Source organism: Euleptes europaea, chromosome 21, assembly GCF_029931775.1.
Source record: "Euleptes europaea isolate rEulEur1 chromosome 21, rEulEur1.hap1, whole genome shotgun sequence".
NCBI lineage: Eukaryota > Metazoa > Chordata > Lepidosauria > Squamata > Sphaerodactylidae > Euleptes > Euleptes europaea.
Genome location: NC_079332.1, coordinates 4,905,723 through 5,010,703, shown reverse-complemented (window position 1 = coordinate 5,010,703; position 104,981 = coordinate 4,905,723). Strand labels below are relative to the sequence as shown.

Sequence of the window (104,981 nt, the reverse complement as noted above, 5' to 3'; positions counted from 1 at the left end):
GAGAAAATACTGCCCGGGGGGGGGGGGGGGACTCACGATTAACCGAGTAGAGGGGTAGGCTCTGAGTAAAAGATTGGGAGAGAATTTGGGGTGTGTGCTTAGACCATCTCAACACCCGCTTGATCTCCCCCCCCCCAGCTTTGTATTCTTACAGACAAGCCTAGATGATCCAGATTACAGATGTTTCACGCACATTGCCTGTCATTCGCGCCTACCGCCGTTGCGCGTGGCAAACACAGTTTTATTTTGCCGTGTGGATGATCGTTGCCATTAAAAAAAATCTGGTTTTCCTTTTGTTCGCAAACACCCCGGTGATCTGAACGTGATGTCTAAACTGCATTCCAAGATGCTCCCACAAGAGGGTGCCAAAGCCTCTTGGAAATTTAAAGGTGGGGATGGATGGGAGAAACAGCACGGTTCTTCGGTCCATTCAGAATGCTATTTACAGAGCACAGTCGAAATCGTTGTGGTGGGATTTGTAAAAGTGTCAGACTGGAAACAGGAAGTCCTCAACTCAAAGCCCCACTCAGGGAGAAAGACTGACCTAATCAACTTCACTGGGTTGTTGAACACATGAAGCTGCTTTATGCTGAACCAGACCCTTGGTCCATCAAAGTCAGTATTGTCTACTCTGACCGGCAGCGGCTCTCCAGGGTCTCAGGCTGAGGTCTTTCACATCACCTACCTGCCTAGTCCCTTTACCTGGAGATGCCGGGGATCAAACCTGGGACCTTCTGCGTGCCCAGAGGCTCCACCACTGAGCCACGGCCCCTCCCCAAATTGTGAGAATAAAGTGGAAGAAAGCCTCCACTGGGTTGTATCAGTCTAAAGTAATTTGCTTTCTTGCATGAGAAATGGTTGCATGAGACCAAAACCCCCTCTGAGTATATGAAACAAACCGCGCTGCCCATAACATGCCCCGAACAGTTGAGGGATGACGAGAAAGAGGCTGTGAGTGTCCTGATACTTGGAAGATCATGTTTCGCACAACCGTCACATGTGAACGCGGATGGATCAGACCACTGGCCCATTAAGCTCGGTATTGTCTGCTCAAGAGACTAGCAGCAGCCCTCCAAGATCTCAGGGAGAGGTCTTTCACATCACCCACGATCTGACCCTTTCAACTGGAGACGCCGGGGATTGAACCTGGGACCTTCTGCATGCAAAGCGGAGGCTCTTCCACTGAGCCACAGCCCCTCACAGGTATGATCGGTGGTCATGAGAGAGAAGGCCCTTTCAGTGGTGGGACCTTCTTGTGGAGAACATTCCTCAGCTTGTCAGGCACCAAGTCCGTGGTTTTCCACACCGTGGTGAAACCATGGATTGTGGCTTTGTTCCCTAGCCAGCTTCATGTCTTTTCTTGCTGTTGATCCCCCCGCTCCCAATTTCATTTTTTGCAAAAAACTGTTCTACTTTTTACACTGGGAACATGATTTCGGTGTTTTGATTGGTTTTTTTAATGGTTTAAATGATGCGTGTCAACTTTGGAAAACAGCCCTGAGTGATATATTTTTTTTAATTGGATAGTGCAGTAGAGAAATATTTTCAGTAATTTTGGCAAACGCGCTCTGTGAAGCACGGACTTTGTAATCCAAAACAGATAGCGGGGTGGGAGAAAGACAGGGACGCGAGGCTGTGGTTTGTGACTCACCCCCAGCCTCAAAAATTTAAACTACCACATCTCTGCTGCTGTAGAAACCTCAGTTTTACCCCCTTCAAGTAAGTTTGAAGCACCGCTTCATAGCTCACCATCTGCCGATCAACTCTCTTCTTTGCCTTCATTGTAATTCCCCCATTATTCTACTTGGGAGAAAGGCACTGCAGTCGAGTACCCAGCCCATTTGAGTATCGGGGCAAGAGCCTCTTGAAGGAGATGTTAACAGCTTAGAAATAATGGGGTTCTCCCCTTACCTTGGTGCTTACTGCTGGCTGCCTTGCGCTCATCAGTATTAATTGGTGTTCTGGAGGAAACGTGGGTCGTGTTTTCATCGCTGGTGTGGGAGGTGTCAAGATGCAACGTTATTTAGATCTCTATAACAACTTCATTTTGAAGAAGGAGAAGACGGGGAAACATTTTCCTTTTAAATCACCAGGGAAAGAATACGATAACGGAGATTTTATTCACAGTTATATATACTAAAAGCAAAGCAAAAGGTCACTTCCTTATACCCGTATTTAACAAATATCCTGAGGTGTGACAATACAGTGCGCTGTTGAGAAGAAGTTCATAGTAAGGTATTGCTTTCCACTTTCATAATGTGGCACGAAGTCCACAGGTTTATGAAACAGGGTCTGTTCCTTTTTTGCTCAGGGCCCTCTCTTTTAAATCTGTCGAAATTTCAACGCCAAAATAAAAAGATATGTGCCTTGCACTCCATTGGCCGATGAAGAAGCCATGAGCCAATCCGAGTTTTGTTCATAGAATCGTAGAGTTGGAAGGGACCACCAGGGTCATCTAGTCCAACCCCCCCTGCACAACGCAGGAAATTCACAACTACCTCCCCCACATACCCCCGGTGACCCCCCTACTCCATGCCCAGAAGATGGCCAAGATGCCCTCCCTCTCATCATCTGCCTAAGGTCATAGAATCAGCATTGCTGACCGATGGCCGTCTAGCCTCTTCTTAAAAACCTCCAGGGAAGGAGAGCTCACCACCTCCCGAGGAAGCCTCTTCCACCGAGGAACCGCTCTGTTAGAAAATTCTTCCTAATGTCTAGATGGAAACTCTTCTGATTTAATTTTAACCCGTTGGTTCTGGTCCGACCTTCTGGGGCAACAGAAAACAACTTGGCACCCTCCTCTATATAATAGCCCTTCAGGTACTTGAAGATGGTTATCATGTCCCCTCTCAGTCTTCTCCTTTTCAGGCTAAACATACCCAGCTCCTTCAACCTTTCCTCATAGGACTTGGTCTCCAGAGCCCTCACTGTCTTTGTTGCCCTCCTCTGGACACGTTCCAGCTTATCTTCATCTTTCTTAAATTGTGGTGCCCAAAACTGAACACAATACTCTAGGTGAGGTCTAACCAGAAAAGAGCAAAGCGATACCATCACCTCGCGTGATCTGGACACTATACTTCTGTTGATGCAGCCCAAGATTGCATCTTCCTTTTCAGCTACCACATCACATTGCTGACTCATGTCTAAACTAGAGCAACATCTGCTTAATTTTATGTGCTTAATTGATTTATGGATCAGGTTAGATTATTGTTCTCTCTCCAAACTTGCAGAGATCACAAATTATTGTTTTCCGTTAAAATGATGATGGTTGCGAACTGTCTCATACAGGGATGATGGTGTTTTCTGATGCTGACCACTGCGGCTGGTCTGTAGATGGGATGGAATCCTGAGAGGGTAGACACACTGTTGTGTATGAGTTTGTGTGTGTGGGAGGACGGAGGGAGGGAGGGAGGGAGGGGGAGAGACAGAACAGATGTTTAATGGACTGCATTTCCATTCCTCGCCCTGAAGGAGCAATTTTGTACAATACTTAAGTATCGGCTCAAATGTTGGCATCAATAAATGATTGTTTTTCTATGTATTTTAAAAAAACCTTTAAAAGGTAACTTGCAAAGAGAGCCAGCGTGGTGTAGTGGTTAAGAGCGGTGGTTTGGAGCAGTGGAGTCTGATCCGGAGAGCCGGGTTTGATTCCCCCACTCCTCCACATGAGCGTCGGAGGCTAATCTGGTGAACCGGGTTGGTTTCCCCACTCCTACACACGAAGCCAGCTGGGTGACCTCGGGCTAGTCACAGTTCTCTTAGAGCTCTCTCAGTCCCACCTCCCTCACAGGGTGACTGTTATGGGGAGGGGAAGATAAGGTGTTTGTAAGCCGGTTTGGTTCTCCCTTAAGTGGCAGAGAAAGTTGGCATATAAAAACCAACTCTTCTTCCTTCAAAGGTGGCTTATTAGATTCCACATGGATAACTGTCCAGACTGTCGTCTGTTTTGATGCTTTAACACCATTTTATTCTTGGCAGATTTTATGTCTCAAATGCTGTCTTTCCCACAACAATGAGGGTCTTAGATTTGTATGATCTGACATCCATTGATTATTGGATTTCCATAGCTGACATTCTGACTTGGGATTTCATTTCAGAATTGGATGGTTGGCTGTGATGCTTCTGAGTTAACGAATGGCTGACAGGTGTTTTTTTTCCTGTCAGCAATAGATCAATGTCACACATGGTGGGGTTTAGGATCTGACAGCAGACAGCTTATGACATTTCATCCGTGGTGCCGCCAAACTTGAGAAAATCCGGCGGTGCTACCCATTCTCAAACCTGCGGCTTTTGAACATGCACTCAATTTCACGATTGCGTATGAAGTTGCCTTTCAACTTTGCCAACACTATCAGTAAAGATTTGTCCAGGAAGACTAATCGGTCCCTTCTCAGGCCTTCACTTTGATGTTGGTTTTTAAATTTGTTTCTGCTCCAACAGGGAGGGCCGCCGTTTTGAACTGGCACGCAAAGGAACCGAAACAAAACCCCAACCTGCTGACATGAATGCAATGATGTGTTTTCCGTTTCATGCTCCTTTTTATAGCGAGTGATGTGCAAAGAATGCTAACTCCTCCCCCCCCACAAACACACACACACACGACATGTGGTTTCGGGCATCCTGTCTGCAGGTTAGTCTGATGAAATGTTCACTCCTGTCGCAGCGCATGCTTGGCCGCTGTACCCTGGAGTGACCCAGAATTTTCTTTCCAGAGCAAGTTAATAGAAGGGCTGTACGCATCCCATGATTCTGTGCTCGCCATTTGTGGAGTTCAGCCTTCAGCCTGGTGTGTGAACATAAGAAAAGCCCTGCTGGATCAGACCTAGGCCCATCAAGTCCAGCAGTCTGTTCACACAGCGGCCAACCAGGTGCCTCTAGGAAGCCCCCAAGCAAGACGATGGCAGCAGCACCATCCTGCCTGTTTTTCAAGAGGATGCAAAGAGAGTGAGGCTTCACTTCTCTGCCTGGCTGCTTATATATCGAGCATGCTTCCGTGGAAGAGTTGTGTGGCTTAGAGAGTAACAACCAGTGCCATGGCCTGGTGTGACAGTCTCCCAAGAAACATCAGGGCCCTGCGGGACCTAAATGTGTTCCGCTGGGCCTGCAAAATGGAACTGTCCTGCCAGGCTTACAACTGAGTTTTTCTCTCTTGTCGTCATTGCTGGCCTCCCCATCCTTCCCCCCAACTGATTTATGGGGGGGCTCACTGCCTGGCCGAGGAGCCCCATGGCACAGAGTAGTAAGCTGCAGTACTGCAGTCCAAGCTCTGCTCACGACCTGAGTTCGATCCCAACGGAAGTCGGTTTCAGGTAGCCTGCTCAAGGTGGACTCCGTCTTCCATCCTTCCCAGGTCGGTAAAAGGAGGACCCAGCTTGCTGGGGGTAAAGGGAAGACGACTGGGGAAGGCACTGACAAACCACCCCATAAACAAAGTCTGCCTAGGAAACGTTGGGATGAGACGTCACCCCATGGGTCACGAATGACCCGGTGCTTGCACAGGGGACCTTTACCTTTTACACTGCCTGGCCAGGTTTTTCTAGTAGCCAGTATTTATGAGTACTGAATGCTCTCCAGCGTCTTGGACCAAGCGAGTTTTGCTTGACAGCTGGTTTTCTCAACCTCAGGGTAGCAAGGAACCAGAGACTCTTCGTGATGTTAGCTGCTAGCAAATGTGGGCTTTGGGTTTTTTTTTCCTTTTCTCAGTGGTCACCGCACACTGCAGATGGGTGTCTTGCAGCTTTTGAAGCGAACAGGAAGGAAGATCGCGTTAGACCTGCAGCACAGGAAGAGGTGAGCAGCAAAATATTTTATCAGAAAGGCAGCAAGAAAACAGCTCAGCTGGAACGGCTCTGGCGGCAAAGCAAATGAGAAGGAAACCCGTGAGTCTCCGATGGGTCCCCTTTCTTTGTGGTTCTGCTTCCTCTGGATTTGTGGACACCCAAAGGGATGGGGAACCTTTCCTTAGCAAAGTTCCCTGAGCGACTACTGAAGGCCAAGCTGGCGGAGTAACAGGCCTTCCTGGAAGCTGCGTCTTTTGACGCCGACCATCTTCAGTTCATTCCAGTTGCTCGGAGGATACCCTTTTGAAATGCACAGGTGTGGCTTCAAAACACCTTTGCTCTGAAGAGGAGGCACCTGCAGGGAAAGCAAAAATTGGCTGGTGCGGCAGGCACAGCTGGCAACGCAAGGGGAGATAAGTTGATCAGAGAGTCCCGCGAGAAGGCCAGGTGTTTGGAGAAGGTAGGCAGCCATTGTTTCAAAACAAGGGGGGAGATTCTCCGAAAGGGCGTGCCTCGTCCCAACCTGACAGCAAACACAAACTACTGTCGGCACCAAGGGCAGGATGAAGGAGGCCCACCCCAATGTCTTTCCTTTTGAACCTTTATGATTTCCATGGTTACAGCTGCAATTTTTAATAAGGGTACAGCCCTGCTGTAGAACTGGTGGGAGTTCGGAGGAGGCGGCCCCATGGGTTTCGATAGGAGGTAGATCCTGCCTCCTGGACTCCTCTGGACAAGCCAGGAGGGCTTCAACTTTCGGTCAAGATCCAAAGAATCGTGCAGCTAATTCCAAGTGTCTAAAGAGGGGGGGGGCTTGATTAAATTTTTTAATCTTCCCCTTCCTCCAAGGAGGTAATGGAAGCATGGCTTTCTACTCCTCGGCTTTGGCAACACCCCCGCAAGGCTGGTTAGGCCAAGATCATGAGAGGGAGGGCAGGAAGGGTTGGATCAGTGTTTGGCTCTTGTGGCCCTCTCTGACATTTCCAGGGAAATGCCCATCGCCACTTTGGGGTCAGGAAGCAATTTTCCTCCAGGCCAGATTGGCCAGGGATCCTGGAGGATTTTTTGGACATCTTCTGGGCATGGAGTAGGGGTCACTGGGGGTGTGGGGGGGGTACTTGTGAATTTCCTGCACTGTGCAGAGGGTTGGACTAGATGACCCTGGTGGTCCCTTCCAACTCTGTGATTCTAGGTGACTGGCTCAAGGTCCCCCAGTAAAGCTTCATGGCAGAACGGGGAGCTGAACCTGTGCTGTATTGCCAACTTATTTGAAACCAAGTGGTGTTTCAAAAACAGTTTGAGGAAAGAGGTTTGCTTTGCTATTGGAAGGAAAAAGCGAGAGAGACTAAAATTTCATTGTTTGCATGCAGAGTTCCTTGGGTACACCTAAGTAGCTCTTGGGATTCATCTGTGTGTGTATTTTTTTTTTTTAAAGAAGGGAATCTTTAGTGGGAATGTTGTCCATTAAGGCTGTCATGCTGATTTCACTGTTCTGCAAATCTGTGGATTAGGAGGGGCGCCTTCTGTCACTGTGCGGGGAGGCTCTCAGCTTGTAGGGCTGGGCTAGCTGAAGAGCAAATGAGTATCTTCTGAGGCTTCCATGCTTCTTGGAAAGGTGGTGGTGGTTTCCTGGCAGTGAAGTCTGAAGTCTTAGTTTGTGGTTGAAGAACTGTTGGTTGAGGAGCTGTGGCTCAGTGGAAGAGCCTCTGCTTTGCATGCCGAAGGGTCCCAGGTTCAATCCCCGGCATATCCAGTTAAAAGGACCAGGCAATAAGTGATGTGAAAGGCGTCTGCCTGAAACCCTGCAGAGATACTGCCAGTGTGAGTAGACAATACTGATCTTGATGGATCTGGATCAGTATAAGGCAGCTTTGTGTGAGTGTGTACACAAACTGTGAAATGATCCTCCATCTTCCACTAAAGGTAGTACTGATCTCCCCAAATTATCCTCTCTTGGAATTTTCAGAAACCTGTCCAATTCACTGTTACCGTGGATGGGGTGGACGGGCAAGGGAATACCATATCTAGCATTTCTACACAAGATTGTTGCCTCTGTTCTTCTGTTAACTCTCTCTGTGTAGAGCCGATGGTGCCAAAGTATATGGAGACTCTTCAAACCTGGTGTGGTGCTAGCATGGATCTTGGTCCCTTGGAGAGATTGACCAACCTCCTACTGGTGGAAGGCCTGACAGATATCCAGCAAAAGCAACATGACTTTGTACAGATTGAAGCCACCCAAGGCGCGAGGCACATCTCCAAGAAGATCCCATTGGAGAAACTCTTCCAGCCTTTGTCCAAATTCAGCATCCCTCCACGCATCTTGGTGACCGTAGGAATTGCTGGCATCGGCAAGAGCACGTTGGTCAAGCTGTTTGTCCATACTTGGGCCAAGGGAGAGGTGGGGAAGGACTTTGAATTTGTGCTGCCTCTGACTTTCCGAGAACTGAACGCTTACGACAAACTCTCAGCGGAGCGGCTGATCCGGCTAGCTGCCCCCCATTTAACGGAATCAAGCTTTCTCTCGGTGGGTGCTTCCAGGACCCTTCTCATTCTGGATGGCCTGGATGAATTTAAGACACCATTGGATTTTTCGGACACCATCGTCTGCACGGACCTCCAAAAGGAGATCCAAGTGGACTACCTGATCACTAACATAATCAGAGGCCACCTTCTACGAGAGGTCTGTGTGTGGATCACCTCTCGGCCTATGGCGGCCAGCCAGATCCCGGGAGGACTTGTGGACCGGATGACTGAAATCCAAGGGTTTGGAGATGCGGAGATCAAAGACTTCTTGGATCGCCTTTTTGTCGACAACCAAAACCTATCCGATGGCGTGAGGGAACATCTCAAGACCAACAAATCTTTGTACACCCTCTGTGCCGTGCCGTCTTTTTGCTGCATCTGTGGCTCTTCCGTGGGCTACGTTCTAAAAAGCGCCGACTGCTCTCTGGACGCATCGGTGCTTCCTAAGACTTTGTCTGAAATCTATTCCTATTACTTCAAAATGGTATTGTGCAGTGATGGGCAAGGCAAGCAGAAGGAGGCCCCCAGGATAGGACAGGTGGCGAACAATAACAGCAAGAAAATGATGAACTGCCTGGGGAGGCTGGCGTTCTACAGTCTGATCAAGAGGAAGTATGTCTTTTGCGAACAGGACATGAAAACATATGGCATAGACCTCTCCTCTCTCCACATCAGCTTGTGCAATAGGCTGCTCCTCAAGGAAGAGACGCCCTTGCCCTCTGTGTATTATTTCCCCCATCTGACGTTCCAGGAATTTCTGGCGGCCACCTATTACTACACCTCGGCAAAACGGGCCCTTTTTGATCTCTTCGTCGAGAGCGGCATGTCTTGGCCCAAGCTAGGTTTCCTCAACCACTTCAAGAACGCCATCCAGAGGTCTCTGCAGTCCGAGGACGGGCACCTGGACGTCTTCGTGCGGTTCCTCGCCGGCCTCCTCTCTCCGCAAGTGAACAAAGCCCTGTCCGATTGGCTTCTGGTGAGAGATGAGCATCAGGGCTACCGGAGTCAGGTGGTCGGTGTGCTTCAGAGTCTCCTGGCTGTGGATCAAGCCGTCTCCTGCAGGACTGTGAACCTTGTGCGGTGCTTGCATGAGATCCAGCAGGTGGAGATTGCCACCCACCTAGAGGAAGCGTTGAAAAATGAGAGCCTGGCTGGGAAGTTAACGCCAGCCAATCGCTCTGCCTTGGCTTATCTCCTGCAGACTTCTGAGATCTGCAGCAAAGAGGCCAATCTGTCCAGCTGCCTCAATTACCACACCTTCCAAAGCCTTCTGTCCCAGCTCCTTTACTGCAGTAATCTCAGGTAGGTTTCACCAGAGCATTCCGTCCCCCACCCCAGTCTGTGGCTCAGTGGGAGAGCCTCTGTTTTGCATGCAGAAGGTCCGTTGGAGACGGACCTTCATGTCCTCATGGAGAAGTTGGTAGGACCTAACCCTTCCATCTTGTGTCAACTAAGAACACCAACTGTAGTGTGGCGTGGTGGTTAAGAGCGGTGGTTTGGAGAGGTTGACTCTGATCTGGAGAATCGGGTTTGATTCTCCACACAAGCGGCAGACACTAATCTGGAGAACTGGGTTTGATTCCCCCACTCCTCCACACGAAGCCAGCTGGGTGACCTTGGGGCTAGTCAAAGCTCTCTCAGCCCCGCCTACCTCACAGGGTGTCTGTTGTGGGGAGGGGAAGGGGACTGTAAGCCAGTTTGATTCTTCCTTAAGCGGTAGAGAAAGTTGGCATATAAAAACCAACCTTTCTTTTTCTTTCTTCTTCTTTGGTTCAGGTTGGAAAACAACCAGTTTAAAGACAGTGCAATGGATCTGCTGGGCAGCGTCCTGAGCGGAAAGGATTGTCAGATCCAGAAGATCAGGTGAAGTGATGAGCGATCTCTAGGCAGACCCTACTGACCATCATACAAGCCAATCGCGCTCGAGTCGCTTATCCTACTGCTAGTTCTCGGGCAGAGCCACCCAACTGACGGCTTGAAATAACCAAGTAGAAGGCATTACACTGGTGGCATGGGAAGAGATCGGCATCACTTCCTGGGTCTGGCTTTTAGCCAAGTTTCCCCTACCCACCCAAAATTCTTTTGTTGTTGTCTGTTGCAACAGACCAACAAAATGAAAACCAAGAAGAATTCAGACGGATTTATTATGGCATAAAGCCATAATCTGCAAGAGTTTTTACGCCATCATAGATCTGTTAATTTTTAAAGAGCCACAAGACCTTTTTAGGGATAATTTCTGTTGCAGGAGATGGAGCAGTGGCGACTTAGAGTCCCCGCGTGACATAAGAGTGCCAGACAAGGATTGGGGAGATCAGGATTCAAATTATTGTGATCAATGACCCCTCCCCAATGTTTTGGTTCCCCCCCCCAACTTAGTTTGGAGTCCATTTGAACACGCCCGCGTTTTTTGGTTGGTTGAGATAGAACCTCTATTCATATGTATTTCTTCACCAGCTTGGCAGAAAACCAGATTGGCAACAAAGGCACAAAAGCGCTGGCTCGATCCTTAATGGTCAACCGGAGTCTCCTGGCACTGGAGTAAGTGTCCACCCAGTCCTCTTTTAAACCACCTTCTGAAAGTCTTGGGGTTGACCCCATGATATAGAAACACAGAACCGTAGAGCTGGAAGGGACTGCAGGGGTCATCTAGACCAACCCCCTGCACAATACAGGAAATTCACAACTACCCTCCCCCCCACTGCTCTACCTCTTGAAAATATACAAGCCGGCAGTAATCTGGTTATGTCTCTGGTTGGAACAGACAACCTCTTTGTAGAATGGAGAGTGCAGTGGCAAGGAAATTTGCAGCTGTAGTATCACTGAAGCCGGGGTTTACTTTTAGGAGGAATTAAGTTGTCTGTAGTCTTTTTCAATGTTTGTGTTAACGCCAGCGTTTCTTCTCCTCCTTCCTTCCGGCGCAGTCTTCGGAGCAATTCCATCGGGCCCCAAGGAGCAAAGGCACTTGCTGATTCATTGAAAATCAACCAGTATTTGCTTTCTCTAAAGTAAGTGGCCCTCGCTTTCATTCCGTGGTCTCTTGAGAGCCAGCGTTGGGCAGTCGCAGTTAGCTGAAACCGGGCGACCCAGGTTCAAATCCCAACTCTGCCATGGACCTTGCTGGCTGACCTAAGGGCCAATCACTCCCCCTTCCAGTCTGTATTTCCTTACAGGATTGTGGTGAGGCTTAAAGTAGCGTATTATGTGAGCCACCCTGAGCTATTTGGAGGATGGGTAGAATAAAGATGGATGGATAGATTGATCCAACAGAAAATGCAAATTTGGATAGGGTGGAATGTTCAAGCACCACTCTGCTGTATGCTTTCCTAGGCTATAGGGTCCTTTAATAGGAAGTGATTAATCAGAGTTCATTCACTGTCCTGGGTGGTGGTGGAGGTGGCCATACCTGGAAACAAAATGCTGATCGGTTGGTGGGGGGAGTGGTTCAGTCCTCCTTTGGATTCTCTCACCAGAGTTCAGGTGAGGGTTCACATTGGAGAGGGGCCATTAGCTCAGTGGTAAAGCCTCTGCTCGGCATGCAGAAGGGTCCCAGGTTCAATCCCCGGCATCTCCAGTTAAAGAGACTAGGCAAGTAGGTAATGTGAAAGACCTCTGCCTGAGACCCTGGAGAGCCGCTGCTGGTCTGAGTAGACAATACTGTCTTTGATGGACAGAGGGTCTGATTCAGTACAAGGAAGCTTCATGTATTCATGTTCGCTCAGAAAACTTTCTGCTCATGAAACAGCATGTTGAGAAGGCTAGGCTTCCTTCCTTCCTCAAGAGTTAGTTTTGTTATGTGCAAAGGAGCTGGTGGTTTGGGAGAGAATTCAAACTCCAGAGAGGGCAAAGAAGGTGATAAAATGGTGCCAGGAAGCAGTAGCAGCAGCTAGGGGAAGCGGAAGAGAAGTGGGACAGTGCAGACACCGGCAGAGTGAACAAGTATATTTTGGATGGCCCTAATCAGTAGCAAGATTTTGCCTCTCTGTAGCCCTAAACTGCAGATTGTGTGACCCCTGTATGATGCCAGTGGCTCTCTTACAGCCTCCAGAACAACGCTGTCAAGGAAGACGGTACGAAAGCCCTGGCCGAGGCCCTGGTCCACAACCACACGCTGATGACTTTGCAGTTGAGTGGCTTCCGTTGTTCTGCTCGGCTCGCATCCTTCACCCCGCCTGTTCTTCCTTCTGGGCGGCTGCCAGTTCTGGCCCATGGAACTGGCTACGAATCTCACTGGGGGTTGACCTCTCATTCCAAGGCCGTATAGGTTCCAGCTGACGCCATTGGCTTGTGCCGTAATTAAATTATTACGATTCTTAATTGCCTAACAGTGGGCAAGGCTCTGGGCAACAAACCGCGGCCCACCCTTTCTGGCCAACAAACCGCGGCCCACCCTTTCTCTGATTTTTTCCAGGCTGCAGGGGTGGGTGGGTGGGAGATTTGCAGATTTAGAAGTCTCCCTACATTACATGAGAAACGCAAACCCTGCAGTTTGAGAAAACATCATAGTGGTTTGCGCTGACTCCCCCCTCCCCCGCCCAGCATGCCACCCTGAGCTGCTCTGGAGGGAAGGGCAGGAGGAAAACATGATAGAAACATTGACCAGTTTTTTTAAAGGGATTGTCATTTCAGGATGAATCCAAAACTGACCTTGTGGTATACCTGTCCAGCGGTAGCCTTCCCTCCCTTTTTCTTTCCCTTCTCCTAGTGCGGGCGCTGATCCGTGGCCTGGTGCCGAACTCTGTGCTGACGTGTGGCCTCCTCTCTTTTTGCAGCCTCCAGAAGAACTGTGTCGGGCCCCAAGGTTCCAAGAAACTCGCGGAGGCACTGAAGAAGAATTGGGGCCTCAAGGAGCTAATGTAAGGGAGGGCTGAGAAAGAGAGACCAACTGGCATCCAGCAAGAACCCCAAGCAGAGCAGGGGCTGTGGAAGTGGGTTTTCCTGGCTCTTCCCCCCCACTGTCACCCACACCTGGGCACAATGTGATGCGGATTTGTGGAAACTGCCCCCAGTCCTCCCCCCCTCCCTCCCATTTCACCAGCAAACGATCCATTCACCAGCAGAGCATAACTCTGTCATTGTGTCTAGTAATGAAGTCAGCAAAGCTCTGCTTGCACATTATATTGAAACTGAAATTGCATTCCTTCCCGGGCAGCTGTTCACCTCCCGTAGTGGAGGGAAAATTCAGCAAGACATCCTCCCACACTCCACCCCCCCCAGCCACCAAGGTTAATAAAAGCCCCCAGAAGGGGACAGCCCCCATAAGGGAAATGTGACGACAGGGAGAATTGAAATAAACAAAAACCTTCCCAAGTATGATGGCCCTGCTTCAAACTGCAGTTTGGGGGTATTTTATTTTTCGTATATTTATGGTTGCCTCTAATGTTGTGGGCACATAACCATCTCTGAACCTGGAGTTCCCTGTGGCAGGCCTGGCATGGAGATCCACGTGCCGGTTCTCAGAAGAGGATAAAAAACAGAGAATATCCACAGCAGCCTTCTTTAGAGACGCAATTAAGTCCTCCAGTTCTGGTTTGGGTTCGGATGCTAAAACGGCGGTCGTTTGGCACGTGTGAACGGCTCTTCTTTCTTGTCCCCCTCCTCAGACTCTCCAGTAACTGCGTGGGAGATGCCGGCACAGCGGCCCTGGCAGAAGGACTGACAGTGAATCATACCCTTTTAACTCTGGAGTAAGTCGCCTTCCATCTCGGGAGTTTTGTGTTTCTGTGTTGCTTTTTTTTTTTCTCTGCGGGAGGGGATTCTGGAAAGGATTTCCCACTGCTTCAGCCGGCACAGCCATCTGGACAGAATAAAGAATGATTCAGGAGACCTAATAAACTGTCCTGATAGCAGCAGAGTTCATACTCCCCGCTTTACCATCTCAACTGATTATCGAAAGCTTATCCCCCAAAAACCTTGTCGGTCTCTAAGGTGCAGCTGGACCCAATCAAACAGGAACAAGTTCTCCCCAAATCTTGGCAGAAGTCTATAACCAGCTAAAGGCACAGAGCCTCTTTCAGGAAGCAACAGGGCAAGTGTTTAGAAGAAGAAGTTGGTTTTAATATGCTGACTTTCTCTACCATTTTAAGGAGAATCAAACAGGCTTACCATCTCCTTCCCTTCCTCTCTCCACATACAGGCACCTTGAGATAGGTGAGGCCGAGAAAGTTAAGAGAGAACCGTGACTAGCCCAAGGTCACCCAGCTGGCTTCATGGGTAGGAGTGGGGAAAACTAACCCGGTTCACCAGATTAGAGTCCGCCGCTCATGTGGAGAAGTGGGGAAGTTTGTTCCAACTCTGCATCAGAGCAAAACCGAAGATGCAGCTCCCGCCTTTCAAATTAAGAGACTGGGGGGTGAGGTGGGTGGGATTCATGTTACAGATCTGCGTATATTTGCAGGCTTGGTCCTGCTTTTGATATGCACAGCAGTGGAGCTACTTATTCAGAGCATTAGACATCCACCTGAAGATACTGCTCAGCCACTATTGCTGGCTTCTCTTCCAGCAGATACTTGCATCTCCAGTCATAAGGACTAGATATTTGACTCTTTTCTTGGGTGAAACGAAAGCCAAGCTGGGGGTGTATTTGGAAACTGGCTAGGAAGAAATCCTGACAGATAGATCAATACATGGATCAATAGCCTGGCATTTGAGGGAACTGCCACCCTTCCACACCTCTCACCCTTCTCCATTTTTGTCATTCCAGTCTCCAGAGCAACTCGGTCAGCGATGTGGGGGTGACGGCGCTCACACGTGCCCTCTGCTCCAACCGAGGGCTCATCAGCCTCAAGTAAGTCCTACGCTCAGCTTTTCTCACCTCTCGATGCCCGTGGCCCCACTGAGCTTAACCTGCGTTCAGAGCAGCAGGACGAAAGGGTGGGGCGGCTTGGCAAGGGCAGCACGCCAAGCAGGGTGGCATAAACCCAGATTAGGACGCTGGCCCCCACTGCTTCAGAGAACTTGTTAACTCGGCCTGCGTCCCAGCATGCTAGGAATCACTGGGAAAACTGGGTTAACTGTTTATTGAACAATGAAAACTGTGAAGCAAATGGGGCAAGTTGGGTCTCATGAGATTTGCCTCTTCCCTTTTTTCTGTACCCCTCTTAAAAAACGAATTAAAAAAGAGAGAGATAAATGGAAGAACCAATTTTGCTGGTGGTGCGACTGGACAAATAAGTATCGTGCAGCCTATTAGTTACATTTTTCCATAAATATTAATTGCAATTTCTATTTTTTTTAAATGTTCATAAAAAAAAGAGGAACTAGGTCAGTAAGTGGTTCTTAATCCTGACTCCACTACTGTCCTTCTGTGGTGTTCATATGATAGACAGATATCTGGCATACTCTCACTGAGATCCTTGTGCCTGATACAGACAGGACCGAACATTAAGGGGCTGGCGGCTGGCTATTTGCAGGGCGTCACGGTTTGAAGGGCCTCACAGAGCAATCTGGGGCTTATCTCTGGCACGGCGCATGCAGGACAAAAACGGCTCTTGGCCGGCTCTTAGAAGCCACCACGTGTGGGGAGAAGCGGCCACCTAGACCCCCCCCCAACGTTCCCACTTCTAGCTGCTCCCCAAAGTTCTGACTGCCCAAGATTTGTGGGGTTGCCCCCTAGAGGGAGCCCGTACGACCCCGGTCAAGGCTCCCTGGTCCAGGTGAACTGGGTTGGGGTTGGATGTCTGTATACCCGTCTCCAGCCTATCCTTTTCACACGGAAGCTCCTTTTAAAAGGCCTCTCTCTCTGTACCGCTTGGACAGCAGGGGGTGCGGGAAATACAAGTGTCGCGTTTGGAGAGCTGCCATGACAACAGTGGCTTTTCTGTTTATGCTTTCAGCCTGAGGGAAAACTCCATCAGCAAGGAGGGGGCGTGCGAGATTGCCCGGGCCCTTCGAGCAAACGGCACGTTGAGAAATTTGGAGTGAGTCCCTTGGCCTTGCCTGGGCCGTCTTGGTGACTTTCTGCCCGCCTTCAGAAGCACTAAGACATGCCACCCGCTTATGCCCTTAAGTTTGGCGACATCAGGCACCTGTAGAAGGGAGAGGCGCCCGGGATGAGATGCAAAGACGGGCAGGTGTAGGAGAGGGAATTTTGGCACCGCAGCTTCTCCCGGCCCACGACGATGTCGATGAGCGATCGTTGGCCTTCAGTTGCTTACGCTCAGGGCTGGCGTCAGCATACACTAGGGTTGCCAGGTCCCTCTTCACCACCGGCGGGAGGTTTTTGGGGCGGAGCCTGAGGAGGGTGGGGTTTGGGGAGGGGCTTCAATGCCACAGAGTGCAATTGCCAACGTGGCCATTTTCTCCAGGGGAACTGATCTCTGTTGCCTGGAAGGCCAGTTGTAATAGCGGGAGATCTCCAGCTACTACCTGGAGGTTGGCAACCCTGTCATAAGCTGAGGCTGGGCAGCTGCCGGGGCCCAGGGCCCACTGCGGCCGACTCTCCCCATTCATTTGCCAGCGCTCCAGCATCTACCCAGCTACACGCACTGCCCGGTGTCACTGGGCGGTGGGGAGCACAGGCCCTGGGCGAGCTCGCAAGCGGGCAGGGGAAGGACACAGAGGCAGGTGGGAGGCAAGGAAGGAGGGCATGTTTCAGGACCCGGTGGAGGGCAGAAGGGCAGGGGGGCCCTGGGAACTGCCTGTCCCAGGACCCTCGAAATCCAAAACTGGCCCTGCTGACACGTCATTCCTGCCCATGCTGGAATAGCGATGAACGCGCTTAGCCTCTCGGGGAGACTGTCAGCGATCGAACGTGGCAGAACAGGGCAGGCCCTGTGGGGAAGTGAACAGTCGGTTTAGCCAGGAGGCTGAAGAAGGAGATGAGGGCGGGGTTGGAGCGGGGGGGGGGGGCTGCACCGTTGGAAGGCAAGGTGGGAAAGAGGCCTCAGACGTCAGAGGGGAAAAGCGGGATTTTGAGTGAAAGGGCGCAGGGGCAAAGGCGGCAGCCTGGGAGAAAGCCGGAGGAGACGTGGACTGGAGAAAAGGATGGGTGGTGGGGAAACCTCTTGCAGGGCCCAGAGGCAGGAGAGGCAGAGGCGGAAGCCCAAATGTCCCCTACGAAACCAGAGCTTGCCGGCTCGACCGTGACCCGCAGCCAAGTCCTTTAAGTCTCCTTTCTCCGGGCTCCACTTCCAGCTTGGCTGCCAACCTGCTGCACGACGAGGGCGCCCAGGCCGTCGCCCTGGCGCTGAAGGAGAACCAGGCGCTCGCATCCCTGCAGTAAGTGTCGGGGGTTTGGGGTGCGAGTTCTCGTTGGGCGCTTCGTAGCCCCGCCCCGTGGTCTAGGACTGGTGTTTTACGTGGCCACGTCTGGCCCACTGCCAGACCAGGACGTAAGAGAGAAGGGGTTTTGCCTGCAAAAAAGAGGAGGCTGCTGATCAGCCGGGCGTGTCTGCGTGACATTCTCCCTTTTGGGGTGCCAGGGTTGTACCCCTCAGTCACCCCAGCCCAAACGAGACCTGAGGCAGGCCGCTGCCAGGCCACGGGGTGCAGCTGGGGGCAAACTGGACGCCAGCCTCCACGCGACGACCAGATCCTGGGAGGGTCTGTGCCCCATGAGGGTTCTCGCTATGCGGCCTGCTTCTCACGCCTCTGCTCCGTTCCTTTCCCTCCAGCCTGCAGTGGAACTTTCTTCAGTCCAAAGCTGCCAAGGCCCTTGGCCATGCGCTGCAGTGCAACCGGAGCCTCTCTGCCCTGGAGTAAGTCTGCCCGCATCTCTTTCTCCTGCTCTGCCCTTCCTGGCGCCAGCCCTTTCATCCCATAGGAGAATGGGAAATTTCCACTCTTCCTCCACGCTCAGGGTGGTGCTAATAGCTCTCCCCACCCTCCGTGTTATGATCGCAACAACCGTCCTGGAAGGTAGGGTAGGCTGTGTGCGTGCATGCGAGGGGCCCCGGCGTCGCCCGACAAGCTTCCGTGGCAGACTGAGGATTTGAATTGGCAGCTCCCAGCCCTGGTGCTCTAACTGCTACACCACCGCTGCCCCTCCCATGGCTACTGCCTGCCGCTCTCATCAGGGGTGCCTGCAGTACTTGGGTGATCATTGTGAGCGCGCACACGCAGGAGCATGATGTCTGTCCTATTCTGTGCAGAGGGTCGGATTTCAGCTCCACACAGGCAGCCGGCGGGTTAGCCCGGAGAGCCAAAAATATCTGAACTCAGATGAACACTTTGTTGGCAATATGAGATTAATGGTGCGGGCCCGCCTTATGGGGCCGTTGTGAGGATTTCGGAGACGATTATGCTTGCAATGTCCTTTGTATGCTTGAGATGGGCTACAGAATAGCTAGGTTTGATACCAGCAATGTTTTGCTCTTGAGTCAGGTGCTATTGACACCCAACGAAGGGTGCATAGGATTGTTCTTTTCTTGAAGTAGTGGAGAGCAGTCCACCCCCCCCCCCCACTTACTCCTTTCAATTCTATGCTTGAGACGTCAGAGGGGGCCTGTCAGCTAAGATTAAACATCTGTCTGGTCCAGCAACAGAAGGATTCCTTTGGGGTTCCTCGTGCATCTGCATTATGATGTTTTTTTAACTGGTCTATTGGCAGCACCCGTTTTTTTTGCAAGCTCGATCACATTTTCGAATGGGCGACAACTGGAAACCTTGTATGCTTTTTACAACATAAATAACCAGTGTGGCTTGATAATATCCTCTCCTCCCCCTGATGATTATAACATCACAGGGAACCTACAGCTCAAGGCCCTCCCCGAGACAGTAAAAATAACGGCTAATCCAAATTTGCGGGTGCAAAATAATCACGTTATTTGTAAGGGTGACTCAGATCGCGCGCATGAAGGGCTCTGGAATTGCTCTGCATGAACACTTATCATTACCAGCTCTGCAAGGGCGAAAGAGAAGAGAGGAGAAACCCATTCCTTGATAGGCAAAGGGAAAACGAGCTTCGGCTAATTGAGCTACGATGGCTTTTAACCAAGCCCTTCCGGTAATGAAGAGTTGCTGGGAAATGAGGCTTTTGCAATGAAGAACTCGCAGGCGCCTGAAGCATTGGGGGAAGGAGGATTGGGGGGGGGAGTGCGAGGGAGTCGTTCCAGTGAAATTGGTTTCCGACGATCTTTCAAAGCACATTCAGGTGAAGCACACAGATATCGAGTACTGCCGTGGGCCAGATGGCCGGAACAGTTGGTGTCGGGATTGCATTAAGGAGACCTCCCCGCAAGCAAAACTGCAAGGAGCTAACTGGACTGGAACCTCTCTCCCTGATGTGCTAGTTTTCCCCTTGCAGGGAAATTTTAGTTCTTTATTTGCCGTGTGTGTGGGGGGGAGCATTCCAGGCTGAAGTACTGCAGCCGGTGAGCCTCCGTGAAGGCTTTCCGGGGAGTGGAGTGCACCTGAATATACGTCCAGTGCTGGGGTGTATGCCACCCCGAATTCCAAAGGTTTCCTTCCCAACTGGTGTTTTTCGAGGCCGGCGTGGGGATGCGGCTCAATATGAGGGTCTGTCCATCACCCCAGACTTAGCTGTTCACTCTGGGTCTTCTTGGCTCCTGTCCCCCACTTTGACAGCCAGGAGGGACTATTAAGTCCGATAGGCTTTCTTGTCCACTCAGCTGGAATCTCGGTTCTCCAGGGCTCTGAGCCAGTGTGGAGAACCGAGTGTGTAGTGGTTGAGCAGCAGACTCTAGAGAACCGGGTTCGATTCTCCCCCCCCCCTCCACATCAGCAGCAGACTCTAATCTGGTGAGCCGGGTTCAATTCTCCACTCCTCCACGAGTGGCGAACTCTCATCAGGTGATCCGGGTTGGTTTCCCCCACTCTTCCACATGAAGCCTGCTGGGTGATCTTGGGCCAGTCACAGTTCTCTCTGGACTCTCTCAGCCCCACCTCCCTCAAGAGGTGTCTGTTGTGGGGAAGGGAAGTAGACTGTAAGCCAGTTTGAGTCTTCTTAAAAAGGTACAGAAAGTCAGCATATAAAAACCAATTCTTCCCTGGAAGGCTCTGCAACCTCACAGGTATAGTTTTCCCCTCTCCTTAGCTCGAGCCACTGTGTTTTCAGCTTGCAGGAGAACGCCATTGGAGACGAGGGTCTGACCGCCCTGGCCTCTGCCCTGAAGGTGAACTCCACGCTCTCTTCTCTATAGTAAGTGGACCTGCAGGAGTAAGGGGGGGGAGAACTGCATGATGCTTCCCTATTCTCTCCAGGATCGGAGGAGCAGGCCTATTATATTGGATGCTGTGGAACGCAGGCAGGATGGTGCTGCTGCAGTCGTCTTGCTTGTGGGCTTCCTAGAGGCACCGGGTTGGCCACTGTGGGAACAGACTTCTGGACTTGATGGGCCTCGGTCTGATCCAGCAGGGCCTTTCTTATGTTCTTATGAGGTGTCCTGCTTGAAGAAAAGAGATCCAGGAGGGGGACGGAAATGCCTCCACGACAACACCCAAGAGTGTGCAGAGAGAGAGAGAGCGGGTGGTGGTGGGGGGACGCCAAAGTCCTAGGCATGTAGCAAAGGGGAAAGAATGGGCTGCCTGCCTGGGCCGTGAACAACAGAAGCCGGAGGTCTTCAGTCCCTGGGTCTGGCCCATCAGGTGTGTCGGGAAGGCCTTTGGGGCCACCACTGGAGTGTGGGGCTCTGTCCATCTTTGCGCACATAGAGAGAGGGACAGCCATGTCCACCGCCTGCCCCCCCCCAAAGCTAGAGTTACAACTTGCTTTGCCTTGGAACTAGTCTGGGTGGCGTTTGCTCTAAACGTGCCCTCTTTTTGTGGCAGTCTTCAGGCGGCGATGGTTGGCGAGAGCGGGGCCAGAGCCCTGGCCGAGGCCTTGGCAACGAACCAGAGCCTCACGACCTTGGAGTAAGTGTTCCCACTGCCCCCCTCCCCCCCTGTTGGCATGCCCACCTTTACACACCCTGCCCTTTTATCAGCACCATCTCAGCACAAGTGGAAGTTGGCGTTGCCCGCAGCTTGTGGGAATCGCCGCTCCGATTTTGGCCTGCTGAGCGGTTTCGCCTCTGGGGCGGGATCTTGGCAGAGCGCTTGGTCGCTATCGCTCCGCTGTCTGTTTCAGCTTGCGAGGAAACGCCATCGGTTTGGCAGGGGCCAAGGCCATGGCCAACGCCTTGAAAGTGAACCGAGCCCTCCGCAGGGTCAAGTAAGTAAAGCGACGGCAACCGGTGTCTGTGAAGGAGAGCGGCCCGCCCTGTCACTGGCTGGGGCAGAAGTGGCTCTTCGCTTTTGTGCTGCTCGGCGGCATCTAATGAACGGAACCCGATGGCTGCTGGCTACTCTCTGGCCCTGGGGTCTGGGGCTCACGCACCCCGCCGCTTAGGTTACGGCCGCAGGAAATGGTTTTGGAGTTAGGCTAGACTCTTGTGTTTGGCAGCTGGCTGGCCGGAGACGAGCCGCAAGTGACTTTAGCTTTGCGGGGGAGGCTGACGTAATGGCTGCTCAGCAGACTGGCTCCTCTGTTAAAACAGCGCTTGTCCAAGACCACCGCAAGGAGACCAAACAAATGCAGAAGGGGGCCTGAAACTCCCTAGTGCCTGGAAATAGCAGGCAGCAAAACTAGGGGAGGCCGGGCAGACGTACAGTTGCACAGAACTGTTTCCAAAAGGCTCTGGTGGGTAACCAAATCAGAGCAGCCGCCGTGTGCGTGAGATCACCAGCTTGTGCCTTTCCTTTTGCTCCTCCCCAGCCTCCAGGAGAACTCCCTTGGCATGGATGGGGGCATCTGCATCGCCACCGCTCTGTCTGGGAGCCACGGCCTCGCCTACATCAAGTAAGTGGCTCCTCAGAGAGGTGGGATTGGGGGGGTTGTCTCCCAGAGCCTGTTCGTGCTTGCCTTTTACAGGTGCGCAAGGATGGGGCAATAGGGAGGGGTTACATAACCCGCCCCTTGCCCAATTCCTTCTTGCAGTTGGGTCATCCACGCGTAGCCGTCAGTCAGGCTCTGAACAAAACCTCTGCTGGCGACGCTGACCTAAGACACCTATCCTCCCTTCCCAGCTTACAGGGCAACCAGATCGGCGAGTCAGGAGCCAAGGTGATCGCTGACACCATCCGTGCAAACGCTCCAGAGTGCATAGTGGAGATCTGAGGAGGATGATGCTGGAGGGCAGCCGGGGGGGGGGGGGACAAAGAGTTCAAGCTCCCGGGGGAGCTGGCCAGAGGAAAGACCCCTAGACATGGGACCGTCCCTCCTGGGAATCGGGCCCAGGCTAGAGAACATTCTGCCTACAGCTTCTGTCCTCGGGCCCGTTCTTCTTCGCCTTTGGAAGTCCGCTGCTGCCGACAGAGGAGATTGCCTGGTTCAGAGAGGGTCGGCGGATCTCAACGAGCGGCCGAAACGATCCCGCCTGGGGCTCCCATCTTGGCTTAAGTTTGGCTACAATCAGCAGCAACCCACAAGAACACCGGATTGGGGAGTGGGGTGGGTGGGGAGAAGGGGTTTATTTGTGAAACCCGCGCTTGCAGCAGGGCAGTCTGGCTTGCGGGCGAGGAGGGGCTGCGGAACGTTTCTGCCTATCCTCGGGAAATGGCGTCCTACGGGGAGGCCCGTGCGTGAGACGTATAAAGCTTGTGAGGAGTGCCAGGCGGGGTTCGATCAGATCTGTTCAATGCCAAAACACAAAAAAGTAGTTATTGGAGCAGACGGGTTGCGGCGGGGAGGGGGGGAGAGAGAAAGAAACAGAAACGTAACAGGAGTCGAAGAGCATCTTAAACACTAACACAGTTTATTCCAGCCTCAGTTTTCGTGACCCAGAGCCCACTTCGTCAATCAGGTGCATCAGAGAGTACATCTATAGCAGTTATTTATTCTTAGGGTTACAAACCACCGGACTCACAAAAACCTCGGCTGGAATAAACCGATCTTGCTGTAATGGACTAAGACAGCACTGGGACCTCTGCTTATGTTAAAAGAAAACAACAGCACAGCTACTCCGCTGGGATCATTGCCATGTTGCACAATAACCTGCAGCTCTTTTTGTGAATCTCGTTAAAGATCAAACCGATTAAACCTGGACTTAAGCTGTTTATGGATGTCCTCAATGGTGAGGGTGTACTAAGTGTTTTAAAATAAGCGTTCTGTTCCCCCAAGGTCCTCGTTTATTCCAAGAGGACCTTGCTTTACCCTCAGCCTCGCTTAGGTGGTCAAGGGGCAAATGTAGAGATTCAACAGAATTTAAATATCCAGCGATTCCCACGCTCCTGGGGCTGCACCAAGAGAAACTGCTGTCTTCTGCCGAGCAGAACAGAGCGCCATTCGTTCAGCCTTCCACCGCATAAGTCGACTTACAAAAGTCCCACAGGGTTAACACCTTTGAAAAATGTTTCTGGACCAAAAAGCCTCTGAGAATTTTGCCTGTGCGAATGCGCGGCTGGGGGTTTTCAAACCTTTGGAGCCGAGGAGCACCACGTACCCTGACTCCGAGCCTCGTTCTGCTGCTTCATTTCTCGCTTTTGTGGAAGCAGTTCAGAGACTTTGGTCATTTATGCATGGTTACTTTCAGTTACATCCCCCCCACCCAACCGTCTGTCTCAGTCGTCCCTTGGAATTATGCATGAGTTTTCCCTCCATTAGAGATGACCTCGCTGCTAGCCCTCACAAATCCCGGGACTTTCCATTCCTCTATTAACCCGATTCTTCCATCTCCCCTGAGCTCTGCCCAGGTGAAATCCCCATGCATAAGGCAAAGTGTGGGACACGGAAGCTCGGTTTCTCTCACAGCAAGCACTACAGCCTATTACAAAGAAGTGTGTCAAGGGGTGGGGATTCAAATGCTTCCTCAGAGTTCTTTCTGAGCAAAAGAAAGGCTTTTAAAAATTAGGGTTGGGTCCTCCCCCCTCCCCCGTTCCTTTCAGATACCTCCGTTTTTTGTTTTTGTTCTTAAAATGCTTTTATTTGGCAATTGGGTTTTGGGATGGGGGGGGGACTTTTCTCTCACTACAGCCAATTACAAAGCAGCATTTCAAGGGGCAGGAACTCAAATACTTCTTGATTTGAGCTTGGAGACAGCTGGTGCATAGATTCCTAACAGGAAAGTGTGGGTCCAGCGAGCAACGAACCTCAGGGAAAACTTCCACGCATAAATGACCTTTATGAGTTGATGACAGAACAAAGGAGGTTAGCTTCAAATGAACAATGCAGCCAAGTATTCAGGCAGTAATAACTCTATCGGGACTGATTCACTTCTGAGCAGTTCCCATCAGGGTGGCCTTTGCTGTAGGCGTTGCTGTACCTGTTTCCCGGGGTGGGGGAACTCAGAAGTCGTTGTCGCTCTCCTCCAGGGGTTCCGGCTTCCTGGCCCTCCGGTTGGTCTTGCTGGGAGCGATGTCGATGCTGTCGTCTTCCAGGTCTTCGTCGTCGTCGTCGTCATCATCCAAGTCTATTTCACTGTCCTCCGAATCCTCCTGTTAGAACAAGGCTTCTTAAAAAAACAAAACAAAAACCATCCTGTCGTTTGGGATTAGGGCAGGGGTGGGGAACCTTTTTTTCTGCCAAGGGCCATTTGGATATTTATAACATCATTTGCGGGCTGTACAAAATTATCAACTTAAAAATTAGCCTGCTATATTTGGTCAAACATTTAGCCAAGAGGCTCGACCAGAGCCGTCTCCGAGTGTCTGCCACGTACAGCGACTCGCTTTTGAGCTCTAGCTGTCCACAGCTGGGCCCAAGAGATTCAGGCAGGGCAGCATCCTTCTGAGCTAGAGATCTGCCAGAACCCACAAAGGGCCAGACCAAATGATTTCGCGGGCCTTATACGGCCCCCGGGCCTGACGTTCCCCACCCCTGGATTAGGGAGGCCAAACTGCAGCTTCGTAACAGTCCCTTTGGCAGGGAGCCATTACTCCACTGGCCTTGGCAAAAAGACATCCAAGGGCGGGTTATGCTGTCAGCCAAAGTTTTGTGCGGTCAACCAAACGCTGTTGCAAACAGACGAAGTGGTATATAAAATGCAAGACCTGATGCACGAATCCGTGTCCTGACCTTGTCTGTGCCTGCTCAAACTCCATTAACCCACCAGGGTCAACCCACAGTGCTTTTAAAAACAAAAAAACAAAAGATGAAAGTTTAAAATGGTTCCAGACCGCCGGAGTCCTGCCCCCAAACAACTGGAAGGGATTTCCTTTGCTGCGCTTGCAAGTGTGTTGTGACTGGATCAACAATGATAGCCTGGGGGAACCTTTGCCCTTCCTCCTTCGGATAGGCCCACTTAACCCACCTTTGGCCGGGTCTCCCTTTGAAGCAGAAATGGAAAAAAAAAGGGCCCTCTGGGGCACACACGGAGAAAGCCCAGCCCTCCTGTGAGAAGGGAGCAGCGAAGCTCCCAGGCAGGGCCTGAACCTCCACTCTTTGCAAATACTTTTCCCGCCTCCCCTGACAAAGTCCAAACTGCTTGGGAAGCTTCTGGTGGCTTTGTGGTGCTGACTTGCCACCAGACCGGGGTTTGCTCCCTTCTGTTATAAACTGTGCCTGCGGGCGAGAGCCTGCTGAAAGATGCGGCCGAAAGCAGAGCGGGGAAGACCGACCGGAGGCCCCGAATCGCGATCAGAAAGACACCCACCTTGGCCTTGGCTCTGGAGGCTCTGGGCTTACGGGCTCTAGCCACCCCGACCTTTGGAGATGGGACGGCGGCAGAGACAGCGAAAGATGAAGGCGGGAACAAAGAGAGAAATGAAACCAGCGCGTTTGGTATAATGAACGATGGGGGAAGAGAGATGGGAGGGGAATCACATAAAGGTGGAACAGAAAGACTATCTACGGGATGCCAGTGTAGACAACAGAGCTGAATGGGGGGGGGGGGGAGCTGCTGGGAACCCGCTCAAGCCAGGCGGCCATGCCAACTCTCCGGACAGGCTTTGCCCTCTCATTTTTGCACTTTTCCGTACGCACACCACCACCACCTGGGCTACGGGGCTAAAGCCACGACACAACTGCAACTGAAAAACCGTCGTGGCCTAAAACCACCAGTCACGGTTCACCTCCAAAAACACACAACGCTGGCGTTTGTTCCGAGCAGGCCTCTGTGCAGAAACCCACACGCGCAATCCTTCCTGAGAGACGTTCCCCCCCCCACTGCATTTGTCAGGGCTCCACTCTGATTTCACATTTACTTGCTGGATGCGTGTTCAAAATGGGAACCGCATCTGCCGGCAAAGGCAGAGCTGCAGCCGACACGAACAGCCCGGCTTCTCTGGGGTGCAAAGGCAACAAACAGCAGCAGATCTCTCGCGCGCCCCCTCTGAGAATGCCGCTGCAGAAAAAAAGGGGGGGCCACGTTCCAAACCAAAAAAGGCCCTTTTCTGTATGACACACATGAACACATGAAGCTGCCTTAATACTGAATCAGACCTTTGGCCCATCAAACTCAGTATTGTCTACTCAGACCAGCAGAGGCTCTCCAGGGTCTCAGGCAGGGGTCTTTCATGTCACCTACCTGCCTGGTCCCTTCAACTGGAGATGCCGGGGACTGAACCTGGGACCTTCTGCACGCCAAGCAGATGCTCTACCAACTGAGCCACGGCCCCTCCCCTGACAGATCACATGATTCAACAGTCCTCTTTGGAAAATCACCAGAGATAAAAAAAGCCCTTCTCAGTTGTAACAAGAGACGTCTGGTCCCTCAAACATCTGGGGCACAAATCTATCCACAGCCTTTATTTCGGGGGAATTCAGACCCCACCCCCACCCCCAAGTGGTTGCCATGTCTCTGCAAAAACTTCCCTCATGGCGCTCACAACCTCCCCACAGCCGACAATGCACAGGGGGAGCCTGGAAACGCAGAGCACAACGCCATCACGTCCCACTTCATCTTGGATTAAAATGTTACCGGGAAAGAGGACACAAGCGGACACAAGTCTGGTTGCCGCTCGAGCGCTAGGCACCCACCCCCCATTCACCCGCAGAGACCGACCTTTTTATTTCCATCGTGGGGCACCTAGCGATTGCAGCTGCTTCCCAAATGACAGGACAAGGATAGGAAATCCCCAAACCTCAAGCCCTCCCTGGGATCTCCAATACAGCGGCGGCAGAAAGGAATGGAGTTGCGGTTACTGGGAGAGAGAGAGGAGTCCGGCAAAGGCAGTGGGTGAGAAGAGGGAGGGCCCGAGCGGGCTGAAGAGAAGCAGGCAGACAAGGGGGAAAGCAACTTGCTGGGCAACGAGAAACTTTCCAAGGCCAAAACAACGCTACTTACGTCGTCCTCCGTGTCGCCGCCTTGCATGGTCCCCACGATCCGCTTGCTGGGTCTCCCTGATCAAAGGAAGAAGACGGAAAGGCCGTGAGAACGCAACTGCACGAGGGTGCGGGAACTACCCACAGACGTGCCTTTGGCCAAGAGCCGGAGACGGGACGGCGGAGACACGATGCCCACGCTTGTCCCGGCTAGCAATGGTTGGGAGGCATCGCTCACGCAGGACTGTAAAGGTGTCTGAGGCACTAGCAAAAGGACGCAGCAGTCACAGAAGAAACAAGAACGCAGACCGCAGCCGGCGGCTCCTCACCAAAGGAGAGGTCGGGCCAAGGGAGGAGAAAGGCTGCTAGGGGTTCTACCTGGGAACACCTGCCTTATGCCCAGTGGGCGTGGCCAGCCTCCGAGGGGAAAACTGCTACCTGCTGAGACGTGTGTAACCGCCCCGCCTTTCTCAGGCACTGTGGGACGGTGCCGGGCATATTTGGGGGGCACATCGGCCAAAAAGTGAAGCAAAAGGTACCTTGCATCAGCATCTCCATGGCTGTGTGCTGCTTTATGAGTTGCCGGTCTTCCAGCTCGCTGTCGGACCCCTCGTCCTCGTGGATCTCGATGTCGGAGTCTTCGTTGCCTGGATAGGAGCAAAAATGCCCCGCGAGAGTCAAGGGCCGCTCCCTCTGCCATGTAATCTCTGGCTCTGACGCCCCTTTCCATCATCCCCCTTCGGCTATAAGTGCTACCATCCTGTGTTTTCTTCAAGTCAGCAAGAGGAAAAAAAAAACCTTGCATGGGTCATGCCTTGCCTGCACTCAGGTGATTTATGTTGAGCCAGCCAGCAAATGAGGCCTGATCACAGCATGGGACCAAGCAAACACCAGAAAGAAAGAAATAACCCCATTTTAAAAGCTGTAGGGAAGGATGAGACCTCGCTGCCGGAAGACTCGGCTGCCCTCCCTCTCTGATGGGTTATTTATTTCTCTCTGGGTCAAAAGGTTTCTTTTGCTGGCTTCTGTGAAGGACGCCCCTCAATGTTTAGCGGCGCTGGAGAGACGGGAAGAGGAAGGCACGATTCAATAATACATCCACACGATGGCACTCGGGGAAGGGAATGAGGGGCAGAGGAATGAAACCTCAGAACTACTGAAATGCAGATGGGATAGAAGCCGTCGTGTAAAAGCCATTAAGAGGGTGATTAAAAACATTACCACTGGAAGGTTGTGATGTTCTTGATTTGGTACGGAAAGATCCAGGAGAGAGGATGCTGAACCAAGCGTGAGAAGTAATCCTCTGCCCTGCCACGAAGCTCGCAGGGCAATCAATCTTGGGCCGGTCATTCTCTCTCTGCCCGACCTACCTTGTAAGGTTGTCGTACAGATAAAACGAGGGCGGAAACCATTCTGTTACGCTCTGCTCCTTGGATGAGGGCAGAATAAATGCTTCGATAGAACTTACAGGCGGGCAGAGAGAGGAGTGGGGATGGAAGCTATTCTACTTACAGGCAGCCTTGGGCATCAAAGACCCTCCCTCCTCCGTACAAGCCTCCCCATCTGTCAAGATGGTCTCACGAGGCATCCTACCCTGAAGAAGACTCCCAGAGACAAGGGCTTGTCTGTAACAATATCCCTTCCTGCTTTCCGTCCTCTTCTGAGCCTCGGGCTAAAACTGTCCTGTTCTCCCACGCCGCTGATGCCAAATTATACGGCCCGGTTTATTATTGCAATGGCTCTTCTGTGTGCTAAGGATTTTAGGCTGCCTCAGTGTGGGTGTTTAAACAGTCGACTAATAGTGCGGCAACAGCAGCTCTGCCCCATCCCCATCACCGACAGCAGCGGTTTTACCTGACGCCACCTTCAAGAGACGGTTGGTACACAGCTTTGCTGAGTTCCCATTAACTCTCCATCGTCCCTTCCTTTTGCATTTACTAGACTGAAAGGCACAGCCTTATCTTGTCGACCACCTTAGAATCATAGAGTTGGAAGGGACCACCAGGGTCATCAAGTCCAACCCCCTGCACAATGCAGGAAATTAACAACTACCTCCCCCCGCCCACACACCCCTACTGACCAGAAGACGGCCAAGATGCCCTCCCCTCTCATCATCTGCCTAAGGTCACAGAATCAGCGCTGATCACAACTTCATAGTAGAAAGGGCAAAGCGAAGATGAGAATGTGAATTTAACCACAGTTGGGATTTGGGGGCCCCATCTTTGCCAAAGGTTTCAGGGAACGGGGCTTACTTCCAGTCTTCAGCAAGCGCTTCTCCTCCTCCTTCAGCTTGTTCTGCATCAGACGCAAAGTGTTCTCCGCTTCCTGTAGGGAAGGGAAAATACCGAGATCAGAACAGCCGCTGCAGCAATGCCCGCCTCAGGAACAGAACAGGCCATGGAACAGCCTGCTGCTAAGGTTAAGATCAATGGTTCTGTAGCCAGCAGTGATCCACAGAACAGGAAAGACTGAAAAAGAGCGAGAAAAAACTCAATAAGCAACATTATTTTCCCCCATCAGCTCGAATCTAGGTGTTCAAAAGCACAGCAAGCTTTGGAACCTGCTGGCAGCCCCTCTTTTTATATTCGATCTGAAACAAGAAACGGTTTGGAAGCTTGCGAGGTCTTTTAAGTCGCTGGTTGAACCGACGAAAGAGAAACAAGGTACCTCTTCCGTGCTGCAAAGAAAAAAGTTAAGCAACAGACGCAGAAGAGACGATCTCAGCACCGGCTCGCAAGAGAGGGAGCGGCTGTGACAAAGAGGGTCAAAGGCACCTAAGGGGGCACCCTCGGCTTGCCCGCCGAGCCAAGCTCAGGAGGGCTCGGAGAGGCCAGGAAGGGTCCCAGAAAGAGCTACAGGGATATCGCTAAATCCCGTCCGCACTGCCAGGATCCTGCGGTTCCACAGGAGTGCAGAAAATTCTCAGAAGAGAAATAATACTGGTGCGCAGAACTCATTTTTCTGGAAGACTGCAAGGGAATCTGTGAATGGCTCTCCTGTGCTGTTTTCAATAGTAAACAGCAGCAGTGTGTGTGTATGGGGGGGTCTCTGATTTAGCTCAGGGTCATAATTTTTTGGGGGGATTAACCCTTTCCTGTCCTTAATCCCCCCCTCCCCGGTTGTTATTTACCCTACCAGGGAAACATATGGGCAATGTTCCCTTCCCTGGGGCAAATATCAGCATCAGGGGAGCTGTTTGAGGTCGGGGGGAAACAGCATTGGGGTATTCCTTCCCTCCTGTTCTCCCATTTCAAGCCTGGGAAGGGTTTCTCCGCTACTGACTTTTAAAAAAACAGTACGGGAGAGCCTTTCACAAATCTCCCAATGTATGGTCAAGCTAATACCCGAGAATCTCAGCTACCATTAAAAAAAAAAAAAAAGAGTGAAGTTTCTAGACCATACAGTTACAAAGATGTGCTCGGAATGTAACGTCAGTGGACTTAGAAGGATGCAACTGTTTTTAGGATCGCCCTGTGAAATACCTAAAAACCAAACCACTTCCCGCCTTTGCCATTCTCTCGGGTTAGCAGATCTGGCGTGTCTGTTTTCTGGAGGTGTAAGAGAACAGGGATTTCTTGTAAAGCCCCTGATAATTCATACTGTGGATCATGAGAATTTAAAGCCCTTCGCATGCCCACGGTGCCAATAAGCCACCCGAGAATCCAGTCAAGTAAGACGGCCTGGTCGCAGAATTGGAGGGGGGGGTGCTGCCTCAATGGGAACAGCGCCTTTCCCAAGACCCTCCCCCTGGGATGAAGGGAGATTTGATGTGGTGTGATTCCCAGGCTTGCCAGTTGTGGGGGGGAGGGGAGAAAGCAGCAGCAACATCTGTGTTCACGGGCAGCTGCAAGCACACCGCCACACTTGGGTGTTGGCGAGCAGCCAGAAACTGCGGTGTCATCTGGGCAAAGAAGCGGCCACCAGAAGGAGATTGAGACTCCTTCCTCCAACCTTTGCAAAGGTCAGGCTTTGAGCCGTTAACGGCGATCATCTGGTCTTCGTTTTCCCAGGACTGATTCCATATTCACGAGCCAGCGGTTGCGGCCATCGCGGAATGGGGGGGGGAAATTCTTCGGAGAATGGCTGTACGTGCAAATCTATTCCGGATACGTCTCGAGTCATGAGACTCAGCATGCTCAATCAAACCGGCTTACAATCGCCTTCCCTTCCCCTCCCCACAACAGACACCCTGGGAGGTAGGTGGGGCTGAGAGAGCTCTAAGAGAGCTGTGACTAGCCCAGTGTCACCCAGCTGGCTTCATGTGGAGGAGTGGGGAAACCAACCTGGTTCTCCAGATTAGCATCCGCCGCTCATGTGGAGGAGTGGGGACTCAAACCCGGTTCTCCAGAGTCCACCGCTCCAAATCACCGCTCTTAACCACTATGCCACGCTGGCTGAAAAAGCCGACCCCACCGGCAAGAGAAGGTTCAGGAACAAACAGCTTGGATGGTGTCCTGAGCAACAGAGGCAATGTCTCTGTTTCACACCAAGCCATCCCAAGCCTTCATTCTTCAGCCTCAAACCGGTGCAGTCTGAAGGCTGTACATTCCTATTCTCAGTGATTTAAAATGACGTGTCAGATATGATCGGGACGCAGGCTCTGTGATGGCTTCTGGAAGGACAGCTGCTCAGCACTCTTGCACGATGTTCCCCGTCTTCATAATGAGCTCTGACAGATCACAGCCGACTTTTCACAAAAAACCTCTATTCCAAACTTCTCTTTCAGCCGCCAGTTTTCTAATTATCTGTCCTAGCCTCTGAAGCCGGACTTTTAAAAAAATTCCTTTTCTAATTGTCAGTTTTCATGAGGGACGTATTAGGATTGTCTGCATTCACAGCCCCATCACTTCGTTTGGGAGGCACCGACCCAGCCGTCTTTTTAACCAGTTTATCAAATGTCGACCGGAAAGGAAACATGGATAATGTTCAGAGTAGCATTAGTATTTCCCAATTGGGTGGGGGGAGAGTTAATGACTTCTTCTCAAGGCAAGCCCTGCTGTTAGGGAGGGCGAGGCAGTCCCACACCTTGGCCAGCAAATTTGGGGGGCATCTTTAAAAGGCACCTGATAGTGGTCTGTTTAAAGGTAACGGTCCCCTGTGCAAGCACCGGGTCATTCCTGACCCATGGGGTGACGTCACATCCCGACGTTTCCTAGGAAGACTTTGTTTACAGGGTGGTTTACCAGTGCCTTCCCCAGTCGTCTTCCTTTTACCCCCAGCAAGCTGGGTACTCATTTTACTGACCTCGGAAGGATGGAAGACTGAGTCAACCTTGAGCCAGCTACCTGAAACTGACTTCCGTAGGGATCGAACTCAGGTTGTGAGCAGAGCTTGGACTGCAGTACTGCAGCTTACCACTCTGTGCCACGGGGCTCCTGTTTAATCATATATTTTTCCTCAGAAGGGCACTTCCGTCTCTACAGATAAAACAGAAGGGTAGCCAAAGGTTGAAGGAACCCCCCCAAAGCTAAGTAGTTAGGACCTCTCTCACAAAACCTCACCCAGCGCAAAGGGAACCACCAGTTGCAATCCCTTCTGCTCCTCGGCAACCTCCCACGAGCTTTCGTTCCCTCCCAGCTCTCTCTCGGTTCCTGGCACCAGCCTGAAATTCCACCAGCATGGCCTCCTCGCTCCAACTGTCCCCTGCTGCTGAGCAAGGCCAGAGCAGAAGACATCAGTCCTGCAAAAAGATCTCGCCATGCTGGCTTCAGAACCAGAACAGAGTCTGGAAACAAAGCCGGAAGCTCCTCCAACCTCTCCTCACAGAGACCGAATCTTCTCACTAGGACAGAGCGTTATCTTTGGTTAGCTGAGACCCTGGCGGCTGGTGGGTTAAGTTGGAGGAGAAAGAAACAAGACGGGAAAGATGGGCTGCACAGAAAGGTGATTGGAAACTAAAGCTACGCTAGAGCGAGACTTGTGTTCAAAGAAGGCCGGCCAGGGACCGGAGTGTGCAAGCCCAGCAGTGCTTAAAGAATTAGTATCCTTTTCAACGGCGGACTCTTTGCAAAACAATACGATCGATCAGGGACCTCTCCCAATTAAATCAAGTGTGCGCCAGTTGGAACAAGATGTTGTCTCAACAGGCTGCCTCTCTATTTGCTTACTTCTCTCTCTGGACCCTGGGAAAGAATGAATTGTAATGATTCAATCAAAGCTCATTTGCTATTCTCCCGATGTCTGACGTTTCTTGTTGTCCTCGTTTGCTTGGGTCCGTTGGCTGGGCAGCTGGCATTCACACGACCACATGGGAGGATCCCGCGGGGGAAAGCCCAGGATCGGCTTGCTTTGTTTGACGCCCTCCTGCTAACCAAACCGACTGCTGATGGGAAATGACTAGAACAGCTGCGGCGTCTTTGATTGTTAACAAAGAGATATTCACAGGCCCAGAGATTTCAGAACTGTACTCTTGCATAGAGGACAGGCGGGAGGGAAGGATTGTGAAATCAGATCCAAAAGGAAGACGCTTGATCTTTCCCACTGAGGTGGCTTGCCACGATACGGTCTTCGGTACTGTGCCGCTTTTGCCAGACATGAAGGTTCACAAAACCCCTATGGTGAAATATGATCAGAGAGCGTTCAAAGCGCTTCACAGACATTACCGTGTCACATCAAGGATACAGGTCCATGCTGCTGTGCTCGCGTGGCAGATGGAGAAGCGAGGCTGGTCTTGCCCACAGCCTGCTAGCGAGTTCTTGGCAACGGCAAGATTCAAACTGATTTATAGCTCGTTCTCTCAGCCCCAACACTAAACCCATGGTACCTTGTCCAGAATATTCCATGCAGCAGAAACAGACCAGCCCCCAGCTTCTGTGGGACACAGATCCCAGGGCTTGTGGGGGAGATATTCCCTGGCGCTGTAGAGGGAGGCCCTGGGAAGGACCTCCTGGGGCCTCCTCAAGTGACTTGAACGAGGTGAGCTGAAGGCTTCTCGGCCCCAGGGTCTCTCTTGGCCTCTGAAACCAGGAATTAGGGGTCTGGCCTCAAGATAAGAGTTGACTCATTACGCTAGGCCATCTGGGCTTCTGTACTGGTCCGAATCCCATCACCTGAATCCATTTCCAAGGGCCGGCTAAGTCTTACGCTAGCTCATCCTACTCCCTCCCGCCCCAAACGAACCCCACCAGGAATTCAGAAGAAAGCAAAATGCATTCTCACTTCCAGAAAGGGGCAGGAAAGGTGGCTGCTTTCCCCCCCCCCACATTTTTATCTACTTCACACTTCTGCCTTCTCAGACACCGGCACTCCCACAAGGCCCCTTCGCTTAACGCTGCCTCTTAGAGGCTGCTTTTACCCTCGGGTTTTAGACATCTTGTGGGAGCAGAATTAATAGGGAGAGCCACATGGCTCAGGGTTCTGGATTTATTTATTTATTCCTTATATTCATAGCCCACCCTCATTCCCAGCAAGCCGGGCTCAGAGCGGGTTACAACAACAACTTAATCACACAACATCAATTAAAAACATACTTTAAAGCTTCATTAAAACTCTATACTCCATATACAAATAAAACAGGACGGTGTTCAATAATCCTAGATAGCGGCCATTAGAAAAACCTGGCCAGGCAGTGAGCCCCCATAAGTAAGATGGGGGGAGGAGGATGGGGAGGCCAGCAAAGATGACAACGGAAGGTAATTTGCAGCTCCCTTCAGTTGTAAGAATGGCAGAACAGTTCTGTTTTGCAGGCCATGCGGGATTAATTTAGGTCCCCTTTTACATCCCTTTTGGCAGACACAGTATCTGATCTGGGGGGAGGGGCAGCTGGTATTCCAATGTCGAAGTGATCTGTTAAGACCCTGTAATGAGGAGCTGGGGATTTTCCTTCAATACAGCAAATTGGTGCCACAGCTGCATAAAGGCTGATAGGAACCAGCAGGCTGCGCATGCCAGTGTATTCCAAGGTAAGGTTCTCCAGGAACATTGTGCGCTAGGACTTGACTATAACGAATTCTTCCCGCAAGAAGGGCAAGGCTAGGAAAGTCAATCATTTCAAAATTGACTGAGCTGTGCAGAAACCCAAACTCCAGTTTTCTCTACCTTACTGAGCCACAAAGCTCTCTTGGAATATCAGTCTCTTTAGCTGCTCTATTAGAGAGTCCAGGGGAGCCGTAGAAGCTGTATCCGGCATATTTGTGGCCCGACTGTTAGGCGTCTCTGGGTGCTAAATGGTGAGGGTGGTTAACGTGGAAGAGGTGAAAAAGGAGCAAGAGATGCGAAGAAGACATGATGCATGCCACAAGAGAGTTGTCAACCTTTCCAGACTTGGGACCTAATCTTGAACCACCAGGGCAGCAGCATGAGACCCACTTGGCTTGAAGCCCAGGACAAGATCTCATGTGACATCACAGTCACATGACAGGAAGAAGGTGGCAGACTCCTTCTAAAGAGCTGAAGGCTTCTCGGTGCAGTGGTTTGGAGCGGAGGGCTCTGATCTGGAGAACCGGGTTTGATTCCCCACTCCTCCACATGAGCGGTAGATGCTAATCTGGTGAACTGGATTTGTTTCCCCATTCCTACACACGAAGCCAGCTGGGTGCCCTCGGGCAAGTCACTCTCTCTCAGCCCTACCTCCCTCACAGGGTGTCTGTTGTGGGGAGGGGAAGGTGACTGTAAGCTGGTTTGAGTCTCCCTTAAGTGGCAGAGAAAGTCAGCATATAAAAACCAACTCATCTTCTTCTTCATCCTCTCCCATGCCAAGGGAGGGATTCTCTCCCCCACCGGTTGTTCCTTCATCCCTCTGCTGCCATGCTGCTCTTTTGAGAGTGCCTGCAAAGTGAGGCACCTTTGCTCTCAGCGGATGCACACCAGGAGCAAGTTTTTCTGAAAAGCAACCCCGCACACACCCAAAAAGATACAGGTTCTGTAAGGGAGGTGGTGAGTTCTCCTTCCCTGGAGGAATTTAAGCAGAAGCTAGATGGCCATCTGTAAGCAATGCTGATTCTATGTACTTAGGCAGTTCATGAGCGGGAGGGCATCTTGGCCATCTTCTGGGCACTGGGTGTGTGGGGGGGAGGTAGTTGTGAATTTCCTGCACTGTGCAGGGGGTTGGACTAGATGACCCTGGTGGTCCCTTACAACTCTATGATTCTATTCTATGATTCTAGGTTTTGCGACCCAATAACTGGGGCTCCACAAACCACCTAAGGATCCTGAGCCGTGGGCTGAGAACCGCCGGGTGGCGTTACGGGACGCAGCCAGCGACCGCAGGTCACCTGGGCGAGGAAAGCAGTTTTAAACAGCCAATGCGTGCGAGAGCCGTTCAGCGTGGCGTTAATTGGAACTCTCGAGCCTCTGTTCCGTCCTTTTCCTTCAATTAAGAAATGCTCGGTTAATGGATGTCATTGGCAGTGAAACATCAGCCCAGAGACGTGCAAGAACCATGCGTGCCGAGAGCACCCCAGGCTCCCAGCCCATTATTCAACGCCAATCTTTTAACTCCGCTGACATTTCCCCCTGAAAACATTCACTTGTCTATGAGAACGCAGGACGGAGCCATTCCTCAACACTTTCAGGGTAGCAGATTAACCTAATCGCATGGTAATTGCTATCCTTTTAACCTGCTGTTCAGCTGAATACTGTTAAAAAAAAAAAAAAAAGGTCTGTGTCTTGTGTGTGAAGGGGACATCGCTTCCTCTCTATTATGGTTCTGAAAGATGGGTTATCTAAGACAAATGGAAAATGAAGATGGCAATCTATCAAAGATCCATTTGGAGAAGCTGGAGCGGCAACAGAGGAAACGCGCCAACGACGGCTCTTGGAAAACAAGAGGCGGAGGAGACGAAGCATCAGGACAAGGAGGGGAGCCAAACCGCCGCTGACCACAGCGGTGAACCACCCTCCTCATTTTTGCCAGCTGTTTTTGCCCGCCCTTAAATACTTCAGCGATCACAGGGAAGCAGGCAAGGAAATGAATGCAGAAGGGATTGCCTGAAGAGCGCGCACCTGCTTCCCAGCAGGCTAACAATTAAAGAAACGCAACCATCTAAGTGCGAGCCGTTACAAACAAGCCATTGGACATAAACGCCATAAAAACTACCCATAAAACAGAAGCGTGCCATTAAAAAAGCTAGTCAGAGAAAGCCCCTAATTTAAGAAGGTAAAAGTAGTCCCCTGTGCAAGAACCGGGTCATTCCTGACCCTTGGGGTGATGTAAACGTTGGGATGCGACTAGGCAGACTATGCTTTTACAGGGTGGTTTGCCAGCGCCTTCCCCAGTCATCTTCCCTTTACCCCCAGCAAGCTGGGTCCTCGTTTTATGGACCTCGGAAGGATGGAAGGTTGAGTTGACCTTGAGCCAGCTACCTGAAACCGACTTCCGTTGGGACTGAACTCAGGTCATGAGCAGAGCTTGGACTGCACTACTGCAGCTTACCACTATGTGACATGTGGCTGCTCCCTAGTTTAAAGCCCAGGTTTTAAAAAAGACAGCCACAAACATCTTTTAGTAAAGAGGCTGCCATGCAAGCATTAAGGTGGAGGGCGTTCCAAAGGTGAGGGGCCACCACAGAAAACGCCCTGTTCCTAGTTGTCACCCATCTCACCTCTGGCGGTGAGGGCACAGAGAGCAGGGCTCGAGAGGCAGATCTTAACTAGTGGGCTGGACAGTATGGGAGGAGATGGTCCTTCGGCTATCCTGGTCCCAAGCCTTTGAGGGCCTTAAAGGTAAGAACCAGCATTTTGACTTGTGCCCGAAAACAGATGGGCAACCACTGTAGGGTCTTTCAGCCCAGGGGGAGAGCTGGCCACCCTTCCAGAGAGCCAGCGTGGTGTAGTGGTTAAGAGCAATGGTTTGGAGCGGTGCATTCTGATCTGGAGAACCAGATTTGATTCCCCACTCCACCACATGAGCTGCAGAGGCTAATCTGGTGAACTGAATTGGTTTCCCCACTCCTACACATGAAGCCAGCTGAGTGACCTTGGGCTAGTCACACTCTCTCAGCCCCACCTACCTCACAGGGTGTCTGTTGTGGGGAGGGGAAGGGAAGGTGATGGTCAGCCGGTTTGATTCTTCCTTAAGTGGTAGAGAAAGTCGGCATGTAAAAAGCAACTCTACTTCTTCTTCCAGGGCCGTGCGATTTACCATGGTGGGAAAGAGGATGCCGGACTCGACGTTCTGGTTTTCACAGGCTTTCATGATCCTTGGGTGAAAGAACGAGCAAAGCCCTGGCAGTACCCACTCCCCCCAACAGTCAACTCCCCCGATATTTTTGTAACTTTGTACTTCATGAGTTCAGAGGCAGAGCTAAAGACTCGCTCACCTCAAATCTCTCCTGCTCCATGCGGTGCTGGTCGTCCAGCTGCTGCTCCAGATAGGCCAGGTTCCGAAACTTCTCCAGGTAATAGCTGTACTGTTTCTGCAGCTCCTCTTCAATCTTCTCGTATTCATCCATAAAGGCTGGGCTGGAGGGGGATGTGGGGGAAGAAACAAGGACAAGGAACATGAAGAGCAGGTGTGGCCAGGGAGCTTATGAGACCGGGGGACCACAAGTCAGGAACTGGATTCAAGTTTCGCTCTTCTCACAACATCCTTCGGCCGCCTCACTTCAGCCAGTCCCTCGCTCTTTTTCAACCTGGGCCTGCCCGTCTGCAATACGCAGACCGCAACAGTGACCTTCTTCGCCTGGCTGTCTCAAGAGGATGTGTTTTGAGCACCTGAGAGCACCGTTATAAATGCAGTTGCTATCAGCAAAAGCAGTGGATGCGCCCCTTTTGCCAACAACTTCCTACTTTTTTTCTCCCTCTCCCATAATACTCGGGGTAATCTGCTGAAACTGCAGGGTGAGAGATTCAAAACAGATAAAAGGAAGTATTTTTCCACACAACGCATAGTTAAATTGTGGCACTCCCTGCCCCAAAATGTGGTGATGGCTGCCAACTTGGAAGGCTTTAAGAGGGGAGTGGACATGTTCATGGAGGAAACAGGTATTCATGGCTACTAGTCATGATGCATACCTATTCTCTCCAGGATCAGAGGAGCATGCCTATTATCTTAGGTGTTGTGGAACACAGACAGGCTATTGCTGCTGCAGTCGTCTTGTTTGGGGGCTTTCTAGAGGCACCAGGTTGGCCACTGTGTAAACAGACTGCTGGACTTGATGGGCATGGGTCTGATCCAGCAGGGCTTTTCTTATGTTCTTATGTAGTAGTCCAAATGATAAGCTCCTATATGGGGCAGGAACCATAACACTGTTTAACCTACTGTGTAGTGCTCCAAGATGCTTTTGCAGGGCCTGAGAGAGCCGTGAGAACCACTGCTCTTTTCCCCCCTTCTTTTTAAATGCATGTTTCTAGTTCTCATGGTTGCCAAGCTGCATTTGACATTTGAAGGAGCTGGGTAAGTTTAGCCTGATATGATAACCCTGAAGGACTGTCATATAGAGGATGGTGCCCAATTGTTTTCTGTTGCCCCAGAAGGTTGGACCAGAACCAACGGGTTGAAATTAAATCCAAAGAGTTTCCGTCTAGACATCAGGAAGCATTTTCTAACACTCAGAGCGGTTCCTCAGTGGAACAGGCTTCCTTGGGAGGTGGTGAGCTCTCCTTTCCTGGAGGTTTTTAAGAAGAGGCTAGATGGCCATCTGTCAGCAATGCCGTTTCTATGAACTTGGGCAGATCATGAGAGGGAGGGCACCTTGGCCATCTTCTGGGCATGGAGTGGGGGTCACTGGGGGTGTGTGGGGGAGGTAGTTGTGCGTTTCCTGCATTGTGCAGGGGGTTGGACTAGATGACCCTGGTGGTCCCTTCCAACTCTATGATTCGACAACAAAGCAAAGGCAAGGAAAAGCAAGTGGCCCAGAAACGAGGCAGACTTTTTTTAAAAGACTCACATTCTTCCTGCTTTTCCAACTCTCATGAGGCTGGGCACAGTACCAGGAATCCTTGAAAGGGGATTATGCAGAGGGGTGGGAACGCATCTGGGATGCACTCTGCAGGGCCACGCAGGAGCCCTAGCGTTCGAGACAGCTGCCTCTTGAGCACAAACTTCTTTCTCCCGCAAACGCAAAGCACCACCTTCTTCTAAAGCGGAGGGTTTTAACTCCTCGTTTGGAAATGCTACACTTAATTATCCGGTGATTAATTATTTGAGTTAAACGAGCAACACGGCAGTGAACAGGAACAATAACGGGGAGAAAATGGATAATTGCACAGGTGTTAACAAGAGGGTGTGAATTAGCAGGCGGCAGATGAATTGCGCTTGTAATGCTCTGCAGACAACAAGAGCTCTTCCTACTCAAAACGTCCCCCACACACACACCAGGGGCAGGAGGCAGCCCCTTCCCCTCCCCTCCGAGGGCCACCAGCCCTTACCGAACACTCTGGAGTGTCTGCAGCCGTTTTTGGCTCCTTTCCAGCTCCGCCTTCCTCTTTTCAATCTTGGCTTCCAAGCTGGCTTCATCTGCAGCCACGTTGCTGAACAGGTCTTTGGTTTTCTGGACCTGCTCCTGCAAGAAAGACAATGGCCCCCATGAAGTGCGATTTCTGGAGGGGGAGGGCAGGAACCGCCAAGTGACAGATTCTTCTCACTTGGGCCACATCTGACTTATGGTGGCCCCCTGGTAGGGCTTTCAAGGCAAGAGACATTTGGAGGTGGTTGGCCATTGCCTGCCTCCTTGTCTCGACCATTGGACGTCTCCCATCCAAACACTTGCCAGGGGCGGCCCTGCTTAGCTTCCGAGATCAGGCTAGCCTGGGGCTATCCAGGTGCAGGGAGTACACATGAAGCTGCCTTATACTGAATCAGAGCCTTGGTCCATCAAAGCCAGTATTGTCTTCCCAGACCGGCAGCTGCTCTCCAGGGCCCCGGTAGAGGTCTTTCACATCACCTACTTGCCTGGTCCCTTTAACTGAAGGTGTGTTCAGTCCTTCGGGGTGTGTGTCCCCCACCCACCCGGCCCAGCTGTTTTTGACATTTACTTTTTTAAATCACACACACGCACACGTATCACCGAAGTCAGATTTCTGTCGGAAACACACAACAGGCATGTTCGGACAGGCATTTGTGATGAACATACTTGCCAGAGCTTCTGATCCACAGCAGGCAGGAACGGCGTTTGTTTGTTTGTTTTTTAAAGCACTTTTTGGAATGAACTATTACTGAATAAGAGAATCGATTTCCCACAAAGCCCCTAACGGACCGGGCCACAGTCCTTACCAAGATGTCCTTGATGGCGACTCTCATCACCTTTTCCGTCTCGTTTATCTCCAGCGGCCTGGCGATTGCTTCTGTTCTCATTTCCTAAAATTAAAACCGGGGGGAAAGGGCAAACAGTAATTGAAAGATTAAGCTTCTGGTTAATATTCACAGGCGGGCCAAGCCGCTCGGACAAAGCCATTTGCATAACAAATGGAGTGCAGTCTGACGTTTCTGCGCTGTGATTCGAAGGCCATGGTGGAACGGGAGCTCCTCTGGCAGGTTCATGGAGACACCCCTCCCTCCGATTTAAACACTTCCTAACCCAAGGATGGGCCTTAAGCCCGCCAGCCCAAACCCACTCCTCAGAACGCAATCCTCGCCTGACTCAGGTCAGCCGTCTTCTCGACCTCCTGCCCTGCGCACACCACCTCGGGTTGCTCCTCCAGTTTGCTAAGGAGCCAGCGTGGTGTAGTGGTTAAGAGCGGTGGAGTCTGATCTGGAGAACCGGGTTTGATTTCCCCACTCCTCCACATGAGCAGCGGAGGCTAATCTGAGGAACTGGATTTGTTTCCCCGCTCCTACCCATGAAGTCTGCTGGGAGACCTTGGGCTAGTCACACCCTTTCAGCCCAACCTACCTCCCAGGATGTCTGTTGTGGGGAGGGGAAGGTAAGGTGATTGTAAGCCGGTTTGAGTCTCCCTTAAGTGGTAAAGAAAGTCGGCATATAAAAACCAACTCTTCTTCTTCTTAATGGAGAACACATGGACAAGAACAGTTCTTGCTCTTAAGAAGGACTTCCCTCCCCCTTCCACAGTGTCCAAAGTCCTTCAGCCCGCTGGTCAGCCTATGCTTGATGTGGTCAGGGTTCAGGAGTGGAAAGAAGGCCCAAGGGGCTTGACCAAGGGCTCTGTGTGTTTGAGGATTTTTTAAGACAAGGATCTTTTAACTCCTTGAAGTGTGCTGTCTTGGAAGGAGACCTCTGGAACGCAAACAGTGTGCCTTTCACTACGGCCTGTACCACCATCACATTGCTTTCCAGAGTGGTGTAGTGTTTAAGAGCGGGGGTTTGGAGCGGTGGAGTCTGACCTGGAGAGCCGGGTTTGATTCCCCACTCCTTCACATGAGCGGCGGAGGCTAATCTGGTGAACTGGATTTGTTTCCCCACTCCTACACACCAAGCCAGCTGGGTGACCTTGGGCTAGTCACACTTTCTCAGCCCCACCTCCCTCACAGGGTGTCTGTTGTGGGGAGGGGAAGGTGTTTCTAAGCCAGTTTGAGTCTCCCTTAAATGGCAGAGAAAGTCAACGTATAAAAACTAACTCTTCTTTTTCTTTTTTCTTATACAAGAGATTTAAAAAAAACCCTTCATAAACAAAATCTTCTTTACTCAAAATCAAAGGAAGCAAGGAGCGGTGTGAGTCTTTCTTGCCCCTTTCAACATTACCCAAAGACAATCACTGAGGGAGATGAGTTGCTTTGCTCTGGGGGCCTGGGGAAGGTGAGAAACCACGCAAGAGATACAGGGGTTTTGTTCCTTTCACCAAAGCCCAGAGCTAAAATCAGAGGTAACCCACCTCCCTGCAATTCTCAAGTGCCAGGGAGCTGGGAGGGGGGCAGAGATGGAAAATACCAGCTGGCCAGCTAAAGTTTGTGGAATCAAATCATACGCAAGAATGCACTCTCTCTCTCTCTCTCTTGAAAGAATGGAATACACGTGGGTGACTGTGATACCCCCCCACTTGCCCCTTAATGCATTTACACCTCCTTTAGAGGTCCAAGGATTCTTAGAAGATGTTAGCAGCACGCAATAACTAAATTTGTTAAATACAGCTCAGGAAGGAGGACAGAAAATCTATTTACTGCCCAGCAGGTACCTGCATTGAGTTTACGAGCAGCGGGGATGTTCTGTTGTAATTATGGGAAGTGCCCTTGCCAGGCACCTTTGAGCGACCCAACAAACATGACTGAGAAGAGCAAGGCACACCGGGATGAGCCTCAAACAAACCGCTGCTGTCCGAGGTCTGACATTTTTATGGAGCGATGAAAATTATTCTTCCTCGTGTAGAACCTGGAAGGCGCATGACTTGGAAGGCAAAGCAGCAAGGCGTTTTATTCTCCTCGTTTGGACTAAGACTGGAGAATCTTTCGGTACAGAGGCTAAAGCGTTAGACTTGCATTAGGACAACCCTACCAGAAATTTTGTTAGTCTTTAAGGCGCTATTGGACTCCTGCTCTTTTCTACAGCTGCAGACACACATGAATGCACACATGAAGCTGCCTTATACTGAATCAGACCTTTGCTCCATCAAAGTCAGTACTGTCTACTCAGACCGGCAGCAGCTCTCCAGGGTCTCAGGTAGAGGTCTTTCTCGTCACCTACCTGCCTAGTCCCTTTCACTGGAGATGCCGGGGATTGAACCTGGGACCTTCTGCATGCCAAGCAGAGGCTCTACCACGGAGCCACGACCCCTCTCCCTGAACAGACAGACTAACACGGCTAGTCTTTAAGGTGCTACTGGACTCTTACTCTTTTCTGCTGCTGCAGACAGACCAACATGGCAAGTCTTTAAGGTGCTACTGGACTCTTGTTCTTTCCTACTGCTGCAGACAGACTAATACGGCTACCCATCGTGATCTATGGGCAGGGAAGCAGTGCTCAAATATAAGAACAGAAGGACTGACTAGTGGGATCAGAACAAAGGGAGCGAGCCAACCTGTGAGCAGGTAACAAGTCAGGGACAACAGAAACCTGCCTCTGATGGATATTAGCTTCAATTAACAGGAAATACAAGGCCTGATGTTGCTTACGGTTTACCGGGCCCGAGAGCTTAAACCACCGAGGTGTTTCAGAACAAACCACTCATTAGAAACCAGGGAAGCAGAACAAACAATTAATGGTGGTGAGCCAAAGCGGAAAATCACTTTAGGCAAACTGAAATTAAAAACAAAACAAACCACCACCACCCCACAATCCCATACCGATGCGATCAGCAGGTGTTATTAATGCAGGCAGAGTGGAATCACAGCATAAGGAAGGTTGGTTGCCTCGTTTGTTTAACAAAGAAAACCGCAAAGGAAGTAAGCATCAAATTCCTTGCAATATGTTTCAGGGTACACGCCTTATGAAAAATTAATCAAGCACAATAACTGTTTCAGAATTTAAAAGAATGGGGTACGGCGGAGAGAATGGCTTGCGAGAAACCAATGTATGCATATTTTCCCTATTGTGTCTGGGATTCTGAAAAGGGTAGCCAAGTTATAGGAGGAAGCAGAGACCATTTGCTGGAAACATGAAAAGAAGCTTTCCGCAAAGAGGTTTCACAGCAGTCCTGATCCGTGGCTGGCAGGGGGGCTCTCTAACTTGGAACACAAAATCCCCAAAACTTCTTGCAATTTTTTTTTCTTGGCAAAGGCCAAGTGGCCCCGGTCTGCCAAGCAGCAAACAGTGGTCCGATCTGGGTAAAAAGACGCAGAGATGAGAGAGTGGAATTCGCCAGAATTATTTTTAATAAGCAAGTCGCGAGCACCGTTCCAGGCATACGGTGACTTCTGCCCTACAGCCTCCCACGTTCCCGCTCTGTAGTACAAGTTAAGGCTTTAGAAGGCCAAAAAGTTTTTTGCTTCCTGACGAAACTCATAGAGATGCAGCTCTCCACAGAGGTCAGGTCCTACTTCAGGGCTGTCAAAAAAAGTGGGGAGCCGGGCCTCGTGCTTATCTCTGTGTGCTGTAGTGGTTAGGAGCGTTGGACTCTAATCTGGAGAAAGGGGTTTGTTTCCCCACTCCTCCACGTGAGTGGCGGACTCTAATCTGGAGAACCGAGTTTGTTTCCCCACTCCTCCACATGAAGACTCAGGTGGAGGAGTGGGCAATCGAACCCGGTTCTCCAGACCAGAGTCCACCACTCCAACCCACTGCTCTTAACCACTACGCCATGCTGGCTCAACTTGTGCTAGCGGATGGAGACGACGAAACACAACAGCCCGACCCTTCAGCTCAGCGTTTACCCTAGCGTGCACGCTCTCTGCCGGAGAGGGGTGGGAGAGCTGCTGGGGATGGCCCTGTCATGCCCCCAACGCTCTTAGCAGCCCTCCAAACCAGGCCCTTCCTGTCAGCGGCCATCTTCTTGGATGTTCAACCCGCCCCTCCCTCTCCCATGCTTTTCAGTGGCTGTGTCTGACAGCTGGCTTCCCCACAGCAGGAACCTCCGGTCCATGCGAGCTTCTGCTCAGTTGGAGGCAACGTGGGGATGGCAACAGGGCAAATAGTTGGCAACTCTCTGAACGGCAAAAGTGCTATGGGACTCATCCCGTGCAATCCTAAACAGAGTTAAACCCTTCTAAGCCCACTGAGTTCAACACTGCTTAGGACTGGAGTGATCCTCTCCAACACCCATCACCCCAGCCTCCTTTTCTCTATAAGAAGAGGAAAGAGCTGACTTGTGCCTCCAAGTTTTAATACCCACTTTCCCCCCAATTAAAAATAATCCATCTAAACAGGTGCCAAGTCATGTAGTTTCCTGCATGTTCCCTCGTATTTTAATTGTGAACGTAAATGCATATTTTAAGTCAGCCCGGCTGACGCGGGCAGAAAAAGCGCCACGGGACACACCGCAATTCAGCGTGCGAGGATGCAAATCGCTCCCTCTGCTGTGTGTGCATGTGTTAAGTGCCGTCAGGTTGCTTCCGAATCATGGCAACTCTATGAATCAAAGTCCTCCAAAATGTCCTATCTTTGACAGCCTTGCTCAGATCTTGCCAAATGAGGGCTGTGGCTTCATTTATTGAGTCCATCCATCTCTTGTTGGGTCTTCCTCTTTTCCTGCTGCCCTCAACTTTTCCTAGCATGACTCTCTTTTCCAGCGACTCTTGTTGTCTCATGATGTGACCAAAATCCGACAGCCGCAGTTTAGTCATTTCAGCTTCTAGGGCCAGTTCAGGCTTGATTTGATCTATAACCCACTGATTTGTTTTTTTGGCAGTCCACGGTATCCCTCGGCTACATCGGCGCAAAGATGGTTTTGTCCACTTGCCCATGTGCTCCCTGGGGATTAAGAACATGGACTCTGTATTGCTAGGGCTGAGGCGCGTGTGTGTGCGGGGGAACGATACACTCGCCATCTGCTCAGTACTGCTTCAGTCTGCTTTTGCCCCTCAATTCTGCAAGCGATCGGAATGCTACAAGTGAAGAGTCACCTGGGCTTCAAAAACCCTCTCTCTGGAACATACTGGACAGGAAAGAAGGCCATCTGGAGCTGGCCTACCATTTGGCAAACTACAGCCAACATTAAGAAATAAAGCCTGCGTCAATTACCACAATTCCGCACCTCCGTACACAGTTCTTATGTCACAGGGGACTGGACCGCGCTCAGACGTCACCCGAGTCTACCTCCTGCGCAAAGCTCCAGAGATACTATCCCCATCACGCTTGGGATCGAGCGCCTCTGTATGCACTGTATTTATATGCCACTTTTCCTTGTTGCTCCAAGCAGTTTACAACAGGACAGGCAAATGACAGCTGACCATAAACCTGGCATATTAAAACTGACGCAGTTAAAACCACATTGGGGAAAAGGCTCGCTTAAGCAACGTGGCTGTGGGCTGCCACCTAGAATGAGGAAAAAGGCACCCCTTACTTCGGCGGGAAGCCCATTCTATAAGGACGTGGGGTGGGGTGGAATCAGGGGAAGGAATCATAGAGAAGGAAAAAAGGACAGAGCAGAGAAGTGTATATAGTCTGAAAGTGGAGGAGTACATAGGGCTGGCGGAGCCCCATGGCGCAGAGTGGTAAGCTGCAGTACTGTAGTCAAAAGCTCTGCTCACGACCTGAATTCGATCCCGACAGAAGTTGGTTTCAGGTAGCCGGCTCAAGATTTACTCAGCCTTCCATCCTTCCGAGGTCGGTCAAATGAGGACCCAGCTTGCTGGGGGTAAAGGGAAGATGACTGGGGAAGGCACTGGCAAACCACCCCGAAAACAGTCTGCCTAGTAAATGTCAGAATGTGACGGCACCCCAAGGATCAGGAATGACCCAGTGCTTGCGCAGGGGGCCTTTACCTTTACGTAGGGCTGGAGTTTGCAGATTTATTGGAAACAACCAGCCCCGTCTTGGGTTTCTGGGCTCCCGGAGGAACGTCAAATCAGAGAAACGCAATTGCACCACAGGGAGTGGGGGACCTATTGCGCAACCCCCAAGTGAAGTTCTTGCTTTTGCAGCCCTGACAAGTTCCTTTCTCCTGACTTACCCTCAGCTCCACTTCTTTGCCCAGTAAGTCGTAGACGGACGCTCCTTTGGAAGTGATCTCTGACGCAAGCTGCCTGGCTGCCTTCAGCTCACTGATCTAGACAAAACGGGAGAAACAGAAGCTGGTCACCTTCCCTAGCAAGTCCCCTGACACAGGTATGCAAACAATCCCATTAAAAATGGCGGCTGGAAGGCCTCCCCCCCCCTCCTTCCCCAAGAAACAGATTATCCACAAAACTATTTGCGGAAATTTTGGCAAGTCTGAACCAGGCTTCGAGATGGCCCACGCTCCCAGCCTAACCCCAACACCAAAATCCTTCCCACAGACGGACTTTTTGCACCTACGAGGAAGAACATTTTTTGAAGCAGAAGAACTAGAGAGGAAGCGCTGCCGCTTTCACCCAGAAACGGCTGTCTTCTCAAGGCGCCCAACACCTTGAGAAGGCGGTCCGTTTCCCCACCAAAGTTGGGACAAGATGAGAAGAACGGGACGGGGAAAGCTGCTCGGCGCGGCCTTGAAACACACAGGGCTGTCCGTCGCCAAGGGCAACTCCCCGTTATCCCCTGGAGCCGAAACAGCTGCACGAAGGACTCCCGTCGTCTGGAGTGCAGCCCGCTCGCATCTCCTTTCCGCCTCTGGGCTTCCGCTCCTTCATAGCGCGAGGATGCCGATGGCTGCTGCTTCCGCAGGACCAGGGAGGCTTCCACATAACGGGGTTCTGGGGGGAATCGCTCCCAACCATCACTCTTCCCCCTGGGAAGGCAGGGGGCACACGAGTGGTGATCTTTCCCACACCCTCCCTTGGATCTGGATGGGCCCAGCCACAGCAGGAGTGTTCAAGGCTGAGAGTCACAGTGGCCGCGGAAGGCAGAAGCGGAAGGGGTGTGTGCGAGAGCAGAGCGCCGGCAGCCGCCCAACTGATCGGCTGGGCTTGATTCATTTGGGAGTCCCAGTTACTGAGACCCCTGCCAACTGTTTGTACAGGCTCGTTGCCAGGTCAGGAACTGATGCCGGGAACAACGTGGCTGGACAGACAAGCATTTTTTTTTAAAAAAAAATAGCCTTTTTTCCTAACAACTCTGGAGAGGGAAGACTAACAGGTTTTGCCAGGACCTGGTCTCTCTGTAAAATCCAGGCCGCATCTCTCGAGCCTCATATTTTAACCAACCGATAAAAAGGTCCCAGGAACAAACAGCAGGAACCAAAGCACACTCCTGTCACCTGATTTATTTAAACTGAAGGGGGGGAAAGTTGGATCCCGCTGTAAACTTCCACTAACGAAAGGGGGAGCTGAGTCCCCTCCCCCACCGCAGACCTCCAGTTCCGCCTTCCTACTGATCCTGGGCGATTTCTTCAATTGTTTGGAGCGGAAGGGGGAAGGGGGAAAAGCCCTGTTCGGCCCTTCCTCCAGCGGAGATGCCGAGGGTCCAATTTGTATGATGCTTCCACCCGGTGGTACTCAAGGGGGCTCAGACAAAAAGGAGACAAAAATGCTCTCCAAGCATAAAAGCCACTTAACAAAAACATGACGATTTGTCGTTTTTTTTAATCTACTTTTTCATACAATAATGGCAACCTATGAAACTTAGCAGTTACCTCAAAAACCCGTTGGGGGGTAGGGAAAGGTTTTTGAGAACAGCCTGAAGACCTTAATTGAATGGCCCTGTTGGGTTTCATCAGGGAGGGATTTCTATAATATTGACGCCAGTGCTGAATTTATTTGGGAACCATAAAGGTGGTTTGCTGCGATAATGGATATTGATCTGCAGTTCCCCTCTGAGCGTTGGCTCCCGAGTCAAGGAACAAGCTTTTAAAAGTCACTGTAAAAAAAAAGCCACAAAGTCTGTAATTCTCATGAGAATAGAGCACAGAAAGAAGCAGGAAATGGCTGTGGCTCAGCGGTACAGCCTCTGCTTGGCATGCAGAAGGTCCCAGGTTCAATCCCCGGCATCTCCAGTTAAAGGGACCAGGCAAGTAGGTGATGTGAAAGACCTCTACCTGAGACCCTGGAGAGCCGCTGCCAGTCTGAGCAGACAAGACTGACTTTGATGGACCAAAGGTCTGATTCAGTATAGGGCAGCTTCATGTGTTCAGGAATGGGGACCTTTGGAGATGGGTGGCAGTTCAGCAAGGGGTGTTTACAGGAAAGACACAGGAAACCCAGAAGAAGAAGAGCTGGTTTTTGTATGCCGCCTTTCTCTACCACTTAAGGGAGACTCAAACCAGTTTAAAATCCCCTTCCCTTCCCCTCCCCATAACAGACACCCTCTGAGGCAGGTGGGGCTGAGAGAACTCTAACAGAGCTGTAACTTGCCCAAGGTCACCCAGCTAGCTTCGTGTGTAGGAGTGGGGAAACCAATCCAGTTCACCAGATTAGAAGGTGCCTGGATGCTGTGGGGAACAGGGACGACAACTTCCCAATAGCATCCAAGCCAGTGCAAACAATCTGTGCATGTGTGTAAAAAAGTAAAGGCAAGCACCAGGTCATTAGTGACCCATGGGGTGACATCACATGACAATGTTTACTAGCCAGACTATACTCTATGGGGTGGTTTGCCATTGCCTTCCCCCAGTCGTCTACACTTTACCCCCAGACATCTGGGTGCTCATTTTACCAACCTAGGAAGGATGGAAGGCTGAGTCAACCTTGAGCCGTCCACCTGCCATGACAAACTGCTTCCATTGCTCGCAACAGCCATTAGCTGAGATGGAGCTTCCGCAGACGTTTTCTGCTTTCTGCTTGGTTATTATGGTGACTGGCTAGGCACGGCACCCAGGTTGGGACTCAAGTGAGACCACCTGCCAATTGCCTCCTACGTGGCCAATGGCTAGGAAGGAGCTGAGCTCCTGCAGGGGGGATGGGACACGCTCCTTGTGGCACTCCCCGAGAAGTCATTTGACCAGAGATCCGGCCCAGCCTCCTCTACTCCACAGGGTCACTGAAGCTGAAACGGCGCTTCAAGCTCCAAGAAAGGAAGGGCGCAAAGCAAGGATCTGTTTTCGAAAAGGAGAGAGGAGGCATCGTCTCCCTTACTCTCGAGCCGAGGTCAAACTTGAACTTCCCCACGTCTTCCTCATCCACGTTGACGGCGTCGGTGCCCTTCGTCTTCATGGCGTTGTACAGCACGGAGGTGATCTTCAGCAGCTCCTTCACCGCGTAGCCGTCCGCCTGGTACAGCTTCTTGGTGTTGAGCTTGATATGAGCCTTGGTCGCCTAGGGAAAAAAAACAAAATCCATTGAAGCAGGGGCCTCAAACCGCCCATTCCTGGACGCCAATTTCCACCTGCCGGCAAATGCCTCTGCCTAGGAATACGACGGCCTTCGGCCACGCGGCCGACCTCAGAGTTCTACCACAAAACAGACAGGAGGGAGAGCTTGTGAGCCGTTCCCCTGTGCTGTCGAGGATCCTTGCGCAGCAAATAACTTCTGGGCCCGCCAATCCCCTAATTAGTTTAAAGAGACGGTCAGCCCAGCAGCCCTCGTTGCTCCCGCTGACCCAAGGGGAACTCGGCAGATGCTCGGCCTTTCGCTTAATTGGCACTTTGGCACCGTCCACACCGCACGCACGCCTTCCTCGCAGGGGTCAGGGGCTCTCCTGGTGCATCGCGGTAATGAGACTGCTTACCTCTGCAAAGTCTTCTCTTTCAGCCATCCTGGCAATTTCATGCTCCTCTCCCTGGCACGGGCAAAGGGCCCAGCAGCAGCAGAGCAACCAACACACTCACAGGTAACACATGAAGTTGCTTTATACTGAATCAGACCCTTGGTCCATCAAAGTCAGTGCTGTCTACTCAGACCGGCAGCGTCTCTCCAGGGTCTCAGGCAGAGGTCTTTCACATCACCAACTTGCCTAGTCCCTTTCACTGGAGATGCTGGGGATTGAACCTGGGACCTTCTGCATGCCAAGCAGATGCTCTACCACTGAGCCACAGCCCCTCCTCAAACCAAGAATGCTGGCTAAAAAGGGTAAAATCAGGAGGCTAGAGGAGGAGCGGCAGGGTGTTCAGCACTAGCGAGGACTAGGAAAAGGTTAAAGAAGCCACCCCTTTTCTCCCACCTGACCTGTGGGAACTCCTGCAGAGGATCTCCTGCTTGCCTTACTGAGTAGGGCTTCAGATTTAACCAGTTCCCTATTCCAGTAGGAGTCCCCTGCCCTCCCAGCCCTTTCCACCACACGCACACTAGTGAGGGGGGAAATGCCCATATAGAATGCCAAGGAAATTAACCATCAGAACTGAACTGTTAATATTTTTTACATTTGTTCAAAACATGGACCCCCTACTCCTGCTCAAAAAGGGAAGAAGCATATGGAAAAGCATTGCTGAACAGCTTGGCTGAGATGTTTACAATGTGGACCATATGCTACCCAAATTTTAACCAATGACAAAGGGAAGGGGGGAGGGAAAGGGATACGGAGAAGGGGGGAAAACAAGACGACACCAGAAAGATATGCAAATTTTATAGCTGCTTCCTATCCTGGGAGCCAAGTATCCCGAACGGTCATACCTGCGACAGGAATAAAGGAATCTCAACAGAAATGCTGGCTTCCCGAGAGCCTTGAATGGGAGCGAGAGAAAGTTTCTAGCCCTCATGGATGTAAAAGAATATTAGACACTGGTTGTGGAAGAGTGTTTTTATGGAGTTTTGCCCTCAATACGCTGTACCTTGAACGACACCTTAAGTTTATCTCCACCATTTTTGGACACAAGGACCAAGAGATTCTTCTCCTCTCAGCCTTCCAGGGATCTGTGCATCTCGCCAAGAATAAGATATACCTTTGCACTATTGCTGGCCTTTGTGTTTATCACAGAAGTATTGGGCTTGGTACTCCCTGCTTCCAGAAACCCACAGGTGCCACACGACATTGGCACCATTATAAATTGGTATACCTGTTTAGCATTCTGCCCAGGATGTTGACAAGCCCAGGTCTTATGATCAGGACCCCAGACAGTTGCTTGCCCCCCCTCCCCACACACACACGTGACCCCATGTAACCTCCAGCCTGACGGAAGAGTTCTGGCGGATATGAAAGCTGACACAGCTTTTTGGTTTAACCTAATAAAAGGTATGATGTAGATTTTAGTTTGTTCGGAGATCTAGCTGACCTTGGGTCAGTCATACTCTCTCTCTCTCTCTCTCTCTCTCTCTCTCTCTCTCTCTCTCTCTCTCTTAGCCTAACCCACCTCCCATAGTTATTGGGAGCCAGTGTGGTATAGTGGTTAAGAGCGGTGGTTTGGAGCGGTGAAGTCTGATCTGGAGAACCGAGTTTGATTCCCCACTCCTTCACATGAGTGGTGGAGGCTAATCTGGTGGATTTGTTTCCCCACTCCTCCACACGAAGCCAGCTGGGTGACCTTGGGCTAGCCACACTCTCTCAGCCCCACCTACCTCACAGGGTGTCTGTTGTGGGGAGGGGGAGGGAAGGTGATTGTAAGCCGGGATGATGCTCCCTTAAGTGGTAGAGAAAGTCAGCATATAAAAACCAACTCTTCTTCTATTGTGAGGATGAACAAAATTGAGGCAAAAAAAGAAAATGTTGTAAGCTGTTCTGGCTCCACGCCGGAGAGTAAGGCAGGTACAAAAGCACTAAGTGAAACTATTATTTCTTGCCACCTGAATGCTGCTGCTTCTGCTAAGCTTAACACATTCTGCATTTGGCATGCGAGACTAGGCTACCACCTAGAGAGCCACTGATTGCTGCTGCCTTCCCCCCCCCCCACAGAAGTGAATTCACTTCGCCCCTTGTGCAAATGTGCAACACATTACCATAGCTTTCAAGGTTCAGTAACAGCAGGATGCTTTCAAGCCATTTCTACCTGGGAGTTTTTATTTTAAACCAAGCATCTTACAGTGCGGATGTTTCCATACATTAAGTCCTGGGCACGGGTTTATTTATTTGCTTTCTTTACGGCCTGCCTTTCTGACCCTGGCTCAAAGATTTCAGATTAAGAATACAGCAAGAGTACAAAATTAAGAACAGTGAAGTCTAGAGGAGAAACACATTCAACCAACGGTGTAATAAAACTACATTGCAAAAATAGAGAACAGTATAGAAGAAGAAGAGTTGGTTTTTATATGCCGACTTTCTCTTCCACTTAACGAAGAATCAAACCGGCTTACATCACCTTCCCTTCCCCTCCCCACAACAGACACCCTGTGAGGGAGCTGGGCCTGAGAGAGCTCTATCAGAGCTGTGACTAGGCCAGGGTCACCCAGCTGGCTTCGTGTGCAGGAGTGGAAAAACAAATCCAGTTCACCAGATTAGCCTCTGCCACTCATGTGGAGGAGTGGGTAATCAAACCCGGTTCTCCAGATCAGAGTCCACCGCTCCAAACCACCGCTCTTAACCACTACACCACGCTGGCTCCCTTAACCACACAACGAGCTAAGCACTGAAAGCCGCCTAAAATTTCACAGTCTGGTTATGAGCTGAACTCCTTTTACAAAAACAGTGCTCCTGAACAATTCCATTTTGAAGAACGGTATAAGCACGGGAGCCTTCCTGACCTCCTCAGGCAGGATGTTCTACCAGGTGGGAGCCCCACCACAGAATGCATGGGTCCAGACAGCTCTTGATCTTACCCCTCTGCAAGGTGACACCTTCAGATGACGTTGCTCAGATGGGCAAAACTGCTGCAGAGGAGTCTATTTGAGAGAGACTTCGGATCTGTGTGTTCTCGCATGTGTGTTGCATGCTTGCCTACATTTAAAAGCATGTTTCCTCTTTGCTGCAACCATCCCAAGATATAAAACCCAGCCTCTCCCACAACCATCATCTTGTGGAACCCTGGTAAGGCTACCTCTGAGCACAGCTTCTAATTACTTTACCACCACCACCCAGCATCTCCTTAGGGTTTATGGTCAGTCTTCAGACCTGGGGCTGTTCTGCCAACCCCCCTGGAGACCAGGCAATAGCTGAACAGCACGTTCATCTTTCAGCCATTTTTTTCTAAGGAACGGAGGAATAACCACCTCCTTTAGACTGGTCCAGAAAACAATGACTTTCTTACATCTGCTGTTAAGAATCTACACAGACAATTTCATTTGTTTTCACCACACATTACCATGGCAAACCACAAGAACAGAATAAAACTGCCGTTCTTGACCACAGCATGGGGAACTACTGCAGACCAAGCTGGCCTGAGCAATTTCATCGTCTAGACTCTAGACTGAGGTGACTTGTAGAAGCTAGAAGTGAGAAATGATCAACTAGAGACGCAAACTAAGGCAAAGAAAAATTCTTTTTTAAAAATGCTATAATTCACACAAAAGCAAGCATCGTTCTGTTTTTTTTTTTAAATTTATCTGTCTCAATAATAAGGACCTGCTTTATGACAAAGTTTGGAAGAAAGGGTAATTTTGATACTGGCAGGGAATCTAAAATGTCAGATTCAGTAGGGGGACTGATGACAAGCAGTCTGAAAATTCTGTTAAAAACTAAGCATTTCAGATCCATTTAAAACAGAGGACGGGGCGAAAAATCAATGCTTGTTAAGGGCACAGAGACAAGAGTCAGTCAAATAGGAAATAACACTTTCTTGTATTGCTCAAAATAGCAACAAGTCCTCCGCTCAAAATGTGGAGGAATCAAAGTTCAGGCAATTTTTCAACTGCCACCACAGAAGCCTCGGCAAAGAAGATCAATAATAGTTCTCGGCGCATTTGTTCAAAAGGAGCACACAACCAGACAGGATCATTACTAAACCGTCTTCCCCTGGCCTCGGCGCTCACGCCCTCCTTTACTGTTTCTGGCGTGGAAATGCTTTAGCGAACAATGAAGTAAAGTGGTACAATTAGGACAGCAGCAGACAGCGTTCAGAGTCACTTTTGACTAAAGATACTTGAAACTCGTCTGACGCAATGGGTTGGAGCGAAAAGAGCTCCTCGGTTGCAAAAAAATTCTTCTGCTCGTGGAAAGATTCCTCCTGTGAGCAGGATGCTCTTTCCCCAAGCAGAAGCAGACCTTCTTCACACAACGCGTAGTTAAATTGTGGAACTCTCTGCCCCAGGATGTGGTGATGGCTGCCAACTTGGAAGGCTTTAAGAGGGGAGTGGACATGTTCATGGAGGAGAGGGCTATTCATGGCTACTAGTCAAAATGGCTACTAATCACGATGCATACCTATTCTCTCTAGTACCAGAGGAGCACGTCTATTATATTAGGTGCTGCAGGAGAATGCTGCTGCAGTCGTCTGGTTTGTGAACTTCCTAGAGGCACCTGGTTGGCCACTGTGTGAACAGACTACTGGACTTGGTGGATATTGGTCTGATCCAGCAGGGTGTCAGGCCTAGACTGTGAAGTACAGAGAATGCCAGGCATGGTCTGACAGAGGATGTTGTGCTTTCTTCAGGTGCTGGCCAAGGTCTGCTCTACTGCCAACTATTTGTTTTGACTCTGGACTCTGTGGGAATCTTACCTCAGTGGGAGGGGGGTTGCCATGGCATCCTGAATTGTTCTATGCTCTCTGATCTAGGCCCTGCACCATGCTTATTGTTTTCATTAGGGCCAACTTGACTCTTAGCTGCTGTAAACCTGTAGATCTTCCAATAAATCAACTCTCTTTTGGACTACTCGTCTGTGGATGTTTGTTTATGGGATTATCACGGGACAAGTGCTCACACAGGGCCTTTCTTATGTTCTTAGACCTATGGGTCTGAGTCATTTTTCTGCAAAGCCTTGCTTGGGGTCTCATTTTGCAGCCTTTCCTCATTCATCATCTCCTTGGCAACCAAGGCAAGATTTGAGTTAAGTGGTCATGTTTAAATAGAGAACTGGCTTGTCAATATACATCTTGCATTTCACTCAATTGTTCCAGCAATTCAATGGAGCTGCAGCACAGTGGCTGCGATCCAGAGGGTACCCAGTTTCGCATCTGAGGCCCGAGCCTATTAGGCAGCCTTAGACAAACGGCTCTCAGCTTCGGTCTCTCACTGACAGAGTGGAGACACTGGTCTACTCGCTGGGCTGTTACAAGCATCACTATGGTGAACACTAAAAGCATTCTACCGTCTGACAATGTGCTTCACATCTTCCCTGGACTCTTCAAACGGATCACAGCCAGGATTCAAACCATCCGGAATGTGCACATTTTTGTTACAGTATCTCAGCATTAAAGGTAGTCCTTATACAGTCTGTTTTGCATTTTCCATACGCCTGCCCTTTGAAAATTCATACAGTGATTCACCTAGCATTTAGACATGAAAGGCAGAACTGTGTCCCAAATATGAATTCCAAAAGTCGTTCTGGTATCTCGCCGCTCATAAGCAAATCAAAGGACAGCTCTATGATTCTAAGTTCACTCCCAGGGCAGGCAGGGATTAACATCCCTGACAGCCAGCATGATGTAGTGGTTAAAAGCGGTGGTTTGGAGCAGCGGACTCTGATCTGGAGAACCGGGTTTGATTCCCTGCTCCTCCACATGAGAGGCGGAGGCTAATCTGGTGAACTGGGTTGGTTTCCCCACTCCTCCACATGAAGCCAGCTGGGTGACCTTGGGCTAGTCACAGCTCTCTCAACCCCACCTACCTCACAGGGTGTCTGTTGTGGGGAGGGGAAAGTGATTGTAAGCCGGTTTGATTCTTCCTTAAGTGGTAGAGAAAGTCGGCATATAAAAACCAACTCTTCTTCTTCTTCTGGTCTGTCTTTATAAGCTTGCACGAGGAACTGGCAAGCAGCGTTCAGGCAAAACTAAGAGCGGGACTTGGCACCCTGGTCTTCCAGCCTGAGACCCTGAAATAAATGAGTTCACTGTACATTCAGACTCACCATAAATTGAGCAACCGCCTTAATGAAAAAGACCCGGTCCTGCTCCGTCTCCACATCTGAAGGGATGTCAATCTGAGGCTCATATCTGCAAAAGGAGACAGGCGTAGCGTTCAAAGACACGTAGACTACCTGTCTGCAAGCAGGCAAAGTCAAGCAGATCAAAAAGGTAGATCTTTTCTTTATACCTTGAAGAAGTTTTACAAAAGAAACTTAACTTGACCGAGCCTAAAAAGAAGCCTGAGCTATCCATACCCAAGTGTAGCCAGCAACAACAAATAAAATAGGTTTGATTGCCTCATTTAAAAGACAAAGCATGCTGATTTTTTTCCGGTCAGCTACAAGAAGAATTAGCAAGCTGATCATCCACTGGCAGCAAAGCAAAAGTTCAGGCAATGGAAATAATTATGGACAAGCTGTGAAATCCAAGAAGGGGGCTACCTGATGCATCTCTGTATGATTCACTGCTCTGGCCTAGTCTCCTCCCTGCCTGCTGGGAGCGAACAATTCTGTTGCATCTCTGCACTGGGGAAGCAACTGAATGCTCTAATCACTCAGGCTGAGAAGCTAACATATCAACGAAGCTCTACCCTTTCTCCCTAGCCCTCATGCAACACTGACCCAAGAAAGGTGTGTTAGGAACAGAAGAAGGAGGACAGTAAAAGTTATTAAAAGCTAAAAGAATGTTACCGCCTTGGCATAATCAGGAGAAAGGTGGGCATATAAATGTTTTAAATAAATGTTGCTATGCTTCACTTTGGCCCAGGCTAGCCCAATCTCACCTGATCTTGGAAGGTAAGCAGGGTCAGCCCTGGTTAGTATTTGGAGGGAAGACCACCAAGGAATTCCAGAATCACTATGTCCTAGTCTGACACCCTCTAACCACTGCACCATAGTGCCTCTATGTATGATACCTGGGGATCTGAGGGTTGTGATTCAGTAGATTCATGCATACTGGGGTTCTTTCTTCACCTTCTAATACTGGGGTACTTTTCTTCTCCAGCCACAGCACCACAGGTCTGCACATTCCCAGGTTGCCCAAACATAGCAAATCCTATCACCCATTTGATGTTACTGACAACTCTACAGAGTAGCCAACGCTTCCCAGATGGTAAAAAAGCCATCAGATGCTTCAGTTACACCTACACGTCTCACTGAATCACTGCTTCATGAATCAGCCCACAGTTCACAGCTACGTCCATTTCCATCCCTTTGCGCACAACTTGCATAAACCCCTTTGCTGAGTTGGGTGGGTCTCAACTTCTGCCCGGTCTTGTGTTTAAACCTCTCTGAGCTGCTGCCTCCAGCAAATCCAGACAGCAGGTTGTTACCCACAGCTAGGACTAAAGAAGCTCCCTGAGTCTTCTCCACATACCTCGCAAGCTCAGAACAAAAAAAGCCCTGTGGGGTCAGACGAGTGGGTCCATCGAGTCCAATGTCCTGTTTCACACAGAGGCCCAAGCAATTGTCCTGGAAGGCCAACATGCAGAAGGGTCCCAGGTTCAATCCCCGGCATCGCCAGTTAAAGGGACGAGGCAAGTAGGTGATGTGAAAGACCCCTGCCTGAGACCCTGGAGAGCCGCTGCCGGTCTGAGTAGGCAATACTGACTTTGATGGACCGAGGGTCTGGTTCAGTAGAAGGCAGCTTCATGTTTTCATGTGCTCATACACGCCATGTTCCTACGTTGGCATGCAGACATTTACAGCCTCTAAATATGGAAGTGCCCTTAAGTCCCCATGGTTGTGGCCACTGAGAGACCTTTCCTCCATGATCCTGTCTAACGCCAACCATCCCTGGGGCCATCATTACATCCTCTGGTAGGGAACTCCACGGTGTAACTACTCATTAGGCAAAGAACCAGCCGTACCACTATCCTTTTACATTTATGTACAGTTTTAGAAGCACCCTCCAGGTGGTCACATGAGTACTTGAAGGGCTGTCATATAAAGGATGGTGCCGCGTTGTTTTCTGTTGCCCCAGAAGGTCGGACCAGAACCAACAGGTTGAAATTAAATCAAAATAGTTTCCGTCTAGACATTAAGAAGAATTTTCTAACAGTTAGAGCGGTTCCTCAGTGGAACAGGCTTCCTTGGGAGGTGGTGAGCTCTCCTTTCTAAGCAGAGGCTAGATGGCCATCTGTCAGCAATGCTGATTCTATGACCTTAGGAAGTTCATGAGAGGGAGGGCACTTTGGCCATCTTCTGGGCATGGAGTAGGGGTCACTGGGGGCGTGGGGGGGAGGTAGTTGTGAATTTCCTGCATTGTGCAGGGGGTTGGACTAGATGACCCTGGTGGTCCCTTCCAACTCTAGGATTCTATGATTCTATGACTAAAGTACTGGAGGAGAGAACAATACTGACAGGCGCAGGCCTCAAGTTGGCGGAAAGCAAAAGACAACAAGCAGCCTAAGAGCCAGGCAGCCGCTCTCGAAACTTTTCCACTTCCCTCTTAAGAGGTTGTACTCGTATTGCACCTTTTCTCCTGAAAGCTCCCAGAGCACTTCACAGGCAGGCTTCACTCGAGGCAATTTAAAAAGAATCATCCTTGAGACGGAAGCGACTGAACATCATGCATATGGAAGGGCACAGATCTATCCCGACTGTCAGAGAAAATGACACACAGGGTTGAGCTGCGCATCAGTCTTGATCACCTGAGCACTGCCGGGTCGCGCTGGCTCTGTTTTAAATTCAGGACCAGGGAAGGGTGAGCCTAGCTGTCTCAGTTTCGAGAGAGAGTCGCAAGGCTCCCAGATGCCGAGAAAGCCAACTGATTGGGTAGGCTTTGCCTTTTCTGCCGCTACAGACTCAACCCGAATCCCAGGCCTGACCTGCCGCAAAGCACAGCAGCTCACCCATCCTGAGACCTTAAATCTATTACACAGAATTTGGAAGATTTTCTCCGACTGGATTTCAAAAGCAATGACTTGAGGGAGGTAGAATTTGGAGGAAAGGAAGCTGTTCCTGTTGGCAGCAGAGGATGTGTGTCTTAAGTGCCATCAAGTCGCTTCCGACTCATGGCGACCCCATGAATCAAAGTCCTCCAAAATGTCCTATCTTTTGACAGCCTTGATCAGATCTTGCCACTTGAGGGCTGCGGCTTCCTTTATTGAGTCAATCCATCTCTTGTTGGGTCTTCCTCTTTTCCTGCTGCCCTCAACTTTTCCTAGCATGACTGTCTTTTCTAGCGATTCTTGTCTTCTCATAATATGACCAAAAAACAATAGCCTCAGTTTAGTCATTTTAGCTTCTAGGGCGCTGTATGTGCAAGTGAGAATCACACACCACTCATGGTACAATTCTCATTTTTCCTTAGGAAAAAAACCCTGGGTTCAAGATGACCAACTACTAATAGGGGAAAAACCCTTCAACAGTATTTTAGAAATGCTGAATCAATGTTACTGTTAGCAGAACTCTTCCAGAATGTTTGAGCTTCCACAATTCAGATCTAAGAGAGCTCTTTTCCCAAAGGGCCAAGCATTTGACAAATGTCACTATCACAATTGCTCTGACGTTTACTCTCTCACTCAGTACTCTGTACTCTGCCTCGAGTATCAGCAAGAAAGACGAGTTATAAATAAGCCAAACAAATAAAATATGAGGCACCAACCTTTTCACCAGCCAAAGGAGTATCTCTGAGACAAGCAAGAAGTTTGGCGTGCGAAAATTCTCCATAGAGATGAGCCGGGGATATCCCAGAGCCCTCATCATCTCAGTAAAATCTTTGAGAAACAAAACAAATATTTTAAAAATTTTTTTACAGACAAAGGTCCATCACAGCTGCTTGACCTTAATCCTCCAAGTTACCAAGTGCACTAAAAAAAAAAAAACCTGAATGCCAATGTTTAGGAAAAAAGAAAAGAAACCTGTTATCTCTATTGAGTAAAAATAGCTTTTCGGTTAAATGTTGTTATCAGGGATAGATATTTTTTCAGCTATTGATACAACAGTGCATTTTGCTGGAAGTCAGAGAGAGTTAAACCTAGAATAATACACAATCCGCTCTATGTTTGAAGCGCTGCAAACAAACTGCGGGCTTCCCCACTCCCCTTTCGTAGAGTCTCATGAGCAGCTTCCTTTTTCGTATCCGTAGCGCAGCAGGACAGCCAAGCAAGCTTTCCACCTGGTGGGTGGCCAATCACAATTGGCATGCAATGACTGAAATGGACAGTACCAGCGGCAACCTAACCACCACTATTTCCTTAAATTTTTTTGCAAGATAAGAAGAGAGGGGAATAGTAAGGGGGGGGGGGAGAGAGAGAATTCAAAGATGATGCAACGTCACTGTTTGGGATGGGTGGGAGGGGGATCCAGTGTGAGATCTACTGTTCTTCCCCCTTCAATCTCAAGCCTCTTCTAAGACTCCAAAAGGCCCTGGCATCTCTGGAAGATTGAACGAGCCGTGCTGGCATTTGTGCAAGCCTGCCATTTGGTTGCACGGTGGATGTGCTTTTGGATGCATGTGATAGGTTGAAGGAGCTGGGTGCCGAGTTGTTTTCTGTTGCCACAGAAGGTCGGACCAGAACCAACGGGTTGAAATTAAATCAAAAGAGTTTCTGTCTAGACATTAGGAAGAATTTTCTAACAGTTTGAGCGGTTCCTCAGTGGAACAGGCTTCCTCGGGAGGTGGTAAGCGCTCCTTCCCTGGAGGTTTTTAAGAAGAGGTTAGATGGCCATCTGTCAACAATGCTGATTCTATGACCTTAGGCAGATCATGAGAGGGAGGGCATCTTGGTCATCTTCTGGACATGGAGTAGGGGTCACTGGGGTGTGTGGGGGGGAGGTAGTTGTGAAATCCCTGCATTGTGCAGGGGGTTGGACTAGATAACTCTGGTGGCCCCTTCCAACTCTATGATTCTATGATACATGCCACTTTGGATTGGTCTACACTGCTCATAGGCGCATGGTCAAAACAGGATCGTGTCATACGGCATTATTCTGAGTTTAAGTTTCAATCGCACACCTCTTGCTTCTCCTCTCTCTCACGCGTGTGACCTACTCCCACGGGCAGGGCCCTAAGAAATAAGGAATTTACCCTGTGGGAGCACAGAAACACACTGCCTTGGCAGCCGCAGCTCTTTGCGGCATTGCTGATCCTGCGCCCGTTTCCGAGCATGAGGCACCAAACAAAAGAAAATGAATCCAATGCCACCCTGCCACTTCTGCGGTTCATTAACCAGAAGAATGGTGTTTACCGTTTGGCATTTAGGGAAACATGACACAAAATTCATCACGACATTTTATGCTCATGCGTATGAGAAAAATAAACTAAGCTGGGCTGTGCATAGATGTTGGGGTTTTGTTTTGTTTTAAAAGAAAAACCTAACAGCATGTGTGTGTGTGTGTGTGTGTGTGTGTGTTAAGTGCCGTAGAGTTGCCTCCAACTCATGGCGACCCTATGAATCAAAGTCCTCCAAAGTGTCCTATCTTTGACAGCCTTGCTCAGATCTTGCAAACCGAGGGCCGTGGCTTCCTTTATTGAGTCCATCCATCTCTTGTTGGGTCTTCCTCTTTTCCTGCTGCCCTCCACTTTTCCTAGCACTAACAGCATTACAGAAAGATTTGTAAATAGCTGTGACGTGCATCTTAAGGCATGGTTCATCAACTGGATACCCCTTTCCTATCATTTAATAAACCATCAACATAAATGGCACTTAAAGGAGTTTAATAATCCGCACAGGCCTACGCTCCAAGGCACAAGCAATCTGAATTTTGACAGTGGAAAAAACGAGAGGGAAAGGAAGTATCCATCAAATTCTTTCTACGATGTTTATCACTTCCCTGCAAGGGAGGACGTGATCCTGCCATCCTACATTTTTGCCTTCACCATTTCAGAGGGAAGCAGTAGAACTGTTAGATCCGAATCCAGTAGAACCACAGAGACCAACAAAGAGTTTTGCAACGACCCTTCGAGGTAAGTTAGGCTAAAAGGCAACAGGCTGAGACAGCAGATAGGTGGGTTCAAATCCAACTGTCCCACCCTCTCCCACAAGCCATAAAGCAAAAGCTCATGAGCTGACCCGTTAGGGTTGCCAGGTCCCTCTTCTCCACCAGCAGGAGGTTTTTTTGGGCGGAGAGGGGCTTCTATGCCACAGAGTCCAGTTGCCAAAGCGGCCATCTTCTCCAGGGGAACCGATCTCTATCGGCTGGAGATCAGTTGTAATAGCAGGAGATCTCCAGCTAGTACCTGGAGGTTGGCAACCCTATGGCCCATCAGCTTGTCTTAGATTAGCCTACCTCACAGGAGTGTTGTGAGGTTTTTTTTTTTTAAAGGCAGGGAGAAGAACCCCACTTGCCACCCTAAGGAAGGAGAAAACAAAATCTTGATAAATATAGCATGGTGGGCTAGTAGGTTGTGGGGGGGGGGGCTTAGCCTGCTTCCTATTTTGGTGATGTCTGGAGAGAACCTCAGTAGGGTTGCCAGGTCCCTCTTCGCCATCAGTTTTTGGAGCCTAAGGAAGGGAGGGGTTTGGGGAGGGACCTCGATGCCATAGAGTCCAATTGTCAAAGCGGCCATTTTCTCCAGGGAAACTGACCTCTATTGGCCGGAGATCATTTGTAATAGCAGGAGATCTTCTGCTGTTACCTGGAGGTTACATCAAAACAAGACACCTCTGTGCATATACCGCAAGGGTTTGGAAATCAACACAGGAGCGAATACGTATAGCAAAGTGCAACGTTCTATTAAGTGCAGCTACAAAATACAGTACTCAAGGTTAAGTACAATAATAACTAAACAAACTATATAGCTATCCTAATCCTAATCTGTGTAATGCAGTTCAATATCACAATTCCTTGCATAAGAGCTAGAATTTTTTTTGATCTTTTTAACTGTTACCGCACTAGGTTTTCCCAGCGATGTATTAAGAGTTTGAAAATGTTATAAAAAACATTGCTTTACAAGGGTTTCTGGATGGGGGTTACCGCACTTGTATTCCCAGCGATGCATTAAGAGTTTGAAAATGTTATAAAAAAATACTGTTCGCACTTTGTTTGGCCCCTTTAGCTGTGAAGACGTCTTCCAACCATTTATAAGTCGTGGTATCTAAAAACCCTTTTAAAGTGATGTCTTTTACAACATTTTCAAACTCTTAATACATCACTGGGAATACAAAGTGCGGTAACCCTTATAGAAAGTTCGAACAGTATTTTTTGTAACATTTTCAAACTCTTAATACATCGCTGGGAATACCTAGTGCGGTAACAGGCAACAAATCTTTTGTCTTTTTCTTCTTCTTCTTGTCGCAGCAGTCCTTTAGCAAGGTACCAAACAAAGGAGTCCCACGTCAGGCACCTTGCTAAAGGACTACTGCGACAACATGAAGAAGAAAAAGACAAAAGATTAAAAAGACCCCCCCCCAAAAAATTCTAGCTCTTACACAAGGAATTGTGGTATTGAACTGCATTACACAGATTAGGACAGCTATGTAGTTTGTTTAGTTATTATTGTACTTACCTTGAGTACTGTATTTTGTGTGTGTGTTAAGTGCCGTCAAGTCGCTTCCGACTCATGGCGACCCTATGAATGAAAGTCCTCCAAAATGTTTTATCTTTGACAGCCTTGCTCAGGTCTTGCAAATTGAGGGTCGTGGCTTCCTTTATTGAGTCCATCCATCTCTTGTTGGGTCTTCCTCTTTTCCTGCTGCCCTCCACTTTTCCTAGCATGATTGTCTTTTCCAGTGACTCTTTTTTTTATTTTCTTGATTTAATATATCAACATATAAAACAATATCCAATGTTAAAAGATAACAATACTACAAAATAATAATAAGATTGCCAAATTAACAATAAATTGACTTCCCCCTCTCCCTCTTCCGTCTGAAAATAAATTGCGTAAACTTTTGCAAACAAAACTAATCCCTACTATTTTAAATTAACGTATTTCATCCTGTCTAACCTTATTCAATACCTAATATAAAATTGATAAAAAGCGTATGTAAGGAATTAGATCAAAAAGTGTCCTTTAAACGGTCCCATTAACAATTAAATTTTCCCAGGCTTTCCGGCTGCGAGGGGGCGCGGCGGCGGCGCGGCCTACCTAGCAGGGCTGTCGCGAAAGGCGGAAACGAGCCCGCCCGAACGCTCCCCGGGGGGGGGGAGGAAAGGGCGGGGCGCGGCGACACGACAGGGCCGGGCCCCCGAGCCCGCCTCGCGTCCCCGTCCGCCAGCGGCCAGCCGTCCCCCCCCCCCCGCCCCGGTCACGAGAAAGCCTCCCCCGGGCAGACCGACGCCCCTCGACTCACTACGGAGGTCGCGGAAAGACATCCCGGCGCGTCGAAACGCCTCGCTTTTCCTTTCAACCGTCGCCGGTCGGCCGCAGCCTCAGGCTTCGGGGCGCCGCTGTGCGGGGCCAGGCCGCCGTCGCTATGGCAACTCCAGTACGGCGCGCCGCTCGGCCCAAGACGGGCGAGGAGACGGGAGGTTCGAATCGCGGGAGGAGGGGGGGGGAGTGGGCGGCCGGGTGGTGAGAAGGAACGAGGGGGGGAGGGGGCGGTGACAACAATAAAAGCTGCTTAATTCATTATGTGGGTGTCTATTAGTAAAAAAAAAAAAAAGTTTTTTTTTAATAAATATTTTTATTGGTTTTTAATAATAAATGGGATACAGAAGGAAAGAAGGGCAAGGGAATATAAAAAAGAAAGGGAGAAAAATATATATAGATAAATAAGTGTATTGATATTATACAACATTAGTACATCTAAAAAAATGTTAATACTAATAGTAAATATATATGGTTTATTAGTTTATGTTTTAAAGACACGTTTGTGTGCGTTCATACGCGCGCACGGACATAGAGACATTTCTAAACTTCTAGCTTATATTCAGGACATTGCAAACCTTTTCTGTAAGAACATGGTCTTTTCTCATGTTTCTATGTCTTTACCATATCTTTGATTCTCTGGTTTTTAGTTTATTTGAGAGCTATAGTCCAAAATATTTAGTGAGCCTTTGGTTCATTGGAATACTGTTCGGTATCAGAGACAGCTGATTCTTGTAAAGCTGAAGTCAGTAATTTACAAGACTATGTGTAGCTTTAAATTCAATATGTAGAGAGAACCTGTATGAACCTTAGTTCCAGGTAAGAGCTCTATAGACACGCACACAATAGAAATGTATTTATTACGTGTTTGTTTCCAAACCTGCATAACTGAAAATTGTAGAGCTATAATGTGGGCCGTGGCTCAGTTTGTAGAGCATCTGCTGGGCGTGCATCCCAATTAAATCCCTGGCATCTCCAATTAAAGGGACTAGGCGAGTAGGTGATGTGAAAGACCTCTGCCTGAGACCCTGGAGAGCCATGGAGAGGGGCCGTGGCTCAGTGGCAGAGAATCTACTTGGTGTGCAGAAGGGTCCCAGGGTCAATCCCCACCATCTCCAGTTAAAAGGGACTAGGCAAAGTAGGTGATGTGAAAGACCCCTGCCTGAGACCCTGGAGAGCCATGGAGAGGGGCTGTGGCTCAGTGGTAGAGCATCTGCTTGGCGTGCAGAAGGGTCCCAGGGTCAATCCCCAGCATCTCCAGTTAAAAGGGACTAGGCAAAGTAGGTGATGTGAAAGACCCCTGCCTGAGACCCTGGAGAGCCGCTGCCGGTTTGAGCGGACAATACTGACTCTGATGGACCAAAGGTCTGATTCAGTAGAAGGCAGCTTCATGTGTTCAATGTAAAACGTGTAAATGTGGTTATTGAATACATGTTGCTATTATTATTTTTAATTTATTACACAAGTAACCTGCTATAAAGGACGTCACCTATCCTTGAAATAAGGCCTGTGTGTGTGTGTATTAACATATACTCTCACACACACTCCTATGCGTGGCACCCTGCTTAACTCAGATGCCAACTCTGATCCCTCCTAAAACCTCACGCAAAATGATAACTGTAGAACAAACCATCCAAGTTCCCCAAATAACGCTGGGGTCGTGGGGCAGGAAGACTAACCATTCACATCTTCCTCACCCACCCCCCAGTTTATTCATGGGCCAAAACCCTGTGGCCTTCTATGCTCATACCAGCTAGGAACACCCTCACTCCGAACCTGAGTTCAACGCCCCTGAAAACTTTCATTTCTACATTCAATCTGTCGCTTCTCCCAAGCAACAAGGATTACCTGCTGAATCCACTTCATCCCTAGTTCCGCTCGGCAGCTTTGCTTTGCCTTGGCATACGTTCATGGCAAGGGATTTTTGGGGGGGGAGTAGAGTCCTCTGAATGTAATACAGCTTCAAGAGCATCCTACTCTCCACTATGTGATATTTCCCAGAGACCATCTGCAAATTAAAGTTGCCACGGGGGCTGCACTAGGGACACAAGCAGGTGGCTCCTTTTTAAAGGCTTTGGTAGATCACAAGCCCTGACCTGGTTAGCCTCGATCCCGTCAGGGTCATGAACACATGAAGCTGACTTCTACTGAACCAGACCCTCTGTCCATCACAGTCAGCTTCCTGGTGTCAAAAAAGATCTACCACTTAAGGAAGGGTCTCAGGGTGAGATCTTTCACATCACTTACTTGCCTAGTGCCTTTAACTAGAGATGCCGGGGATTGAACCTGGGACCTTCTGCATGCCAAGCAGAGGCTCTACCACTGAGGCACAGCCCCTCCCACAACCCTGGTTAGTACTTGGATGGGAGACCACCAGAGAATATCAGGCACCACTAGGAGGCAGACAATGGCAAACTGCCTCTGAACTCCTCTTGCCTTGAAAACCCTATGGAGATCCAATAAGTCAGCAAAATCAAGATTACAAACGCCGTGCCCTTCCCGTTTTCAGGGTCACTTACGAACAGTACACATTGTGTGAGGGTTTGCACGCTATGGGACTCCCACCTCTTTATCATCGGGGAAAATGCAATTCAAAGTACATCGTTTTGTATGCAACTTGGTGCACCAAGTTGGCATACAGTTGCTTATCGCAAGCGTGCTCTCGCCTGCAGGGAAGATCAGGGCCCTCGAGATGGTGAATCACCCAGCTCCCCAGAGCAGATGGTTCCACTCCTGAATTTCTCATGCAAAACAGAGAAACGTCATTCTTTTCTGGCATTGGGGGGTGGGGAGTGTTTACCGAATGGGTCAGTGGAGTGCCATTCGGGCATCGCACGAGACAAAAAAACCAGAACTGGATAACCTGAGAAGTTCAGCTGGAACAACTAAAACAAAAGCAAGATTCTAGCCCTTAAGATTGGAAAAGAGTGCTTGTGAACAATGCCTGGTGACTCACAGACTCACAAGATATGTTATATTTAGGACGGGTGTTCTGTTCCTACCCACCTCTGTACTATCTGTCAGTCCTGGAGTTCAGAAGGGTCTTGTTACGGTCCCTTTAAAAGATATGGAAATGTGGACAATGGAGCCCAAAATAGCAAGTATCTAACCCCCCCACCCCTCCCACAGCATTTTATAATAACACTGTTTTCATTATATAACATTTATACCCAAGTAATTTGACAACCTTCTCTTGTTAAGACTCTTTAAAACATCCACACATCTGCCACAGACAATTCTGATTCTTCACAAAGTGATGTATCCCTTGCGGGGGAAGAGGGCAGAGAATGCTGTTTCCAGCTCAGAATAAATTGGGCGATATTTCAGCGGAACTTAATTCGTCACAAGAAGTTATCAGAGCCTAGATCAAGGACCGAGCGGCGTTTTAATTGGATTGCCTTCTCTGAGAGTCGGGAAGGACTGAGAAAAATCGAAATCATTAAAGACGGTTGTATAATGCGGGGGGGTGCGGGGCCGGCCCGAAGGTTTTTGGATTCAGAGGCAAACGATCACTTTGCCCCCCTCATTCAAACTACAGACGCAAACATAATGAAACACCAACTAGCTCGTTCCAAGGGCAGCAATCCTAAGCACCGTTACCTGAGAGTAAATCCCACTGAACACAGTGGGCTTTTGATTAGGCATGGTAAACATGCATAGGAGGAATGCTGGTTCGTCTCTCTCTCTCTCTCTGCCCTGCACAACGGACCCCTGTCCCCGTCCCCCCTCCAGCTCTGATGCCCTAGGCAGCTGCCTAGGTCTACTTAGTGGACAGGCTGGCCAAGGGGAGGTGTGACTCAGACTGCTTTCCTTTGTGTTCAGGCTGCTAATTACGGTAAATTAACAAAAAATACAGTTTAAATCATGAAGTGCTGGTATCGCTTTACTCTGCTCTGGTTGGACCTCATCTAGAGTACTGTGTTCAGTTTTGGGCACCACGATTTAAGAAAGATGTAGACAAGCTGGAACGGGTCCAGAGGAGGGCAGCTAAGATGGCGAGGGGTGTCTGGAGACCAAGTCCTATGAGGAAAGGTTGAAGGAGCTGGGTATGTTTAGCCTGAAGAGGAGAAGACTGAGAGGGGATGCGATAACCATCTTCAAGTACTTGAAGGGCTGTCATATAGAGGAGGGTGCCGAGTTGTTTTCTGTTGCCCAAGAAGGTCGGACGAGAACCAATGGGTTGAAATTAAATCAAATGAGTTTCCATCTAGACATCAGGAAGAATTTTCTAACAGTTAGAGTGGTTCCTCAGTGGAACAGGCTTCCTCGGGAGGTGGTGAGCTCTCCTTCCCTGGAGGTTTCTAAGCAGAGGCTAGATGGTCATCTGTCAGCAATGCTGATTCTATGACCTTAAGCAGATGATGAGAGGGAGGGCACCTTGGCCATCTTCTGGGAATGTAATGGGGGTCACTGGGGGTGTGGGGGGAGGTAGTTTTAAATTTCCTGCATTGTGCAGGGGGGTTGGACTAGATGACCCTGGTGGTCCCTTCGAACTCTGAGGTATGTGGCTCAGTGGAAGAGCCTCTGCCTTGCACGTAGAAGGCATCAGTCTCATCACTGGCATCTCCATTCGAAAAGACCAGGCAGCAAGTGATGGGAAAGACCTCGGCCTGAGACCTGGGAAAGCCACTGACAGTCAGAGCAGAAAAGACTGATCTTGACAGACCGAGGGTCTGACTCAGTAAACATATCCAAATTGTACCCAATAGTAACATCTTCCACTCTGTTCTCAGTTCCCCGAGCTCCCGGAGGGATACTCTAAAGTGAAGCCGAGAGTGGAAGATTTTACTATTGGGTACGATTTGGATATGTTTACTGTTTGGGGCTGAAGAAAAGATTTGAAACGGCCGTCCCCCACCTTTTCCCAAAAAGTGTGCTTTTGGGGTAGTACCTACTATTGGACTTTTTGAAGAAAATACAACATTTACTTGAAAGAACATGGCAATTGGTGCACTGGGACTGCACCTTACTTAGATTGTACATACTGTATATAACTTTGACTGTTCTTATATGTATCTTTCACTCTTGTATTGTTGATGTCCTATGTGTAAGCACCAATAAGAATTTTTTGCTACTTTTGTACTGGAGCACCTGGAGGTTGGCAACCCTTTCGGCAGGGCATCCAATGCTGGTTTTTCAAGCAGTTGTGGGGGGGGGGGTCAAAGAGGCTGCTGCCCCCTAAAATCTGCTGCCTGAGGCAACTGCTATGGGTGGCCTCATTATAGAGGGCCCCGCTCAGAGTTCTTCGCTCTTCTCTTCCCCGGTCTCAGTCCCTACATTATGCAAGAGAGCATCATTTAGCCTGTTATACCGGCTCTTTGCCGTTCTGCCTGTGCCAAGCCATTCAAGATGTGCTGAACGTTTGACAGCTTTCGGCTGGAGGTGCCCGCGGCTGCAGATTTTGACGGCAACCTCTCAGCCCCCGTGACTCTTCCCAGCCTAAACGGGAGCTAACCCCCAGCGATTGCGCCTGACTTACTCGGGGGGCAGAACTGCATCTGAAGGTGGCAGACCCTTGGCTCATATGCAGGTTGGTGCCAAGCTAGGGTTGCCAACATGCAGGTAGCACCTGGAGACCTCCTGGAGTTACAACTGATCTCCAGAGGTCAGTTCCCCTGGACAAAATGGCTGCTTTGGACTGTATGGCATTATACCCAGCTGAGGTCCCTCCATTCCCCAAACCCCTTCCTCCCCAGGGTCCACCCCCAAATCTCCAGGAATTTCCTAATCTGGAGTTGGCAACCCTATCCTAGCTTGTGTAGGGTGAGGAATTGACTGGCCCAGGATCGCCTGGTGAGCTTTATGACTGAGCAGATATTGGGACACAAAGTTTTCTAGTCCTATTCTTGGCACTCTAACCAAAATACCACACAGGGTTGCTTCGGCAGGGATAACTGTGCAAGGGAAAGGGTCTCCCGACACCATCGGCCGATCCACTTCACGAATGCTAGAAACCGTTCCAAAATGGCTCTCCCTCATAACGTGTAGCTTGTCCCAACAGATGGAACCAAAGATGGGGAAGTTCCTGGCTCCTGGCTCAAACTGAGCGATCGAAGGCAAACAGCTCTCTCTCTCCACTTCAGAAAATATAAGACAAAGAGCATAATATTGGCCTACCTCTCAGGGTCTTTCCAAGAATTGCAACAAGGGAAAAGAAGGGAAACAGTTTGACCATTCAGGAAGCTCACCATCAATGTGGGCTGTGATTATTTCCGAGACCCCGCGTGTCCGCCTAATTAGCCTCGCAAACTGCAACCCCCCGCCGTAATTTTGCAGCAACCTTCTCGTCCCAAGCTTCTCGTCCCAAGCTGCTTCTTAATGTTAATCAACGTTTTTTTGTAATGATTTTCCAGGCCTGTCATGGCGCCTTTAAAAGCATTTTGGGGCTTTGCTGGCCTTCTGTTTTTTTGTTAAGCCGCCGATTGTATGAAAGACGGCGTTCTGAAGGACAGGGAGACGGGAGCCTGGCTTCAAAATTGGTTCCCACCCCAGCGTGTTACCTGCCTGGTTTTGTTCAGCACAAGAACTTCCCAATGTGAAATGGAAGCCCTTCCCTTCAAAATGAACACTATGATTTTTCTCTCTGCTCTTCAAAATCCGAGGGCATTAACCCGTCCCCGTTTTAGGTACTAGAAAGGAGGGAGGGCTGTGTGAACTATTCGCCCGAGGCAACATACGCCTTTGAAGAACACAACGGAGATCTTCCGACAAAACTCAACAATTCCATTAAACACGATCCAAATCCACTTTAAGGTGTCTGCGGCAGCGGTGAACTGTAACGACTCCCAACAGAGCAGCCATCTCAGAGACATTTGAGGCTGTTGCCGGAAAAGGCTTTTAAAAATAAAACAAGTTTTACTTGCTGATGGAAGAACATTGGGGAAGGAGCCTACCAGGTCTCCTCTGGGAGAGCTTTCTGAATTGTGAGCATCATAACTAGAACAGGTGTGCATCATAACTAGAACATAACAACATGAGAAAAGCCATGCTGGATCAGACCAAGGCCCATCAAGTCCCCGCAGTCTGTTCACACAGTGACTAACCAGGTGCCTCTACGCCTCTAGGAAGCCCACAAACGAGACGACTGCAGCAGCAGCATTATCCTGCCTGTGTTCCAAAGCACCTAATATCATAGGCATGCTCCTCTGAGACTGGATGGAATAGGTATGCATCATGGCTAATATCCATTTTGACTAGTAGCCATGGATAGCCCTCTCCTCCATGAACATGTCCACTCCCCTCTTAAAGCCTTCCATGTTGGCAGCCATTACCACATCCTGGGGCAGGGAGTTCCACAAATTAACTATGCATGGTGGGAAGAAATACTCGCGGCCCGGGTGAAAATCACCTGTGAAATGGCTCCCAGGGGAGGCCGGTTCACACTTGCACAGTCACTGTTCGATGACAGCGCCGCTGCGGGACAGCTTGCGCGTGCAAATGAGCTGTCAAGGATCTAACGCCATCAATGATTATTCCCCCCCGCCCCATATTGCCAGTTGTCACCTCAAACACAAAGTTCTTCAAAGAAAATTGTTCATGCGTTCAGCTAGCAGGGCTGAACCCGGCCTGTGTGAGGGCTATCTGGAAACTCTTAATAGTCTGTTTTTCTAACAGTTAGAGCAGTTCCTCAGTTGAACAGGCTTCCTCGGGAGGTGGTGAGCTCTCCTTCCCTGGTGGTTTTTAAGAAGAGGCTAGATGGCCGTCTGTCAGCAATGCTGCTTCTATGACCTTTGGCAGATCATGAGAGGAAGGGCACCTTAGCCATCTTCTGGGCATGGAGTAGGGGGTCACTGGGGGTGTGGGGAGGGGAGGTAGTTGTGAATTTCCCGCATTGTGCAAGGGGTTGGACTAGATAACCCTGGTGGTCCCTTTCCACTCCATGATTCTATGATTTCGTGTTAACTTTGGAAGAAAGTAGTGCTTCTAGAACTTTGGAGCCAAGTGCAGAAGAAAGTCTTAATCATCTTTCCCTGCTGCTGAAGACCTAATAACAAGGTGTGGGGCTTTCTTCCTTCCGTCCTTTTCTTCCCTGCGCAATCCACTTCTCTTCTTAATAGCGTTACACCTTTTGCCACTGTGCATTATCAAAAAGCGAAGCCAAGAGCCCACTCGGAACGCAGCAATTTTCCCCCCGCTGTCATATATAATGTTCATAGTTCAAGGAGTTTTCTGCCGTGCGTTTTCTACGTGAGCTGTCTGTTTTGAAGCGGGCTGCCCCTACACGCGGACATCTGGTACCCAACCTGCCTGACATCCGGATTGATAGGAAACAATGGCTTCACTGATCCAAGGACTGTGACTGATTCCTGTGGACAGAAAAATTGCCCTGCTCAATGAATCCCATCAATTTTTTCCACCCATGAAGTACAGAGCTTCCGAAACAGAGAATTTGGAGTCACTGTGGGGCTGCATTCAGACTTCGCGATAAACTGCGGTTTGACCAAACTCTGGATAGCTGTGACATATTACTCTGCTCTGATTAGACCTCACCTAGAATACTGTGTTCAGTTCTGGGCTCCGTAATTTAAGAAAGATGTAGACAAGCTGGAACGGGTCCACAGGAGGGTCAACAAAGATGGCAAGGGGTCTGGAGACAAAGTCCTGTGAGGAAAGGCTGAAGGAGCTGGTATGTTTAGCCTGAAGAGGAGAAGACTGAGAGGGGATATGATAACCATCTTCAAGTACTTGAGGGGCTGTCATATAGAGGAGGGTGCCGAGTTGTTTTCTGTGGCCCCAGAAGGTCGGACCAGAACCAACGGGTTGAAATTAAATCAAAAGAGTTTCCGTCTAGACATTAGGAAGAATTTTCTAACAGTTAGAGCGGTTCCTCAGTGGAACAGGCTTCCTCGGGAGGTGGGGTCAGTGGGGGTGTGGTGGGGAGATGGTTGTGGATTTCCTGCGTTGTGCAGGGGGTTGGACTAGATTACCCTAGTGGTCCCTTCCAACTCTATGATTCTATGAACGCAAACGCTCCAATAGATCAGGGGGAAGGGGAGTGAGAAATCAGCACCAAACTTTGTAACTGGTTTGTCAGCCACAGTTTGCACTCATCCCCCTTGCCACTGGGAGCAACTCAGGCTCGTAGCTTCCCTAGTAGTGAACCCATCTCTTTGTCCACGCAGGCCTACAAACCGCTGATTGCTTCGTCCCTGCAAAACTTGTGATTTGCTAAGCTGAACGAAGTCTCCCAGCCGCGATGTTTGGTTCGTCAAGGTGCCTGACAAATGCCCCTGCTTTTGCAAGCTCAGGTGATCCTGTTTTGAGCCCAGGCACCCTCCTCCCCGGACATAAAGCTATCAAACCAGCAGCTGTCAACCCAAATTAGGAGCAGAGCAATCATGAACATGTAAAGTTACCTTCAAACTTAATCAGACTATTGGTCACGTCAAGGCCAATTTTGTCTGCTCTGACTGGCAGCAGCACCCCAGGGTCTCAGGCAGAGGCCTTTCACATCACCTGCTGCCCTGATCCTTCAAGCTGGAGATGCCAGGGATTGAACCTGGGACCTTCTGCATGCCAAGCAAATGCTCTAACACTGAGCCGTGGCCCATCCCCATATGGGAGCTGTAGTTTGCTTTCCCAAACTAACCATGATTTTTGCATTATGACTGACTAGAAGCTATTTGTACGTTATAATTTCTCCTTTCCCATTCACCTCTGTTGAAACAGGTTTTGCAGGAGGGTTTTTTTTTTTTGGGGGGGGGGGGAGAATCCATAATCTTGCAAAGCCCATTTGCCAGGTGCCAAGGTGGGAAGAATGTCGATAAAATACTTATTTCAAGCCAACATTCTGGCAGAGGAAAAAATAAAATACACTCCCTCCGTCCCCAGCCTAAGCCTTTTGAGTGAAGAGTTGATCCTTTCCCCCCCCCCGAATCACAATTTTCAGAACAAGAATTTGACCCAGAAGCTCAGAAGAGGTTAAACATTTAACAGATTAATCTCTGCTAGGTGTGTTAAATAGCTCAGAATCAGAAAGCATAATGTGACTGCAGCCACTTGAGAATGTCTGGAAGCTTACCCTCATTACTGACACTGGCATATTGCCTAAGATTTAGAGAGGAACAACTCAGCTATATTAATTTCCTCGAGGAATAGGGACATTTTTCAAGATCTTGGAAACCATGGCAGTGATTAAATTTTAATTGATAGGGGGAGATGTTGCTAGCATCTCTACGATTAGAGCTGCTCGGGTTAACCCCTTCATGCAACCCGACCCAGTGCACATTTACTCAAGAGTAAGGGGTCCACTGAATCCCACAGGACTTGCTGTCAAGAAAAGCTGTGTAGGATAGCAGCATTAGTAGTTCGGTGGTGGAGGAGGAGGAGGTTTTTATTTACCTCTACCACTTAAGGCAGAATCAAACCGGCTTACAATCACCTTCCCTTCCCCTCCCCACAACAGACATCCTGTGAGGTAGGTGGGGCTGAGAGAGTTCTAAGAAAGCTGTGACTTGCCCAAGGTCACCCAGCTGGCTTCGTGTGTAGGAGTGGGGAAACAAACCCAGTTCACCAGATTAGCCTCCACCGCTCATGTGGAGGAGTGGGGAATCAAACCCAGTTCTCTCCAGATGGTTTGGACTGACTCCACCAGTCCAAACCACCGCCCTTAACACTACACCATGTTTGCCAGTCGAATGGCTGGCTTTTTGCAGATAACAAAATGTCATAAAGCATATCTAAAAGTCTGTGATTAATTGTAACATGGAGTCGATGGCACAAGAAGGACATTTGACAATGATGGCCCACGAAAGAGAAACGAAGCACTGGAACAAAAAACAATGCCCGTTCCCCCCCCCCCATGTGCTCTCTCTCCTAATGAACATTTTCCATTAATTAACTCGCAAGGACAGATTGTCCCGTAACCAAGACCGAAGTAGTCAGAATGGGAAGGGAAAACTCCTGGTCAAGCGACACGGCGCAAGAGGAGGGGGCTGTAATGAAACCGTACCAATCTATATTGTACATTAGCAGAACCCGAGGAAACCGAAATGGTTTCATCCATCATCATGTCTCGGGACGCAGCGTCTTGTGTTGATCGCTGAAGTCACGGGCCCTCGGCAACGGCCTCGACCCTTTTTGTGAAAACATGATGAAATCAACTGGTGAGGAAACTGGGGGGGGCACCTCTGTCCAAGGTGGCCCCCAAAGGGTGGGCACCACTCCCTCCGTCGTTTTCCGCTGCCATGGCAACCACGCAACTCAGTTCTCCTGAACGTCCCCCACCCACGAAAGGTAGGATCCAACAGATTGCCTGCGAAGCTCCTACCCTGCGTCACCCCTTGATAAACGATCGTTCTTGGCTTATTAGGACATTATCGAATTGAAACATTTTTTGCACTAAAAGCTGGGTTGTGTGTCTTTCCTGGGCAAAAGTCCCAAAATTGATGAGCCAGAGTGGTATCCATAGCCACCAGCATGCTCGGTCCTACCTTCCCCTCCCATGGGTTGTGTTGCTCCTCTTCTCAGCCCCGCCAAAGGACAGGCTCGAGAAGTCAGCAGTTGACACATGAACACACATGAAGCTGCCTTCTATTGAATCAGACCCCTGATCCACCAAAGTCAGTATTGTCTACTCAGACCGGCAGTGGCTCTCCAGGGTCTCAGGCAGAGGTCCTTCACATCACCTGCTTGCCTAGTCCCTTTAACTGAGGATGCCAGGGATTGAACCTGGGACCTTCTGCATGTCAAGCAGATGCTCTGCCACTGAGCCACAGCCCCTCCCCTTACATTTATCTGGTAGGAGTTGAAGGTATGTCCTTCTGCTTACTCTCTTTGGCTTCCTACAGTAGTCAACCCTTGTCTGTCTGTCTGTCTGTCTGTCTGTCTATCTATCTATCTATCTATCTATCTATCTATCTATCTATCTATCTATCTATCTATCTATCTATCTATCTATCGCCATCAAGTCACAGCTGACGTATGGTGACTCTGTAAAGTTTTCAAGGCAAGAGATGTTGGGTTGCCATTGCCTGCTTCCACATCAGGACCCTGGTATTCCTTGGAGGTCTCCCATCCAAATACTTCCCAGGGTCAACCCTGCTTAGCTCCTGAGATCTGACGAGACCAGTCTAGCCTGGGGCTATTCAGGTCAGGGCCCGGGGAATCTCGATGCTGAAAATCAGTAATTTTCATGTTTTTTTAGAGCAACGTGATCTCCCCATCATTTCTCATGCTGTGCGCCCCCGCCCCCATCGCCTCTGTTTGCAGGGGCTGCGCCTTTTCTGGCAGTGCTTCTAAAACGGGCAAAACTCTTGTTTTGACCAGAGATGACAGTGTGACAAATGAAATGCATGCATACACCAGAGGAACAGATGACTCAAACCTTTCCGCCTTTAGCGCTGTGTGAAAATATGCATGGATGGCGAAAACCAGTGGCAACTGCCCCACTAGGGCAGGGGCCAAGGGCCCCCAAAACCAGGCCGGCAGCCCCACCTTGCTCTGTCGGTACTACGCCATCGCTAGGGTTGCCAGCTCTGGGTTGGGAAATACCTGGAGATTTTGGGGGTGGAGCCTGAGGAGAGCGGGGTTTGGGGAGGGGAGGGACTTCAGTGGGGTATAACGCCATAGAGTCTACCTTCAAAGCGGCCATGTTCTCCAGGGGGACTGATCTCTGTCGCCTGGAGACCTGCTGTAGTAGCAGGAGATCTTCAGCCGCTGCCTGGAGGTTGTAAGAAAATAAACAGCACATGAGCTCAATGTATAACAACAGTCTTGTAATAAGTTGTAAAATTCTAATCCAGTGTAAGTTATCACTATGGTATTCTCTATATACATACACAATACAATTTTTGTGAGGCTGTGACGATGCCACTAAAGAAAAAGAGACTGTGGTATGAAGATCCCTAAGCAAGTTGGTAAGTATGAGTTCAATACAGGACGCCAAGGCAAAAGCGGCCTAATCAACGAAGATCCAAAGCGGCGTCCTGGAAATGCGCCCTGAGGCTGCTAGCACTCTTCGCCTCTTGCCGCGAGGCGAGGTCGGGAGACCGGGAGGTCCCGGCGTGGCCACAAAGAGCCACGCGCTGGAGATAGAAGGGAATGTTCTATCCGGAAACGTTTTTGCCAACAGGCTTCATCAGCCCAGATTTCCTGAATGTAGCTTTCAACAGACCTAAAACCAGGTTCTTGTAGCAGGATTCATAAAGAATTCTCCAGCCAAGAGACCAGCTGTAGTAGCAGGAGTTCTTCAGCCGCTGCCTGGAGGTTGGCAACCCTAACCATCGCACAAGCACCTCTTTGGAACGAGGCGTCCAGCCTCCAGCCTGACAGCCAGAATGTGCGTAAGTTCAGGTGAAAACTCAAACCAACTTCACTCGGAGGAGCTGATTGGCCTTAAGTGAATCATCTTCCGTCAGCCTTTGAAATGCCTCAAGTGAGAGCCCCTTTTGACCCTTTGCTCCCTTAACCGAGGCGAGAAGAGGGAAGGACAAAACACGCTTCGCTCCCGGTTACCTTCATCTGGGCGAATGACCTCCACCGAGGTAAAGGCACTCGGGGAAGAGGTCACCCCTAGACGTTCTGTACTTTCAGGGCTCCGCATCCCCTTTGAGGCCGGCTCACGGCGTGCCTGAATGCGATTAGCTCGGCTCAACCCCACAGGTGAACTTGTGCCATTCAGCAATGATATTTTGAGATGGGGGGGAGGACATTCACCAATGTCCCCGGCAATGTGTCAAGCAGGCAGCGGCGCTAGGAAATCAAAAGCTTTGCGTCCCGTTCTGTATCCATCTGCTCCGTTCATTAATTCTGCTCTGCGGCTTCAAGCGGTGTACTGCCTGTCTGCTTTCCAGCTCTCGCATCTTTCTGACATTTGCAGTCCACAAAGCCAGATCGCAAGCCCAGCCTACCACCTCAGGATCTATCCTGCTCACCTGGGGCAGCAGATGGAGTTCTCCACTCTCGTTTTTATCCTCACAACAATCCTGTGAGGTAGGGAAGGCTGAGGGAGAGTGACTGGCCCAAGGTCACCCAGTGAGCTTCCCGGTCCCAGTGAGGATCTGAATCCAGGTCTCCCATATTCTAGGTCGACACGCTAACCACCACATCATACTGGCAGGTCAGCATGTCAGGGTATCCTCTCTGGAGAAACGCCCTCCGCCCCAGAATTAATCCCAACATTTCAATTACTGTCAGTACTTTCTGTGTGTGCTCAGGAACCCATCTGCAAACTCGTAGCTCTCTCTTTTTTTAGACGAATATGCCTTAAGGAAATCCTCAGACAGATGGCATGAAGCTCTGCAACAATTTGGACCGGGTAAGAGCCAGCAATCCCAAGCAATCGGTCATTGTTGCACAGGAGGAAGGGCCGTGGTTCAGTGGTAGAGCCTCTGCTTGGCATGCAGAAGGTCCCAGGTTCAATCCCTGGCATCTCCAGTTAAAGGGACCAGGCAAGTAGGAGACCCTGGAGAGCAGCTAGTCAGTCCTCTTAGAGCTCTCTCAGCCCCACCCACTTCACAGGGTGTCATGGGGAGGGGAAGGTAAGGTGATTGTAAGCCGGTTTGATTCTTCCTTAAGTGGTAGAGAAAGTCGGCATATACAAACCAACTCTGTTTCTTCTTCTTCTGTTCAATCTCACATACTGTGTAAACACTGTAAAAATCCTGTGTGCATGTGTTAAGTGCCGTCAAGTTGCCTCCAACTCATGGCAACCCTATGAATCAATGCCCTCCAAAATGTCCTATCTTTGACAGCCTTGCTCAGATCTTGCAAACTGAGGGCTGTGGCTCCCTTTATTGAATCAATCCATCTCTTGTTGGGTCTTCCTCTTTTCCTAGAAATCCTACTATATCCATAAAGTACACTCCATCATAGTAACAATGAAGAAAGCTGACAGGAAGAAAGTAGACTCCTTTGAAATGTGGTGTTGGAGGAGAGGGTTACGGATACCGGGGACTGCCAAAAAAAACAAAAACAAATCAGTGGGTTATAGATCAAATCAAGCCTGAACTGACCCTAGAAGCTAAAATGACTAAACTGAGGCTATCATATTTTGGTCACATTATGAGAAGGCAAAAGTCACTGGAAAAGACAGTCATGCTAGGAAAAGCTGAGGGCAGCAGGAAAAGAGGAAGACCCAACAAGAGATAGAAAAGGGCAAGAGTCCAGTAGCACCTTAAAGACTAACAAAAATATTTTCTGGTAGGGTATGAGCTTTCGTGAGCCACAGCTCACTTCTTCAGATTATCTGAAGAAGTGAGCTGTGGCTCATGAAAGCTCATACCCTACCAGAAAATATTTTTTGTTAGTCTTTAAGGTGCTACTGGACTCTTGCCCTTTTCTACTACTGCAGACAGACTAACACGGCCACCCACTGTGAATTACCAACAAGAGATAAACTCAATAAAGGAAGCCACAGCCCTCACTGTCCTTCAGTGTTACTACTCTGAAGATGCCTGCCACAGTTGCTGGCGAAACGTCAGGAAAGAAAATTCCAAGACCACGGTCACACAGCCCGGATAACCTACAAGAACCACAGCCCTCAATTTGCAAGACCTGAGCACGGCTGTCGAAGAGAGGACATTTTGGAGGGCGTCGATTCATAGGGTTGCCATGAGTCGGAAGCGACTTGAGGGCACTTAAGGCACACGCATCATAGTAATATATCCCACACAGGTGCCTATGTCAAATTAAAGAGTCCGTCTAATAGTCCATATACGGTACGCTGCACTTGTTCGGCATAAGGAATACATTTGTGTACGGAGCCCTGGCTCCATTCATAAGGTTGTCGGCCACGCCCCCCCCTCCGTGAGCGTAGCCACGCCCCTTCCTTACTGACCGAGCGAGCCATGTGCGGCGGAGGGAGGGGAGAAGGGCGGAGCTGGCCAGAGGGCGGCGCTAGCGCGCAACAACCACCCCGCCTGGGCTCTAGCGCGCTTTGTGCGCTCGCAGCTCTCCCGCGGAAGGCGCCTTGGGCGCGGAGACCAGGCGCTTGGAGGGGAGGGGGCGCGCCCAGATCGGACCCCCCCCGCCCCAAATCCCCGGCAGCAGGGGGCTGAATGCCTCGGATCCGCCCGGGAAACCCGAGAGCGAAGGTAAAGCGCGCTTCCGACGTGGTGTGGGTGGGAGAGGCTGCCTGTTCTGTGCGGGGGTCCCCTCTCTTTCTTCAGGGGTGCGGGCGCGAAGGGGGCCGTTCCACCACCCCCCTTCACAACAACCCTGCGAGGCCATTTGTGCATGGGAGGTTTTGCCCTGCATTTGCCGCTCTCTAGATGCACGCTTCCCCCACCTCTGATTCTCACAACTCAAAAATAAGCCCCTGACATGTGCATCTGGAGAGTGGCAAATCCAAGGCAAAACCTCCCATGCGTCAGTGGCCTTAGAATGACCGCCCCAGGGTCTCTTCTGCGGGGAGCTTCCTAGGATTGAAACCCCACGCTCCAACCACTAGGAGCTGGCTCTCCTGGTGGGGGAGGGGGTGAAGATCTGATGGAGGGGGGAGGTATCGGACGAGCAGGAGGGGCCCTGGCTCCTAGGAGAGCCCTGTTGAAAGTGACCAGAGAGCTGGAGTTAATTTTGACCTTGAGATTAGCCCTGGAGGGAATCGCTTTGGCAACTGGGCTGGCTTTGTGCGTGGCCTGGCCACTTGGGAGCCTCAGCCCCTGAGCTTACGCAGAGTGCCTCTGTGCCCTTGCCGGAGCCGAGACAGCCATGCCCCTTTCTGGAATTTAGAAAGATCTGGGGATGTCTGGGCATGATTGCGTCTTGGGATGCATGCCCTTCTTGTCTTGGCTCCGGGAGAAAGAGTTGTGTGTGGGGGGGGAGTAAGAGTTACCACTCCTTGCCCTGCATAACAAACCCACCCCACCTGCTTTCTAAGGCTAAACAAGATGCTGGGGAGAATCCCAAGGGAGCATCACACCCAGCCCATTGCACAAAGTCAGCCAAAAGGAACTTCCCTGCCCGCCTGGAGTCCTTTGAGTGAGACTCGGCATGGGTATAGATCGTGGCTGGGCGGTTGGGATCCAGGAGCCCGTCTCCCTCCGCAGCACCCAGGCTCTGGAAGCCCACGAGGCTTCGCATCTCTCTGCGCCTCCCGTTTTGTTTGCGCTACCGACGAGGGAGGCAAAGGCGCCTTCCACCTTGAGACCAGCAGGGAGGGCGCGCGGTAAGGGTTAAGGACAAGCCAAGGATCAGCCCTGGAATGAAGGCCAAGGAGAGGGTGCATCTGAGCATATGCAAAGTGACTTCCTGCCCACAGATGTGTCGCTGCAGCTGGCCCCGCACGACTGGGGTTCGGGGAGAGGGCTGCCTGGGTGGGGTTTCTACACAGGCCTGGGGAGCCCCGGCCCCTCTTGGTTTACCCAATCCAGCACAGAGTACATTCTGGAAGGAATTTGGGGGCTGCGGTGTGAAAACTGCTGCATCAAAATTTATTAGGCAGCGCGATGGCGACCAATTAGGGCACAACAGGGAACCTTTCGCACTACAGGCAGGAGTTTGGTAAAACTCTCACCAATTATTGCTGAAGTGGTGTGTACCTTCTGCACTTCTGCGAATTTTGGAGAAGCACCACCGACAATTTCTTTGTTTTTAGATTAGGGCGCAACAGGGATCCTTTCGCACTACAGGCAGGAGTATGGTAAAACTCTCGCCAATTATTGCTGAAGTGGTGCGTACCTTCTGCACTTCTGAGAATTTTGGAGAAGCACCACCGACAACTTCTTTGTTTTTGAACCCTCTGTTTACTCGCGTGTCTCCACGCCTGCTTGTGCGTGGGTATAGATATGTCTTTGCCCTCTGAGGGCACGCTTCATGCAATGGAGGAAGCGGATGTTCCAGGACGGCTTATGCCACAGTTGGTTTTTTCGTACTCTTTAGTTCTATTATGGGGCCGATGTCCTCAAAAGGAATTCTCGCAAAGCCGTATTTCTGAGTGTGGATTGATCTGGAGGGGAGACCGCAGGCAGTTAGCCTAGCCTTGTTTGTTTGTTTGTTTGCTTGCAGTGTAGATGGTTCACACAGCTGGAAAGACTCCTTGCTGAATGGGCAGGCAAATGTGGAAAAAAACACCGCATTCGAAGATTTTTTTCCCAAAAATGATCTGCAAGGACTCCCCTGTGTGGGGAAGCGGACGCTGCGTTCGTATGAATGAATCACAGAATCGTAGAGCTGGAAGGGGACATACAGGGCATCTATACGGAGGAAGCGTCCTTGGGCCACGAGGGATCCTTGGCGCATCCCACTTGCCACTTGAGTCACACCGCCGAAGGAGAGGGGTGCACAGGAGAACGACTCACACGTGGTCCAAACGTGGCGGGTGGGAGGGTATATCCCCTCCCTCCCTATGTGGTGCCTCCGACAGGAGCATCTAATAGGCTCTGAGCTGCTTGTCGTGAATAAAGACGAGCATTTCTTATGAAGGAAAGGAGGAACGAGGATTTCCGCCCGTACAGAAAAGAAGGGTGGTTTGTTGACGGTTGAAAGATAAATAGTTTTAGCAGCAGCCCATTTTGGAGGTGCGTGAGGTCTCGCTGTTTCCAGCGTACAGATTTGTCCCTGCCCATGTCTTTGCAAATGCGCACCCGGGGCTAGGGATATTTCCAGGAATCCAGAATGGTGTGCCTTTTAAAAAATTGACGCCGTTTTAATTCGTTCTTAGAATGCCTTTCTGCCAGAGGCTGGCTCTGTTGATAAGGAAGCTGCTAGTGAGAACAAGCGGGGTGGGGGAAGAGAGTGTTTAATGTCAGGGTGGAGATGTGCAGGAGCAGGGAGAGGCTTTGGTCTCTATGCGATGCTGGCAGGCCGGCGTGGTGTAGCGGTTAAGAGCAGTGGTTTGGAGCGGTGGACTCTGATCTTGAGAACCGGGTTCGGTCCCCCACTCCTCTGCATGAAGCCAGCTGGGTGACCTTGGGCTAGTCACAGCTCTCTCAGCCCCACCTACCTTACAAGGTGTCTGCTGTGGGGAGGGGAAGGTGATTGTAAGCTGGTTTGATTCTTCCTTAAGTGGTAGAGAAAGTCGGTGTATAAAAACCAACTCTTCTTCTTTTTCTGGGATGTTATTTAGTGTGGTTTTTAATCCATCCCTCCTCCCAAGTGGCTCAGGACACTCTCTATCTGCATAACCACCCTGTGAGGTAGGTTAGGCTGAGAGGGAATCACTGGGCCAAGGGCACCCAGCAAGCTTCATGGCAGTGTGGGGATTTAAACCCGGTGCTCCCAGATCCTCGTGTGACCCCCTGATTACATTGACCCCCATGCTGATTACATCTAAAGTTGGCCACTTTGTGAAACTGGAACCTGGATGAGATTCATAATTGGCCTAACCCAACACAATTGTTCTTCTGTCTACTGGTGCTTTGTCTTATTGTCGAAGGCTTTCACGGTCAGAGTTCATTGGTTCTTGTAGGTTATCCGGGCTGTGTGACCGTGGTCTTGGTATTTTCTTTCCTGACGTTTCGCCAGCAGCTGTGGCAGGCATCTTCAGAGGAGTAACACTGAAGGACAGTGTCTCTCCTTTGTCTTATCGTTCATTTTGACTCCTGTTTTGCTTTCTTTGGACGCAACTGAGACTGCATCTCCCATTCGCAAAAACAACCTAAGCTTTCAGAAGCCATCAAAGTGATCCAACGAAACCTCTTCTCGCCTGGCCAGTGTGCAGCTGACATGGGTCGGCTTTGCGTGTTTGGCCAGTCCCTGCTCAATAGACTTATCTGGTGAGGACAACCCACTTCATAGAATCATAGAGTTCGAAGGGACCACCAGGGTCATCTAGCCCAACCCCCTGCACAATGCAGGAAATTCACAACTACCTCCCCCCACACACACACCCAGTGGCCCCCACTACATGCCCAGAAGATGACCAAGATATATTCCCTTTCATCATCTGCTTAAGGTTATACAATCAGCATTGCTGACAGATGGCCCTCTAGCCTCTGTTTAAAACCCTCCAGGGAAGGAGCGCTTACCACCTCCCAAGGAAGCCTGTTCCACTGAGGAACCGCTCTGTTAGAAAATTCTTCCCAATGTCTAGACAGAAACTCTTTTGATTTCATTTCAACCCGTTGGTTCTGGTCCAACCTTCTGGGGCAACAGAAAACAACTCGGCACCATCCTCTATATGACAGCCCTTCAAGTACTTGAAGATAGTTATCATATCCCCTCTCAGTCTTCCCCTCTTCAGGCTAAACATACCCAGCCCCTTCAACCTTTCCTCATAGGATTTGGCCTCCAGACCCCTCGCCATCTTTGTTGCCCTCCTCTGGACACGTTCCAGCTTGTCTACATCTTTCTTAGATTGTGGCGCCCAAAACTGAACACAGTACTCTAGTTGAGGTCCAACCAGAGCAGAGTAAAGCTTGATAAGAGTTGGGTCGGGGAGAGGGGTTATTTTATTGCCCCGTGAGCTTTCACAAGGCTGTGTGTTCACATTTGTCGGGTTCAAACGGCAGCAGCTTTCTGGTTCAAGACGGTTTATTCCTCGGTTTTGTCAGACAGCCGGTGACACAAAAGTTGCTGCTCGGATCCTCTCGGGTGTTTCCAACTGCATAAAAATTCCCTTTGGGGCACCGCGGCGAGATAACAACTTGTTCGTCTCAATTAAGTCGGCGGGATCTTCCCCTCGGCACGCGCACACATACCATAGCTCCAACAGAGTTCTAAGGAATGGCACCGTCTTCATTCACTTGCAAGATGGAGAAGGCTAGACAGCCGGTGTTTGGTGCACACACGCATACTCCTCTATGCTCCCTCTTTCTCTGTTAGTTGTGCGAACGAGCAAAGGGAATGGCTTGAGTGAAAAGACAGGCCCGTGTGTCTGGCTGGACCACGCGGGTGGCAAGTGGTATTTGGCAGAGAGCACCCTGGCACTCTGCGTTTTCTATGTAGATATTAATGCCCTTTTTCAAGAGGCCTCCCACACCATCATAATATCTGGTATTGTTAAAGGAACTGGGGCATTCGGAGGCGGCAGGAGGGAGCCCGGAATAGAATCGGAGAGGGTGGACGCTCTGCTCTGACCTCTGGCACCCGCAGGGAGAGGTTTTTGCTGGAGTGTGAAGAGTTGATGAGAGAGGGCATGCCAGAGAGCGCTGAAAACCAACCCATGCATGATAAAGAGGTGGCTGCGGACCTGATAAGAATGGGGAGGGGGCGCGAATTATCAAATTGAAATTGGGCATGGGGGAGAAATCACATGTGTAACAAATGAAACAGCAGGGGAATTCTCCCATTCCAGCTTTCTCAATGTAGGGATTTAAAACGGCAAAGGGTGCCTAGCCCTCTTCATCACTTACGGTGCTACTGTCTGAGAAGGCTCCAGAGAGGGTCATGAATTCACCCTGTCTCCTCAAGCGCCTGGGGATGGCACCCGTCCCACTGCACAGTGCTTCGAGGCTAACCTGCTGTCATGCTGCGCAGACCTATTTGCATACTCAGATGTAAGCCCCACTGTCCAGCCGGGCTTGCTCCCGGATCAGTGCTCTGCCGAGGCCTGGTGACCCTTCCGGATCGTCACTGTCATTACCTTTTTCATATCTAGTTGTATCACTGATGTCGTGTAAAACAGGAGGAGTTTCTGATCGGTGGTAACACGGGAAGCAGGGGTCCACTGTGCCCTTAACCCACAATGGTCCACCCGTCCTGGTTGTCCGGGGGGAGCGACCGGTAAAGGCTTGTGCCTTGTTTTGAAGCTTCTCCAAAGGCCACCTAGAAACATCCTTCACCGATCCTTTCTCTTTCTCAGGGGTCTTGGGACGCCGTCCTTCTGGTGCTGTGAGCCGCGCGTGAGGGTCCACCATGAGGGATGCGCTTCTCTCCCAGTGCACAACGAGGCTCGTTCATCTCCTCTGGGTGAGCCTGATTTCCACGGAGGTAAGAACGTTGCAAGCGGGCTGAGTTTTGATTTTGCTTTTAACCAGATTGTGATCCAGTTGCCGGCAGGGATCTTTCCTGGCCCAGAGACAGAATCTCCCCAGCCATGCTCATGTGATGGGCATGGGCATTGCCTGGCGCCACCCCTTAGCAGGGCGAGGGGGACGGAGGGCTCAAATGAACACGGTGTGCCTCTGCTCGGCATTGAGATTGGTTTCCCCATCCAATCTGCAGTAAGTGCATTACCAATTGCCACCAGCTGGGTCACCGCTAGAGAGCCAGAGCGGTGTCGTGGTTAAGAGTAGCAGGCCCTTTGCCGTTCTCCAGCCCCGTCGTCACCTGGGGCTGTCTCTAAGGCTGGAAAGACCAGTCCCCAGTAACTGCCCGAAGTCACACAGAGGCCCTGGGGAAGGCCTCCACCAAGATCTAATGAGGCTGTGCACTCCACAGAGCTGCGGTGCCAAGGTTTTGGAGAAGACATTTGAAGAATGGATGAGGTACAAGGCTGAATGCTTGAAGAAGATGGCCAATGACCCTTATCCTCCCGGTAAGGGATCCTCCGTTCTGTTGCCTTAAAGTGGAAAGGCCAGCAAGTTCTCTCGTGAGCCTATACTCTTTATCCGGTGATGGCTTGACCATTCGCCTCTTGCCGAGGGTCTGGTGGCAATATCTGGCTTGGTTTCCAAATGGATCGGACCAGAACCAACGGGTTGAAATTAAATCAAAAGAGTTTCTATCCGGGCATTAGAAAGAATTTATCTGGCAATGTGGTTATTATGCCAATAAAAGTTTATGTATGTATGTAGGGAGAACTTTCTAACGGTTAGAGCGGTTCCTCAGTGGAACAGGCTTCCTCGAGAGGTGGTAAGTGCTCCTTCCCTGGAGGTTTTTAAGCAGAGGCTAGATGGCCATCTGTCAGCAATGCTGATTCTATGAACTTAGGCAGTTCATGAGAGGAAAGGCATCTTGGCCATCTTCTGAGCATGGAGTCGGGGGTCACTGGGGGTGTGGAGGGAGAGGTAGTTGTGAATTTCCTGCATTGTGCAGGGGGTTGGACTAGATGACCCTGGTGATCCCTTCCAACTCTATGATTTTATGATAACTACAGCCTTAGGGAGGTGAGCTGGCCTGGTATAGCCTGACCTCGACAGATCTCAGAACTAAGCAAGGTCGGTACTTGGATGGGGGACCACCAAGGAAGGCTCTGAAGAGGAAGGCAATGACACACGGCTGCTGCTTCTCAAGTGCCTTGAAAGCTCCTTGCTAAATTTGCCACAAGCCAGTTGCCAAATTAAAAAATAATAATTACAAAATCAAGACAATAAAATACGTCCACAGGACAGAACAGGATTTCCCTTTTTTTTCCTTTTCAAAGAACTTTGCAGTATCTGGAGAGCCAGCGTGGCACAGTGGTTAAGAGGTGTGGACTCTAATCTGGAGAACTGGGTTTGCTTCCCCACTCTTCCACGTAAGCGGCGGAGGCTAATCTGGTGAACCAGGTTGGTTTCCCTTCTCCTACACACGAAGCCAGCTGGGTGACCTTGGGCTAGTCACAGCTCTGTTAGAGCTCTCTCAGCCCCACCCACCTCACAAGGTGTCTGTTGTGGGGAGGGGAAGGGAAGGCGATTGTAAGCCGGTTTGATTCTCCCTTAAGTGGCAGAGAAAATCAGCATATACAAACCAACTCTTCTTCATCTGTCAGCAATCTGCATGACAGCCCTGCAAGGCAGGGTGGTATTGTAGAAGAGAAGTGGAGTGAGAGACGGTGTGTTTGTGGCTGGGGTGGGATTTCAGCCACGGGAGGCTGTTCTGTTCTCCGTTCATCTCCAGAGCTGCCTTGTCACGCTCTTAGCATCGCTAACGGATGCTGAGGATGACAGAGGTCCAATCTGTTTTGCGTTTTGGAGTGACATGCCGCATATTTCAGTCCCATCCTTAGACGAACGCCGCCCTGCCTATCCGGTCTTGCTTCTGCCTCTTGCAGGGTTGTTCTGCAACCGAACCTTTGATATGTACGCCTGCTGGCCGGACGGGAGCCCGGGCACCGTTGTCAACGTCTCCTGCCCCTTCTACCTGCCCTGGTTTGAAAAAGGTACAGCTGTCTCTGAAATGGCTCGGACAGCAACGAGTTGCGGGCCCCCAAAGTGGTTTGGTGTAGCGGTTTGGAGCCAGCGTGGTCTAGTGGTTAAGCATGTAGTGGTGTAGAGCCAGAGTGGTGTAGTGGTTAAGACTGGTGGTTTGGAGCGGTGGACTCTGACCTGGAGAACTGGTTTTGATTCCCCGCTCCTCCACATGAGCAGCGGAGGCTAATCTGGTGAACTGGATGTTTCCCCAGTCCTCCTCATGAAGCCAACTGGGTGACCTTGGGCAAGTCACAGCTCTTTCAGCCCCACCTACCTCACAGGGTGTCTGTTATGGGGAGGGGAAGGGAAGGTGATTGTAAGCCGGTTTGAGTCTTCCTTAAATGGTAGAGAAAGTTGGCATATAAAAATCAACTCTTCTTCTTTCTCCTCAGACCCCTTGAAAGGGTTGTGGGGTGGAATCTCCCCAGGGGCCTGGCCTCTCTGTCCATCTCTCCACATTTGCCTATTCAGGTCTAGGCTCCTCATTTTTCCCTCAATGGGAATCAAATCTCGAGAGAGCCACGCAAATCCTGAGACAGGCACAAGTCTGCCTCGGTTGGAAAGAATAGGAAATCTCTGTGCAGAATTCCTGTCCGTGGTGCTGAAATTCCAGATCTGCGAGGCTGAACCTAGCTTGGGTTGTAGATGACTGCAGAAATGCAAGTTACACCGCATGGATCTTGCAGAGGAAGAAGGGGGACTCATTTGGTGCAAGACCCTGAGTTCACCCTAATAAAACAGAAACTGTAGGGTAGTGGTCGGAGTGGTAGGCTAGGACTGAGAAGACCAGCGTTCAAATCTCCCCTCCACCATGAGGCTAACTGGGTAAATTTAGGCCAGGCACCGCTGTCTCCTTGGGCTGCCAGCAGATTTTGCACTTGACACCTTTTACCTGGAGGTGTCAGGAATCGAACCTGGGTCCTTCTGCATGCAAAGCAGAAGGGTGTGCCACTGAACATACTGCAGAGGGGGAAACGGACGCAGGGCTTACCTCCCTGCACTGGATAAAACGGAGAAGGGGAGATTGCTGTAATCCACTGGAGAGAGTGGTGGGGTAGGGGAAAAAATGAATGAAAACGTTGCCTGTGCAAGGACTTTGGTACCGTGGAACACAGGCAGGATGGTGCTGCTGCCATCGTCTTGTTTGGGGGCTTCCTAGAGGACCCTGGTTCTTATGACTCCTGGGCCTTTCAGCACCACCAGCTGCATGGATCCTGCGGACAGCTCCTTGCCTGGGTTGGGTGTTGCAAAGGGTTTCCCCACACAGGGAATGGCCACACAAGAGGTCACCATTGTGTGGTGGCAGCGCCATCTGGTGGCTGTAAGATGCAAAGCGGTTCGGCACACACCTCCGCCTGCATTACATGAAAGGTTCCCACGCTGCCACCATCCGCTGCTGCAAGGCACGCGTGGCTTCAGCATGGAAACTCTCGCAAGGGAGATCCCCCCCCATGCGTCGAGCTGCTTTTATGCCTTCAGCCCACCCCCAGGGAGGGCCGTCTGCAGCCCCCCCAAACTGAAGCCCGTTTCGGCCTGCCTCCCGCCCAAACCCAAGCCCTGATTCTGATTCTAAACAGTTCCTTCCGCATGCTTCAGCCTGGCGCTCTGCCCACTTCTGTGCTTGCAGTTGAACACGGGCAGGTGAGCCGCAAGTGCGAGGCCGACGGGCGCTGGGCGTTGCAGAACGGGACGGAGACCTGGAGGGACCATTCCCAGTGCAAAGAGGAGACGGAAGCCGCCAGCGAAGAGGCGAGAAGGGGAAAGTGGTCGGACTTGCTGCCGGGGGAGAGCCAGGGTGGTGTAGTGGTTAAGAATGGTGGTTTGGAGCAGTGGAGTCTGATCTGGAGAACCGGGTTTTATTCCCCACTCCTCCACATGAGCGGCGGAGGCTAATCTGGTGAACTGGGTTGGTTTCCCCACTCCTACACACGAAGCCAGCTGGGTGACCTTGGGGTAGTCACACACTCTCAGCCCCACCTACCTCATAGGGTGTCTGTTGTGGGGAGGGGAAGGCGATTGTAAGCTGGTTTGATTCTCCCTTAAGTGGTAGAGAAAGTTGGCATATAAAAACCAACTCTTCTTCTTCTTCTTTGTCGGCGCTAGCGGAGGGTTGGATGTTTGCTTATTTAATTTACTTTCTTTACACTCTGCTTTTCTCCCCACTCCTCTAAGTGGCTCTCTTTCCCTTTGGTACAGGAAGGGGCCCACCGGTTGATGGCCAGCTTCAAAGTCCTCTACACGGTGGGCTACTCCCTGTCGCTGCTGGCCCTGGTCCTGGCCCTCCTCATTCTTACCGTTTTCAGGTATTGCCGCCGGGTCTCTGTGCCTGCCCAGTAAGAACACCGTGGGGGTGGATGTCGACCCTTGTTGAGGTTGCTGTCTGTTTGGGAGCACTGTCAGAAGTGTGTGTGCCTGAGTGTGTGTGTGTGTGTGTGTGTGTGTGGAGGAGATGCTCCAAGAAATTAACCAACGTCCTGAGTGGGAGTTTTCCAAAACTCAAATGGCGGGGCTTCCTCGGTGATGGCCCCCTGCCTCTGCAGTCCCCTTTCCACGAAGAGGTGGAACAGCCTGTTTTCGACTGGGTTTGTGAGCTACTTTTCAAGGCGGCCCGCACGAGAGATAAAAATCCACACCCAGCAGGGCAACGTTGGAACTGAAAGAGGAGTTCAAGTATTCTGTTGAGTGATCGGAGGGTGCAAACTCAGCAAACAACCAGGATTAAAATAGCCATGGGGAACAAAGAGTTTCACACCTTGACAGACTGGGGATAGAAAGCAGAGGGCTTTAGAGGATGGCTGAACGAGTATCCTCTTTTAGAAAATACCCACGCTTTTATGGCTTGCTGCTGGTTGGATGTTATTATCTGTCTGCATTTTTCCTGCTTGCTTTGTCCCCCTGGTCAGTGGCTCCGCTGAGCCTTCCTCACTGCAATCTTGCTTTTACTTCTATTATTTCTATTGTTTTGGTCTTTCACTTTTTACGCCGGCGATTTTAACCTTTGTCCGCCTCCCTTGTTTTTCAATTGCTACGGCTGTTTTTAAAGAAGGCCAACTGGCTTGGGGGAACTTTTGACAGGGAGTTCGGGCCCTCAACCAAGCGGGCAGACCCAGGGGCTTCGGGGAGAGGGGGCGGCCTCCCCGGCTTTTGAGTGCCATGTCATTTCTGGACCCCGCAGGAAGCTGCGCTGCACCCGGAACTACATCCACGCGAACCTCTTTGCCTCCTTTGGGCTCCGGGCGCTTTCTGTGATCGTGAAGGATTCGTTGCTGGAGAAGATGTGGGGGAAGGAGGTCTTTGGCATGTCTGACTGGGAAGCCCTGCTGAGCACCGAAGTGAGTCGTCCCGTCTTGGGCTGTTCCGGGGAGGATGGGAGGACGTCTTGGCCTTGCTTAGACACCTTAGAACGATAGTCTGGTCACCTTAGAACGATAGTCTATTCCAGTTGCACTGTCCTGATCAGAAGGCACAAAGTGAGTCTAGAACTATATCCTTCTAGAACATGGTCACCTGCAAACGATAAGTACCTTCACCCACAGTATTCAGAAGATTACTGCCTGTGAACATGGAGGCTCCATTTTCTCATCCCGGCTAATAACCAATAACAGACCTCTCTTCCACGTATTTGTTTCCTCATTCCTCCTTTATGCTATCTAAGATAAGGAGGCCTGTGGCGCAGAGTGGTAAGCTGCAGTACTGCAGTCCAAGCTCTGCTCACGACCCAAGTTCGATCTCGATGGAAGTCGGGTTCAGGTGCCAGCTCAAGGTCGACTCCGTCTTCCATCCTTCCGAGGTTGGTAAAATGAGGACCCAGCTTGCTGGGGGTAAAGGGAAGATGACCAGGGAAGGCACTGGCAAACCACCCCATAAACAAAGTCTGCCTAGGAAACATCGGGATGTGACATCACCCCATGGGGCAGGAATGACTCGGTGCTTGCGCAGGGGACCTTTATCTTTATAAGATAGTGATCATCATTGCATCCTGTAGCAGTGAGTTCCTCGAGTTAATTTAGATGCTGTGTGAAGACTGACTTCTTCTCGGCTGTCCTGAATACCACCCCTGACCTTAGCTACATAAGGGGCTTTCAAGGCAAGTGAGAAGCCGAGGGTGGTTTGCCATCGCCTTCCTCTGCTGAGTCCTTCTTACTGGTTGCGGCAAAGATTCAATTGTGACGGTTTTATATTTAACACGTGCCTTCTGTTTCTCCCCAGGCTGCGATTGGCTGCCGAGTGGCTCAGGTGGTGATGCAGTATTGTATCCTGGCCAATCACTATTGGTTTCTGGTGGAGGCGATCTACCTGTACAAGCTTCTGATCGGAGCTGTCTTTTCAGAGAAGAATTACTACACCCTCTACCTGTACCTCGGCTGGGGTAAGGAGTAAACCTTTGCTGGGCAAGGTGGGTTGGGCTTCGTTGCAGTCAGCAGAATCGGCAAACCTCCCGTCAGATTATATCAATCCAGGCGGCAAGGGGGCGGGCGGGCTCCGTTGGCTTGTTGCGCCACAGCAAACTCCCTGCACTGAGAAAAGCACCCTTCAGGGAGAAGCCTGGGCTGTACCGCCTCCCCAAGAGGTTAGCTTTCTACATGCAGGGGAGCATTGGCAAAGGGTGTGCTACTGACTTAAAGCAACCCCCATAGTACTGTTGCAGAATACACCCAGTGCTACCAGCCGTCCTAGAGTCTTCCATAAACCCTGCTGGGTTGGGCTCAAGATCCATCCAGCCTAGCGCCCTGTTTCCAGCGGTGGCCAACCAGTTGCCCGTGGAAGGCCTGCAAGGAGGACCAGCAGGCAACCCTCCCTCCCTGCTCGAATCTCCCTGGTGTCACACGATTAGAAGCATTCTGGCCCTTAGCCCAAAGGTCCCATTCAGCCATTACGGCTGATAAGCGAGCAATAGACTGATCCTCCATACATCGACCCAGCTCCCTTTAAATCCACGTAAGCCAATGGCCCCCTCACCCTGTCTGGTGGCAGCGAGTTCCAACGGTCAAGTACCTCTTGTGCAAAGAAATAGTTCCTTTTCGTCTGCCCTGGGTCTACAGCCAAGCAGTTCTGCGGGGCGGCCCCGAGTTCTAATATTACCAGAGAATGAGAAAAGTGTCTCCTCTCTCTATCCTGCCTTCCTTCCATTTCCCACTCCTTGCTGAAAACACTCTACCAAACAAGGTGGAATATCGGCCAAACTCTGTATGTACACCAAACCGTTGTGTCCCTGGCAGCTTGCCCATTTCGGATTGACTTCTGGGGAGTCAGCTGGCTTCAGAAAAACCCTGCCTGATTGGTAGCAGCAATGGCCTTTTTTGTTTTTACAGCAGAGGGTTAAAAACAGAACCCCTCTTTCCCTGTCTGTCCAGCGGTTGAACTAGCTTGTTTTTTTACATCACGGGACATTTTTTGTCTTGCAGGGACCCCCATGGCCTTTGTGGTCCCATGGATGGCGGCCAAGTATCTAAAGGAGAATTCAGAGTAAGTGGAGACAGTGCCGTGCGGGGGACTGGGGGGCGGGTAGGGTGAGCGGCTCAGTGCAACCATCCCACGGAGCAGAGGTTTCGACCGACTGTGCTTACAGCACAATCCTAAGGAGAGTGGACTCCGGTCTATACTCATTCATTTCAATGGGCTTAGACTGGAGTAACTCTGCAAAGGATTGCACGGTTAGCGTGGGGTCATCCGAATGCAGGCCGCGGGGCTAATCATGTTTAGGGTTAGTAAAACAAAGTTTGGACTTGGTTTATTTACCCCCCTTGGGCTGGGTCCAGACCTTGCTTGAAGCCGTGGTTTATTTTAACTAAGGCTAGCTCTGCAATAACAGGATTCGGCTCATTTCAGATTTCAAAGTTCGAGAGCGTTCTCTCTTGTAAACGGATGGGCTGGCTAACCCAGTCTGCATGGCAGTGGCCGGCTGAAGGAAAGCTTTGCCCTGCTGATCGTTTATTCTCTACCGGCCGGGGTTAACACGCAGCCATAAATCTATGCCGCAGTCAGCACAGTGGCCCACGCTTGGACGATCAGTTAACCATGGCTAGTTAAACTATACCACGGATTGACGCTGCTCCTTGACTTTTTCAAGCTCTCTGGTGCTTCTTACTTCGGGAGTGCTGTGTGCATCACGGCAAAGTAAACCTGGATGGATCCAAAATTTCCAGTCAGGCTTAAATTGTGGGACTCCCTGCCCCAGGATGTGGTGATGGCTACCAACTTAGAAGGCTTTAAATGGGGAGTGGACAAGCTCATGGAGGAGAGGGCTATTCATGGCTACTAGTTAAAATAGATACTAGTCAGCATGCCTATTATATTCGGTGCTGTGGGACACAGGCAGGATGGTGCTGCTGTAGCCGTCTTGTTTGTGGGCTTCCTAGAGGCACCTGGTTGGCCCCCGTGTGAACAGACTGCGGGACTGGATGGGCCTTGGTCTGATCCAGCAGGGCAGTTATCTTCCTTCCCTCTCTCCCTCCTTCCTTCCTTCTCTCCAGTATCAGAGGAGCTGCCTATTCTATTATGTGCTGTGGAGCACAGGCAGGATGGTGCTGCTGCTGTGGTCTTGTTTGGGGGCTTCCTAGAGGCACCTGGTTGGCCCCTGTGTGAACAGACTGCTGGACTTGATGGACCTTGGTCTGATCCAGCAGGGCCTTTCTAATGTTCTTATGGAGGAAAGGAGTATCCTTGGCTACTAGTCAAAATGAATACTAGTCATGATGCATACCTATTCTCTCCAGGATCAGAGGAGCATGCCTATTATATTAGGGGCTGTGGAAGAAAGGCAGGATGCTGCTGCTGCAGTGGTCTTGTTTGGGGGCTTCCTAGAGGCACCTGGTTGGCTACTGTGTGAATAGACTGCTGGATTTGATGGGCCTCGGGTCTGATCCAGCAGGGCTTCTCTTACGTTCTTACGTTTCCTGCCAGTTCAACTAACTCAAGCGGAACTGTCCGCCTTTCCCTGTGTTGCAGGTGCTGGGCCCTGAATGAGAACATGGCTTATTGGTGGATTATTCGGATCCCTATTCTGCTAGCATCCTTGGTGAGTGCCTTGTGTTTTAGGGCATGCAATGCCTTCCTAGTGGCTTCAGGACACCAAGTGGGCTTTGCCCCGTCTCAGGCTTCCACTAAGAAAGGCAGCCCTTCCCCCTGGCCAGAACTGACCATTCCTTTGCCCGGCAGTGCGTTGAACACCCAAGTCCATCCAGGTGTTCAGGGGGGAAAGGCAGTTGGTGCAGTCTTCCAGGACTGGGCCATTCAGAATGCTGATCTGGGTTTGTGTGTGTCTGAAGGCGAAGAGGAAGAGGAAGAGGAAGAAGAAGGAGAGTTGGTTTTTATATGCTGATTTTTCTACCAGTTAAGGGAGTCAAACTGGCTTACAATCGCCTTCCTGTCCTCTTCCCGCAACAGACACCCTGTGAGATAGATGGGGCTGAGAGAGCTTTAAAAGAGCTGTGACTAGCCCAAGGTCACCCAGCTGGCTTCAGGCGGAGGAGTGGGCAAACCAACCCGGATCACCAGATTAGCGTCCGCCGCTCACATGGAGGAGTGGGGAAACCAACCCAGTTGGATCATATTAGAGTCTGCCACTCGTGTGGAGGAGTGGGGAATCAAACCCGGTTCTCCAGATTTAGAGTCCACCGCTCCAAACCACTACACCACGCTGGCTCTCCCCAGTCTCCACACCACTCCCTCCTTACAGGTGGAAACCTTAGCTAGTCGCATCTGGAAAGCAGTCCAATGTGAGGGAGAGACTCTTCCAGTCTGATGGGCACACGCTGATTCTGAACCTATGACATGGCTTTCATGCTCGTGAGACAGACCGTGGGTGAAAATTCTGAGGCCCTTCTTTCCTTTCTGAAGAAAACACGGGTCACGTTGCTTTTTTAAAACTTTTTTTTTGGTTCACAATTCACCTCAGACTTTACATTCCTAGAACGGCCCTGAATATAACTTTTCGCGTGAAACGCATCGAAGCAAACAAGGAAACAGGGCTTCTTCCCCGTCACAGCGCTGCAGGTCGGAGCAGAGAGATGTTTTCCTTTCTGCCTTGACTTCTGCGTCAGTTTTGAGACCGTCGGCCGAGTCCCCCGGAGGCAGCGGAAAACATCTGCCTTTCTAGAAGGGTGCGTGGTGCCAGCCGTACTTGTGGGATGCTTTGTTCGCGGCAGAGAAGGTGCAACTTCCAACGAAAAAGGGGCAGTCGCTATTCACTGGGGACAGGACGTCGACTGAGGCGATCCCGGATGCTCGGCTTAGTCGTGCTTGTGGAGCGAACGCAGTTCGGAGACGGACTGCAGCATGGAGTTCCATTTTTTCAGGGTCTCCTTCGCGACGGTGGCCGCCAGCACCACCCCGATGATGAAGATGATGATCCCCACGATGATGGCCACGAAGTTGAAGATCCGGGCCATCTTGCCGAAGCGGGTCGCCCCTTCGAGGTCGCGGAGGACCTTGCAGTCCCGCGCCTTGATGGAGTAGATGAGGGCGACAAAGCCGAAGCAGAAGTTGTTCAGGAAGAGGGTGTTGAAGAGCGACCAGAGCACGTAGTCAGGCGGCTGCACCTCGACCGTGAGAACGGTGGCTTGGGCGGCCCACACCTGGTTGTAGGGGCCGGGGGGCCGAGGCTGCCTCTGGGCATACTGGGTCTGCGTTTCGAGGTACATAGAAGGCTGAACGGGCGGGACGGGCGTGATTGGCGGCTGCATGGTGTACCAAGGGTCGTTGGCATGGAGTCAAGGAAAGGGTCAGCCCGCGTCCCCGTTTCTGCTGGATGGACGGAAGGTCAGAAGCGGCCGTAGGGACCGCTGGACCGCCGTCCTGCCTGGAGACGGTTCTATGGAGTTGCTAAGCAACAGCTTGAGGGGATAACTGTCAACTGTCAATCCACCTGTCATGGGTGGGGGGAGAGAGCAGCGTGGTTCACCTGTCCAAGTTGACTGTGGTAGTTGTTATTTCAATGGCCGCGTGCATTGCTTTTTCATCCACCCCGGTTTTTTTATCCTGCCCGTCCTCCGAAGGGCTCAGGGCGGGCATTTGCAGTTCTCCCATCCTCTGTTTTATCTTCGCGGCAACCCTGTGTGGTAGGTTAAGATGAGAGGTGGTGACTGGCCCACGGTGGCCCGGTGAATTTCATGGCTGGGCAGAGATCTGAACCCCGGGGTGGGGTGTCGTCTTAGGCTGACGCTCCAACTGCTAAACAACGCTGACCTTCCAATGCATAGTTAAATTGTGGAACTCCCTGCCCCAGGATGTGGTGATAGCTGCCAACTTGGAAGGCTTGAAGAGGGGAGTGGACCTTTTCATGGAGGAGAGGGCTATTCATGGCTACTAGTCAAAATCGATACTAGTCATGATGCATCCCTATTCTCTCCAGGATCAGAGGAGCATGCCTATTATATTAGGTGCTGTGGTACACAGGCAGGAGAATGCTGCTGCTGCCGTCTTGTTTGTGGGCTTCCTAGAGGCACCTGGTTGGCCCCTGTGTGAACAGACTGCTGGACTTGATGGGCCTGGGTCTGATCTAGCATGGCCTTTCTTATGTTCTTATGAAATACATGAGATGTGGATCTGAGAGTCCTGGGTTCGATTCCCCGTTTAAATCCCAAACCTGAGGGTGTTCCTCGGCGGCCCCCCTGCATCCCATTGGTTCCTTCCTCCCTGTAAACTGAATAGTACCCCACTTGCTGTAAGGATGAAGCCTTTTGTGTGCCGGTGGTTGCTATAGAAGCTGTCATTCCACCGGAAGAGGGTTAGCCCTCTGCTGCAGCAAAAAATAAACAGTCTTACAGCTCTTTAAAGATTAATATGATCTTATTCCGGCATAAGCTTCCATGCACTACAGCCCACTTTATCAGATGCAAGAAGACACTTAAAATCTCTCCCCCCGCCCCCAACAAATCAGTAAAAATTGTCTGGTTTGGCTAAACCTTGGGAATTGGTGCTTTGGGGTGCTGCTTGTGGTGGTTTTTCGAAATGGCTCTGTGGTGCTCTGTTCTGGGAGCACAAGCTGAGAAGCAGTTTACAGATTTCTAAAGTGCATTGGGAACTGAGACGGAACAGGTTGCTCCAAGACGGACAACTTTTTAAATGACCTTTAATCAAACGCGTTCTATCTAAAACATTACTATCCTGCCCTCAGGGGAATATGTGTCAGTTTTAATTACACCCCCTCCCCGCTTTGCTTCTCTTCCCCTTTCCCCCAGATCAACCTGCTGATCTTCATGCAGATCCTCAAGGTGATCTTGGCCAAGCTGAGAGCCAATCAGAAGGGCTACGCAGACTATAAATTGCGGTGAGTGTGATCACGGGGGCTACCAAGGGAACCTGCTGATGCCAGCATCTGCAGGAACATCCCGCGCTGAGTGCGACTCAACACTTATCCCCACCAAGGTGGCATTCAGACATCACAAACAACCTAGAAGTTTGTTCATGATGAGCATGGGCTGGGTTCCTTGTTGGGCTGTCACGCTGCGGCTGACTCCGGCTTGTCACACTGCCTCATTGTGGGCAGCTGAACAGATTTTTTCCCCTCCTTTCCCACTAACTGGGGGTCTTAGTCAGGATTAAACTGGCGCGAAGTCCTGGTCACTGGGAGAGAAACCTCCATTTGTTAAGACAAGCACAACAAATTGAGGATGGACCGAGGACAGAAGTCTTTGGTCCCAGTACGTCATGGCAGGGAAGACCCCAGAAACTTAACCAGCTTCACGTCCATCACAAGCAAACTCTGGGTTGTTCGTGGCCTCCGAACGGAGCCTCATCTCCGGTTTTGGCTTCTCTTCTCTCTCAGGCTAGCTAAAGCTACCCTCACCCTCATCCCCCTCTTTGGGATCCACGAGGTGGTCTTCATCTTTGCCACTGACGAACAGACCACGGGCGTCTTGCGCTACATCAAAGTGTTCTTCACGCTGTTCCTCAACTCCTTCCAGGTGGGTTGGCAAAGGGTTCTGGGGTTCCGATTCTCTCCCTTTCTGCCACGGCTGCCTTCCCTCTCCCCCCCTTTCGGTAGGGAACATTTCCCATATTCTGATCAGCCTCTCGGCGGTTGGAGGTATGGGTCAGTCCCGGTTATATGCCTCTATAAATGGGGCAAAAATGAAAGGGGCCAACAGGAGTGACTGCATAAGAAGCTGCAAGGCTGTAGATTTAGGGCAAACAAAAAGGATCAGTTATACAGCGCAGTCTCCAGCAGGAAGGGTGTCCAGGCAACTTGACCAAACACATGAAGCCGCCCTGCACTGAATTGGACCATCGGTCCATCAAGGTCAGTCTTGCCTATCCAGGGTCTCCAGGTCTTCCACATCACCTCCCGCCTGGTCCTTTTTAGCTGGAGAAGCAGGGGATTGAACCAGGGCCCTTCCGCATGCCAAGCAGATGCTCGGCTGCTGAGCCACGGCCCCTCCTCCTGTTTGACTATGCCCAGCTAGTAGTTCAGTGCAATCAAGGCAAAGGAACCCTCAAGCCCCCCGCCCCATTCCTTCCCTTTTCTGTCCATGCCTGCAGATTCATACTATCTTTTCTGTTTCACAGGGGTTCCTGGTCGCTGTACTCTACTGCTTTGCAAATAAGGAGGTAGGGAGCCAGCGTGGTGCAGTGGTCAAGAGAGGTGGCTTGGAGCGGTGGGACTCTGATCTGGAGAACCGGGTTCAATTCCCCCGCTCCTCCACATGAGCAGCGGAGGCTAATCTGGAGAACTGGGTTGGTTTCCCCGCTCTTCCACATGAAGCCAGCTGGGTGACCTTGGGCTAGTCACAGCTCTCTCTGAACGCTCTCAGCCCCACCTCCCTCACAGGGTGTCTGTTGTGGGGAGGGGAAGGGAAGGAGAGTGTAAGCCAGTTTGATTCTCCTGAAAAGGTAGAGAAAATCGGTATATAAAACCCAACTCTTCTTCTACTGCACCCCCTACCCAGTCACTCTTGGGCACTCATCTTGAGCAGCCACACCCTGCCAGGGAAACCTTCCTGCCTTCACCTTCTTCCTGCCGCCTAACTCTATTGTGCCATCTGGGGGATTAAATGTGGGTCCTGGTAAGGCTAAACACTGGTCTAGCCTGGCAGGGGTTCTCCGGCAGAGTTCTCCCTGACACCGGGTACGCAATCACCTTCCCTGCCATAGCTTGGGGGCTGGCACCTTCTACTTGCCAAGCAGGTGCCCTGCTGGGGAGCCAAGGCCCAACACCCCTTTCGCTGAGCTCAGTGATACGATCAACAACTAAACAAAAACCCCACACAGTGGGACCGTGGTCAAATATTAACCAACACCTCCTTTTCATCCAGGTGAAATCGGAAATGAAAAAGAGGTGGCACCTCTGGAAGCTGGACCATACGGCGCTTTGCTGCACCCAATGAAGAAGGACCCAAACCAGCGTGGAAATGTGTGGAGGCAACCGGGAGTGTACGCGTGTCCTTGAAACAGGCACGGAGACTGTGCCCCTTTGGGCGGTTCCTCCTTTTTGCAAGCAACCGAGGCTCGCTTCTGGGTGACCATCTGCCACCTCTGGCTCTATCCCCAGCTCCGAGTGGGGCCATGCTCCCGAGAAAGAGAGGGGACAGTTATGATTCTGAACAGGCCAGCGTTACTGGACAGGGGTAGGGACACCCCCATGCATTACACAGGGGTGCTGGCTGCGTGACCGCCTCATTTGCAGGAAGAAAAAAGCTGGGACATCATTGCTGAAGAGAGACAGGCAGAAATTGCATTGCGCAGCAAGGGGGAGCTGTGTCATCTTCAAGGCTGCTCAGGCCTTGGCTGGGCAAAGCAAAGGGAGGACTACTGTGGGAAACAGGTGGCCCACGTTCCAGCCAAGGACTGACGCTGTGGCACGGCTGGTAACCTTGCCCTGCAGCCCTCGGAAGCAAAACGGCCTTTGAACTCCCTGGCCAAGACGGACGTCCGGTGGCAGAAGAGGGGGGGAAGCGCTGGACCGCTCTGGCCGTCTCCAAGCACCCCAGGCGACGGAGGGTTCCGGGGAGCTCAAACACTCGTGCGGTATTTGTGTCCGTTTGGATGGCACCAATAAGAAATTATACAGACTTGGTTCTCGTTTTGGGGATTTGGGGTGGGCCAGTACGGCTGAAAAGAGCCGGCGTGTTGTAGTGGTGAAGAGCGGTGGACTCTAGCCTGGAGAACCGGGCTCGATTCCCCGCTCCTCCACGCAAGGCCTGCCGGGTGACAATGGGCCGGTCACAGTTCTCTCCGAACTCTTTCAACCCACAGTGACCAACCACCTCTGAACGTCTCTGGCCTTGAAAACCGTACGGGGCCGCCGTTGGTCAGCTGTGACTTGACAGTGCGCACACACACACACAAAATATGGCTGTACAACTCTTCTTAGCTCCTCAGAGCTCTGACCAGGTCTCTTCCCAGCTTCAAGCGCAGACAGGAATGGAGTCAAAGGAATGAGGGCCGTTTATTTGGTGTCTGAGAAACTCCTAGAAATGTGCCTTACACTCCCCCCTTACACACACAGATTTTAATTTCTTGGGAGTACCCAGCACAGAACTAACAAATACTACCGTAAGATGTGTCATAGCACTTGTTTGTCTACCCCCGTATTGTCTATCGAGCATGCGATACTTTGTGGGGTCTTTCCCATCCCCTGCCCCTTTTAGCTGATGACACCAGGGACTGAACCTGCATTAGCAGCAGAAACTCTCCCCTTGGCCTCTCCTCTAAGGTCAGAGGCAAAGAGATCCTCGACGGCTTGAGGAGCGTTTGTTCTCAACACTCCCACCCCCATCGTGCTTGTGAACCCCAAAGGTAAAATGGGGGGGGTGTATGGGAGAACAACCCTCCTTAACTGGGGACTGCTTGAAAACCCCCAAAACATTTCAGAAGCCCAACTGAAAGCAACCAGCAGGGTCGCGTAGGGAGTTGCAGGGGGTACCCACTGATCGAGGCCCACTGCAGCGGCTCCGGTGAATGTGACCAGAGCATCAAGCCATGCATACAAATGGCAGCTATCCTTTTCTCATGCTGGCGCATAAGACACAGCTATGAAGGACCAAAGCGTGAGCACACATAACCCACCAGGAAGCAGCAACTTTGGCAGAGTCAACCACCATTTATTCCCAAATGGTACATGATATTTTGGGTCACCCAGTGTAAATAAGGGTGGAAAGACAAGGCCTTCCTTCCTCCTTTTCTTCATCGCTCTGGTCCAGATGTACCCAACTGGTAAGCCAAGACCCCTTTCATGTCCACCACCACAAGCACCCTGAAGTGAGGGGATGGGAAGGACGCCAACCACCACTGCTCAACTCCATTCCAATCGGGGAGGGGCTGTGGCTTAGTGGTAGAGCCTCTGCTTGGCATGCAGAAGGTCCCAGGTTCAATCCCCGGCATCTCCAGTTAAAGGGACTAGGCAAGTAGGCGATGTGAAAGACCTCTGCCTGAGACCCTGGAGAGCTGCTGCCGGTCTGAGTAGGCAATACTGACTCTGATGGACGCGAAACTGCCTTTTATACAGAGTCAGATCATGAGCCTCACAAGGTCGGCGTGGTCTCCTGAGCAGCAGCAGCAGCTGTCTGGGGGTCTCCCACATCACCCACCACTTGCTCCTTGGAACTGAAGAGGCTGGGAGGCTCTACTACAGCCGACTACCATCCACCATCGCTCCTGGCTTCTCAGAAGCAGATTTAAATCTTCCTGCGTTGTTCGCAGGACAAGGCGGGGCCTTGTGGAGGTCACACAAAACAAAGAACCGCGTGCGCACACCACAGAAAAGGAGCTACAGCTCCTCCCGCTCACGGCGACACTTAGATATGTCGGCCTCATACACACAGTCCGTTTTTGGTCACGTGTCTAAAAATATACAGGGAACTCACAAGTGTTCATCGACCACGATCAAGGTAGGGTTTTTGTAAGACATTTTTTGGCTTTGTGGAAGAAAAAAGGCACTGCACGCTCAATCCCTCAGGCCTTGCTCGTTGGCGTATCTAGCTGGCCTTTGGGAGCCCTTTCCCCCGAGGCACCAGGGCGTGGGGATACCACTCCGTTGGCCTGGAACACCCCCACCCTCCCCCGAGATCACATCAACCAAAAGCTGACCCCCAACTTCCTGCCTCTCCCAGAACCCCATCAAGCAGGAACAAGTCACCACTGGCGGTGGGCAGAGGTCACAGCGCTGCGGAGGGCCGTGACGGACATTCCAAGGCAAGTCAGCAGGAGGAGGCATTGTTCTGGCTTGTGACAACAGGGGACCCCCTTGGGTGAAGTTGACAAGAGCCGAATGGT

At 50.6% G+C, this 104,981-nt stretch overlaps 4 protein-coding genes and 1 non-coding gene across 6 annotated transcripts; 2 read left to right on the top strand and 3 right to left on the bottom strand.

Moving 5' to 3' along the window:
* The first annotated feature begins 7,857 nt into the window (after positions 1 to 7,857).
* NLRC3 (NLR family CARD domain containing 3) lies at positions 7,858 to 22,356 on the top strand. The gene is made up of 16 exons (XM_056866420.1): positions 7,858 to 9,605; positions 10,080 to 10,166; positions 10,758 to 10,841; positions 11,225 to 11,308; positions 12,342 to 12,425; positions 13,073 to 13,156; positions 13,904 to 13,987; positions 15,004 to 15,087; positions 16,136 to 16,219; positions 17,436 to 17,519; positions 17,915 to 17,998; positions 20,317 to 20,400; positions 21,030 to 21,113; positions 21,328 to 21,411; positions 21,955 to 22,038; positions 22,266 to 22,356. The coding sequence occupies exons 1-16, from the start codon at positions 7,867 to 7,869 to the stop codon at positions 22,354 to 22,356; spliced, it is 3,009 nt and encodes a 1,002-aa protein (XP_056722398.1). The 5' UTR covers positions 7,858 to 7,866.
* Positions 22,357 to 24,521: 2,165 nt separating this feature from the next.
* CLUAP1 (clusterin associated protein 1) lies at positions 24,522 to 65,842 on the bottom strand. 2 transcript variants are annotated; one of them, XM_056866292.1, is made up of 13 exons: positions 65,819 to 65,842; positions 61,186 to 61,297; positions 57,582 to 57,666; positions 50,849 to 51,028; positions 47,815 to 47,910; positions 41,591 to 41,674; positions 40,747 to 40,880; positions 38,697 to 38,838; positions 29,691 to 29,763; positions 27,978 to 28,085; positions 27,461 to 27,516; positions 25,829 to 25,879; positions 24,522 to 24,671 (listed from the first exon to the last, which is right to left on the bottom strand). In XM_056866292.1, exons 1-13 carry the CDS (start codon positions 65,838 to 65,840, stop codon positions 24,522 to 24,524), a joined length of 1,293 nt encoding a protein of 430 aa, XP_056722270.1. In that variant the 5' UTR covers positions 65,841 to 65,842. The 2 variants fall into 2 exon arrangements, with proteins under 2 accessions (XP_056722270.1, XP_056722269.1); XM_056866291.1 differs by lacking the exon at positions 25,829 to 25,879.
* An 11,642-nt stretch (positions 65,843 to 77,484) lies between these two features.
* Positions 77,485 to 77,556, bottom strand: TRNAV-GAC (transfer RNA valine (anticodon GAC)). Its single transcript has one exon. It is a non-coding gene; the product is annotated as a tRNA-Val (tRNA).
* Positions 77,557 to 87,570: 10,014 nt separating this feature from the next.
* LOC130492586 (glucagon receptor-like) lies at positions 87,571 to 102,113 on the top strand. Its single transcript, XM_056866344.1, has 13 exons — positions 87,571 to 87,645; positions 88,096 to 88,192; positions 89,630 to 89,737; positions 91,396 to 91,517; positions 91,965 to 92,071; positions 92,944 to 93,100; positions 93,978 to 94,137; positions 95,174 to 95,234; positions 96,717 to 96,786; positions 99,950 to 100,038; positions 100,537 to 100,675; positions 101,277 to 101,318; positions 102,023 to 102,113. Exons 1-13 carry the CDS (start codon positions 87,571 to 87,573, stop codon positions 102,092 to 102,094), a joined length of 1,299 nt encoding a protein of 432 aa, XP_056722322.1. The 3' UTR covers positions 102,095 to 102,113.
* On the bottom strand, positions 98,000 to 98,452 carry LOC130492559 (interferon-induced transmembrane protein 1-like). The gene has a single exon (XM_056866315.1). The coding sequence runs from the start codon at positions 98,450 to 98,452 to the stop codon at positions 98,000 to 98,002; it is 453 nt and encodes a 150-aa protein (XP_056722293.1).
* Positions 102,114 to 104,981: the final 2,868 nt, after the last annotated feature.

Excerpts from the sequence above, each read along its gene's own strand:
- NLRC3 (XM_056866420.1), top strand. The coding sequence starts at position 7,867 with ATGGTGCCAAAGTATATGGAGACTCTTCAAACCTGGTGTGGTGCTAGC. Across the intron at positions 9,606-10,079 it reads CTTTACTGCAGTAATCTCAG|GTTGGAAAACAACCAGTTTA; the intron begins GTAGGTTTCACC and ends TCTTTGGTTCAG. Across the intron at positions 20,401-21,029 it reads TCCACGCTCTCTTCTCTATA|TCTTCAGGCGGCGATGGTTG; the intron begins GTAAGTGGACCT and ends TTTTTGTGGCAG.
- CLUAP1 (XM_056866292.1), bottom strand. The coding sequence starts at position 65,840 with ATGTCTTTCCGCGACCTCCGTA. Across the intron at positions 61,298-65,818 it reads GTCTTTCCGCGACCTCCGTA|ATTTTACTGAGATGATGAGG; the intron begins GTGAGTCGAGGG and ends TGTTTCTCAAAG. Across the intron at positions 38,839-40,746 it reads CAGACACTCCAGAGTGTTCG|CCCAGCCTTTATGGATGAAT; the intron begins GTAAGGGCTGGT and ends ATCCCCCTCCAG.
- LOC130492586 (XM_056866344.1), top strand. The coding sequence starts at position 87,571 with ATGAGGGATGCGCTTCTCTCCCAGTGCACAACGAGGCTCGTTCATCTC. Across the intron at positions 95,235-96,716 it reads TATCTAAAGGAGAATTCAGA|GTGCTGGGCCCTGAATGAGA; the intron begins GTAAGTGGAGAC and ends CCTGTGTTGCAG. Across the intron at positions 96,787-99,949 it reads CTATTCTGCTAGCATCCTTG|ATCAACCTGCTGATCTTCAT; the intron begins GTGAGTGCCTTG and ends CCTTTCCCCCAG.
- LOC130492559 (XM_056866315.1), bottom strand. The coding sequence starts at position 98,452 with ATGCAGCCGCCAATCACGCCCGTCCCGCCCGTTCAGCCTTCTATGTAC.